General features: G+C 34.6%; 2 protein-coding genes across 2 annotated transcripts; both read right to left on the reverse strand.

Annotated features, from left to right (window-relative positions):
* Nucleotides 1-22,579: 22,579 nt before the first annotated feature.
* LOC136034443 (heme-binding protein 2-like) lies at nucleotides 22,580-31,078 on the reverse strand. The gene is made up of 2 exons (XM_065715623.1): nucleotides 28,503-31,078; nucleotides 22,580-23,264 (listed from the first exon to the last, which is right to left on the reverse strand). Exons 1-2 carry the CDS (start codon nucleotides 28,530-28,532, stop codon nucleotides 22,692-22,694), a joined length of 603 nt encoding a protein of 200 aa, XP_065571695.1. The 5' UTR covers nucleotides 28,533-31,078; the 3' UTR covers nucleotides 22,580-22,691.
* A 133-nt stretch (nucleotides 31,079-31,211) lies between these two features.
* On the reverse strand, nucleotides 31,212-115,887 carry LOC136034442 (probable cytochrome P450 301a1, mitochondrial). Its single transcript, XM_065715622.1, has 8 exons — nucleotides 115,658-115,887; nucleotides 106,623-106,860; nucleotides 94,620-94,813; nucleotides 81,693-81,897; nucleotides 72,029-72,185; nucleotides 45,663-45,911; nucleotides 43,051-43,257; nucleotides 31,212-31,374 (listed from the first exon to the last, which is right to left on the reverse strand). The coding sequence occupies exons 1-8, from the start codon at nucleotides 115,851-115,853 to the stop codon at nucleotides 31,267-31,269; spliced, it is 1,554 nt and encodes a 517-aa protein (XP_065571694.1). The 5' UTR covers nucleotides 115,854-115,887; the 3' UTR covers nucleotides 31,212-31,266.
* Between the last annotated feature and the right edge of the window lie 27,344 nt (nucleotides 115,888-143,231).

Below are 143,231 nucleotides of genomic sequence, written 5' to 3' on the forward strand. Positions count from 1 at the left end.
CAATTTTCGGAATAGACCCTAAAACTTACTTAAAGATGCAAATCAGTGTTGTCAGCTAAGTCATACCACATCTGAAAACTTATACAATTATTGAAAAAAATTAACTCGAGTATAGAATATGAAAAATGGATTCTTAAGAATGTCGAAATTTTAGTTATTTTAGAAACTCTGCTTAGAGGTCAGAATCAAAATCCTACGGGCAAAACAATAAAATTCTACGGTTGAATCATAGGGTTTCAATGTCACGTGACCCATACGACATCATTTATTGCTTGATAGCCAATGATTAACGCAGGGGTGGGGAATAAGTGCATGCATGGTAAGTGTAAACAAACACTACTTAGGAACAGTTGGGAAATTTTTCCAAGACAGTGGAATTCAATTCAGTGGATATTGATTCAATCCAGTGCATATTATAAGCGCCTGAAAAAAAAATGCAGAATAAGCTACAATCGCAATGATCATTTAGAGGATTAGCTCTTAATGTGAGACAAGTCTATATTTAATCATCTTACATGCGCTGTTAGTGAATGCTCTATGTTTACTTAGTAATTCAATAATAAAACTTAAAACCAGTGAAAGTCGTGCAACCAATGCCAAATTTCCACCGTGCAGGCGTAGTATTTCAGCCCCCCCCCCCCAATAAAAAATATTAATAATCTATACCAACTTGCTTCGTTTTAGCTTATACTAGAATCTAATTAACAGAAAAATCACAGAAATTATATTACGGATAAACCAAAACATGTTGACCATGGTGAAAAAAACACATGCTTACCAGGTGTGGAAAAAAAGTCACCATGCTCTTTGGGAAACAAGTTCTTTCTGCTGTTGTAATTGAAAATACCCTTCATAACAATTTTTTGCCGATTCGAGATATAAGGCTCAACCCCCTTTTCATAGATAGTTGGCAACTGTAGTATTTTTTTAGTAATGACCTTAGTGCAATCAGGCTGTCTAAACATAGGAATTGACTATCCCTTGTGAGGTGTTTCTTTACCTACCGTAACGGTGATACTAGTATATAGCTAGTAAGATTGGTGGATACTCAGAAGAATATCCATTGATATCCTGTTATATCTCTAGAAGCCGTATTATTAATCCTTTGGATGAGTATAAACAGCTTTCTATGAGCTCTGCAGAACACGGGCATTCATTTTTGGGAACAAGCTTTATATAAAATTTGAAGAGAAATCCCAGCTGGTGTAGAACAAAACAGTAATTGTAATAACAATATCACCCAGATCAGTCGGTAAAGATGACCAGCCAATAAGCAGAAATCCATTGCCCCCAGACATTCTGGCTAAGGCCACCTTTGGTTGGTGCCAGACCAAATCAACGAGGGAGTAATTACTCGTATTCTTTTGTCCCACCTTGTTATTTCTGTGCACTTCTAACATAGGGCAACTCTTCTACAGTTTCCAGTAATTTCGCAGGTTCAAATTATTTTTTCGAACCTAGCTATGATACCATTACTTGAACCCTCCTATGATAACTCCACCCCAAAAACAAGAAAAAAAAATCAAGATAAATAAGAATGTAAAACAAATACTATAGGATATTCTGCCTATATTTTGAAAAGTAGGCAAAATATTTCAAGATTCTTTCTTTTGTTCATATTTTCTTTTTGGCTGTTTAGTTTTGCAAGTGGTGAAATTTTCGGCTAGGGGGGGGGGCTCATGGAGGGAAATATTGGAGGAGTTTTCAGAGGGCCACTTTGTTTGATTGGGAATTTTTTTACAGGAGGATATTTCCGAGGGAATATAACATCCATTAATCTAAAGGAAAAGCTTATATTTTAACGAGGCTTATTTTGACACGTCGAATTGACGAGTATTTTCACAAGGCCCTATTACCATAAGGTATCCATGCAAATATTTATGTGTTGTGTAATATTTAACACATAAACGCTAAAATAAGCTGAATAAGCTAACTATAAATAAACCACTTTTTATTTCCTTAATCATGTCCAAAGACTATTTGTATAAAACCCAAAAGCACATATATACACTTATTCAAAAAAAAAGAAAAAAAAAGCAAATTTGACATCATGTTACACGTTTAAGGCTAAAAGCCATTTCAATCAAAATGCTTGAGCATTGTGCAAGTTAGGTTTACTTTTGCAGCCATTAGTCATTAGGGCAAGGGCCCCCAAGGGTATGAGTAACTACTTATTTTATTCAGAAGGACTAATAAATAAATCCTTGAGGATAAATAAATTTGTTAGACATTGTTGAATTCAAGATCATAAGGCTATTTTTATCCTGAGATGAATATATGTTGTTTTCCAAAAGACATCTCAGGAAAATGACCAAAAGTTATAGAAATAATATTTCTTATGAAAATATTAATTTGTCAATTATATTAGAAAGATGAGAACGTTATACCTTGATAGACTACGAATCGAACAGAAATCTCACTGATTTTTTTTAAAGATTCCCTTTTTTATACAAAAGAAAAAAAATGAGGTACATAGCATATTTTAGGGCAAAGGCTCATTGATAAATTTTAAAAGAAACAAAGACAAAGTAACATTTCGAATAAAACATTGAGCAAAAGTAAATCCAATTGCTTGACGGATTATATTCCCTACTATTCTCTATATCCTCTATCAAACTAAGATCAAATAGAGCCTAAATTTTGGAATATTTGGAAAGGACTCTTCTGAAATGGAATAAAAAGTTTTAATGTTTTTTGTTTTTTTTTAATAAGTCAGAAGTGATTGAAAGGTAACAAGGCTCATTAATTAACTCTTTGGCATATAGTCCATTCGCTACAAAACACTAAGTGAAACTGGAGGTCAAAATAGTTTTTTGAATGAGAAAGAATGAAATGATGTCAAAATTTGCTGCTCATGGGCCCACTCCCCTCTATTTGTGCTGTTATTTAGCTCAAATGGCCCACTTATTACGTGTAAGCTGAGACTTCAAGCCGAATCTTCCGATATACCATATTAATACAATTCTACTTACTCTTATCTTACGTCTGCGAACACGATGAAGCCGCGTTGCCAACTGGAAAGTGTTCAGCGCCTGGTGATATTCTGTCTGCCCACCAGAAACCCGAGCGTGAGCAATGACTGTTGTCTGGCACGTGACAACAATCCTAGAAAAATTCCATAATAAATCAATTTAGCGATTTAATTCCAAGGTTTTGTTGGAATGGAATCGCAAGAACTGGTAAGAATAATACGGTAAATGTTTAGATTCGTTCCAAGTGCTCTAAAGTGGGTATTACTGCATATAGCAAGATTCTGACGATCGCATATTATTTCTTTTGACGATTATTTCTTTGTCATTATTAGAGAAGCGTATTCATTTTTTAGGTTTCTAAAATCCCCCTTCAACGAGACTAAAAATGCGTAAAGTGGGTTTCCTTAGATGTAACATTACCAATAGAGTGAAGGGTATTAGCCCATGAGCCCCGCGGGCAGCGGGCCGAGGTCTGTGTTCTGTATTTATTTAAAAGATTGATAAAACTAAAAAAACTCAAACGAGGCTTATTGAATAAATATAGAATACAGACCTCGCCCCGCTACCCACGGGTCTCATAGACTAGTATTCTTCGCTCTATAGGAAATGTTTACTGTAAGAAGGGCCAATTTATACATTTTTAGTTTGCCCCATGGAGGAGGAGGGTCAACCAGAAATGGATGCGCTTCCAGAATTGGCATTTCTAAGTGCTCTAAACTGGAACGAAACTAAACATTTACCAAGAATACTCTTCCATTCAATTTAAATTCCACCCCCAGGAGTCTTCTTTGCCTAATTGGGAAAGAGGTTGGTATAGGTTACTTCTGCCGACTGGGTTAGGGAGCGGTTTAAATTTGAAAAAAAAACTGTACTTTCGTTGAAAAGATTAAGAAAAGGAACATATTCTTCATCTCCCAACATTTTCATTAATTTACGCCTTGGCAGGGGAAGGGGCTCAAGTCTAATGGATCAGAATCTTAGAGGTCACAGTTAGATGTGGCTTCGCCTACTAGTCATAAACTATCTGTAAATTTTCCCCTGCATCCTCTCACTCCCCACCCCTAATTGTTTTACAGAAGTAACTTTTTCATTTACCGAATTCACCTTTATTTTTTATCCTCGCCTTTCAGAAATATTGGCTAAGGGCTCCGAGAAGCAAAGAAATCTGATATGGATTCAAAGAATATGCCGACACTCGTCTATTTTCTAGCTAAAACGCTCCCTCGGCACCCTGAATGCCTTGTATTCTATGAGGCACTAGCCTACATGATCATAGCTATCAACCCCCATTGGACAGTCCCCCGCCTTAAAAGAGTAGGCTATTCTTACTAAAGGGACGTACAATGTTTTTTTTGGATCGAATAATCATAACAAATCGAGGGGGAAGTCAATAATAAAAAATAAATGGTAAAATTCTAGTGAATTGACTTCTTGCTATCTCAGAAAGAGTTTAGGTTAGGAAAATTAAACTTTCAGGGATGAATCTACAGACTAAAGTATGTCCCGGGAAGGTATTTTAAAGTATCCACCTCCACTCCTTCTCCCTCTAGAGGGCCCTAAAATTTGCCTACATGACAGGTCTAAACCTATTGAAATTTTGACAAAACAACATTTTATCTTAATTTTCAGTTACTAGTTGCTTTTTCTCTGCCTTTAGTTCTGAAAATGCAATTCCTGTTATTTGAGTAGAATTTTGAGTGGCTGGTCATCTTTACCGACTGATCTGGGTGATATAGTTATTACAATTACTGTTTTGTTCTACACCAGCTGGGATTTCTCTTCTTTCATTGATCAGTCCATCAGTCCAATTACTGTTTTGTTCTACACCAGCTGGGATTTCTCTTCTTTCATTGATCAGTCCATTTGCCCTAATACAAAAATTTGATCGAGGGTACTTTTTACCCTCTAGTACCAAAAGTGGTACTTTGCGTTGATATTTTACCGACTCAAATTTTTCACCCGACTGGCTTGAAACACATAGGTAGGGCTGTCTTCCCTCCACCCGTACGTGACACCTATGTCAACAACTATAGTGTATGATACCAGTTCACCCCTTGCAATCGAGTACATGACCACTAGTTGGGCATCAGAAGGTTTTTCTATTCGAAAAGCCATTAAAGGGTAATTTTTTTTACTTAATTAAATAACAGGCAATCAGACTTTCAAGTCAGAACCAAGCAAATTTTGAATTGACAGATCTTTATTAGAACTAAGCAATCAATAGTTTAAACAAAGAAAGTTTTCAAAAAGTCATCAAGCCCTATTCAAAAAAAGTATTGGGTATCGTCCAATAGACGTAAATCAGAAGATTTTCCGGTCTTGAGAGACTTTACTTGAAGGATAACGTGACTTTTTACGAAAGAATGCGCAAAACGCGTGGCATTACTTCCTCTGCAACCGGGAAGCTCAATCTCTAGTTTTTATATACTTCTAAATTTAATAGACTATCTCGGAATTTTAAATTAATAGCAATTTAGTCCTCAATGGAGCGAAATCGTAGTTTAGTGCCACAAATTGGCAGAAAGCGCTACTTTCTCGTTGCAGAATCTTTTTGATCACTTTGAAAGGGCTTTAGATCATTTTATTTCCGTTCAAAGAAGCCCTCTTCCGATATCCGAGGCCGTCGGTTTGATACAATTGCCCCAGGGAAAAAAATAAATAAATAAGCACGCATCCTAGATCTTTCATCTGGAAAAAAATTCTACGTTTTTGTAGATTAGAGCTTGAAACCACCATAGTAGGGCTTTCTAATATTCTGGGATTTAATTCTGGGATTTTCATTAATATTTTGTGCCTTTTATGGAGGTCTCTCCGAAGTTCTCGACAATCAGGCAAATTTTCTCTGGCTCGTAGTGATTAATACGTAACATTAGCTTAATGAGCTTTATATATTTGAAATCAGTATAAAAAGTGAATTCTTTTGATGTATCATTTGTCATCAAAAGTTCTTTTTTTTAGAGTCCAAATCGCTCCTTACTTAATGTTCGCTGCCACGAACTGTTTGATTTTACAGAATTTATTCTAGGCGTGTTTTGGAATATAGTTAGAATTGTCCCGAGTTCCTTCTTCTCTTCTTTCTTTTTTATTTATCTTAATTTCCCTTTGGTTTCTCTATTTTACAATTAGATAAAAATTTTCAAGGGGAATGAGGAGGAAGGGTTATTTTGTAGGAAAAATATCAAATTAAGCCAAAAAAGTATGGGACAACTTCTGCTTTTAATTATTTTTCCACATAATTTTTTCCTTTTTTGATATTTTATGATGCGTCAAGATTATATAGCAGGAACACTTGAATGAAAGGATGGTGGTTTAGTTATATTTTTATATCTGGTTTAAAGTAAATCTACAAAAGCCTCCCAAAAACCAATACAGCAGAGTAACTTATACACAAGTCATTGACTAGAAACAGTTGTAACTTTTAAATTATCTTCAAATTCTTTTGAACTTTGTGTGTTCCATAGATTTTCAACGCTTCCCAAAGGGACTTCCAGGTAAGCTAGGACGATGAAATTTGGCAGACGTATCAGGAACTAGACCAGATTAAATTAGAAATTGTTGCTTTTCGATTCGATCATCTGGGGGGGGGGGAGTGAGGGGATGGTTAAATTGGAAAAAAAGGTGATTGGGGATCCAATCATCTGGGTGATTGGATCTAAATGAAATTTGATATTTAGAAGGATATCATGTCTCAAAGCTGTTATTTTAAATCTCGACCGGATCTGGTGATATTTGGGGGAGATGGAGGGGGGGCTAAAAATCTTGGAAAACGTTTAGAGTGGAGGGATCGGGATGAAACTTGGTGGAAAAATAAGCGGAAGTCCTAGATACGTGATTAACATAACCAGAATGGATCTTCTCTATTTGGGGGAGTTGGGGGGGGGTGGTTAGTTCTGAAAAATTGGAAAAATGAGGTATTTTTAACTTACGAAGGAGTGATTGTATCTTAATGAAATTTTAAATTAATAAGCACCTCGAAACTCAGATCTTATTCTTATTTTGAATACCGACCGGATCCAGTGTCATTATGGGGGGGGGGGGAAATCTTGGAAAACACTTAAAGCTGTGAAATCAGGATGAAACTTGGTGGAAAGAATAATCACAAGTCCAAGATAGTTGACTGACATAACTGGACCGCACCCACTCTCTTTGGTGGAGTTGGGGGGGGGGGGGAATTTCGGAAAAATTAGAAAAAAACGAGGTATTTGTTACTATAAACGGGTGATCAGATCTTAATGAAATTTGATATCTAGAAGGATCTTGGGTTTTAGAACTCTCATTTTAAATCCCGACCAGATCCGGTGACATTGAAGGGAGTTGGAGGGGGAAACCAGAACTCTTGGAAAACGTGAAAATCGAGGTATCTCATGAATGGGTGATCGGATCTTAATGAAGCTTAATATATAGAAGAATCTTATGTCTCCGATGCTCGATTTTCAATTCGAATCGGATCCAGGGATATAGAGGGTTGGAGGGGGATAATAGAATTCTTGGAAAATCCTTAGCGGAGAGATCAGGATGAAAATTGATGGGAAGAATAAGCACAGGTCATAGATACGAGATTGACATTATTGGTACAGATCCGTTCTCTTTGGTGGAGCTGGAGGTTGTTAATTTGGAAAGATTAGAAAAATGGTGATATTTTAACTTAAGAACGGGTGTTCGGATTTTAATGAAATTTGATATTTAGAAGGAACTCATGTCTCAGAGCTGTTACTTCAAATCCCAACCAGATCTGTTGACATTGGGGGGAGTTGGAGGGGGAAACCGAAATCTTGGAAAACGTTTATAAATGTCGCAAATACGTGATTTAACGTAAATGGAATCCGCTCTCTTTGGGGGGGTTAGGAGGTGGGGTTGAGTGCTTTGGCGAGTTTGGTGCTTCTGGACGTGCTAGAACGATGAAAATTTGTAGGCGTGTCAGGGAGCTGCATAAACTGACTTGATAAAGTCGTTTTCCCCGATTCGACTATCTGGGGGGCTGAAGGGAGAGGAAAGATTAGAAAAATTGAGGTATTTTTAACTTGGAGTTGGTGATCAGATCTTTACGAATTTTAATATTTAGAAGGACCTCGTGACTCAGAGTTTATATTTTAAATCCTGACCGGCATTAAGCCTCTAATTTTCCTTTTAAAGCAATCTATTGATTCTTAGAATTTTGCTAGAGTTCGTACCATATAAGCTCTTGGCTCTTCCGACCTCGTCACAAGTGCCATGAGCTCTTAGCTCTTGCTTAGCTATGTTTTTGTTTGTTTTTTTCACTGTCCAAATAAATGGATTTATCCCCTCTTGAAAAGTTATTTGTTCGTCATAGAATGACAGTGTGGTGTTAGACGAGAATACCTAATTTAAAGTGTTGCGTCAAAAATAGTCCAAGACCTTTTGAATGTAAGACTTAAAAAAAACATTTCATATAATTTCAGTTAAAATTACCATAATTTAAATAGAAAACAAAAGAAATTTGAATAATTAGCCGTTATTTTTGTTTGTGACCCGTTTGTGACCATGCTTCTGTTTGTGACCCATATACAAATACATACAAGAAAATATTTCCATTTATTTTACCTTTATCATCATATTCATGGAAGTTTTCCAAATACATTTAGATTCAAAAAGCTGATTTTATCTCCATTTCTATCCTTTGTCTCCAATCGATTAACGTCCTTGCTCTTTTCTAGGTTGAAAATTGAGAGCTGAGCAGTAAATTTCGAAACTAAATCAGTAAGGCCTGTATACCTGTTGCCGTCTTTTTGTGTGATAGCATTTATTTTCACAGAAAAAGGCGTTGCAGCAGACATGGCCCCTTATAATTATAAAGTTTAAATAAAAACCAAGGGTTCTCAACCTTAAGTAAAGTTAATTTTCAGTAAAACTGTTGTTTATTCTTTCTTATCTCCCATTTTCATATTTTAAAAGAAATGGAACTCTTAACATTTTCAAATCTATTACTTTTTTGCTCATCCCTTGCTAAACGAATTTACTGCTCATCTAAGCTCTTCTACTCCTTGTGTGGCCTCTCCTCCTCAGCCAAGACGATTTTGAGAAATAAGGGGTGGAGAAGGAGACCTAGTCGCCCTCCAATTTTTTGGTTACTTAAAAAGGCTACTAGAACTTTTAATTTTTAACGAACGTTTTTATTAGTAAAAAATATACGTAACTTAAGAATTAACTTACGTAACAAACTTTCATAACCTAATATTTTTATTATGTATACGAGGGGGTTTGTACCCTCGTTAATACCTCGCTCTTTACACTAAATCTTAACTTTTCTCCCAATTCTTTAAGAATGACCCCTGAATCAGAAAGGCCGTAGAATAAATAGTTGAAATGACTAAAAATACTTTAGCATAAAGAGCAAGGTATTTATCTCCTCCTAAATACCTCGCTCTTTATGCTAAAGAATTTTTAGAACCCCTCATATGCGTAATAATCTCTGTTCGTTTTAAGTTTCAATGCTTCTTCTTCCTTTCATTTGAAAAAAAGTTTTCATGTTTATTTTTCATTGTTTTCTTATAGTAATGCTAGAGAATCCTGCACCCTTTTCATTGAATTTTTCATCCCCCATGACAGATTTCTCCAAGGAAAGATCCTCCAACTTAGCCCCCTCTCCTCAGCCCCACCCCCAAACAAAATAAAATCCCCCTGAAAACGTCTGTACACTTCCCAATAACCATTACTATATGTAAACACTGGTCAAAGTTTGTAACTTGCAGCCCCTCCCCCAGGGAATTGTGGGGGAGTAAGACATCCCCAAAAACATAGTTATTTTGGTTTTCGACTATGCTGAACAAAATAGCTATCTCAAAATTTTGATCCGTTGACTTTGAGAAAAAAAGAGCGTGGGAGGGGGCCTAGATACCCTCCAAGTTTTTGGTCACTTAAAAAGGGCACTAGAACTTTTCATTTCCATTAGAGTGACCCCTCTTGCAACATTCTAGGACCACTTGGTCGATACGATGACCCCTGGGAAAAAAAAAAAAAAATAAAATAAATACGCACCCGTGATTGGTCTTCTGGCTAAAAATACAAAATTCCACATTTTTGTAGATAGGAGCTTGAAACCTCTATAGTAGGGTTCTCTGATACGCTGAATCTGATGGTGTCATTTTCGTTAAGATCCTACGACTTTTAGGGGGTGTTTCCCCCTATTTTCCTAAATAAGGCAAATTTTCTCAGGCTCGTAACTTTTTATGGGTATGACTAAACATGATAAAACTTATGTATTTGAAATCAGCATTAAAATGCAATTTTTTTGATGTAGCTATTGATATCAAAATTCAATTTTTTAGAGTTTTGATTACTATTGAGCCGGGTCGCTCCTTACTACAGTTCGTTACCACGAACTGTTTGAAAAAAACATTCCAGGACTAGGATTTTGGGCAAGATCAACTTTCCAATTGACTCAATCATTTTATCAGGGGTAATTAAATAATTCCTTTCTTTAGGATCGGCAAGTAGCGATTACACGATAATCTAGTAGTATACAAAATAAGAAAGTTTCACTTAAACAAGCAAATTTTTATTAAGATGCAGAAAATAAAATGTGATTCTTTTTTTTGATGGTTTCTTGACTCAGGATGCGGCTCCTTGGCTGAGGAGGAGAGGCCACACAAGGAGTAGAAGAGCTTAGATGAGCAGTAAATTCGTTTAGCAAGGGATGAGCAAAAAAATAATAGATTTGAAAATGTTAAGAGTTCCGTTTCTTTTAAAATATGAAAATGGGAGATAAGAAAGAATAAACAACAGTTTTACTGAAAATTAACTTTACTTAAGGTTGAGAACCCTTGGTTTTTATTTAAACTTTATAATTATAAGGGGCCATGTCTGCTGCAACGCCTTTTTCTGTGAAAATAAATGCTATCACACAAAAAGACGGCAACAGGTATACAGGCCTTACTGATTTAGTTTCGAAATTTACTGCTCAGCTCTCAATTTTCAACCTAGAAAAGAGCAAGGACGTTAATCGATTGGAGACAAAGGATAGAAATGGAGATAAAATCAGCTTTTTGAATCTAAATGTATTTGGAAAACTTCCATGAATATGATGATAAAGGTAAAATAAATGGAAATATTTTCTTGTATGTATTTGTATATGGGTCACAAACAGAAGCATGGTCACAAACGGGTCACAAACAAAAATAACGGCTAATTATTCAAATTTCTTTTGTTTTCTATTTAAATTATGGTAATTTTAACTGAAATTATATGAAATGTTTTTTTTAAGTCTTACATTCAAAAGGTCTTGGACTATTTTTGACGCAACACTTTAAATTAGGTATTCTCGTCTAACACCACACTGTCATTCTATGACGAACAAATAACTTTTCAAGAGGGGATAAATCCATTTATTTAGACAGTGAAAAAAACAAACAAAAACATAGCTAAGCAAGAGCTAAGAGCTCATGGCACTTGTGACGAGGTCGGAAGAGCCAAGAGCTTATATGGTACGAACTCTAGCAAAATTCTAAAAATCAATAGATTGCCTTAAAAGGAAAATTAGAGGCTTAATGCCGGTCAGGATTTAAAATAAAAACTCTGAGTCACGAGGTCCTTCTAAATATTAAAATTCATAAAGATCTGATCACCAACTCCAAGTTAAAAATACCTCAATTTTTCTAATCTTTCCTCTCCCTTCAGCCCCCCAGATAGTCGAATCGGGGGAAAACGACTTTATCAAGTCTGCTTATGCAGCTTCCTGACACGCCTACAAATTTTCATCGTCCTTGGACGTCCAGAAGCACCAAACTCGCCAAAGCACTCAACCCCACCTTCTAACTCCCCCAAAGAGAGCGGATCCAGTCCAGTTACGTTAAATCACGTATTTGCGACATTTATAAACGTTTTCCAAAATATCCGGTTCCCCCCTCCAACTCCCCCCAATGTCAACAGATCTAGTTGGGAATTGAAATAACAGCTCTGAGACACGAGTTCTTTCTAAATATCAAATTTCATTAAAATCCGAACACCCGTTCTTAAGTTAAAATATCACAATTTTTCTGATTTTTCCAAATTAACAACCTCCAGCTCCACCAAAGAGAACGGATCTGTACCAATAATGTCAATCTCGTATCTATGACCTGTGCTTATTCTTCCCATCAAGTTTCATCCTGATCTCTCCACTAAGGATTTTCCAATATTTCTATTATCCCCCTCCAACCCTCTATATCCCTGGATCCGATTCGAATTGAAAATCGAGCATCGGAGACATAAGATTCTTCTATATATCAAGCTTCATTAAGATCCGATCACCCATTCATGAGATACCTCGATTTTCACGTTTTCCAAGAGTTCTGGTTTCCCTCTCCAATTCCCTTCAATGTCACCAGATCTGGTCGGGATTTAAAATGAGAGTTCTAAAACCCAAGATCCTTTACTCCGTATATGAAAGGGGCTGTTCCCTCCTCAACGCCCCACTCTTTACACTGTTTGAATCTTTCTCTCAACTCTTCTTTTTAAATCAGTAAAACACTTTAGCGTAAAGAGCGGGGCGTTGAGGAGGGATCAGCCCCTTTCATATACGGAGTAATTTCTGTCCGTTTCAAGTTTTAATGTCGCTCTTTACTTTCAGTTAAAAAGACTGGTTTTTGTATTTAATACAAACATAGAGCTAAAATTAAAATTTAGCATAATGCTTCTATAAGCCTCTCCAGCCGATGAGACCACATTATGTAATTAGTCTCTTGGACAAGAACACCTGCATATACAAATTTTAATTGGACGATGAGTAGGTAATACCCTGTTGGAATCAGAATCATAATTATATTTTGGTCTGCTGATAAGGTTAACTCGATGTATTGTAGCAATAAAGCATCTCATTTTCAGATATCTTTTCAAAGCATCTTGTTGGCTTCATCCCAGAGAGGAATTCTTTCATATAATGTAATCAAAAAGTTTCCAAGAGGTATAGAGTTACGTCGCTACTCTCCATCTAATTGGGTTTCTAGCTACGGAAGATCAGAACAAGGTGATTTTGGACGGATTGCAATGGCTATGCGCCTACGAGATTACATAAGTGGCAATAATGCTGAACAAGAGGAGTTCGATATGTCTTTTCCTATGACTCATTCACTTGTTTCAAACGGGTCAACTGGAAAGGTTACCAAGTTATCATTCCCATTTGCTGAAGATGAACCACCACGACCAAATAGTTCTCAAGTCTTTATTGAGCGTCGTCCAGGAATGGATGTTTTCGTGAAAAGTTTAACAGTTACTGGGATGGTCCGGAGGGAAGATATGTTGGATCATATGGCCCGTTTCCGCAGAAATTTAGATCGAGTGGGGCTTACTGCGAAAGCTACAGATAAATTTTATTTTGCTGGCTATGGTCTTCCTATTCAGTTGGGACCGAGAAAAGCTGAAATATGGATTGTAAGTAAGGCATGGCAAACTGGCTGAATAAATTATTATTTCTTTAGTTTATTTTGAAGTTTCATTCAATAGAAAATATAGTATTGTAACTTGAAGTTTTGTAGCTTTCTGAGCGTATGAATAAAAAAAAAATGTGCTTTGACAAATGGCCTTATATTGAAAGATAGAAAGTAATATTAACTTACACGATTACCATGAGACTTTTATTATGGATGGCAAGCACCATCTTCTACAAATTTAAGTCAACACAAGGTAACCATACATTTTAGCCTAAGAATGATCCATTTTTTTAACATCTACTGGTCCACCCTTTGCGGTCCTCTGATCCTCGACATATAGTACTTGCCGTACATCAGAAATCTGACCTGTATTGGTTTCCTAATGTCATTTTACTGGAATTGGTAATTTTGTAATATATTTCCCTTAAGTATAACTGAAAATCAGCTGACTTTTTAAGAATAGTGATACTTCATTCCAAAATTGCGTCGAATGATGAAAAAGAAACGAGACCCAACGATAGTTTTGTTTTCAAGCCGTGCTTTCAACTTTGCTTTAAATTTGTGGTAGGAGTTAGAGGTCATCTTTACAAAGAACCAGAAAATATGTAAAGGTGTTAAATTTTGATGTAAAAGGTTAAAAACTAATGCTAAATTTAGAGTTTGTGTTTTATAGGATCTCAAAAAGAAATTGATTTCACAGTCCACTTTTTTTTCTTTTGCAAAACCGCAGTATATAGTCTATTTCCCTCTACCTAATGTATTTACTAACTAAAACTTCCAAGCAAAAATGTTTTCGACCATTTATTCATCCTTTTACACAGGACTTAAAAAAAAAACCTTACAGATAGAGCTGTAAGGTATTATCCTCCCATGAGTCCCATGACTTATCCTCCTGTAATACTTTTGCAAGAGTTTCACTTGTATTGTTTTCAACACACCATTTTAAACTTCATCAAAGGATTCTCTAGTACCCAAAAACAGATCTTATAGTCTATTTTCTCTATAGCTTGTGTATTTACTAACTAAAACTTCTAAGGTAAAAATTGATCTATTTTGCTATAATTTTTTCAAAGCCCAGCCTTGTATTTAAATAATCTACCTTAGTGTTGGATCAATTTATTCTCATTTTACATAGGACCTTAAAAAATTACTTACCGATAGAACTTACAGGACTTATCCATCTGTAATTCTAGTGAATATTTCTTACTCCTATCTTAAATAATAGGATGATAATCGATATCTGCCGATTTTGTGGCCAATGAAATGCACTTAAACTTGCAGAGAATATTGTTGCAAGCAGTAGTATTATTCATAACCAGTTCAACAACTTAGTCGGCGCTTTGTCGATACCCAGTTAGACCTCCCTCTCATGCTTTTTAAGGTCATCACAAAGGTTATCAAACAGTTCAAGGTAACAAACTGTAGTAAGGAGCAACCCGGCTCAATAGTAATCAAAACTCTAAAAAATGGAATTTTGATATCAATAGCTACATCAAAAGAATCGCATTTCAATGTTGATGTTAAACATATAAGTTTAATCAAGTTTAGTCTTACCCATCAAAATTTACGAGCCTGGGAAAACTTGCCTTATTTTAGAAAATAGGGGGAAACAACCCCTAAAAGTCATAGAATCTTAACAAAAATCACACCATCAGATTCAGCGTATCAGAGAACCATAATGTAGAATTTTCAAGCTCCTATCTACAAAAATGTGGAATTTTGTATTTTTTGCCAGAAGGCAGATCACAGATGTGTGTTTATTTATTTGTTTTTTTCCCAGGGGTGATTCTATCGACCCAGTGGTCCTAGAATCTTGCAAGAGGGCTCATTCTAATGGAAATGAAAAGTTCTAGTTCCCTTTTTAAGTGACCAGAAAATTGGAGGGCACGTAGGCCACCTCCCACGCTCAAGTCACCAGATCAAAATTCTGAGACAGCCATTTTATTCAGCGTAGTCAATAAACCTTACAACTATGTCTTTTGGGACAACTTACTCCCCAACAGTCCCCGTGGGAGGGGCCACAAGTTACAAACTTTGACCAGTGCTTACATATAGTAATGGTTATTTGGAAGTGTACAGACGTTTTCAGGGGATTTTTAGGTTGTGTGTGTGGGGGGGGGGGAGGTTGAAAAGAGGGGGATATGTTGGGGGAACTTTCCTTGGAAGAATTTGTCATGGGGGAAGAAAATTTTCATGAAGGGAGCGCAGGATTTTCCAGCATTATTAAGAAAAAAACAATGAAAAAATAAATATGAAAAAAAAAATTTCAACTGAAAGTAAGGAGAAGCATTAAAACTTAAAACGAACAGAAATTATTATGTATATGATGGGCTCACCTCCTCCTAATACCTTGTTCTTTATGCTAAAGTATTTTTTAGTAATTTCAACTATTTATTCTCTGGCTTTTGAGATTCAGGGGTCATTCTTAAGAAATTGGGACAAAATTTAAGCTTTAGTGTAAAGAGCAAGGTACTGACGAGGGGCCGAACCCCTTCATATACGTAATAAAAACATGAGAATACAGAAGTTCGTTACGTAAGCTAATTTGTAAGTTACGTATATCTTTTACTAATAAAGACATTCGTAAAAAAATTAAAAATTAAAAGTTCTAGTTACCTTTTTAAGTGACCAAAAAAACGGAGGGCAACTAGGCCTCCTCCCCTGCTCCTTTTTTCTCAAAATCATTCGATCAAAACTATGAGAAAGTCATTTAGCAAAAAAAAAATATGCAAATTTCGTTTTAATTATTCATCTGCGGAGAGCCAAAATCAAAACATGCATTGGTTCAAAAACATTCAGAAATTAAATAAAAAAAAACAAGTTTTTTTAACGGAAAGTAAGGAGCAACATTAAAACTTAAAACAAACAGAAATTACTTCGTATATGAAAGGGGATGCTTCCTCATCATCGCCCCGCTATTTACGCTAAAGTTTTTTACTGTTTTAAAAAGTAGAGTTAAGAGAAAGAGTCAAACTTTAGTGTAAAGAGCGGGGCGCTGATGAGGAAGCATCCCCTTTCATATACAAAGTAATTTCTGTTTGTTTTAAGTTTTAATGTCGCTCCTTACTTTCTGTTAAAAAATTTTTTTTTTTTTATTTAATCACACGAATGGAAGTAGTTGCAGTTAAAGCTTTGAAAGGAAATTAAGATTTGAAATGGGAATTTCTTGTACCTTTTTTAACAGTCAAAAGTTATTGGAAAGAAAGTTTGAGCTTGGGTCTCCAAAATAAATTTTGAGGAGGGTGTATAACTAAATGTCTGCAAACATACTATCTGCATGCAGGTTATCAAAACAGTGTATCAAAACTTTCAGTGCATTTTGCGGAAATTTCAAACTAACCAAACTACTACACGCATAATATTTATATCGCTATGACTATTACCACTGCTACTAATACCACTACTAATGTTAAAACTGCTACTTCTACTACTTCAAATACTTCTACTACTACAACTAAGCTACTACTACTAATATTAAAACTCTACTACTACTACTGCTACTACTACTATTTCTACTATTACTATTGCTACTACTAACACTACTATTACAACAGGTATTACTACTACTACTGTTGTTGCTAAAATAACTACTATTTCTTCTATAAGACTGTAAAGGTGGAACTTTCAAAGAAATTTGAGACTGATGTTGAACTAAATGAAAAATATGATGGAAATCGTAAAATCACCGAGGCTTGGAAGTTATTATGCTTTCAGGAAAATTAACCTTTAGATCACAACTGAGCTTTGATGCATCTTGACATGGTACCGATACCATAACACTATCCTTAGTTGCTTTAACATAACGAATATTTGCATAATATTTGATAAGATTGGGCGTGCAGAAACCTTTTTGGAGCCTCAATCCTTTTTTGGTAAATTCTAATAAGGCGGCTAAACAAGCGTATTGGGAATGGCGGGCCCTCGGTAAGCCAAGAGACTCGCATCCAGTTTTTTTGCTAATGAAAAAGAGAAAGGCTGAATTCCAAGCAGTGCTCCGTCGTCATAATAACCTGATCATAGAAGAAGCTTCTTCAAACATTGATAACGACAAGGACAAAAATCTCCTTTGGAATGTTCTCCGAGGCAATAGGCGGATTAACATGCCTGATACTAATTCCACACCGTCGCTAAAAGAGTGGGAAAATTATTTTTCTAAGTTGTCGACTTCGTACGATTCTAACAGTGTTGTGTTGCAATTAGATGAAAGTTTGAAGAATTTTTCAACTGATTACAGGATTTCTGAGGATATGTTACGTGGAGCAATCAAAACGTTAAAGGCGCAGTCGGCTAAGGATAATGATGGCTTATTTGCTAATCACCTCAAACTTGCTCCTTCTTCTTTTCTTATTACTCTACTGGCATTTTTCAACCTTTTACTTACTACTGGTTTAGTACCATCGTCATTCTATATTGGCATAGTTACGCCTATTCCTAAGAGCGGGAAAAAAGACTTGTCATCTTGTAGCTCGTGGAGGCCAATTACTTGGGGTTCTATGATTGGGAAAGTGTTTGAGTTGTGTTTGAAGGATCTTCTTGAAATTCTTGACACTGGTTCTAATCAAGTTGGTTTCAAGAGAGGTTTGGGATGTGACCATGCCCATGCATCTTTCAGCAAAGTTATTGAAGAAGCGAGAATCTCTGGTCAACCGCTATACGCCCTCTTGATTGATATCAAAGGGGCCTTTGATAACATTTCTCATGCATCCGCTCTGCTCACTTTAATCCATGCTGGATTGCCCCTAGCTGTCATACGAGTCCTTCGCTCTTGGTATTCTGGTTTGAAGATCCGTATCTGTCCGAGTTCGTCTTCATCTCAGTCCAAATTAATTCAAGTGGGTAGAGGAATTAGACAAGGAGGAACTATTTCTCCTTATATATTCAATTCTTGTTTAGCTACTGCCCTTAATTCTCTTTCCTGCTCGTTTGTTTCATTATCTCTAAATCAGTCTTACATTGCATATGCTGATGACATTATCCTTCTAAGCCGGTCCAAGTCTAGTTTTGTTTCTAATTTTAATATTTTAATTAATTGTTTAAAAGGTTTGGGCCTTTCTATCAGTTTTGAAAAATGTCAATTTTTTGTTGTAAATTGTTTAGAGGATAATGTCAGGGCGACACTCGATTGCGGCAATGGTGTTATTTTTCAGTCGTCGCCAATAGTCACTTATTTGGGATTACCTTATGCTGCTTCGAAATGAGATTTCAAACCAGTCCTGGTTCAGCATGTTCAGATGAAACTACGCAAGGCATTGGGTCTTTTAATTCGTTTTCAGGGTCTTTACCGTCGGGACGTCCTTGGTCGTATGTATAGCGCTGTTGCTCTGCCTCACGTATTGTTCCCGTCCCTCCTCTTCCGAAATTTCAGACCTTCTGATCTTTCACCCATTAAAGTTGCTTATTTTAAATTTTGTAAATTTTTACTTGGTTTCCCCCTTTCTTTTAGTAACACTGAGATTTTTTTAAAGCTTAATGTGAAGGATCCTGTAGTCTGTATAAAGAAAAAATATAAAACATTTGAAGATAGGGCGAAAATTCGCCTTTTAGGCCACAATTTATTTCCGTTTTTTAGTAACAGTTCTGGCTCTTCATGATTTATAGGCTAATCTATTTAGCAAGTGTTTTTTTTTTTTTTTTTTTTTTTTTTTTTTTTTTTTTTTTTTTTTAAGTGTTCGATCAATATTTGATACGTTTTGATTGTAAGTGTTATCAGTTGTTTTTTCTTTATATTATATTGTAGTGTACTCCTCATTTTTTGAGGGAAATAAAGAAAATAAATAAATAAATCAATATATGTAAACAATGAACAAATTGCTTAACCTACAGCCCTTGCCCTGAGGACTGTGGGGAGTTTGACATTCCCAAAGACATAATTACTGGACTGTTCAACAATGCTGAACAAAATAGCTCTCTTAGAATTTTTTATTAGATCTGTTTTGGGAAATTATAGGCTGGGGGGAACTGATTGCCCTCAATTCACTTTTGACAAGTGTGCAAGACATAAGTTACCACTTGGTAACTTACCTGGTAATGTTCAGTTTTAGGTCAAACTTACTGGTCAGTTTCATAAGTGAAAAGTTTAAATTTTTTACGAGCAAAAATCTTCTCAATTTCCATCATATTTTTCATTTAGTTCAACATCAGTCTCAAATTTCTTTGAAAGTTCCACCTTTACAGTCTTATAGAAGAAATAGTAGTTATAGTAATAGTAGACTGTTAAAAAAGGTACGAGAAATTCCCATTTCAAATCTTAATTTCCTTTCAAAGCTTTAACTGCAACTACTTCCATTCGTGTGATTAAATAAAAAAAAAAGTTTTTTTTAACAGAAAGTAAGGAGCGACATTAAAACTTAAAACAAACAGAAATTACTTTGTATATGAAAGGGGATGCTTCCTCATCAGCGCCCCGCTCTTTACACTAAAGTTTGACTCTTTCTCTTAACTCTACTTTTTAAAACAGTAAAAAACTTTAGCGTAAATAGCGGGGCGATGATGAGGAAGCATCCCCTTTCATATACGAAGTAATTTCTGTTTGTTTTAAGTTTTAATGTTGCTCCTTACTTTCCGTTAAAAAAACTTATTTTTTTTTATTTAATTTCTGAATGTTTTTGAACCAATGCATGTTTTGATTTTGGCTCTCCGCAGATGAATAATTAAAACGAAATTTGCATATTTTTTTTTTGCTAAATGACTTTCTCATAGTTTTGATCGAATGGTTTTGAGAAAAAAGGAGCAGGGGAGGAGGCCTAGTTGCCCTCCGTTTTTTTGGTCACTTAAAAAGGTAACTAGAACTTTTAATTTTTTTACGAATGTCTTTATTAGTAAAAGATATACGTAACTTACAAATTAGCTTACGTAACGAACTTCTGTATTCTCATGTTTTTATTACGTATATGAAGGGGTTCGGCCCCTCGTCAGTACCTCGCTCTTTACACTAAAGCTTAAATTTTGTCCCAATTTCTTAAGAATGACCCCTGAATCTCAAAAGACAGAGAATAAATAGTTGAAATTACTAAAAAATACTTTAGCATAAAGAACAAGGTATTAGGAGGAGGTGAGCCCATCATATACATAATAATTTCTGTTCGTTTTAAGTTTTAATGCTTCTCCTTACTTTCAGTTGAAATTTTTTTTTCATATTTATTTTTTCATTGTTTTTTTCTTAATAATGCTGGAAAATCCTGCGCTCCCTTCATGAAAATTTTCTTCCCCCATGACAAATTCTTCCAAGGAAAGTTCCCCCAACATATCCCCCTCTTTTCAACCTCCCCCCCCACACACACAACCTAAAAATCCCCTGAAAACGTCTGTACACTTCCAAATATCCATTACTATATGTAAGCACTGGTCAAAGTTTGTAACTTGTGGCCCCTCCCACGGGGACTGTTGGGGAGTAAGTTGTCCCAAAAGACATAGTTGTAAGGTTTATTGACTACGCTGAATGAAATGGCTGTCTCAGAATTTTGATCTGGTGACTTGAGCGTGGGAGGTGGCCTACGTGCCCTCCAATTTTCTGGTCACTTAAAAAGGGAACTAGAACTTTTCATTTCCATTAGAATGAGCCCTCTTGCAAGATTCTAGGACCACTGGGTCGATAGAATCACCCCTGGGAAAAAAAAACAAATAAATAAACACACATCTGTGATCTTCCTTCTGGCAAAAAATACAAAATTCCACATTTTTGTAGATAGGAGCTTGAAAATTCTATATTATGGTTCTCTGATACGCTGAATCTGATGGTGTGATTTTTGTTAAGATTCTATGACTTTTAGGGGTTGTTTCCCCCTATTTTCTAAAATAAGGCAAGTTTTCCCAGGCTCGTAAATTTTGATGGGTAAGACTAAACTTGATTAAACTTATATGTTTAACATCAGCATTGAAATGCGATTCTTTTGATGTAGCTATTGATATCAAAATTCCATTTTTTAGAGTTTTGATTACTATTGAGCCGTGTTGCTCCTTACTACAGTTTGTTACCTTGAACTGTTTGATAACCTTTATGATGACCTTAAAAAGCATGAGAGGGAGGTCTAACTGGGTATCAACAAAGCGCCGACTAAGTTGTTGAACTGGTTATGAATAATACTACTGCTTGCAACAATATTCTCTGCAAGTTTAAGTGCATTTCATTGGCCACAAAATCGGCAGATATCGATTATCATCCTATTATTTAAGATAGGAGTAAGAAATATTCACTAGAATTACAGATGGATAAGTCCTGTAAGTTCTATCGGTAAGTAATTTTTTAAGGTCCAATGTAAAATGAGAATAAATTGATCCAACACTAAGGTAGATTATTTAAATACAAGGCTGGGCTTTGAAAAAATTATAGCAAAATAGATCAATTTTTACCTTAGAAGTTTTAGTTAGTAAATACACAAGCTATAGAGAAAATAGACTATAAGATCTGTTTTTGGGTACTAGAGAATCCTTTGATGAAGTTTAAAATGGTGTGTTGAAAACAATACAAGTGAAACTCTTGCAAAAGTATTACAGGAGGATAAGTCATGGGACTCATGGGAGGATAATACCTTACAGCTCTATCTGTAAGGTTTTTTTTTAAGTCCTGTGTAAAAGGATGAATAAATGGTCGAAAACATTTTTGCTTGGAAGTTTTAGTTAGTAAATACATTAGGTAGAGGGAAATAGACTATATACTGCGGTTTTGCAAAAGAAAAAAAAGTGGACTGTGAAATCAATTTCTTTTTGAGATCCTATAAAACACAATCTCTAAATTTAGCATTAGTTTTTAACCTTTTACATCAAAATTTAACACCTTTACATATTTTCTGGTTCTTTGTAAAGATGACCTCTAACTCCTACCACAAATTTAAAGCAAAGTTGAAAGCACGGCTTGAAAACAAAACTATCGTTGGGTCTCGTTTCTTTTTCATCATTCGACGCAATTTTGGAATGAAGTATCACTATTCTTAAAAAGTCAGCTGATTTTCAGTTACACTTAAGGGAAATATATTACAAAATTACCAATTCCAGCAAAATAACATTAGGAAACCAATACAGGTCAGATTTCTGATGTACGGCAAGTACTATATGTCGAGGATCAGAGGACCGCAAAGGGTGGACCAGTAGATGTTAAAAAAATGGATCATTCTTAGGCTAAAATGTATGGTTACCTTGTGTTGACTTAAATTTGTAGAAGATGGTGCTTGCCATCCATAATAAAAGTCTTATGATAATCGTGTAAGTTAATATTACTTTCTATCTTTCAATATAAGGCCATTTGTCAAAGCACATTTTTTTTTATTCATATGCTCAGAAAGCTACAAAACTTCAAGTTACAATAGTATATTATCTATTGAATGAAACTTCAAAATAAACTAAAGAAATAATAATCTATTCAGCCAGTTTGCCATGGCTTACTTACAATCCATATTTCAGCTTTTCTCGGTCCAAACTGAATAGGAAGACCATAGCCAGCAAAATAAAATTTATCTGTTGCTTTCGCAGTAAGTCCCACTCGATCTAAATTTCTGCGGAAACGGGCCATATGATCCAACATATCTTCCCTCCGGACCATCCCAGTAACTGTTAAACTTTTCACGAAAACATCCATTCCTGGACGACGCTCAATAAAGACTTGAGAAATGTTTGGTCGTGGTGGTTCATCTTCAGCAAATGGGAATGATAACTTGGTAACCTTTCCAGTTGACCCGTTTGAAACAAGTGAATGAGTCATAGGAAAAGACATATCGAACTTCTCTCGTTCAGCATTATTGCCACTTATGTAATCTCGTAGGCGCATAGCCATTGCAATCCGTCCAAAATCACCTTGTTCCGATCTTCCGTAGGTAGAAACCCAATTAGATGGAGAGTAGCGACGTAACTCTATACCTCTTGGAAACTTTTTGATGACATTATATGAAAGAATTCCTCTCTGGGATGAAGCAAACAAGATGCTTTGAAAAGATATCTGAAAATGAGATGCTTTATTGCTACAATACATCGAGTTAAGCTTATCAGCAGACCAAAATATAATTATGATTCTGATTTCAATAGGGTATTACCTACTCATCGTCAAATTAAAATTTGTATATGCAGGTCTTCTTGTCCAAGAGACTAATTACATAATGTGGTGTCATCGGCTGGAGAGGCTTATAGAAGCATTATGCTAAATTTTAATTTTAGCTCCATGTTTGTATTAAATACAAAAACCAGTCTTTTTAACTGAAAGTAAAGAGCGACATTAAAACTTGAAACGGATAGAAATTACTCCGTATATGAAAGGGGCTGATCCCTCCTCAACGCCCCGCTCTTTACGCTAAAGTGTTTTACTGTTTTAAAAAGAAGAGTTGAGAGAAAGATTCAAACAGTGTAAAGAGCGGGACGTTGAGGAGGGAACAGCCCCTTCCATATACGGAGTAATTTCTGTTCGTTGTAAGTTTTAATGTCGCTCCTTACTTTCAGCTAAAAAAAAATAGTTTTTTTTATTTAATTTCTGAACGTTTTTGAATTAATGCATGTTTGATTTTGGCTCTCCGCACATAAGTTATTAAAATGAAATTTGCATATTAATTCTTTTTTTGGCTAAATGGCTTTTTATTAGTTTTGATCAGACGATTTAGAGAAAAAAGGGGTGTGGAGGGAGGCATAGTTGCCCTCCAACTTTTTGGTTACTTGAAAAGGCAACTAGAACTTTTAATTTTTAACCAACGTTTTTATTAGTAAAAAATATACCAACTTAACAATTAACTTACGTAACGAACTTTTATATTCTTATATTTTTATTATGCATATAAGGGGGTTTGTCCCCTCGTTAATACCTCACTCTTTACACTAAAGCTTAAATTGTGTTCCCACTCTTTAAGAATGGCCCCTGAATCAGAAAGGCCGTGAAATAAATAGTATAAACTACTAAAAATTCTTTAGCGTAAAGAGCGAGGTATTTTGGAAGAGATGAACCCCTCATATGCGTAATAATCTCTGTTTGTTTTCAGTTTTCATGCTGCTCCAAACTTTCAGTTGACAAAACTTTTTCATATTTATTTTTCCGTTGTTTATTTTATAATAATGCTAGAAAATCCTGCGCCCCCTTCATTGAATTTCTCTTCGCCCATGACATATTCCTCCAAGTAAAGATCTTCCCACATAGCCCCCTCCCCTCAACCCCCCCCCCCAAAAAAAAATATTCCCCCTGAAAAACGTCTGAACACTTCCCAATAACCATTACTGTATATAAGTACTGGTCGAAGTTTGTAACTTGCAGACCCTCCCTCGGGGACTGTGGGAGAGTAAGTCATCCCAAAGACATAATTATTATGGTTTTCGACTAAGCCGAACAAAATGGCTATCTCAAAATTGTGATCCGTTGACTTGGGAAAAAAATGAGCGTGAGAGGGGGCCTAGGTGCCCTCCAATTTTTTGGTCACTTAAAAAGGGCCCTAGAACTTTTCATTTCCATTAGAATGAGCCCTCTTGCGACATTCTAGGACCACTCGGCCAGTACGATGACCCCTGGGAAAAAACAAATAAACACGCACCCATGATCGGTCTTCTGGGAAAAAATACGAAGTTCCACATTTTTGTAGATAGGAGCTTAAAACTTTTACAGCAGGGTTCTCTGATACGCTGAATGCGATGTTGTGATTTTCGTTAAGATTTTATGACTTTTAGGGGGTGTTTCCCCCTATTTTCCAAAATAAGGCAAATTTTCTCAGGCTCGTGACTTTTGTTGTCAAAGACTTAATTTGATGAAACTTATATATTTAAAGTCAGCATAAAAATCCGATTCTTTTGAGTATCAAAATTCCGTTTTTTAAAGTTTCTTTTACTATTGAGCCGGGTCGCTTCTTACTGCAGTTCATTACCACGAACTGTTTGATTTTACAAAATCAAATCTATTTGATTTGTAAACTTTGATTGAGTTTTAACATCTTTTGTTAAATACACACGTACAATTACTGCATTTTGATTTAGGACAGTCATAAGGTCATTTAAATCCTTAATAAGAATTTTTTAAGCAGAGGATCTAAGGGGGGAGACTCCAAGACCCTTTTTTATACTTTAAAGTTATTTTGGTCAAAATCTTTGACCAGTCCTGGTTTAAATAAGTTATAAGATGTCCTGAAGCACCAAATTTCATTAAGACAAACACATTGTTTGAAACATGTACTTGTCTTCTTTTAATTTGGAATAATCGTCTAATCATTTATAAAAATCTCGAAGTGATGCCTGAACAGCTAAGAGTTGATAAAAGCGCAAAATGTCTATATATATATGAAATAGGAGAGGGGGTGTGATACGGATACTTAGGACCTGATATTATAGATTGTATTCAATTCCTGAACGATGATGCGTAGAACTATGTACAATATCCCTATGTTCATGAAGTTAGGTGGAAGAGGATGGGGGGTTCGTATCAAGGAGCAAGCTTTGGGTCTTGCACAATCTGCTTCAGACCCCAAAATAAGAAAACTACTTAAACAATCCCTCTATGATGAGGTGTCAAGACTAAATAAAGGTACCGTAAGTTTTTAAAGTAAGAAGAGGAAGGAGAATCCTAAAGGCATTTCTAAATGTATTCCAATGGAACAGGCCAAAAAACCTCTCAATTGTCCCGGGCAATTTGCTGAATGCTGCTCTTGACATATACACTTATACCTATACCTCCCTCACAGCTTTCCTCTGTGGGGTATGGTGAAATAGCTTAGGCGTACGATTTTGCTCTGGGCCCTCCTATTATACTGCTTAAAAGGTAACCGAGGAAAAATGATTAAAAAGAGGTGCGTCATGTCTAAACTTACAAAAATAGACGGTGAGGAGTATTAGATCCCATTGGATTTAAGCCCTCCAAATACATAAAACAAAAAATCACTAGGATCTTTTTTCCAGGCAACTGATCAAACACCATTTGTGAAGCATATATATTTATCCCAATTTGACTAGAAAAACCGAAAGGTCATTACAGATCGTTCCTAAAATGATCCCTGAACAGTTCTGACAGTGGAGTGGTACAAATCTGAATGCTTAAGAATTTAAGGGGAGAGAAACTGGCCCCCAAGGCTGTACAAATACGCAGACAAAACCTTGGCACAGTTATGATTTTAATAAGGTATAACATGCTCACTGTTTTACTTTAACTCAACTATGAAGCTTGAGTCTTAAAATGAATTACTTGCATACATTTGGAACCCCTATTCAGAGAGCTGGAAGTATCGAAACAGATTCTGTATGGCTATGTTTATAGATTTAAGAGTACGAAGGGGAGGGAGTGAACTTGAACCGCACTGACTGTGGAATATAACTATTTCTCATTCCTGCTCTTAATTTTGTTCCTCTGATTTTGAGCTTTCCAGGACACAATTTTTAAGACACAACAAGCATGCCTCATGAATTCATTTTAGAATTTTTGGGGCACATTCTTGTAACTCTCCCCCATTTTTGGCCCAGGCCTTGTCAACAAATAGTTTCAAGGACATTATTAATTTGTTGCTGCTATATTTTCTGACACAACAAGTAATACAAAGGGGTTGGATTTACTCTAAAGTAAGTATTTTCAGTGAAGTGAATAGGGATAGAAATAAAATTTATTGAAAAATGACCCACTTCTTCGAAAAACGGATTCACTCTATACAGTAAAAAAAAAAACTTAATATGCAGCAAAAACTCAAAAAGGAATAAAACAATCTACCACTTGGAAAATATAAAAGATAACACTAAAAGATCATATCAAAACAAGACAGCAAATTTTGAATTCGGATAGAAGAATAAAAATAAAATGTAAACAACAAAGAGTGGTTTATATTTTTAGGTAATCTGACCAATATTTTCACGTAACAATAGAAAAATCTAATGGTGTTATGAGGGCAAGTACGTGATACGTTTGACTATTATATTATTATCTAAGAGGAAAAAAAAAATTAGGGACCGAATTTTCCGTAAGGGGAAATACACAGTTGTGAATACAGGTCCTTTCTTCTATTCATAAGATTTTGAGCTTATAGCCCGTTTAAAAACATAAGGAAATCAATCGGTTCGAAAAGAGAAATTTTCAAACGATAGGTGCAAGATTTTTCCAAAAAACTCGGATAACATTTTGCGCGTGTGCGTTACTTGTGTGTGTTTGCAGTGCAACAATTTTTTTATTAGATTCTATATTCTCCTTTATCTTGTTTGCTTTATATAGAGAATGATTCATAGCATACAGAAATTAGTAGTTCTGATCAAGATCCACCAAAACTCGAACTTTCGCGAGCTCAATAATTCAAATGCTTTCCACTTTCAAAAATGTTTGCTCGTTTTTGCTTTGCAACACAAAAAGAACGTTCGGTACCATTGGGAGACTAAAAAATTACTAGCCGCAAAACCGATCGGCACCATAGCGAAACTATAAAAATTACTAGTTCCAAAACCAATCAGTACTATGGGAAAAACTGGTAGGTTTTTTAGCCTTTCCCATGCGGCCAAACAGGCTATTAGCCATAATGAGGGTGAATGAATATGGGACTTTACCTTCTTTAACAATTATTTTGAAGAATTCCACTTTTTAGCTCTTAACAGTTATATGCATGTATGTATTGTGGTTATAAATATAAACGTGAACTGGCATTCTACACCAATAGACTGTATATTACCAATTTTTGAACATATACTGAAGTTAAAGCAGCAAGAAACACGAGCTTATAAGCTTTTTTTTACCTGAAATACTAGGCGAGCGGAGCGCGGGCCATCATAAAGCCCAAGAAGTGGGCCTTTTGCCTGGCAAAGAGTCCATATACACAAATTCAATATGCACATATCGAACATTTTCGAACTTTCGGAGATATCGGCCAAAAGTGTTTTGATAAGTCGTTGTCAGAGGGAGTTTCAGCCGGTAAGTGTGTTTTAAATCACGCTTTAATCCTCCTCATATATATTGCCAAATCTCAGATATGATCTTCAGATGTGGAAGAGACGTCATATACGTGTAGTAGGCCTACTCTTGTGGAAGTGGCTCTAGTACCTCCAGGTGATTTTAAAGCGAAAGTAAAAAAAAAATTAATACAGCTAATCGTTTTATGTAAGTTTTTACGATTGAAATTCATAATCTTTCTGAGTAACACGACATAACGTTGATTGTTTCATTTTAAAAGACGATTTTGTTTCTTCTCTAAGCAATTTTCCATGCTTCTTGATCGGCATTGAAAAATAAAAATAAAAGAAACAATCTTACCAATAACAAAGCAATATATTTCATTCTCATTTCTTAATGAAGACTGGTGTACAAAAATTAAATAAGACACATATATAATAATACGAAGGAGAGATAAGCAGGATGTAAAATCAAAATGCATGCAATATGGAGAGGACTCAAAAAATCTTATTCGATCACTAATTCATATTTATAGTAATCAAACACGCGAATATTCCAGGCGATTGACACATTCATCATAATAGGGAAGTCTACTTTATTTCATTATGCTTAAGAGGGTAATGAACAAAAAAAAAAAATTCAGTTCTCGTTTCACTTGTTTTGGGAGAAAAGCGCATCTAAAATTACATTTTAGAAGGTTTCAAATTATTTCAGGAGAGAAGGCAAAAGTATGACTAAGAGTACATATTAATAAATAAATATATTAATTATATTAAAAGTTTATTAATAAAAATAAACCGTATGTGACAACTCTAGAGATCACAGGCACCGCAACAGCGCTGCCTCAGTAAAGAGTGGCGTGGCCATAACGTATTTTTTTATTTGTTTTTTTTTTTACCAACGCTTTTGGTATAAAAAGGAGTTGTCATAGACATTTTGAAAGGAAATCATTCGATTGGAAATTAGAAGTTGTAGTGCCCTTTTCAAAAGTCAAGTGATTGGAGGGCAGCCAGTCCCCCTTCGCCTATTATTTTCTAAAACACATCCAAAGAAATCTTTGAGATAGCTATTTTGTTCACCATTGTTGGAGAGTCCAGCACTTGAGTATGACAACCCCTTCCCCCTACAGCCCTCAGGACAAGGGTTATACGTTATGCTTGTTGCCTATTATTAACATAGATAAGGTTTTTATGGAAGATGTGGTCTTACAAACTTCTGAGGGGGCTCATTCAATTGGAAATCCGAAGTTCTAGTGTCCTTTTTAAGAGTCTAGAGTAGAAGAAACGCACATCAAAAATTTCCTTACAAAAAGTTTGAACTTATTTCAGGGAAGATTGCAAAAGTAAGACAAAGAGTACATATTACATACCCCACTAGAATACGCCGTATGCAACAACTCAAGAAATTGTCAATAAAGGGGCTCCCAAATGTAGGTATGTTGAAAAAAAGATTTTCTTAAAGGCGATATCAGCTGAGGCTCGTTTTTTTAGAATCTGAGAAGTTCCTTTATGTATTGTATCATTCTAATCGTAAAATGACCTACTTTTTATACCGAGTTTTATAAGGATGTACGTGTATTTTTACTCATTTTTTGGCAGATAACCCCAAAAAAATAAATAAAAAAATAATTTTAGCATTGATCTTTTTTTTCAAATCAGGCAAATTTTCTCAGGCTCGTAGCCTTTAAAGTGTACCCTTAAAATTAATGAAACTTATGTCTTTGGAACGAGCATAATAAGTCGGTTTCTTTGCTTCTTATTTTTGCCTGCCTTTTCGTAAGTTGAAATGTAAGCTGTAGTATGCTAATTCAAATAAAAATATAATAAAACAGTCATAAGCTGGAACATTAAAATTATTACTTATATAGTGGCAAAACAACGTTTAGGTTCAAATACTGTCTTTTAACTAAATTTATTGATAAAATGTTGAAAGAAACCAATAGGATTAGCGTCATATTAACGTCATATTAACTGTGTGATTTTTTTTTTTATCAATAGCAATTTTTAGGAACCTTAAAACTTTTAATTTCTATTCGAATGAGGCCTCTCTCAATATTCAAGGAACTCTGGGTATACAAGATGAACCCTGGAAAAAAAAAGACAAAACCAAATACATCAATACACATCCGTGATCTTTCTTCTGGCAAAAAAAAATACAAAAATCGACATCTCTTTAAATAGGAGCTTGAAACCTCTACAGTATAGTTCTCTGGTACGCTGAATCTACTGATGTGAAGGTCATTAAGATTCTATAGATCTTAGGGAGTGTTTTCCTCTTGTTATCGAAAATATGGCAAATTTGTTCAGACTCATAACCTTTGATTAGTACGGCTAAACTTAATGGAACTTAGATATTTTATATAAGCATAAAAACCTAATTTCTTTGATATATCTATTGATACCAAAATTCATTTTTTATAGTTTTAGTTACTACTTAGCCGGGCCGTTCCTTACCTACAGTTCGTTGCCATGAACTGCTTGAAAAAGCTATAGAATAAGGAAAAAAGACTTGCAAATTATATGATATATAACTCATCATATACAGTTACATAACATCTTAGAATGAAAGATCATTTGGATCAATAGATAGATACATTTTTCAGATTGGACTCATAACCCATCTACAACAGGAAGGTTAAGAACTTAACGATTTTGAAAAAAAAAACTAAGCGAAACACCTAGTGAGCTCAAGATACAATAGTTAGTTAGAGAGATAGATGGATACTTATTGCAACAAAAGCCAATTAGTGCCCATGGCAAAAAAAAAACAATATAAAATGATACCACATGATACAAACGCACATAAAAAGATATATAATAATAGCTATGACAAAGCATAATAATTGCAAAAATAAACCAAAAACAAGCACATAATACCGTAAATCTCACATATTTACACAAAATGTCACGCACATGATAAATATATTTTAAATGTTTTAAAGCTGCATGGATCATGGTTACAAATGAAGTTCTGCACAAATTTCCATTATCAAGTGTAATAAAATGATCAACAGTGATTTCAGAATCTCGCAAGTTCTAATTCATAAGTCGTATACATTAATCCAAAACATTGACAAATTCTATTTTTATTTTCTATTTTGACTTGTTTCATTTACAAAATCAAACTACAAATCAATAAACCTGAAGTTTAAGGGTTTATCAGGTATGTTGACACCTCGGGTGACACAGTCTAGTTCACCAGAGTGCCATTCTATCTTCATCTGCTGAAGAACCTGGAAAGAAAAAGATCTGATAAGAAAAGCAACGGAAAACGTAAACTATTTTATATGTGAAAGAAAAGGAAATACTACTACTACTAATACTATTGCTAGCTCATTGTAGCACCAAGCCACCTGAAAAACACTGCTGCACAAACTCCTCCTCCATCCAAATCTATTCAATGCCTCCCTCTTTACACCCTCCCAGGAAGTTCCCATTTGCTCAGCCTGAGAGACATTTTATTATGCCATTAGGGATATTTTAAGCAAAATGGCTTAGAAAATGTTTATAGGATGCAATTAGGGAAGAGAGGGCATTAGTGACGGGACTAGTTACCCTTCGAGTACTTTGAACTCTTAAAAAGTGAGCTAGAGTATTCAAATTCTAAACAATGAACCCCTAAGAAGTTTATTAGACTGCCTCTTCCATAAAAACTTAAATGCTCTTGGGGCATAATTTGCGGATCTTGCTCAAGGGTTTCGTTGTCCACCCCTGAATTTTGTATCTGACCTTTCGTCTATTTCGAACAAATTTGTTATCTAAAAATTTTGATTGAATGCAGTTGGGGAAAAGAGGTTGAGGGTAGTTATGATCAATCTCTTGACTCTTAAAAAAACTAGAACTTCCGATCTACAGGTGAATGAGCCCCTCCAAAGTTGAAGGTCACACCTTTTTAATATGATGTGTCTCTTCAATTTGTGACACACAATTTGTGACATTGATATTGACATTTGTGACATTGACATTTGTTTTCCCTTGGTAGTAAATTTGTTTTTCCTTTCTCCATGCAATGCAACTGAGATTTCTAGTACTATTCCTTAACTTCCAAGCAGCTGTTCAGTTGATGGTTATTTTCTGAGTGATAATATCCTTAAAAAAAATAATCAGTTCGTTTCTAACCCCATCTCACACGTAACTAACCTCTCTCTCTCTTTTGCGTAAAAAAGGTGATTAATATCTATTTCCAAGCTATAGACCTGTTTCTCTTCTTCCTGTCATCTCCAAGGCTGTTGAAAAAGTAGTGTATCGTAGACTCTCTTCATTTGTATTTATTACTAAATCAACTGCAGGAAATTCTCTCATAACTAACTCTCAGTATGGTTTTCGTCCCTCTTTCTCTATCTTGTATGCACTTTCAAATGCAACAGATATTGTGTGCGTTAGTCCAGCTAAGGGTTTGTGTGTTTTGGGTCTATTTCTTGACTTTTCAAAAATCATTGATTTGGTTGACCACTCTGTTCTTTTGTCTAAGCTATCCTTATTTGGAGTGAATGGAGTCCCACTAAAATGGTTAACGTCTTATTTGTGAGAGAGATCTCAGTATGTTTCAATTAATGACACTCCTCTATTTTACCTATATTGAAAAGTGTCCCAGAGAGCTCTTTGCTTGGATCACTTGTGCTTGGACATAGAAACTACTACCAAACCTATAGGGGGTGTACTAGAGCTTGAGATATGTGAACAAGATTTTTATAAAGTCAGAAACGATTGAATAGATTTTACAAAAGAAAGAGACATGTCAACCGAAATTTTTAACGGTTTTGCCAAAGTTTGACACAAAGAATAGGAATTTTCACAGGCTTAGGTACAATTACCAGACTCACAGAAGGTGGGAATTATATTTATTAGTTAAATATGTTTAAGTTTACTTAAATATTCGTTAATTATATTTATCAAACTATATAATATGATACTATTATATCCGAAGATTCAACCATTTTTACAAAGAAAGTTTATATTTTCAATTGTAGCGTATACTTTTCCATTTTTTTTTAGTTTTAAAGGTTTTTTAGTTAGAAGAAAAACAATAAGAATTTTATTTAAGTTTATAAAACCAATTTTTGTTTCTACAGTTTTCTAGCTCATACATTTTTTGTCAGAAGAAATGCTATTAGGATTTTGTTTAAGGCTAGGCAGTCAATTTTAATTTATAAGTTTTTCTTAATTTATACGGTTTTTTTTTCAGAAAAAATGCCAAGAAAATTTTATTTAAGCTTATACGGTCAATTTCAGTTTAACCTCTAAGCTTAAATCTCTAAATCTTAAATCAAACCTCTTTAATCAGTTGTTTCTTGGCCAAGTGGAAGAGTATTTTAAAAGATCATAGGATTTGAATGTTGAACATTAAGTTCTCCTATAAAAGTTCTAGTGTAAGCAAAAATCTCTTTCAATGCTAGCTATAAGGCGTGATTGTATTTTCCTAGTTTATTTACAAATTATTCATACTATATTTTAAAATTTGTCAGTGAATTTCTTGATGAAAGTAGTAGTTTTGGCATTGGGTGGACCCTTAGAGCCCGGGGTAACTGTAGTGAAATATATCAAAGGATCATATAAGATTTACATGTTAGGAAAACTCATTTAAGCTTTATAGGAGGTCGTTAGAAAAGAAATTAAATTTTCTGGTCCCTTTTTACGAGTCAAAAGTGACCGAGGGACCTAAAGAGAACCTAGCCCTCAGGGCAAAGGTTCTGAACTGGTCAATTCGTTCGTTGTTTACATATAGTAATAGTTATTATGAAAGAAATATATGTTTGACCTTTATCTACCCAAAATTCTTAGGGTATTCCAACTCTCCTTTCAAGGACTGTTAAGGGAGTTTTGAGCTAACTTAAAACATATTATGTTAATTTGACTTTTCAAAAGGATTTAACTCAGGAACGACTGATGGATTAATTTGGAACTTTCAGGATATAATAAGGGTGATTATCAATTGACCAAAAAAGTAATATTTGCAAGCTAATAAAATTACTTCTATTACAGCTAGCACAGCTTCTACTGCCACCGTAACTGTTACTACTACTATTGCTGAAACTACTGTTTCTGTAGCGATTACTAACAAGGCTGAGCATTTTGAAATAACCATAAGTGGAAACGTTAAGGGGAAATTAGAACTAAATCAAAAGCAACTATAAGCTTACAGATTGCTAATACTGGCCTATCAGCATTTTTTTTTTTTAGAACGAATTATAGTATCAATAGGAAATTTCTGGAGCATCATGAATTGGAATTTCAACTGACCAAAAGGTAGCCTGCACCTGGTACTACTGCTGTTATAATTTTTAATAGCAATGACAATGCACAATTAAGGTTATGCTCATAAAGCCAAAATTTTGAAAGAATATTTGGAAAAGGGGAATTTGAACTAAATCAAGTATCATTGTGTACATGCAGATTGTCACTCGTGTTTCAAAATAGGTTTGGGCGCTAAGTTCAAAATTACAGAGAATACTTAAAGGGGAAAATCAATTAACAAAAAGGTAATATTTATCCGCCACTAAGGGCGTTACTGAAAGTTCTAATTTTACTAATACTGCTTCTACTACTACTGTTCATAAACTACCCCAAGTACTACGATAATCGGAGTAAGACTGGGAGTATTGACATAAACGGCCTATTGTGTCAAGGTGAAATTTTTTGGGACATCATAAGGGAGATATTCGACTTATAAAAACGTGGTGCTAGGGTTATTGCTATTGCTATTCCAAAACTAATACTGCAGGTGCTTCTTCTACTACCACCACGACTAATGTGATACTAGTACCATTAAGACTATATCTAGGTAGGTACTAAAATAAAAGAAAAAGTTTGTTTAAATGAAAGTAAGGAGCAATATTGAAACTTAAAACGAACAGAAATTATTACGTGTATGAGGGGACTCAACCCCTTGTCAATATCTCTCTCTTTACACTAAAGACGAAATTTAGTTCCAGTTCTTTAAGAATGATCCCTAAATCACAAAGACTGTTTAATTAGAATGAATAGCTCTATTGAGAGTACTAAAAATATTCTAGCGTAAAGAGTAGGTTTTGACGAAGGAACAAACCCCTTATGTATGCTTGATAATTTCTGTTCGTTTTAAGTTTTAGTGTTGCTCCTTACTTTCAGTTGAAAAAAAAGTTTTTTTGTTGAATTTCTTATTGTTTTTTGAATTATATTGGGGAAACCAGTGCCTCATTTGTGGAAAATTCTCTTCTTCCAAGAAAAATTCCCCCATGGAAAGATCATCCCCTGTAAACCCCTCCCCCCGAACTACTCCCCATCACCAGAGAAAATCTCCCTGAAAACGTCTATTAACTTCCTAATAGCCAACACTATATGCAAACACTGGGCAAAGTTCGTAACTTGTACCCCTTTCTTAGAGGTCTGCTCGGGATTCAGTCGCCCTCAGACATAGTTATTGGAATTTCCTACTATGCCGAACAAAGTGGCTATCTCAAAATTTCTAGACGCTGGATCCGATTGAGATTTAAAATAAGAGATCTGAGTTACGAGGAAAACGTCTATTAACTTCCTAATAGCCAACACTATATGCAAACACTGGGCAAAGTTCGTAACTTGTACCCCTTTCTTAGAGGTCTGCTCGGGATTCAGTCGCCCTCAGACATAGTTATTGGAATTTCCTACTATGCCGAACAAAGTGGCTATCTCAAAATTTCTATCTGGTAGTTCTGGGAAAAAATAGCGTCAGAGGAGGCTAGTTGCCCTCCAATTTTTTTGGTCACTTAAAAAGGGCATTAGAAGTTTTGATTTCCGTTCGAATGAGTCCTTTTGTGATATTTTAGGACCACTGTGTCGATCTGATCACTCTGGGGAAAAAATAAACAAAAAAATGAACACTCATCCGCGATCTTTTTCCTTGCAAAAAATACAAAATTTCACACTTTTGCTGATAGGAGGTTGAAACCTCTATAGTAGGGTTTTCTGATATGCTGAATCTGATGGTGTGATTTTCGTTAAGATTCTATGACCTTTAGGGGTGTTTTCTCCTTTTTTTGAATAGAAGCCAAATTTTTTCAGGCTCGTAGCATTTGACGGATAAAACTAAACTTGATGAAACTTATAGACCTAGTATCAACATTAAAATCCGATTATTTTGATAAATCTATTCGTATCTATATTCCGCTTTTTAGATTTTCAGTTACTATTAAGCCAGGTCACTCCTTATTTAAATTTCGTTACCTCGAACTAATTGAAAGTTTGACTTAATATTAAGGAAAAGTTTTAACTAAATCCAAAGACACTACCTTTCTGCAGATTGTAAAAAGACTTAATCTTAAATATTGATTTTGTGTTCAGTTAGAGCTCTCAGAAAATGTAAAGATTAAAATCAATTTATAAAATGTCTATGTATGCACGCTACTACTGAAAGTTCTACCACTACGATATTTACTAGCTCTACTGATACTCTTACTTTTACTTTAAATATCACTTCTATAGCAAATAATAATAAGGTTACGAGCAGGGATGAGGGGAACATTCAACTGACCGAAGGCTAAATTATTTATACTACTGCTGCAACCGTACTGTTACTATTACTGTTAATACTACTGCTCGTACTAATAGTTCTAATAATAATAATCGAACTGTTATTACAACTGTGCTTAAGGGTGTGAAGGTTAAATTGTCATGGAGGTTTTACGAGGGAAGGTTAACGGAATCACAAAACGGCGTCCATATGCAAGTTTTCAAAAGGGCATATCACCAGTATCTTAGGAACAGTTTTGAGACTGACATCAACGTCAGTCACAAATTACAGAGATTATTTTGGTGGGTATTGAAAAAACTCAAATACAACAAATTTATTATAATACAATTTCCACTTCTACTACTGCTGCGTCTATTACTATCAATACTGCTATTATAGATTAGGCTACTACTACTGCTGCTACTATTATTACTACTTGCACTGCTACTTTTGCTAAAAGCAAGAGCTAAGACCTCATATGGCACTTGTGACGAAGCCAGAAGAGCCAAGAGCTCATAGGTATGAGCTCTAACAAGTTTCTAAGAATCAAGAGATTGATTTAAAAGGAAAATCAGAGGCTTAATGCCGGTCGGGATTTAAAATAAGAGCTCTGAGTCACGATGTCCTTCTAAATATCAAAATCCATTAAGATCCGATCACCCACTCGTAAGTTATAAATACCTCAATTTTTCTAATTTTTGCTCTCCCTTTGCCCCCCAGATGGTCAAATCTGGGAAAACGACTTTATCAAGTCAATTTGTGCAGCTCCATGACACGCCTACCAATTTTCATCGTCCTAGCACGTCCAGAAGCACCAAACTCGCCAAAGCACTGAACCCCTCCCGCAACTTCCCCAAAGAGAGCGAATCTAGTACGGTTATGTCAATCACGTATCTACGACATTTGCTTATTCTATCCACCAAGCTTCATCCCGATTCCTCCACTCTAAGCGTTTTCCAAGATTTCCGATTTCCCCTTCCACCCCCCCCCCAATGTTAACAGATCTGGCCGGGATTTGAAATAAGAGCTCTGAGACATGAATTCCTTCTAAATATCAAATTTCATTAAGATCCGGTCACCCGTTCTTAAGTTAAAAATACCTCAATTTTTCAAAATTTTTCAAATTACCACCTCAAGCTCCTCCACAGAGAACAGATTCGTTCAAATTGTGTCAATCACGTATCTAGAACTTGTGCTTATTCTTCCCATCAGGTTTCCCGACCTATCCACTCTAAGCATTTTTCAAGATTTCTGTTTCCCTCCTCCAACCACCTATGTCCCCGGATCCAAAACGAGTCGAAATTGGAGCATCTGAGACATAAGATCCTTCTATATATCAAGTTTCATTAAGATCCGATCACCTATTCTTAAGATAAAAATACCCCAGTTTTAACGTTTTCCAAGAATTCCTGTTTCCCCTCCAACTCCCCCTAATGTCACAGGATCTGGTCGGAATTTAAAATAAAGCTTTAAAGCCCAAGATCCTTCTAAATATCAAATTTCATTAAGATCTGATCACCCGTTCGTAAGTTACAAATACCTGATTTTTCCGAATTACCCCCGCCCCAACTCCACCAAAGAGAGCGGATCCAGTCCGGTTATGTCAGTCACGTATCTTAGACTTGTTTTTATTCTTCCCATCCAGTTTCATCCTGATCTCTCCGCTTTAAGTATTTTCTAAAATTTCCGGTCTCCCCTCCAATGACGCTGGATCCGATTGAGATTTAAAATAAGAGATCTGAGTTACGAGGTCCTTCTAAATATGAAGTTTCATGAAGATCCGATCACTCCTTCGTAAATTAAAACTACGTCATTTTTTCTAATTTTTTTATTTAACCCCCGTCCAATTCCCCCAAATAGAGCGGATCCGTTCCAATTGTGTCAATCACGTATCTAAGACTTTTGCTTATTTTCCCCCCAAGTTTCATCCCAATCCCTCCACTCTAAGTGTTTTTCATGACTTTAGGTTTCTCCCCAAAACTCCCCACAATATCACCAGCTCAGGTCGGGATTTGAAATAAGAGCTTTGAGACACGATATACTTCTAAATATCAAATTTTATTGAGATCCGATCTCCCGTTCATAAGTTAAAAATACCTCATTTTTTTCTAATTTTTCAGAATTATCCACCCTCCCAAATACTCCAAAGAGAGCGAATCCGTTCCGGTTATGTCAATCATGTATCTAGGACTTGGTCCTTATTTTCCCCACCAAGTTTCATCCCGATCCCTCCACTCTAAGTGTTTTCCAAGATTTTAATATTCCCCCTCCTAACCCCCCCCCCTAATGTCACCAGATCTGGTCTGGATTAAAAATAAAAGCTCTGAGACACGATATCCTTCCAAAAATAAAATTTCATTTAGGTCTGATCAACCATTTAGATCCGTAAGTTAAAAATACTTAATTTTTTTTTCCGAATTAACCGGCCCCCCACTCCCCCCAGATAGCCAAATCGGAAAGACTATTTGTAATTTAATCTGGTTTGGTTCCTGATATGCCTGCCAAATTTCATCGTCCTAGCTTACCTGGAAGTGCCTAAAGTAGCAAAACCGGGACCGACAGACAGACCGACGGAATTTGCGATTGTTATATGTCACTTGGTTAATACCAAGTGCCATAAAAAACTAAGACTATTAAGATGAATATGTATGGAAATATTGAAATTGTATTGAAATAAATCGAAGCACTATGCCCAGAGAGATTGTCAAGAGGCTTTGTTAGCCCTGCCTCGGGGTTATGTTCATACGGCTATTAATGTAACTAGTGCTACTACTGTTATTGTTGCTTCTCAAGCTAAGAGTATTAAAGTGAAGATACCAAGGAATGTTAAGCTGGATATTAAACCAAATCGAAACGAACTGTGATAACGTATCCTTAAGAGCTACCAAACAATATCTGTACAACGGCTTACATTATTAAGTTTAACCTTTCAATGTAAAATGTGTCAGATTTTGAACTAGCCAGAAGACATTATTTATACAATTGAGCTTCTATGTTACTTTTGGTAATGGCACCGAGGGCCTTAAAAAGAGACTTTTGGGAACACTTAAGAGGAGTTTCAATAAATAAAGACTGTATGGATGTAAGTTTTCAAAAGGCCATATGAGCAATTTAACCAGTGGCTTTGCTCTATCCTAGCTAATAATATCATTGAAACTTTTAATGGTGCTAATTTGATAGGAAATGAAAAGTAGTAGTACCTGTTATAAAAGCTATAAGTGACTAGGTGGTAAGGAGCCCTCCTCGGTAGGATATAATTTTCCAAACAATTCCAGTCAAAATTTTGAGAAAACCATTTTGCTCAGCATAGTTCAAAATTCCAGTAGCTATGTCTCTAGGGATATTAGGTGGGTCTATCCACTAGCTTATACAATTTACCCATTATGTTTTAAAACTACATATTCCTTAAAAAATAAATCAAAAGGCACTATCTGCATACTGGTTGCCAAAAAGAGATCTAAGGAGGGTTCTAAAAGTGACTGAGGGGTGCCTGAGAGTGTCTTAGGGCCAGTAATATTCCTACATTGTTGTATAAGTTGAAAAGTTGTATCACGAAGGTTTGGCTTGCATAAACATGAACGGATGGATTTAATGCATAATTTTCAACAAAAATTATCTTGAAATTGTCTTAGGAATGATGAAATGGTTTGCTAGAGTGTGCCAGAGGGCCAGCCATAGCGTTGCAACGTTACGTGAATTGACTTGGAGCATCAAGGAGCATTGAGTTGCGTAAACATCAACCAATGGTTTTATTGCACGGTTTATAACAGAAAATTTGTGGAAAATGTCTTATATGAAGGCCTGCTAGATGGTGGTAGAGGTTCAGTAATAGTTTGGCATGGTAGTGTGAATTGACAAGGTGTATCATAGAGGATTGATTTGCAAAAACATGAACAAATGGATTTAATGCATGATTTTTAACCTAAAATATATGAAAAATGTGCACAGGGGTGCCATGGTCCAGCCAGATGTTTTCACGGTGGCATGAATTGCTTTGAGTAACTTGGTCTACAGCTTAAATTTATCGTGGGAGATGTTAAAAGAATTTTTGGGTGGAGGAGGACTGAAATCTAACACCTGGTAAAAAAAGGGATATTTTCGCTTAGAGCTCTCAGAAATAACTCTTAGTATGGTTTAAACTTATCTCTAACAACAAATACCCCTGCAATTTATTGCTAGGGATCCCCTGACGGAATAAGAATCTAGGGGCCTCGTTGGAATTGATTACCAGGGCTCCGTTGGAATTATATTTGGCAGCTGTGGGTTGCGGTGAAATTGGATGCAAGGGCCCCCATTGGAATTGGTTGTTAGGGCCCCGATGGAATGGGATGCGTGGGGGCTCCCGCTGGAATTGCTCGCTAGGGTCCGGTTGGAACTGGATCCTAGGGTTTCTCTGAAAATTGATGCTAGGGTTTCCTAGTTGTTAAGTTAGGGGCCAGTCGGAATTGCTCGCGAATCGGTCCCCTGGTGAGACTAAATTTAGGGCCCCCCGTTGGAATTGTTTTGTAGGTTTCCAACCTTTTTTTAATTCAAGGTTTCTTTTTGCTTATGTTTTACCCTTTTTAACATTTTTTTATGTTTTTTCTGTTGTTGAGTTTTAATTACTTCTTCAATGATTCCATGAGTATAACGTTTTTATTTATAGAATTGTATAGAATTTGTGTATCCAATACAAAGCCTTTGCTTTTTAGATTTCTTGTTTTAGGATGAATTTTGGAAATAATATAAGCGTGAAGTTCTTTTTAGTGAAGAAGAAAGGAAAGAGTTTTGTACCTATATAAAGGTGTACCACAATCAAGCCATAAATATATTTTCCCTTTTATTTTATAGCAAATTCAAGCTCCAATACAGTAAAAGATACTATTATTAAAAACTATGTTCTGAAGAAGCCCCAATATTGCATGGTAACACTCGCTATAAGTTTACTTAAAGCTTAGATGACTACAAAATGTAAGTAATTTTTTGTAATCGATTTGATCCTCTGTATGTCAATTATTGCAGCCATATGGGAACACACAATCCATTTAATGATTTTATTAAGCGAGACAGTGAATTCACTGATCGGGAAACATCTTATCGTGTAGATTGAAAAAAAGTCTTGCCTGAGAAAAAAGTCTTGCAAAGAAATGGAATCTCCAAAAGAAAAAGCTTTGATAGAAAAAATGCCGTTGCAGTACGTTACATCCCACGTGTTTATCCTCATGATTTACAAGCGGGGATCCCCCACGGGCCCCTGAAGATACAGGTCACTCTAGAATGCTTCTTCCTTAACATAAGCAAACATTCCCTATTAAGTAAAAACTATAGAAATCCTGAAAACACATTGAAGAAATGTCTTAAAAACATCTTGAATAATATTGAAACGTCTTGAAAAACGCTTTGAAGAAATATGTCTTAAAAAATGTCCAGAAAGGTATTAAAAATGTTTTCAAGAAAATGTTTTAATAATATTTACTTGCTTAACTAGTTGACTCTAAATGTCCTAATACTTAACAATGAAAAAATTATGATGTAACAACCAAACCCTATTGCATAACAATCAAGGTAAAACCTCCCTATTACGTAGCATGCACCTGTATCCTATAAAACATACCCTGTTACGTAGGTGTACAACAAACGTGCGCTCTAACAGTGCATCAGCCCCTGGTGTGCTTAATAGCGTCTGGAGGCACTAGTAGCTCCAATAGCTTACCCCCTCTGGCTCTCTTAAAAAGCATCCTGCCCCCCACTACTGTCATCCAGTTTCATGAAAAATAAAACTTCTATTTTTTTTTATTTTCTGAACCCAATCAACCTCAGCACTGTGTGTTGAAAGGACCCTCCACCTAAAAATCCATTCCTTTCAATATATACATTAAGAATACCCCATCTCTAGGGCTGTTCAACTTGTGAAATACTGAAACACCACTTAAAAAAACTTTCAACATAGCAACAAAAATACAAAAAGAAATTATAAAAAGAATCAATACGAGATGAAGACTATATCAACCTAATATTGATCTTTCATAATAATCGATGATTAACAGAAAATCTTGCTACGCAAGAGGATTAAAACATTTTCCATCACCATTCTTTTACTTTGTGTTAGTAGTCCGTTTACTATAAAGTATCATCATTATTAAGCGGCTACTACCAGGTAATCTGAAGGTGTCAATATTTATTTGAGAGTGGAAGAGAGTCTTGTAAATTAGAGAGGATTATCTAATAAAACAAATCAAATAAATGAAAAATAATCACAAATTATCAAAAAAACTGGAAAAATAATTTTAAAATTTTCTCAGGGGGAGCATCAAAACTTTATTTGGGTTGTCTACCGAATATAACCCTGCGTATGCATATAGTTGCTGATAGTTTATGTGGAAGTTCCACGGTAAACGTTGATTTAAGCTAGTTAATAATAACTGGGAACTAATCCTAAGAAATGTGGAAAATTATCAATTACCTTGACAGTAAGAAGCCACATTTCTTGTTCAGCAATTCGGCGGCCAATACACATTCTTGGCCCGAAGCCAAAAGGTAAAGTGACATATGGATTTGTTTTAACCTCTAAATCATCTCCTTTCAGCCACCGTTCTGGCAAAAATTTGTCTGCTTCCTTGTAATAGCATTCAAGAGTAGACATGTATTGGTTCGGCATAGTGATCATGCACTAAAAAAAGGAATTTTCATCAGAATCACATTGAAACGATGCACTTTGACACTTCTTAATATTCATAAATTCAGATAGGGAGCGAATTACACATAAACAAATTAAATTTGTGATTGAAACTAAATGAGCAAAAAGTTTTCGCCTACTGTAAATAATTATGAAAATCACCACAATATATTTCTGAAATATCTACAAAGATCCAGAAAACTCAGTTAGCTTGAGTATTGTAAGAGAACTAAAACTGCATTTAAAAATTTATTGACATTGGGGCCGATTAAAGACTATCCAGAGCCTTTTGAGTTTGTTTTTATGTTCTCGAGTGTGCTAAAAGCTTTTTGCTCCTCCTCCTTTTTTGTTACTTCAATTTGTTTGTTCAGTTAAGCAATGGTTTTGTTGAATTCTAAAATTCCAGGGAAAAACTTCTAGTCATTTTATTTGAACAATGTGGAGTCTTTGAAGAAATAATATTTATTTGTGTAACGTTTCTACTCCGATTTTTACCTCCATCAAAAAACTTAAAAAAAACTACAATTTCAGTTTAAGAATTATGATGAAGCTGGAAACATGCTGGGTTAACAGTGTCTCACAGTGTAACAGTGTCTGGGTTGCAGTTAGTTCAAATCATTTGACCAGAATGGATTATGTTGGACATAATGGGTAGTTATGGCCGGAAAAGGGCCCTTTCTGGTGGAAGCTTGGGCCCACCTGGAAAATCTGGGGTGGGCATTTGCCCACCCCTGACCCCCCTCCGAACGGCGACTCTGATAGTGGGTCCTTTACTAACCGCTTGTTAAGATCCTGCTTATAAGTAACACAAGTTCAGTAGACAAATAGATAAATAAGGGAAATTGCAGCTCTAAACGGAAAATAGATCTTGTGATAATATTCCTTAATTTTATTTTGGAATTCATTCCTTATTGTGTGTTTAAAATTCGCATAAAGTAGTATCTAGGAAATTTGACTTAACAGCACCCAGACTTAAGTCTTGCTTAAGTTATGTAAACGTTCCTTGAAGATGGAGTGATCTGGTATACACAATCAAATTCAAATTATATGAGAACTCTATAATACAGATTTCAATCCCAAATACAAAATGAAGATTTTCAAATTTTTCTTGGCGAATTTTCTCATTGATTTCTTAGTGATTTTTCTTAGTTTTTTGTAATACGGTTTATAATAACACAACTTATGATCATTTTAGAAATTATTTACATTTATAGTTTTTTTTTCCAAATTTCTAGACTTAAACTCAAACCAACTTAAATAGCAAAAAAAAACTGCAAAAATAGATAAATTTAGTAGACAAATAGATAAATGAAGGAAATCACAGGACTAGACAGAAAATAGATCTTATGCTAATGTTCCTTAATATTATCTTAGAATAAATTCCTTATTGTGTGTTCGAAAAAAAAACGCATAAAGTATATATAGGAAATTAGATTTAACAGCACCCAGGACTTTCAACTTAAGCCACGTTTAAGTTATGTAAACGCCCTTGGAATATGGAATGATCTTAAATACAGCATCAAATTCAGATACATGGGAATTCTATACTACAGATTTCAATCCCAAATACAGAGATAAGGATTTGAGTTTTTCTTTGAAATATTTTCTGTGGTTTCTTGGTGATTTTCTTAGTCTTCTGTAACACGGCTCAATAATAACACAGCTTATGATCATTAGGAGTTATAAATATTTTAGATTTTATTCCTTCAGCCTTTTTCTCATTATAGGTATTTTCTTCGAATTTTTCAAGATTTCTAGAATTTAGCTCAGACCAACTCAACTACCAAAAAAAAAAAAAAAAACGATGCGCCCTGAATTCTCATTTATGATTACCAACAGAAAAAACAGTAGTATTGTATTACTGAAAACAACTTTTATTTTTGCTCCTAAATCTTTGATTTTTTTTTGGTACGGGTTCTTTGGGGATTCTTTGCGGTCGGACTCTTTGCGTAGTTATGTTTGTTTCTTTAGTATTGTGCAATAGAAAATTATTTAGTTATCCGCTTGCCCCCTCGGACTGGGGTACTTTATTGAAAGTGAAAGTTTTTGTAGTAGAATACCTCTGTATTTTGAAAGTATCTTTCCATTTATTAGCTACTAGTCAATCCCAGCTATTAGGTTATTAGCTATAAAAGGCAAAACGTAACTATGATTACGTGGCAAAAGGTAACTTGTCTTAAATAAAGGTAACTAAAGGCAAAAATAAAGGCAAAAGGTAACTTGTCTTTTTACCACGTTTCACCTCTCGACTTCAACAACTAAGCAATTTTGATGGCACTGCAGTTCGAGCTAGTATAGGTGATTGTACGTCAGTAATATAAGGATTTTATTATTTCCGATATAAATAGGTTGAAGTGATTGGATTAAAACAGTAATATAGGAAAAAAGTTAGTACTTACGCCTTTTGGAACCCGGTAACCACAGATTACCATGTCTGTATTGTTGTATCTGGAATTACCAAAAACAGCAGGTGATAGTCGAAGACTTTCTTTGACGCAAGCTTTAAGATATTTCATGTCAGTTAAATTTTCTGGTTTCAGCTTGGCATCAGGTGTTGGGAGAAATCTGCGGATTTCTTCTCGAAGTTTTTCCTGTTTTTCTTCATTTCGAGCAAGATGATAAAATAAGAATGATTGAGTACTAGACGTCTGAAAGGAAAGTTTTGAAAAAAAAAACCGCACCAAATTGCTAACATGTGTCATATTTATGTGTAGGCCTACATAACATGTGTTATCATGTATAATATATGCTACTTCTGTGTTTAGATTTAACATATATCTATATATATATATATATATATATATATATATATATATATATATATATATATAAATATATATATATATATATATATATATATATAGTACTAGAGGCTCGATGGCTTGGCCACTGGGTCCCAACATTTGGCACGCGGCACGCTTCTAAAGATGGATTATCATTGTCCCTTGTCTTCTAACCACAGATTTGAGCCTCTACTTTATGTCAGAAAGGCACCACAAGTTTGTTATAACCACCAAGGGAAAATGTGAATCCTAGTTTCGAATACGATTATGAAACTCTAAAGAGAGCAAGAGACGTCCTTTATAAATGCAAACCAATTCATTTACAAATTAAGGTGGTGACATTGCAATTCGACCATTCAAGAAGCAATCTCCAGATGAAATACCCTTTTTTGCTAATATTTCCTCCGGAAAATCGAGGGTTCCACAGTGAATACAAGTAATGATGAAGGGTCCGAGATTCTAATATGTAACATTTACTTTTAATAATGGTAACATGGTAAGATTGTAATGTTTTAGTAATGGTAAGATTTAGCAATATGTAACATTTAATTTTAGAGTTAATGGTATCTTTGTACGTATGCGCTTGGTTTTGTACCACATATTGTTGGTGATAAAGATTATGATGCCACTGTTCTTCTAACCGCATGTGTCTTAGATCTTCATTTTTATTTTTGACATACTCTAATTCTCGTTTTGACTTATCTTATAACCATGTGTGTCTTTGCTTTTCATTTTTATTTTTGAAACGCTTTTAATTGCCGTTTTTGCATATCCTCTAACCGCCAGTGTCTTCGGTGTTCATTTTATTTTTTTCATGTTTTTGGATTTCGATTACTTCAGGCACTTGAGCATTGGCATTTGCTTTAGCTGCCCGATTTGGCGTTGTCGCAACTGATGGACCAGATTCTCCATTTTTGAGTCTTGTCACGTTTGATAGTTTAGGTACTGGTTCTACGGAATCATCACATATTAAAAAATATTAATGATATAATATTAAGGGAGCGGGTATCAGCAAATGTCGTGTTACCCCTTTGCTCTAATCTAATAATCTCTAATAGAATGAAGAGGGAGGGGGCCTTATGCAATATTAAAATATCATCATTACATTCACGAAGACACTTGTTTAGATATCTGTATTTACCTTAATTGAAACTCCCCACCCTACATATTTAAAGCATATATATAGCACGCTTTTACATCAAATATTTTACTTTAACGTTTAGCTTCTTAAAATCTTCAAAACCAAATTGTATGTGGCTAATAGCCTTTATGAGTCAATAGGAAGTGTGGAGAATATCCCTTATCCAATTAGCTAATGGTAGAAAAGATTTGAAAGGTTTTGACATGCTTTTTTGACGGCAATTAGAGTTTAACCCTAATTAGCTGTTGGTTCATTAGTCAGGTACATTTTTGCGTTATTTATTTTTCTATTAAAAAATTTTTTGTGGGAATTATTTATAACTAGCTGTTGGGGTGGCGCTTCGCGCCACCCCAACACCTAGTTGGTGGGGGCGCTTCGCGCCCCCCCCCCCCCAAGCCCCCCCCGCGCGCGTAAGTCGTTACGCGCCATAATAGTTACGCGCCATTGTAGTTGTGTCCCTATGTCCCACCTGTGAATATAGATAGATATATATATATATATATATATATATATATATATATATATATATATATATATATATATATATATATATATATATATATATATATATATATATATATGGTTTTAACTACGTAAAACTTGCGAATATACAACATTCTTTGCTGTCCCATTGTCTTTGCATATAAATAGATTGTCAGGTTTACCAACTCTTGAACATGCAACATATAATGGTCCATGGGAAAACAATCTGTATTCAGATCTATACCTCATGATTCTAATGATTGCCCTTGAGCTTTGTTGATGGTGATTGCTAATCGACCATTCCCTGTCCTGGTGTCCCGGTCGTCATTTACATCCCCCTGTTTCCCCCGGTGTCCCCGTTGTAGTTGTGTCCCTGTGTCCCGGTCGTCATTTATATTCCCTGTGTCCCGGTCGTCATTTGTATCCCGGTCTGTATATACATTCGTTTTTTAGTTTTGTTTTTCTCCTTTATTTTTTTCCTTTTTTTTTCTTTTTTAGCTTATTTAGATTTTTAGATTTTTTAGTTTTTTTATTAGTTTTTAGTTTTTTTTTTCTTTTTAGTTTTTTTGTCCCGGTCGTCATTTATATCCCCCTGTTTCCCCCGGTGTCCCCGTTGTAGTTGTGTCCCTGTGTCCCGGTCGTCATTTATATTCCCTGTGTCCCGGTCGTCATTTGTATCCCGGTGTACCAGTCTGTATATACATTCGTTTTTTAGTTTTGTTTTTCTCCTTTATTTTTTTCCTTTTTTTTCTTTTTTAGTTTATTTAGATTTTTAGATTTTTTAGTTTTTTTATTAGTTTTTAGTTTTTTTTTCTTTTTAGTTTTTTTGTAGTTTTTACCTTCTTTTTAGTTTTGTTAATTTTTTTTTTTACTTATGTCCTGGTCGTCATTTATACTCCCTGTGTCCCGGTGCTTTGTTGATTGCTAATCGAACATTCCTTTTGTCCTGGTCGCTTTCTCTTTGAGTGTCGTCATTTATTTTTTTCTTTTTTAGTTCTTTTAGTTTTACCTTTTTTAGTTTTTTTTAGTTTTTTAGATGAAATTTTTTTTTAGTTTTTTCCTTTTTTTCTTTTTAGTTTTTTATTGGTTTTTACCTTTATGTTAGCTTATTTTTCAGTTTTTTCCTTTTTTTTTAGTTTTTTTTTATTTTTTATTTTTTTTAGTTTTTTACCTTTTTTTAGTTTTTTTAGTTTTTTTAGTTTTTTAGCTTTTTTACTTTTTTTTTAGTTTTTAGTTTTTTTTGTAGTTTTTGCCTTTTTTTTAGTTTTTTCAGTTTTTTTTTTTAGTTTTTTATTGGTTTTTACCTTTATTTTAGCTTATTTTTCAGTTTTTTCCTTTTTTTTAGTTTTTTTTAGTTTTTAGTTTTTTTAGTTTTTTACCTTTTTTTAGTTTTTTTAGTTTTTTAGCTTTTTTATTTTTTTTATTAGTTTTTAGTTTTTTTTGTAGTTTTTGCCTTTTTTTAGTTTTTTTAGTTTTTTAGCTTTTTTATTAGTTTTTAGTTTTTTTGTAGTTTTTGCCTTTTTTTTAGTTTTTTTAGTTTTTTAGCTTTTTTATTTTTTTATTAGTTTTTAGTTTTTTTTGTAGTTTTTGCCTTTTTTTATTTTTTTCAGTTTTGACGTCACCTGATCCAGTTTTTTTTCAGGTGACGTCACCTGATCCACAGATCCACAGACAACTTATTTTTATATATATAGATAGTTTTTTTTTTTTACTTATGTCCTGCTCGTCATTTATACTCCCTGTGTCCCGGTGCTTTGTTGATTGCTAATCGAACATTCCTTTTGTCCTGGTCGCTTTCTCTTTGAGTTTCGTCATTTATTTTTTTCTTTTTTAGTTCTTTTAGTTTTTACCTTTTTTAGTTTTTTTTAGTTTTTTAGATAAAAATTTTTTTAGTTTTTTTCCTTTTTTCTTTTTAGTTTTTTATTGGTTTTTACCTTTATTTTAGCTTATTTTTCAGTTTTTTTCCTTTTTTTTAGTTTTTTTTATTTTTTAGTTTTTTTAGTTTTTTACCTTTTTTTAGTTTTTTTAGTTTTTTTAGTTTTTTAGCTTTTTTACTTTTTTTATTAGTTTTTAGTTTTTTTTTGTAGTTTTTGCCTTTTTTTAGTTTTTTCAGTTTTTTTTTTTAATTTTTTATTGGTTTTTACCTTTATTTTAGCTTATTTTTTCAGTTTTTTCCTTTTTTTAGTTTTTTTTAGTTTTTAGTTTTTTTAGTTTTTACCTTTTTTTAGTTTTTTTAGTTTTTTAGCTTTTTTATTTTTTTTATTAGTTTTTAGTTTTTTTGTAGTTTTTGCCTTTTTTTTAGTTTTTTTAGTTTTTTAGCTTTTTTATTAGGTTTTAGTTTTTTTTTGTAGTTTTTTGCCTTTTTTTAGTTTTTTTAGTTTTTTAGCTTTTTTATTTTTTTATTAGTTTTTAGTTTTTTTTGTAGTTTTTGCCTTTTTTTATTTTTTTTCAGTTTTGACGTCACCTGATCCAGTTTTTTCAGGTGACGTCACCTGATCCACAGATCCACAGACAACTTATTTTTATATATATAGATAGTTTTTTTTTTTACTTATGTCCTGGTCGTCATTTATACTCCTGTGTCCCGGTGCTTTGTTGATTGCTAATCGAACATTCCTTTTGTCCTGGTCGCTTTCTCTTTGAGTTTCGTCATTTATTTTTTTCTTTTTTAGTTCTTTTAGTTTTTACCTTTTTTAGTTTTTTTTAGTTTTTTAGATGAAAATTTTTTTTAGTTTTTTCCTTTTTTTCTTTTTTAGTTTTTTATTGGTTTTTACCTTTATTTTAGCTTATTTTTCAGTTTTTTTCCTTTTTTTTAGTTTTTTTTATTTTTTATTTTTTTTAGTTTTTTACCTTTTTTTAGTTTTTTTAGTTTTTTTAGTTTTTTAGCTTTTTTACTTTTTTTATTAGTTTTTTAGTTTTTTTTTTTGTAGTTTTTTGCCTTTTTTTAGTTTTTTTCAGTTTTTTTTTTTAATTTTTTATTGGTTTTTTACCTTTATTTTAGCTTATTTTTCAGTTTTTTTCCTTTTTTTTAGTTTTTTTTAGTTTTTAGTTTTTTTAGTTTTTTTACCTTTTTTTAGTTTTTTTTAGTTTTTTAGCTTTTTTATTTTTTTTTATTAGTTTTTAGTTTTTTTTGTAGTTTTTGCCTTTTTTTAGTTTTTTTAGTTTTTTAGCTTTTTTATTAGTTTTTAGTTTTTTTTGTAGTTTTTGCCTTTTTTTAGTTTTTTTAGTTTTTTAGCTTTTTTATTTTTTTTATTAGTTTTTAGTTTTTTTTGTAGTTTTTGCCTTTTTTTAGTTTTTTCAGTTTTGACGTCACCTGATCCAGTTTTTTCAGGTGACGTCACCTGATCCACACATCCACAGACAGACAGACAACTTATTTTTATATAGATAGATTAAATGTTGTTGCTTTTTTATAATAACGTAGTCTTTTACATAAATTAATAAAAACAAAAACTTAAGTTAGAAAAAAGAGATTGAAAAAAGTTTGGGCAAAACAAGTTGGGAGAGCTGGAAACAAAGTCAGTGGGAGCATTGTGGCCCTGGAGAGGAATATGGGGGCCCAAAATCATGCGCAAGCTCAGTAATGGAAAACCAGTATGCTTTGCACCATTTCATTACAAAAAAGATGCCTAACCGGATGTAGTCATTATTATTTTCGAAATCAAAACAAGTGTCGCTGGTCTTTAAAGAAGGAGCGTGCTAACTACCATTAGAGTAAAAAAAAGATTTCTTCCAATTGTAAATTAGATTCCATAAAAAACTTCTTGTTGTTGGAGGTTTTGTCCCTTCAGTTTCATTTCAACTATTCACAACAAGCATATGTGATTACGCAATGCTCTTCAGATAAGATATCCCTAGGAACCATTACATTTTTTTAGTGACGAATTACTTGGCATTCAAATGCATTTTCATCAAAAACTAAAACATTGTGATACAGTATTTACGACATGAGGATGTTGCAATACTACAACATTATGTTTGGAAATCGAATGTATTGTTTCTGGAAAACATTTTCCCAAGGGAAAGACCAGAAGCTCGACAGACCAGACGTGAAAAAAATTGGTAACTTCTTTTGGTCACGGGTACTCTCTATTGATGCGCTCTATTAATACTAATTGAGAGGATACAAAGGTCCGGCAACTTTGATAGTACACCGGAGTAGTGCCCTTACAGTACGTAAAGACCCCATACTGCTCTAATTGGGAAAAAACAATTCAAATGCATTTATTGCATCATTTAACTAAACTGAATTGCTTTATAATTCATTTGATCAGCTATTTTGAATGAGGATGTTGTTTAATTGTGTAGTTAGGAGGATGAAGAATTCCAAAAAGATATCTTTTTATTGTGAAATTATTTAATTCTTCATGACCCTCCAGATAAATATAAAAAGGTGTATGGAAGAATACATTTTTATCCGTTTCACTTACACTAAGCTTGAATGGTGGTCGGCATTTACCCTCAAGCCACCCCCACCCCCTTGCCCAATGAGTAACCCGAATAAACCATAGAATATACCCCCTCTTAAAATAATAACTTCCCCCAAATCCCCCCTCCATGGAAAAGATACCAATGGAAAAAAATCCCTTTGTGGAATGTATAACTCAGCAAATAAAAAAAACAACAGAGAAAATACACCACCACAGGAATCACACCACCGCAGAAAATAGCCCCCTTGCAGAAAAAAGCTACTAAGTAAATTGCCCTCCCCCCCCCCCCCTGGGACTATGATTTTCATGATCTCGGAACATCATTTTAGTTGTATTTTCCTTTACCTTCTGCTTAGAAGCGCTTAGTAACCTGAAAAAGAGGAATTTACATATCACAAGTATCTTACAATGGAGAAAAAAAAACAATTAAATTTTTGTTGAAATGACTTCAATCTGATGCTATGCACATTTTAGCCATAGTAGGGCATCAAATTAAGATAAAGAAGGAGAAACAAATATAGATATAGGTGAAAACCATTAAGATTAAATTAAAAACATATGACACCAAAAAAATTAAGAAGACTTGGTTTTCCTTTGAAGATATAGTTGGCTTTTGGAAAATACCACTCCAACACTGTTTTTCAGTCTCCAAACACTTTGGAAATTCAAAAAAGGGACAAGAACTCTTAATTTCTGATCTAATCAGCACACTAGTTTTTCTGACCATAAGATGGTGGAGTTGATAAGGAAGGGTTAGTTTCCCTCTTAAATGGAATAAATTCTTTTCATTTTGGGACTTGCTGTTACTCCTGATTTCCATAATAATAGCAGACACCAGAAATAATATCGGAAAACTTAAGAAGGTAGATGCCAATTTTACATATTTTATGCGTTTTCGAAGGTTTCTCTTGCCCCAAGCCCGAAAGTATACCCCCATACAAAAATCCTGGTTACGGTTCTGACAATTAAAATAATTTCAAGCTCAAGCTCCCTTTGTCTCTCCCTAAAAATTAATTTTAATGTTTATCTGAGGGTTCAATGAGAACTACGATGTTTTAGGGCTTAAATGCACCCTTTTAGGTATCTCCCTCCCTCCCTAGCTGCAAAACAATGAAAGAACACCATTGTAGAAGTTTATGTGCCATTTTAGGTATTGTAGTTTTACAATTACTTACAGATACTGTTTGTTATTGGAACATATACGGATGTATATTTTGTATGAGATTTTTTTTTTTAGAATAGGGGAATGATTTGAGAAATATACAGCGGAGAGATAATGTTAGAGATTATTTTCCTTCCAGTGGGGATCAATTTCTCTGGCAAGAAATTTGTAAATGTTTTCACTAGTTTCATTTGTTTTCGCTTTAATAAATAAAGAATTGTTAATACTTTAAAAAACCAACATCAGTACATGCATATTAAGCTGAAACTTCAATTTCATTGATTTAAATATTTTAGGAAAGAAAGAATTATTTTCTGGTCTTCAGAAAGAATGGAGGCTGTCAGTCCTTCTCCAATTGAGTTTTGCTCATTTGTTGTTTGACTAGGCTATCTATTGTATTCTTTTATTCAAGATTGTTTCTTGCAACTATCATCAAACATTTTCTTGAAATAACTCAATAGCGGAAAAATTATTGAAGTCTAAGGATTTTACCAATTTAACAACCTACTGTCCCATGGCCCAAATATATTCGCTTGACAGAACCATTTGCTATAGATAATTTGAATTGCGAATTTCAAAATTAATACCAATATACAATATTCAACTTTAATATGAGCCTCTTAATAACCCATTCAAATTTCCAAGTCAGCAAGGTCTCTCAGGGTACAATCCTTGATCCCATCTTCTATCTTGTATACAGCATCAAAGATTTCTTTTGAAAAACGTATTTGTATGACAACTCCTTGATTTAAGTCTGCAATTTTTCTCAATTTAAAAACCCAGTGTCCTATGTAACCGTCAACTCCATTACCAGTAAACCATGCCAAAATACAATATGAACCTGTTAATGAGCCCTTCAAAATCTCAAAATTAATGAAGGTTTTTCAAGATAAATTCCTTGATTCAAGCTTCTTTCTAGCATTTTTCACCAAACAATTCTTTGACAGGGGACTTCTAGGACGAATCCTTGATTTAAGACTAAAATGTTTACCAATTAATCAGCCTATAGCCCAATGACCCACTTCTAAAAATACTGACATTACACAACCTCAAATATTTCCTTAAAACAAGCCATTTGCACACCACATCCTTAATTTCACAAGCAATTGTCCTATGTCCCCTTCCAAAAGTATCGCTTGACCTAGCCATTTGCCCAAAACCTGTAATACCCTATCGTGATGAGTAAGGTGTTGAAGAGGGGGCACCCCCCCCCCCCCTATATACGTAATAATTTCCGATTTTTTTTTTCAGTTTTAATGCTGTTTCTTACTTTCAGTTGAAAAAGGCCTGTTTTTTTATAATTAAACTCCAAACAGACAACCTAACTTAAACAAATCTTTAGAGTTAGAAAGAGTAGAAGTTTTCCTACTTGACAAAGCTTTTACTTCTACTTTAGCTTACTCTAAAGATTTGTTTAAATCAGGTTGTCTACATATATATATATATATATATATATATATATATATATATATATATATATATATATATATATATATATATATATATATATTATTTTATATATATTTTATATAAAAAAGGGGGGTAAATGCCATCGACCATTCAAGCTTAGTATAAACAAAACGAATAAATTATATTCTTCCATACACCTTTTTATATTAATCTGGAGGGTCATGTAAAATTAAATAATTTCACAATTAAAAAGATATCTTTTTGGAATTATTCATTCTCCAACCTTCACAATGAAACAAAATCCTCATTCAAAATAGCTGATCTAATGAATTTTAAAGCAATCCTGTCTATTTAAATGATGCATTAAATACTTAAAAAAAAATTTTTTCCCAATAAGAGTAGTATGGGGTTTCTACGTACTGTAAGGGCTCTACTCCGGTGTACTATCAAAATCGCCGGACCTTTGTATCCCCTCAATTGGTATTAGCGCATCAATAGAGAGTACCCGGGACCAAAAGAAGTTACCAATTTTTTCACGTCTGGTCTCTCAAGCTTCTGGTCTTTCCCTTGGGAAAACAGTTTTCAGGAAATAGTACATTCGATTTCTAAGAACAAGGTTGTAGTATTGTGACATCCTAATGTCGTAAATACCGTAAAACAATGTTTTAGTTTCTGATGAAAATGCATTTGAATACCAAGTATTTTGTCGTTGAAACAAAGGCAATGACTCCTACGGATATCATATCTGAAGAGCATTGCGTAATCATTTAGGCTTGTTGTCAGTAGTTAAAATAAAACTGAAGCGACAAGATCTCAAATAGCAAGAAGCTTTGATATGGATTCTAATTTACAATTAGATTTTTTTTTTTTTTTTTTACTCTAATGGCAGCTAGTACACTTTTTCTTTTGATGATCAGCAACAACTGTTTTGATTCTAAAAATTACGATAACTATATCCGGTTAGGCATCATTTTTGTAATATGATGGTCCCAAGCATACTGATTTTCCATTACTGAGCTTGTGCATGATTTTGGCCCCCCTTATTCTCCTCCAGGGCCACAATGCTTCTGTTCCACCGATTTTGTTAAAAGCTCCCCCAACTCGTTTTGCCCCAATCTTTTTTCTAACTTAAGTTTTTGGTTTTTATTAACTTATGTAAAATACTACGTTATTCTAAAAAAGTAACAGAATTTAATTAAAACAATTCCCACAAAAAGTTTCTAAAAGAAAAGTAAAGAACACTTAAATGTACCTGACAAATGAATCAACAACTAATTAGGATTAAACCCTAATTACTGTCAAAAAAGCATGTCAAAACCTTCTAAATCCTGTCAACCATTAGCTAATCGGATAAGGGATATCTTTCCATATTTCTTATTGACTGATGAAGGTTTTTGGCCACATGCAATTTGGTTTTGAAGGCCTTAAGAATTTGAACGGTAAAGTAAAATATTTGATGTAAAAACGTGCTATATATAGGCTTTAAATGTGTAAGATGAAGAGTTTTAATTAAGGTAAATACCGATATTTAAACAAGCGTCTTTGTAATTGTAATGATGATGTTTTAATATTGCGCAAGGGCCCTCTCCCCTTAATGTTCAAATTTCCATTAAAGCAAAGGGGTAACACGTCATTTGCTGATATCCACTCCCTTAATATCATGTTATTAATATATTCTCTTTGTATTTGTATGGGCTTGTTAATAAAGGATGAGGAGCAATTATGGTAGTTATTACATTCAAACGGGGAACTATTAGAGTCAAATTTCAGGGGAACACAAACATGTTGAAAGTATGATTGTTAAGGGTCAATTATATGAAAAACTCGAAGAATTACTGGAGTCAACACTAAAAGGAACAAAATTTATGTTGAAATTGATTTTTAAGGGTTATTTTTTGGAGAATTAAAGCATTTTTATCGTGTTTCACGAAAGCCAGAAGGGGTTCATCTCACTACGAAAGCGATAACTTGCGATGCAATCAATCAAGGTGCAAATGTGACACCTTTGGCAGGGTTTCAACACGCAGTCCTTGTAGAATAGTCATTCACTGCCAGCACTACAAATGGACGAGATTAATAGCACCCTTTCGTAAGTAAAATCGTACTTATTGAGATTCAAAATAAAGATTTTCTCTCGATGTTTTTCAGAGAGAACGGGGAGCACCAACGGTTAATTGGCTTTTACAACTTAACAAAAGTTTACCACTTCAAAGGAAGAAATAACAGAGTTGTTGGGAGTGTTATCCTTTTTAATATGAAAAGAAGTTTTCCATATGAGTTATAACTTTTCCAACATTACAAATAATGAATTCTTTTCAGATTAACATCATATATGTTTCAAACTGACAATAACATTTGCTCAAGCTTCTTGCCGAAATGTCAACGGTTGAGGAGGAAGCTGACTTTTACAAGGAAATTGAATCCATAATATAAAACTATAAACCAGCCCTATATTATGACTACCATGATTGGGTTAATAAGTTATTTGATGATTGACTGGGATCGGTGATTGCTGATGCCATAACTCTTTCCCATGTGGATTTAGACACGGTTGTGAGTATTCTCAGGCTTGACCAGGACTATGAACGGGTTGATTGTAGCATGTTTCCCAGCCAGCTCGAGAGGTTGGTAGTAGACCCTCTGAACACTCACAGTTACCATGAAGTGAACAAGGAGAAGGTGGGAGTTGAAAAATGTAATGCAGGATATTAAAATTCCTTAATGCCATCTTTATTTCTCGAATTTTCTTTTTCAGATTCTGCCTTGCGCATTGTATATGTTTTAAAGAATAGTTTGGAGACTCATTCAAATCACTTATAACGAGTAGTATTTGTGGATCCTATGGAAATAGTGCAATCCTAAGTGACCAGCACTTGAGCCCCTAATTCAGGAAAGGGGTAGTGGGGCTAATATTAAAGCTTATATCGTACAATTCTTTTTTATTTCAATGAATAGTAAGTCGAGGTGTACTAAAGAGAGAAGTGGCTCAGTTGTAGTATTTATGAAAGATTTTGACGTTGATGGAAATAAACTTAAAAAGATTTTTTTTTTTTTTAAGAGGTGGGAGACAAGGCTAATTATTTAAAATATAAAATATTTTATCATTTAGTGAAAATATAATTAAGATTTGTTTAGTGAGGAAGAATTAGCGACAGTACTAGAAGGATTAAAAAATAATAAGGCCCCAGGTGCTGATAGTATGATTAATGAGTTCCTTAAATATGGTGGCTCTGAGGTTAGGAATAAGCTACTGAAGATTATGAACATGATTTTTGAAAAAGGGGAAGTACCCAATGATTTTAGGAAAACCTTAATTAAACCACTGTATAAGAAAGGTGACAAGAGTGAATGTCGGAATTATCGAGGCATTAGTCTGGTCTCTGTAGGTAGCAAATTACTGAGTAATATGATACTTTTTAGACTGAGACATGCTGTAGACAAAGTTTTAAGGGAAGAACAATGCGGTTTTAGAAAAGGTAGAGGATGTGTCGACCATGTTTTCACTCTTAGGTTAATAATTGAGAAGTCCCTTCGTTGTCAAACACCTTTGGTCCTTAGTTTTATCGATTATGAGCAAGCTTTCGATTCTGTTGATAGAACAGCGTTAACAAAGGTCTTATCGTTATATGGTATACCAGAAAAATACATTAAAGTGATTTGCGCTATGTACGAGAATAATACTGCTGCGGTTAAGGTAGGAAATGAGGTTAGCAACTGGTTTTGTATTAAATCCGGAGTTAAGCAGGGTTGTGTTCTATCCCCCTTTATATGGATCATTTTGATGGACTTCGTCTTAAGGAGCACAGGAAAGGCAATTGGAGACCATGGAATCAAATGGGGAGGAAGAACGCTCCTGGACTTAGATTATGCTGATGATTTAAGCATATTAGATGAAAGTGTGAGCAAAATGAATGAATTTTTAGAGGTTTTACGAGTTCAGGGTGCTAAAATAGGCTTGAAAATTAATGTTAAGAAGACTAAGTCACTAAGGTTAGGAATAAGTGAAGATGAACAGGTGACCTTAGGTAACGAAAAGATTGATCAGGTTGGGAGGTTCAGTTACCTTGGTAGTATTATTAGTAAAGATGGTGGGAGCAGTGAAGATGTTAAAAGTAGAATAGCTAAAGCTCAGGGTGTTTTTTCACAGTTAAAAAAAGTTTGGAAGAATAGAAAGATAAGCCTACAAACCAAGATTAGAATATTGGAAGCTACAGTGATGACAGTGGTCAAATATGGCTCTGAAGCATGGACACTCCGAAAAGCAGATGAAAATTTACTAGATGTTTTCCAGAGAAATTGCCTACGGATTGTTCTGGGTACCCGGCTGACTGACCGTATTTCAAACAGTAGGTTGTACGAAAAGTGTGGTTCAATCCCGCTTTCTGGGGCTATAATGAAAGAAAGGTTGAGATGGCTAGGCCACGTTCTACGGATGAAGGATGACAGATTACCGAAGATTGTCCTTTTTGGCCAACCGTCTGGGGCTACACGGAAAGCAGGTCGTCCTTGTCTGGGTTGGGAGGATGTCATAAATAAGGATTTAAAGGAAATGGGAACTTCCTGGGAGGGTGTAAAGAGGGAGGCTTTAAATAGATTAGGTTGGAGGAGGAGCGTGCGTAGCTGTGTTGGCCTCAGGCGGCTTGGTGCTGCAGTGAGTTATTAGTAGTAGTAGTAATTAAGATTTAAAGGCTTAGATAGGTTTACAACAAATTTATTTCATCACCAGGTTCCAGTGCATCAAACACGCATTCCTTATTGCAGCCAATAAGCCCCTTAGAGATGATCCGAGTAATGCATATTTAGATGACTTGGCGTCTTTTGGACCTATGAAATGCGTAGAGTTTTCTAGAATAGATTTTAACTCTTTTAATGGGCAATAACCAATAGCTATTAGAAATATATATATATTTAAGTGGGCTAATGAGCATCTAAAGATTGGTGCTACTGTCTTATTGTATGATATGAAATTTGACGAGGACAACGTAAAAATAAAAAGGGGGTAATATATCCACTGAGAGCCCCATCTATTAGAGCTCTGGATATAGCTGCTGCAAGAGCATGCTACTGAGTCATATTCAATTCGGCATTTTTTTTTATATTGCAGTACTTAGTTAGGTTTTATGTGAGGGTAAAAACATTGTGAGGGGAACATGCCACTATTTGCCAATGTATGTTTCTACATTTAACAAGGAATTGAAATTAAAGCACCATTTGAGACACTGTGAGCATCATGGGTATCAGCCCGTGGAAACGATAAGCGATGACATTGCCATCTTCCAATTCAAAAGTTTTCAGTAATCCACTCCTAGGGAGTGGCAAGTTGGCATTCAAAACCGAAGCTAAACTACAAACATATACGATTAATCGAATATAAATATTTTTAAAGAACCTGAAGCCATTGCAGTCTCTTTTGCACATGCGAAGAGAGACAAAAGAAATGCCATGCAAGTAATAGAGGCTTTCGAGATATCGGGGGAGATTGTGTGGGTGCAGCCATTAGTGCACTTGTTAAAGCTGCTAATAAGTCAGCTTCAGGGCAGCATATTACAACCTATCCCATGACCCCATCACGAGAGGATCAGTTTGTAATTATGAATGGGAGTGTTGTTTGTGTAAGGGGAATTTTGTTAAGGGTAGGTCGGAAGTACATGTCTGCAATGGTAATGATTTTAGTGATTCAATTTTATCGGGGGAGTAATCATAGTGGATTAGCCCATAAATCTTGTAATTTGAAACATAGCAACAGTACTTACTTATGGTTTACATGCGGAATTCCAACTACTACTAACTCTGTAGGATTTGCTTATGCCAGATTTGCCTGTCACTCAATCGGATTATCTGTCCTGGCTAATTGTAAAAAAAGCCATGATCGATCGTATGATTGAGTCAGAGGCAAATCGGGCATAAGCTCTTATTAGGATTGTACGAAAATGATGTCAGTTCATTTGTTAATAGATAATTTTATTTATCATCCATCCATGCGTCATTCTTAGGGCAGTAAGAACAAAGTACGTAGTCACAGATAATTTTGAATTAAAATCAAGCAGTTGTGAGCATCAAGCCATAGCTATTTATAGAGAAAGCCTAGACAGATAGTCAGATTAACTGAGAGGCAAATTTGGCACAAGCCTTTATTAGGACTGTATAAAAATGATGTCAGTTCATTTGCTAATAAATATGTTTATTTATTATCTATGTGTCATTCTTAGGGCAGAAAAACTAAGGTAGATAGTCGTAGAACTGAGATAGTCGTAGGACTTATGGTTTTCCCAGTGATTGGTTAAATAAAACAGGATTTGAAATTCATATGACCAGTGTTGGCACGTTTGCAGAGGTGAAATTGTAGATGGCACACTGGCATATTTTTTCTCGCATTATCATACCTAAATCATATGAGAAGCAGCTTGTCTTTACGTGCTAGAATAAGATCTATTTCTAGATTCTTATAGGTTTTCCCCAGGTCTTTTTACTAATGTATGGAAAAATAATGGTTTTAATAGTTCCCTCCGTCTTAAACAAAACTTTCTAGATAAAGAGTGTTTGATTTATTAACATGTAAGTGAAAATAATCGTATGAGTACTACAGATCTACCTCAAGGCTTCGTGAGGGATAATTGTCGGCAATTGAAGCGTTTTGTAATTCACTCCAAGATCGTCAATGCACCACTACTGACTAGGAATTTCTAAGAAGAATTTTGGCTAAGAATTGGTGTAAAAATTCGGAAGATTACTGTAAAATATACTATGCAAGTACTGTATTGACGCTGCTGGATATTGTAAGTAAAAACACTGATAAATCTATGAAGAATTTGGGTTGCATTGGCGGCATTATTTTTCAATTCCCCGTCTGCTGATGGATTTAATTCTTAAAATCAGCAAAGAGAAAATAAGTTTAATTAAAGATTTCGACAAGCAGTTATCAAACAGTTCGTGGTAACGAACTGTAGTAAGGAGCGACCCGGCTCAATAGTAAACGAAACTCTAAAAAACAGAATTTTGATTCTAAAACATACATCAAAAGTATCAGATTTTCATGCTGATTTTAAATATATAAGTTTCATCAAATTTAGTCTTTGTCATCAAAAGTTACGAGCATGAAAAAATTTGCCTTATTTTAGAAAATAGGGGAAAACACCCCTTAAAAGTCATAGAATCTTGACGAAAATCACACCATCGCATTTGGCGTATCAGAGAACCCTATAGCAAAATTTTCAAGCTCCTATCTACAAAAATGTGGAATTTCGTATATTTTGCCAGAAGACAAATCACGTGTGCGTGTTTATTTGTTGTTTTTTTTCCCAGGGGTCATCGTATAGACCAAGTGGTCCTAGAATGTCGCAAGAGGGCTCATTCTAACAGAAAGGAAAAGTTCTAATGCCCTTTTTAAGTGACCAAAAAAATTGGAGGGCAGCTAGGCCCCCTGCCACGCTCATTTTTTATTCAAAGTCAACAGATCAAAATTGTGAGATAGCCATTTTGTTCCGTATTGTCAAAAACCATCACAACTATTTCTTTGGGAATGACCACAGTCCCTGGGGGAGGGGCTACAAGTTAAAAACTTCGACCTAGTGTTTACTTATAATAATGGTTATTGGGAAGTGTACAGTAGTTTTCAGAAGATTTTTTTTTGGTTTTGGGGGTGGGGTTGAGGGGAGGGGGCTATGTGGGAGGATCTTTCCTTGGAGAAATATGTCATGGGGGAAGAGAAATTCAATGAAAAGGGCGCAGGATTTTCTAAAATTACTATAAAATAAAAACTATGAAAAAATAAACATGGAAAAGTTTTTCAATTGAAAGAAAAGAGTAGCATTGAAACTTAAAACGAACAGTGATTATTGGGAAGCGTGCAGACGTTTTCAGGGGGATTTTTTGGTTTGGGGGTGGGGTTAAGGGGAGGAGGCTATGTGGGAGGATCTTTCCTTGGAGGAATGTGTCATGGGGGAAGAGAAACTCAATTAAAAGGGCGCAGGACGTTCTAATATTACTATAAAAACATGAAAAACGAAAAGGTTTTTTCAATTGAAAGTAAGGAGTAGCATTGAAACTTAAAACGAACAGGGATTATTACGCATATGAGGGGTTCTAAAAAACTTTAGCATAAAGAGCGAGGTATTTAGGAGGAGATAAATAGCTCGCTCTTTATGCTATAGCATTTTTAGTAATTTCAACTATTTATTCTACGGCCTTTCTGATTCAGGGGTCATTCTTAAAGAATTGGGACAAAACTTACGATTTAGTGTGAAGAACGAGGTATAACGAGGGCACAAAACCCCCTCATATACATAATAAAAATTAAAGAATATAAAAGTTTGTTACGTAAGTTAATTCTTAAGTTACGTATATTTTTTACTAATAAAAAAATTCGTTAAAAATTAAAATTTATAGTTGCCTTTTTATGTAACCGAAAAATTGCATGGCAACTAGGCCTCCTTCCCCATCTCTTATTTCTCAAAATCGTCTGATCAAAACTAAGAGAAAGCCATTTAGCCAAAAAAGAAATTAATATGCAAATTACATTTTAATAATTTATGTGTGGAGAGCCAAAATCAAACATGTATTAATTCAAAAACGTTCAGAAATTACATAAAAAAACTAGTTGTTTAACTGAAAGTAAGGAGCGACATTAAAACATAAAACGAACAGAAATTACTCCGTATATGAAATGGGTTGTCCCCTCCGCAATCCCTCGCTCTTTACGCTAAAGTTTGACTCTTTGCCACAATTCTACTTTTTAAAGCAATTAAAAGCTTTAGCGTAAAGAGCGAGGGATTGCGGAGGGGACAACCCAATTCATATACGGAGTAATTTCTGTTCGTTTTATGTTTTAATGTCGCTCCTTACTTTCAGTTAAAAAAACCAGTTTTTTTTGTGTAATTCGTAGATAGGTCCATAAGAGGAAGGTTTTTTTTTCTACGGAGATCTTCTTTTTGAAACTGACCCGACTGGACAACGTTCCAGTGAAATGTCGGACACAATTTTTCTGGATACAAAATTCCCTTCATCAGTTGGCAATGTCTCACTACTCTTTGCCGAATGGAGATAGTAAGTGGCATAACTACTCATGTGATCCAAATTTCCTTGATATGGCAAGTGACGAATAGAATTGGCCATAAGGATGGCTTTTTGAATTTGATGGCCAAATAACTTTGAACTTCATGACTCGGTAAAGAATTTGGTTTTTTATTGCATAAGCAGATGAGTGTGTAAGTACTCACGTAATCCATATGACTTTTTTTTCTAGGGGGATGGATGTATGCATTGGATACCTTCAAAACAAACATTAATTGCTGACATTCATCCGAAATAGAATATTGTTACTGACAACGTTCTTTTGAAATGGATGCTAGCCAAGAGTTTCAAGATCAAGAGTTTAATAAGGCTTTCCAATTTGACAAAAAATATTAAGCCGTTTATTGACACTGACACTTCTGTTGCTGTAAGGTTTTCACTGACCCAAAAGAATGTGCTTGAATCATTGCTATTTAAACTTTACATTGTTCACAATCCAAAAATCGAATACCGTACTTTTCAATAATTACGAAATGTACCGTAGGTTTAAACAAAATCATTGCCGATTATAGTGCCAATATAGAAAAAAAAACACATGTTGATATTTCGTTAAAAAGTGTTTAAGTTTCAAAGGCTCAAGAGAGGGACAAGTTCAAGCGTATTATGAAAACACTGATTCACACCTGTTAAAAGTTAAGACAGAGAATCTGTTAGATTATTTGGATAATGGTTAACACATTAGCTCTCGAATGTACTTTTACCAATTGGGACGAGTCCATTTACCCGCAGTTAGTGAAGCAACAGGCCCCAAAGGAACACATGAAATGAATGAAACGAGAGATGGGGAACAAGTTGACTTTCCACGGTATGCTTGAAGGTCTGAAGATATACTAAGGGCAAACTCACAACTAGGAAATCAAAACAGTCTGCAAGGGATACCTACTTACTTTGTTAAGAAGATTTTCGACATAAGAGTTTGCAGAAACTGGGAAGAAAACGGTCAGAGGCCATGGTCAGACGCCATAGTGATTCGTTCTTTAAAAATTTGAACTAAACAGTTGGAATAAATTAAAATGCCATGTCAGCCATATCGGACGAAGTCTATGTGCGTGCAGGGAATATGAAGGTGCTGCCCCATGGACATTACCTTACTTCAAACTGCGAAGATTGTGTATAACCCAGACATCCTCTCAGTCTGGAGATAATTCAGTAGTAGACAATAGGGAGCGTCCTTCGTTTCCCAACTCATCAGGAATTTATTTGTCAATATTTGTTCAGTATACGCAAGTCCGAGTTCTAATTGTTAGTTTTTATATTCCAGTGTATTTTTAGTATTTTGTTTGTTCTATTTCGAATTTTGCCATAGAAACTAATAAGTTGTACTCCTGCCCTGAATTTTTACCCAGAACTGAAAAAATTGTATTTCTATTCTAAATTTTACCTAAGAAGAGAAAAAATTTGACTTCTACTCTGAATCAGGATTTCGGGTGCTCTTTTTGATATCAAACAGGTTTGATTGGTATTGATATAAGCTTGGCAAGCCGGCTGATTTCAAATTAAATTAGCTTGAAAGCAGCTACTCTAATATGACCTCTGAGTTAAAAATCTCTTTTTATGCTATCTGCAACTTTAATGGAGTAGATAAAAGCACTTAATATAGTAAGAACAGAATATTACCATCGATAGGGTGACCCAAAAAGATTCGTACCCATATTTTATTCGATAAAAAATCCATTTTTTAACAAATACCCTTTTTGTTGCAGGACATGAAAGGTGAACCTTTGGATGATCGTTTGCAGCTATAGTTACCCAAAAAATATCTTGGACCAATCAGCAGGAGATGTTCTCCCTGGAGATTTATTTTGCGACAAAATCATACCAGAGTGTACAAATTCAGTTTCGAAAACTTCCATTATCGCAACTTTCCACCAAATTCACGATTGTTACTTGTGTTACGAAATTCAGTGAGCATGGGACGGTAGTTGACTTATTTCTAAAGCCACAGGGGGAACTTATTCAGGCAGGAAAGAGAGTGCAAGGAAAGAAGAAAACATTGCTGTAGTGAGGGACTACACTGTCCAATTAAACGTGAGAACACGCCACAGTGACTCCCTTGTCATTCCGAGTTCTTGGTTGTGTCTACATACTGATTTTCTAGGGCTGCTTCCTACTGAGTCCCTTACTGCAGCAATTTTTTTTCTGTCCTTGCATTCCTTGCATATCCTTGCACTCCTTTGTCATTCCGAGTTCTTGGCTGCGTCTATGCACTGATTTCCTAGGGTTGCATCCTACTGAGTCCCTCACTGCAGCAATATTCTCCTCTTTTTCCAGCCTGAATAAGTTCCCCCTGTGGCTTTAGAACATAAGTCCACAACTATTTTGGAAAATTTCGTCCAAAATAGGTCGCAAAATAAGTTGCGACAATTGAAACTTGATTTTTCGATTGACAATTGAAACTTGATTGAAACAATTGAGTTTTCGAAACTGAATTTGTACACTCTGGCATAATTTTTGTCACAAAATAGGTCTCCAGGGAGAATATCTTCTGCTGATTGGTCCAAGACATGTTTGGGGCAACTATAGCTGCAAACGATCATCCAAAGGTTCACCTTTTATGTCCTGCAACAGAAAGGATATTTGTTAAAAAATGGATTTTTTATCAAATAAAATATGGGTACGAATCTTTTTGGGTCACCCTGTATGTAAATGAATTGATGGCAGCAGTAGAAACGCGTCTAAACAATTTTTTTCAGTGATGTCACCTTATAAAGTATCAGAATTCTGGTAGATTAATTAACGAGAAAAACATGACTGGGTATTAATTTCATGGGTAATGGGTACCCGGTCAGTGCATATCAAATGTTTTTGATATTGGAACTAGTATCTGGAACCAGAATTCAGCATAGAAGTTGAACTTTTTCTCTTCTTCGGTAAAATTTTGAACAGATATATAATTCTTTCTTATTTGAGGGAAAATTTAGAAGAGAACTTGAAATTTTTTCTCATCTTTGGTAAAATTCAGACTATAAATGTAATTTTTTTTTCTGTTTTGGGAAATTTCAGACTGAAGTTGATCTTTTTTCTCTTCTATCGAAAAATTTATAACAAAATTGTAAGTTTCTTCTCTTCTTTGGCATAATTCTAAACTTGAAGTGTTACTTTTATTTTTCTCTTCTATGCATACATTTTGGAAGAGAATAGAACTTTTTTTCCTCCACCTATCTTTGACTTCAAAAAGAAAATGTGTTCTGAAAAAAACTATTGCAATCTGTTGAAAGGCAAAACACGTCCGTAGCGGGAAAAGGGGGCTCCCTTCCTGTCTATTATTGAATTTTCTCCAGACCGAGATAGTGTTTGTATTGTACACATTTATCCAAGTCCTAGGTAAGGTAATAAAAATGGGGTAATATCCTTACACTCTCTGCACACTCATAGACTTTGTCTGATATGGCTGAAATGACGTTTTCTCTATTCTAGCCGTATAGTCTTTTAATTTTAATAACCGAAATGTCACGACAAGGGACTAGACCATTTTTCTATACAGTTTCTTTAGACAATCATATCAAAATTTTCCTTCACATAGTATGTAGGCACTTCCTAGCAATTTTTTTTTGATTTCTTCATTATGAAGGAATGTTTCTTCCGTCTCGGATTTTTAAAATAAAAGTTAATTTGGGGCCTGACGCTTCACTAGCTCCGGGTATATGGAATCAACCTGATTGGTAGAGTCTACTCGAGAGCTAATGTGGTTATAATTTTCCTAATCATTTAAAAGATTCTTACTAAAAGTCTTAACTTTTAGTAAGAGTGAATTAGTCTCTCCATAATGCGCTCGGACTTGTCCCTATTTCAGCCATTGAAGCCTACACACACTTTAAAAAAATCCAAAAATTCCACATTTTAAAAAATCCACTGCCAGCAGCAATGTTTTTATGTAAAACTACAATTCTTTTTTCTATGCAAAAGGACCAAGTGCGAGTCTATGATTTAAACGATTTAAAGTTCTCATCAGTAATGATTGGAGCTCACTCTTCTGGCTCGGTTACGACATCACAACGACTTGTGTTGCGCAATCTCTCCCACATGTTATTTTGAATTTGAAACGAATTTAAAGATTTATTTATAAACCTTCGTTTTGGCTTAGGAATTTTTTCTGGAAAAGGTGTCAATAGGCATCTTCATATAGGACTTTTGGTCGAATTGTTGGGCCTTATGAATCTTTGTAACCTTGAAACCGCTGGCAAACATCCAACCCAAAAGTAGATGGTTTATAGCAATATTGTATTTTAGATGAAGGTCGGCATTTTTTTTTTGAAGGTTTTCACTGCTTACCCTCTCCTCTACCAAAAACAATATATATGGACTAAGGGAGTCCTTAGACGCTGGTAAGGTTGTGCACGGGAAAACAAAATATTCTACGGATTCATTAAGTTTCAGAACAATTTCACAGTCAACTTTGAAAAACCATGTTTTTAGCCCATTCTCCTCAACTGCGACAATGTTGGGGAAATTTGGATCACAAAGATTGTTAAGTCACTGGTAATTCTCACAGGGAAAAGAGCGATGAGAAATTGCCAAGGAATAAAAGAAGTTCATATCAAGAAAAGCTGCGTCTGACTTTTCACCGGTGCGTTGTTCAGTTGGGTCAGTTTCCAGGATTCGATCCACGTAGAAAACATACCCTCCCCTCTTGGTCCTCTCTATATCTTACTGTCGATCCTTGATGATAATCAACCCTACTTTCTCTTTACGCATCTAAAGAATTAAATCCATCACCAGATGGGAGTTGGAAAATAGTATCCAAGCTCCAACCAAAATTCGTCATACATTTGATCCCTGTTTTTACACACTATAGTCAACAGCGTCAATACATCACTTCTCAGGTAAATTTTAAAATACTATCCCTGTTTTAAGCCCTACCTTTTCCCAAATGTCTTTAGAAAATTCATGGTAATCCTGAAGTGAATCATAAAACGCTTCAATGGCAATCAATTTTTCTCACTAAGTCTTGATGTATAATTTTAGTACTCACGTGGGTATAAGTCCTGACAAGTTAATAGAAAATATATTTCATCCTAAGGAGAGGGAAAAGTGCTACTTAAGGAGAGGGAACTATTAAAATCATCACTTATCTTTACATTAATTAGTTGTCTTACAGAATTGGGAAAAAACTATTGGAATGAAAAAACTGAATTTTATTCAAGTATATATTGCGATTACCTGTTGTTTTCCATTTGGATTCTAGGACTAGCAGCTTTTCAGATGATTTGGGTTTGATCCACTTCTAGCTCTCCCTTAAGCTAAAATTAAGCAGAAATAATGTCAAGTAATCTTCCGCGGATAGAACTACCACAAATTACTATCAATATATAAATCAAACTGGAAACGAGCAGAAATTACAATTGGCCGAGTCAAAAATCTAAACCAGCAAAAATTTGCATGATCAAGGGCTGATAAACCTTAATCTTCCCTGCCTTCTAAAGACTAAAAAATTATTTGAAGTTTACTGAAAACAAAATTTATTTTAAATGTTTTCACTTTTTTACTTAAAATAAATAAAAATTATTATAGCTTTTAGGAATAAATATAAGTATATATTAAGTAAACTAGCAACCCCCAGTCATTTTTCGTTTTTTCTGTAAATTGCATATCATTGTCAAAAATTATTTTTAACTTTCAAGCAGACAAGCTAAAAAGCGAAGATCTATAAAGCAATTTACAATAATTAATTTTCACAATTTTACACCAAGAGATTGTGGATTAAGGGCACTAATAAACCACATCCTATTTCCGTCAGCCCTGAGCATGAATTTAAGAGTGATTGAAAATGCAATAAAGAGTGATTGAACTGCCTCTCCTAATTCCTGTACGTTTTAAGGTTCGACTTTGGGAACGCAGCCTCTTTAACTTTTTAAGAAAACGAAGTATTTTTCATATTATTGAAAGTAAGAAGTTCAGCTAAAATCTGAAACGTCCCGAAATCATTTTATAGACGAGAAAATGCCGTCTTAATGCCTCACTCTTTATGCAAAATATTACCTTTTTATCCCATATCCTTGACAACGGAGACTCAAAAACAAAAGGCTTAGAATTGGAATGAAAAGTTTTAAGAAGGGCTGTTGAATCTTAACGTAAAGAGTGAGACACTAAGGAGGGGACTGCCCTCTATATATAAAATATTTCGTTATGTTTAACTTCATTTTCAATCAAAGATTAGGGGCATCTTTTTTTTTTGATAATTTAGTTAATAATTATACTTACTCCTAACTTCATTTGGCTTAAATTAAGGCACTATGTCATAAGTAAATATTAAGGCATTATAATGATCACAATGATCACAAGACTAGAAAATAATAATAAGTCACAAGACTTAGAAAATAATAATAAGTCACAAGATCATAAGTCACAAGACTTAATGATCACAAGACTAGAAAATAATAATAAGTCACAAGACTTAGAAAATAATAATAAGTCACAAGATCATAAGTCACAAGACTTAATGATCACAAGACTAGAAAATAATAATAAGTCACAAGACTTAGAAAATAATAATAAGTCACAAGATCATAAGTCACAAGACTTAATGATCACAAGACTAGAAAATAATAATAAGTCACAAGACTTAGAAAATAATAATAAGTCACAAGATCATAAGTCACAAGACTTAATGATCACAAGACTAGAAAATAATAATAAGTCACAAGACTTAGAAAATAATAATACGTCACAAGATCATAAGTCACAAGACTTAATGATCACAAGACTAGAACAACAGTTTCTCTGTATTAATAATAGATCTAGAAAAACAAAACAAACTCCAATCCTTAGTCAAATTTGCTAGACAATAAGCACATTTGCTTATTGGATTAAAGATATCCAATTATCCTTAATAGAATCCCAGGATTAAGGATATCCAGCTATCCGAGGATTAAGGATATCCAATTATCCTTAATTAGATAATCTGTAGAGCGTAAAATTTTTCTATGCTTAAGATTAGTCTTAGCAGCTAAGTTCAATCATATAATAATAATATAGTAAATATAGTAAAATATAGTATAAATAGTAAATCTATGATTTCGTGAGTAACCATATATCTTAGTAAACAAGCAGGGTTGCGGTACAGTCCAAAATGAATCTAATAGTTCTGGAAAACTTAAGAAGTTGGAGCACAAATAATTTTTAGCTATGGCTTTGTCAAAACTCTGTTTTTGCCTGTATAATATTTGACCTGTTAGAGAGATTGGTTTAAGAATTAGAGATTCAGGATTGGTTTCAGAGATTATTATAAAAATCCCATGGCTAACATAACTAACTGTTTTTAAAAGTTATTAGAGAATAGTTTCCCATTATTAAAGTTTCATAGTTAATAAAACACACAGCGTAATTACAAATCAAAACAAAAATATAAACCCCTCGTTCCAACTAATAATTAAGAAAACACCATTCTTATTTTTAAATAGAGGCTTGTTATATTCACGGTACTCGCGTTCATCCAGCCCCTCTAATTATGGTAGCCAAGATATATGCATTAGTTTCACTTTTTACTGTGAACGAATTTCGGCCAGATTTTTCTATGTAATGAATTCCTCTAAAAGATGGCTAGGACGATAACTAAACTAAGGCTATCTTTTAGTATTCGATAAGGTAAATTCTTCAGCAGCAGAGTCTATTGATGTTGTCTAGGGAGTAAATTTGATCTCGATTTACAAATACAAAAATCTGACACATATAAAATACTATAATACTATAAAAATACTATAAAATACTATTTTTCCCACCGAGTTCCGTCTCGATCCCTCCACTCTAAGCGGAGATTTAAGCGCAAGATTTTAGGTTTTCTCCTCCAACTCCCCCCAATGTCACCAGATGTGGTCGGGATCTAAAATAAAAGCTGTGAGACACGATATCCTTCTAAATATCAAATTTCACTAAGATCCGATAACCCATTCGTAAGCTAAGAATACTTCACTTTTTCTAATTTTTTCGAATTAACCGTCCCCTCTACTCCCCTTCAGATGGTTCAATCGATAAAATGACTAATTCTAATTTAATCTGCTCTGGTCCCTGATACGCCTGACAAATTTCATCGTCATAGCTTATCTGGATGAGCACAAACTAGCAAAACCGGAACAGACAGGCCGACAGAATTTGCGATCGTTTTTTTTTACTTGGTAAATACCAAGCGCCCTAAAAACTTACTAAATCCATACCAGCCGTTGGAATATCTGTTATGATTATAATGATATACTGTTCTTACCGTTTCATAGTTAATTAAACGTAGAGTATTTATGACGTCCATTGGATCACCCATTACCATTATGATAGCTCTATAGTCACTCAAACTTACTGTTTCTATACCAGCCATGAGAAGATCCATTGCCATTATAGTTGCTTCCTTAATGCTTACACCACGATCCAGCATTGATTCGAGAATTGTCTGACCCGCTTCCTCTGATTTATGCTTCAGTTTTTCAAAAGCCTTGTTTATATGTTTCAATGAAATCCTGAAACGGATATGAAATATCTACACATCTGTGATGGATCTTTCCAACGTAAATAAACTGAAAATTAACATTTGTACCTAAAAAGAATATACAAGAAAAAAAAATTCGCCTCACACCTCTACCCTTGGTCAGAAATATAGTCTCCAAAAGAAATATTAGAAATTCCTCCAATACACCACACATTTGGTAATATATAGAACTTTACACAAGGCATATTGGCTGTCATATTTTAGGATCCTGTCTGGAATAAAAAGATAAAACATTTTTTTTCCGAATTATTATACTATTATTAAATAGGTGCTATACGTATTTAAAAAATAGCATTATTTTCTTTTAAATATGTAAAAAAGTTTCAAGGTTATAAAGATGTAGTTCTTAAGTGATTTCTTCTATGTTACCCTTTGTACTTTAATTTCACTCTCAGTATTTCTCTTGCTTATATTTTATGTGATTTTTAGTCCAGCCTCTTGGATCAATGTTATGTTTTACATTGTTTTGTAATTATATGAATTAAATGGAATTGCTACTACTACTACTGTTGTTACTACTGAAGCTAAGGGTATTAATATGAATGTTTCAGGAAATGTTAAGGGGAACAAAGTAAAAACACACGCGCTAATATTGGTTGTCAAAAGAACATATGATCAATTTTCTGAAAACTACTTAAACTAACGACGGAGAAATTAAATTGAAACATTTAGGGCCTGTTAAGAAGATATTGATAAAATCAAATGGGGGTATATGCCTACTGCTACTAATACTGCTGCTAATACTACTAAAGGGTAGTGCTAGCACACAATAAGCATTGGGATGACGCCCCTTTCAAATTCAAAGATCGGAACTTAACTTACAATTACCGAAAATAAAATGTAAAAAAAATTCTTCAACTGAAAGTAAGGAGCAACATTAAAACTTAGACGAACATAAATTATTACTTATATTAGGGGGGAGTCACTCCTTCTCAACGACTCGCTCTTCATGCTAAAGCATTTTTAAAACTTAAAAAAGCTTCTTGTTGTTCTAATTAAGCAAATACAGTGTTCCAGAAGTAGTTCTTAAAGAATTGGAACAAAATTCCAATTTGAGCGTAAAGAGCGAGAAACTGGGGAGCAGCAATCCCCCTTTTATACGTCACAATTTTTGTTCGTCTTAAACTTAATGTTGCTCCTTAATTTTAGTTTAATAAACTTGTTCTTTTAATTTAACTTCTAATCGTTTTTAAATAATGCAAGGAAACCTGACTTCACCTTCATGGAAAAATCCCTCCTTCCCACGGGTTTTTTCTCAAGACAATTTAATCTTGGTAAAACTCCCCCGGGAAAGTATCCTTAACATCTTTTCGGGTAAAATTGAGTCGGCAAAGAGAAAGCAATACATCAGAAGAATTTCCTGCAGCAATTTGGGTAAATTTCTCCGGTGTAAAATTTCTCCTGAAAAATTCCCCCATGGCACGCTTCCCATGGCAAATTATCCCCGCAAACAATCCAACCAGCAAAAATTCACCCCCACCTCATCCAAAAATATATCCACGCTTCACAATAACAAATAATATGCGTAAAAAGTGGGAAAATGTTGTAACTTAAAGACCTTTCCACGGGGTTGTGGGGGGAGGGTTATATTATCTTCAAAGTCATAGTTATTCTGTCTTTTACTTTCCTGAAAAAAATGGCTGTCTAAAGAATTTGATTGAACGATTTTGAGAAAAAAAAAACGTGGAAGGGAGTCTAGTTTTTCCTTCAATTTCTCGCACACTTAAAGGGGAACGGGAACTTTTAATATCCATTTGAATATTACCACTCCCAATATTATGGGACTGCTGGGTCAGTACAATTACCCTTGGGACAACTAAACCAAAAAAACAAAGAACCGATAAACACACATCTGTGATCTTTCTTCAGGTAAAATACACAAAATTCATAGTTTTGTAGATAACAGCTTGAAACCTCTACATAAGGGTTTTCTGATACCCCAAATCTGATGCTGTGATTTCCACTAAGGTTCTATGACCTCTAATAGTGTTCTCCTCTTTTTTAAATATGGTAGTTTTTTTCAGGCTTGTAACCTTTTATAGGTAAGACTAAACTTATATAATTTAATAATCTTAAATATTTGAAATCTGCAAAAAAAAATCCAATTCTTAGAGTTTCAGTTACTATTGAGCCGGGTCGGTCCTCATTTAAGAGTTCGTTACCACGAACAGTTGGATAAAATAGATACGAAAAAATTCATGTTTAATAGCTTTAATGAATTCAAAATAATTCAGACTCTAATAAAGGAATTTTATCTTAAGCTGCCCTGTTAGTCCACATTCATTTGTTCTTTTTAGTAATCTTGGTTATTCCACTGATTAAGATGGTTGGTTAAAAAGATAATCAGCATTTTATGACATTGAAAGTACAAAACCTTAGCGGTATATTTCCCATTTATCTTTTTCATCAGAATCATTGCGTGCTTAATAATTTTAATAGATAAATAAAAATACAGTACCTAGGAAACAAGGTTGAAAGCTGTGCCAGAGAACTCTTTTAATTAATTTTTAGGTTTATGGATCTCTAAATACTGAAAAAAAATAGTAGTAACAGTAATAGCGGCAACAACAGTAGTAACAGTAGCAGAAGAAGTAGTATTATTAGTTGTAATAATAGTAAAAGTGAGAGTACTACTAGTATTAGCATTAGTAGCAGTAGTACTATTCATAACATTAGTAACAGTTTAATTGATAGTAAAAGCACGTACATAATGCCTTTTCAGTTCAACATTCCCCAGAGCACACCAGTAAGTATTAATTTGACACTAAGTCATTCTTAAGCTATTGCTGGTTTACCCTCTTGGTATCTTTCACGCACATAATGTGTTTCTCTCTTAACTCAATCCTGCCTGACAATCTCACTTTAACATACTAATTCTTACTAGTAGTTGGAGTAATAGTAACGGTTTCGATTTCGTATGGACATATAGTAATTAATAATTTATTTGTTACCCGCTTGTTTTGACAATTTAAGCGGAGTTAAAACATAACATTAAGGAAAGAAAAACAAAATAACACAAACAATACAATTAATACAGTCTAATCAAAGGGTGGTAAGGACCCAAGCGTTGACAGACCTCAGCACCTAATCTAGAATAGAATTTTGCCTGTATATTGCCTTTTAGTCAGTTGAAATCCCTTTCATTCTAGTCTGGATGTTTCGAACTGATTTTCTCAAGCGTCCCTAAGATACTGCAGATGTCCCCCTTTCACAACCTGTATGCACATAGCTTGTTTTGATTTAGTTTAATTTTCTTGGCATTCCCTGAAATCTCCGCCTTGATACACATAGCCTTAGTAGTAGCCACAGAAAAAGTCGCAGTTATTTCAATAGTTGTGGTAGCAGCATTAGTAACAGTAGCAGTAGTTATTCAATTAATCTTTATTTGATTAATAATCCCCCTCCTAGTTAACTGTAAGGTCCAACTTAATACCCTAAACTGTTCCATACACTACTTTAAAAACCTGTATTTCCCAATAACAAATATTATATGTAAACAATGGGCAAATTACATAATGTGAAGGGTATTTTTGTTACATTTGTAGCTATTGAATCTCCCAAGTATGTCAAGCCAAATGACTTACTTTAAAATTACGCTACCTCTAACTTCAAACAGAAATAGCTCTGTTGTTTGCAACAAAATATGCAAAAAGAACAAATAATACTCTTCCTTGACCGAATGGTAAACATTTGAATCTGAGAAAAGTTTGTTTTGGTGTTTTCTAGTATTTGGTTAAAGACTAAACCTATTTTTGTAAAGAATATAACCTTTTTTTTTAACAAATGCTGTAACGAAAATGAAAACTAAATTTCTTTGATTGACTGGAATACATGGTATTTTCGCATAACCTACAATTTCTTTGCAAAAAGTTTAGTTAAAAGTGAGAAGCTCTGTTAAAAGCTATTTTTTTTACAATTCCATTTAGATCCATTTTTTTTAATCAAATCCGTAATGAGGATTTTGTTTTCCTGAGTGAAGAAAAAAAGAAACAAAAAAAAAAGAAAAAAACAAACTGAAAAAAACAAACATTTTGTTTTCCTGAGTGAGTGGCACATCTTTGAATAAAAGTGAGGAACTTTTCATATTTTCAATATTTTTCATATTTTTTTACTTTGTTTCAAAACTTGGATTTATATTGAACAGTTCTAAGTAAGATTTACTTTTGTGAACTTTGTATGCACATATTTAAATTTTTTGGTGGTAAAGTCTATAAAGACAACGAAAATAACGATTTTCTTATTCAATAATATACATGTAAGCCAGTAATTTTTTTTCAGTGTTCTTTTATTACTTTTCAAAACTTTGGAGCTTAAAGGAAAAGGTTCTATTTAGAGCGATTTTTGTCTCCTTTATATTTACGGAAGCCTTTACGGAAATCTCTTACGAAAATCTTACGGAATTTCTTGTGAAAAACAAACTAAACTGTGCTTTTCAAGTAGAATAGTTTCATAACTTGGTTTCAACAATCTTAGTTTACATCGAAACTTCTACTGAACCTATTTCAATTAAATTTTCATAGTGTTATGCGATTATTTTGCAACACAACCTACAAGAAAAATAAAAACATCGCTTCCATAATTAGAGTAAATTTTTACCACAGTAACTTTATTTTAATATTTTTCGTTATTTGTGCTTTGAATTTTCGTCTATAGTTTCATTGCCTAAATTCTTTTTTTTGTAATCTTTTTTTTTAATCGTTTGAATGAGAGTATTTCTTTTGCACAATTTTATTGTATAAATTGGAATCAATTAAGAGGGATTTTTGCACAACTTTTCATAAAAATAATTCATTTGTTGGCGAAAAAACTTTATAGATACTAAAAAATGCTTCCCGAATTTAATGGTTCATATTTCAGCGCAGTTTTGGCGAACTTGTCGTGGAAATGACCCATTTCTTGTCGAAAATAAAGTAAAAACTATAATTTTCAAGTCAAATAGTTTCATAATTTGATTTCAACAATCTTATTTTACAGTATAACTTCTATTGAACCTACTTTAATTAAATTTCCATGGTGTCACACAATTATTCTGCAATACAATCTTTAAGAAAAATAGAAACATCGCTCCCTTAATTTAAGAGTAAATTCTTATCAGAGTAACAGTACTTTTTATGTCTTTCGTTATTTTTGCGTATAATTTTTGTCTATGATTTCATTCCCTAAATTAATTTTTTCTGCAACCTTTTTTCAATCACTTGAATAAGAGTATTTCTTTCATACAATTTTAGTATCAAAAGTTGGAATCAGTCAAGAGCGATTTTGCAAACTTTTCATAAGAATCGTTCATTTGTTGGCGAAAAAAACTATATTGCCACAAAAAAAAATACTCGCAAATTCAATGGCTAACATTTCAGTGTAATTTTGGTGAGCTTGTAATGGAAATGACCCATTTCCCGTGGAAAAGAAAGTAAAAACACTACTTTTTAAGTCAAGTAGCTTCATAATTTCGTTTCAACAATCTTAGTTTACAGTAAAACTTCTATTGAATATGTTTCAACGAAATTTCCATGGTGTCATGCTATTATTTTGTAAAACAATCTAAAATAAAAATAAAATCACCGCTCCCATAATCTAAGAGCAAATTTTTATCAGAGCAACGGTATTTTTATTTTTTATAATACTTTGCCTATAAATTCATTGCCTATATAGGCCAGTGTATTCTCCTGGTGAGCCCTTATGTTGGGTGTTGCCTCTGAATTATTTGTCTATATTATTTTTTCTATTGTTCGGTAAATGACGACTTATACTTATTGACGACATGACTGCCTGTCCATGGATTATTCTTTATGGTTGATTGTGTGTGGCTATGCTGTTTGACCTATGTGATTGTATGGATGAGTAGGGTTAAGGCCTCATTCAAGTGCTGGTCTATATTAATCACTAATTTAGGAAAACAGTCTTCCTTTTCTCCTTCTGTTTTTTTTTTTTTTTTTTTTTTTTTTTTTTTTTTTTTTTTTTTTTTTGTGTTTGTGCTGTAGCATTGGTGATTTCTCTTTTCATGATATATATATATATATATATATATATATATATATATATATATATATATATATATATATATATATATATATATATATATATATATATATATCAATGTGTGGCAGAGAGTGCTCTAAAATTGTCGAAGTTCAGCCCAGAAAAGATAATTGGCGAGTTGTTACAGCTAGCAAGGCTGATGCAGAAACTCTTGTCGGGGTCTTTCAGAACGGTGATAAATCTCTTTCTGCAACAATCAGGAGCCCCTCTCACCTCGGTATTGCTCGATCTGTTCCCAGCAATATAAATGACGATGAACTTTGCGCACTGACTCCTAAATGTGTCAGTTCAAGACAGATTGGCAACACCTGCTCGTTTCGATTGAAATTTGAAACCAAAGTTGATCTTATGAATGCTGTAAAAAATCCCCCAGTCATAGATTAGGAGAGGATCAAAGTGGCTGAGTATTTCTCCCTCCCGGTAAGATGTTTCAAGTGTCAAGCTTACGGACATATATCCAGTAGCTGCAAAAATGAAGCTATTTGCGCAGTCTGCGGTGACCATGGTCATTCAAGCTCCAAAATATCTCCTTGTCAAAGGACCAAGAAGTGTGCATTGTGCAAATCACAGGATCATCCCTGTTACAGCTTCAAATGTCCAGTCGCCCAAGGACTTTTACGTAAAGTTAAGTCAGTATAATGGCTCGAGCCTTAAGTCTCTTATCATGGAATATCAATGGCAAAGTGGTTGACAAAGGCCTAGTCCTCTCTGAACTTTTAAGTACAAATGAAATAATTTTTCTGCAAGAACATTTTTTGTCTCATGAAAGTAAAAATTTACTCAGCATTTCACAGAATTCTTATCTCTTATTTCACCCAGCGAAAATGAATAAGAGCCATGGCCGACCTTCAGGCGGATTAGCTATTATTTCCCAATTTCCCGTCAATCTCCTTGAGTCGAATGACCACTTCATTGCTGCCGAATTTTCGGACCTAATCTGTATAAACGTTTACCTGCCAACTAATTACTGCTCTTCGCAATCAGAGAATAAATTCATAAATGCTTGCAAAAAGCTAGCGAGTTTTGTGAAGGGAGTTTCAAAGCGTCCAAATGCTCGAGTTTTGATTGCAGGAGACTTTAATTGTGACTTAACAGACAGTTCATCGCCAAGAACCCAACTCCTTCTGAATTCCCTCCCCCATTCCTACTCAGTTGCTGACAAAACAGAAACTTTCACGTTTATTGGTGTCCTGTCAGCGACTTCTAACCTTGATCATTTTATTGCATCTTTCCCCTGTGAAACTGTCGAGGTAATTTGTGATGGCTTTTATTCAGATCACCTTCCAATAAAGTTGAAAATAAATGCTTCATTTCATGCCCCTAAACAGCCGGATAAAAAGTGGTTTTATATAAAAGACTGGAAAGAAGTTAACCGCGAGATGTTCGTTTTGAATGTGACAGAATATTAAATAAAATAAAGGTGCCCTTTCATTTGTTGTGCACGCGCTCTGGCCTTAGTGAAAAAGAAATAGCCATCGGACTTACCACCTATCTAGCTGAAATTAACCATGCATTAAAGTGTGCTGAAGCTTCAGCTGTCCCGTGCAAGCGTATTAGGAAAGGCTCTCAAGCTCAGGGCTGGTCAAAAAACCCTACCCTTATTTCTGCGTGCGAGTCTTCTAAAATTTGGCTGAATATTTGGAGGGATTGCGGCAGGCCTAAGTCTGGGACTATAAATGGTCTGCGGCTACGTTCTAAGCGTTTTTTTGCTAAAGTGTTAAGAAAACATAAGGTTGATCTTATTCAGAAAAACGCTCATAAAATTGCAGAGAACCCTTCGAAGCTCTGGAAAAAATTTGAACGCCCTTGTGAACACATTAATGCAAATAATATTCCTGAGCCTGAGTGGATAAATTATTATTAGCATGAGTTTTCTTCTCCCGATCCTGCTCTTAAGTCAAAATTTGAAAAAAAATTAAGTGCTTGTCTGAAGACTCGTTTTATTGTCAAAAACTAAAGAAAAGAAATTCCGCGGGAGTTGATGGAATTACTGCCAGACATTTTTATTATGCAAGTGCTCTTCTTTTTAATCATTTATCTCTACTTTTTCAAATGTCTATTGAAAACGGAGTTGTTCCTTATCAATTTACAGTTGGTCAAATAGCCCCTATCCCGAAAAAAGGCAAAAAGGATTTTACTTCGTGTGATTCGTTCCGACCTATAACAGTTTCTTGTACTATTTTAAATTGTTTGAGTCAGTTATTTTGGAGAAAATTGTTTCTAAATGTTATGTCCCACCCCATCAGTTTGGTTACCTAAAAGGTATTAGCCAGGAGCATGCCCTTTTTGCTTCAATGAATGTTCTTGCTGATGCAGAAAGAAGTAGATCCCATATTATCCTTTGTGCTTTAGATGTTGCTCGTGCTTTTGACTCTTGCATTTTTTCCCAAGTTTTATTTGAAGCGTATAAAAAAGGGGTAAATTTTTGTATAGTGAAGTGCCTTCTGTATATGTACCATCACCTTAAGGCGAAGTTAAAGGGGGAATCTTCCCTTTTTGATATTTTGAAAGGAGTCCGTCAAGGTGGCCTTACCTCACCTTCTTTATTTAATAACTCTGTTTTAAATGCCCAAAAGTCTGTTAATTTTAGTTGTATTTACTGTGGATTTAACTTGTCTTTAATAACTTTTGCAGATGACGTTTTGAATCTAAGGCGTACTTTTAGTGGATGTGAAAACGCGTTTAATCAGCTTTATAATGAATATAAAAATATTGGGCTTTCTTTCAATGTTGATAAAACTGCTGTTGTAGCTTTCAATTTTAAAGAGACAAATGACCCTACTTTTTTATCTTTAGCTAATGCTCAAGTCCCCCTTTCTCAAAAATTAGTTTACCTTGGAATGCCTATTGGGAAAAATATGAAAGAAACTGTGAATTTATCCCTCGAAAATATGAAGAAAAGACTGACAACTGCTTATGCTTAAATTGCATCTAATATTAAACATATTGATAAATTAAATCTTACGAAAATTTATAATAGCCTAGTTGTACCTCATCTCCTTTCTCTTTGTCCGGTTTGGCAGTTTTTTAGTGAACCTCAGAAACTATCTGTTCGTAGAGTATATTTTCGTTATGCTAAATTCCTTCTCAGTTACCCTCCTTGGACTAGAAATAGTTACTTAGCGAACAAATTCCGCCTAGTTTCTCCTACATCTATTATAGATAAAAGGCTTCTTACTGTTTTAAAATAGTAGTTTCTTACTGTTTTAAAAATTGAGTTAAGAGAAAGAGTCGAACTTTAGCGTAAAGAGCGGGGCGTTGAGGAGGATAAGCCCCTTTCACATACGGAGTAATTTCTGTTCGTTTTAAGTTTTAGTGTTGCTCCTTACTTTCATTTTAAAAAACTAGTTTTTTATTTAATTTCATTTAGAAACGATATTTCTTTTTGGCAATCCAGAAATCATTTAACAATATAAGTAGAAAATAAGAATATATTGCTCACTCAAAAAAAATATCCTGAGATGCAAAGAGCTGCTTCAATTTTTTGGAAGGAAATATTTTCCAAAATTGTGGACCATTAAATTCCAATTGTGATGTGAGAATGAAAATAGAATTTGTTGCGTCAATCATCTTTTGAGGATCACTGTCGAGAGGTAGATTTCCCTGTAAACAACCAAGCTGGACATCCAGGGCAACAAGTGCCACAGCTAAATACAAATTAGAGTAATATTAATAAAGGCATTTCTTTTTTCTTGTGTGTTAGCATCACGAAATGGTGTAGTGGGTAGGATGAAATAAATGATCTTTAAAAACCCAAGGTCAAAGGCTACTGAAATCCATAATAATAAGTTTTTCCGTTCTACGGTCAAGCTCTGCATTGGGTCTTTACAATGCTCTTTTCTTACTTTTTTATTTTGAATTTTGAGTTAAGTTTGGGGTTTTCATTAAAAAGAAGATATATTATGCCTTTTGCTACAATATATAATTACCATCTTTATAATGACTACAGATATTTTTCGTCCACTACACATGTTCCCAACAATTTGTGTTAATATTTCTAATAATGTTCTAAGAGAGAACTATTGACCGGCATAATTCCAATTTAACTTTAACAGAATTGTATTCTGCCAAATATATTTACTCTCATTAATTTATTAATTAATGAGCAATTTAATGAGTCAATTATTAATAGTAATTTAATAATTTATTAATATATTATTAATTAATATATTAATTTATTCTCATTTAACTTTAACAAAGTTATCCCTTTTTATTCATGGTCGTTTTAAAGTTTTATTTTCATTTAATCATCTTGATTGAACCTATATCTATCTCTACAATGTAGATCATACCAATAGCACTGAGTCAGAAACGTATATTTGAGCGTTAGTTTCAGCTAATATGTGTTTTTATTTTTTTTTTGCTGTTGTTCACTTTAGTCCAATTCAATTGTGGTTTTTATTTACTACATTTTTTCATTTTACTTCTCTTTAACATTAACACCGTTGTCTCTTTTGATTTTTGGACGTTTTTAATTCATTTATTCTTTTCAATCAATCTTTGTATACCATTGCAATGAAGCTCATACTGATAGCATTGAACCATAAACCTATGTTTGAAGGTTATTTCCAGTTAATATGTGTTTTTTGTTGTTCTTTTAGTCCGATTCCATTTCGGTTTTTGTTTACTAGTTTTTTTTTAATTTATTCTTATTTAACTTTAATAGAGTTATCCCTTTTGATTTATTGTTGTTTCAATTTCATTTATTCATTTTGTTCAATTTGTGAATATCCTTGAAATATAGCTAATGCTGATAGCATTGAGCCATAAATGTTTGTCTGAAGGTTATTTTCAATTAATATGTGTTTTTCTTGCTGTTCTCTTTAGTCCTATTCATTTGATTTTTATTTACTAATTTTTTTTTCAATTAATTCATATCTAATTTTAACACAGTTATCCCTTTTGAATTCTGGTCGTTTTAATTTTGTTTATTCATCTTTTTCAATCCGTGTATACCCCTGTAATGTAGCTCATGCTGATAGTATTGAGCCATAAATGTGTGTCTGGAGGTTATTTCAGTTAATATATGTTTTTGTTGTTCTATTATTCCTATTCAATTTTGGTTTTATTTATTGATTTTTTTTTTCACATCTATTCTTAATTAATTTTATCGTAATTATCCCTTTTGAATTCTGGTCGTTTTAATTTCATTTATACACCTTGTTTAATCAGTCTTTGTAATGCATCCTTGTAATATAGCTCATGCTGATAGCATTGAGCCATAAACTTGTGTCTGAAGGTTATTCTCAGTTACCATGTTTTGTTTTGTTTTTTGTTGTTTCCATTAGTCTGATTCCATTTTGGTTTTTTATTTACTAGTTTCTTTTCAATTTATTCTTATTTAACTTTAACACTGTTATGCATTTTGATTTATTGTCGTTCCAATTTCATTTATTCATCTTGTTCAATCTGTGCATATTCTTGCAAAGTAGCTCATGCTGATATCATTTAGCCATTAACGTGTGTTAGAAGGTTATTTTAAGTTACTATGTGTTTTTGTTACTCTCTTTAGTCCAATTTCATTTTGGTTTTTATTTGCTATTTATTCAATTTATTCTTATTTAACTTTTACACAGCTATAGCTTTTGATTTATGGCCGTTTTAACTTTATTTATTCATCTTGTTAAAATATGTTTATATCTTTGCAATCTAGCTCATGCCGATAGTATTGAGTCATAAATACGTGTCTAAAGGTTATTTTCAGTTAATATGTGTTTTTTAGTTGTTGTTCACTTTAGTCCAGTACTACTTTGGTTTATATTTACTATGTTTTTTTAATTTATTTTCATCTAACTTTAACACGGGTATCCCTTTTGATTTATGGCCGTTCTAGTTTCATTTATTCATCTTGTTTGAATCTCTGTATTTCCTTGCAGTTTAGCTCAATTTCCTTGCAATGCTATCATCGTGTTAGCTCACGATGATAGCATTGAGTCATAAGCGTTTGTCCTAGGGTTATTTACAGTTAATATGTTTTTTTGTTGCTGTTCACTTTAGTCCAATTCCGTTTTTGTTTTTAATTTAATAGTTTTTTAATTAATTCATATGTTTTCATTCATTCATCTTATTTTAATCGGTGTATATTCTTGCAATGTAGCTCACGCTGATAGAATTGAGTCATTAACATGTGGTTAAAGCTTAAATTCAGATAATACGTGTTTTTAGTTGTTGTTCGTTTTAGTCCAACTCTATTTTGGTTTTGGTTTGCCAGTTTTTTTTTAATTTATTTTCATTTAACTTTAACACGGTTATCCCTTTTGATTTAGGTTCTTTTAATTTCATTTATTCATCTGTTTGAATTTGTATATCCGTGCAATGTAGCTCACGCTGATAGCATTGAGTCATAGTTGTGTGTGTAAGGATTATTTCAAGTTAATATGTGTTTTTTTGTTGTTGCTATTAGTAGTTTTTCAATTAACTTTAGCACGGTTATCCCTTTTGATTTATGGTCGTTGTTTGAATCTTTGTATTTCCTTGCAGTGTAGCTCACGATGATAGCATTGAGTCATAAACGTCTGTCTCAGGGTTATTTACAGTTAATATGCATTTTTGTTGTTGTTCACTTTAGTCCAATTCTGTATTTGTTTTAAATTTAATAGTTTTCAATTAATTCATATTTTTTATTTATTTATCTTGTTTTAATCTGTGTATATTCTTGGAATCTAGCACATGCTGATAGAACTGAGTCATTAACATGCTTCTGAGGCTTAAGCTCAATTAATATGTGTTTTTAGCTGTTGTTCGTTTTAGTTCAATTCTATTTTGGTTTTGTTTGCTAGTTTTTTTTTTAATTGTTTTTTATTTAACTTTAACACGGTTATCCCTGTTGATGTATGGTCGTTTTAATTCAATTTAATTATCCAGTTCAATCTTTGTGTATCCCTGCAATATGGCTCATGCTGATAGCATTGAATCATGAACGTGTGTCGCAGTGTTATTTTCGGCTAGTATGTGTCTAAGTCCATTTGGATTTTTTTATTAACGATTTTTTCAGTTTATTTTTATTTAACTTTACCACAATTATCCCTTTTGATATAGGGTTGTTTTAATTTTATTTATTCATCTTGTTTGAATTTGTGTATATCCTTGCAATGTAGCTCATGCTGATTCATAATATGCTGATATGCTGATAGCGTTAATTCATAAACTTGTGGTGAGGAATATGTTAAGTTAATGTGTGTTTCTTTTTCTTATTGGTTTTCATTTTAGTCTAATTCTATTTTAGTGTTTGTTTACTATTTTTTTCAATTTAATCAAATTTAACTTTAACAAGGTTATCCCTTTTGATTTATGGTCGTTTTAAATTCATTGATTTATCTTGTTCAATCTGTGTATATCCTTGCAATGTAGTTCAAGCTGATAGCACTGAGTCATAAACGTGTGTCCCAGTATTATTTTCGGTTAGTATGTGTTTTTTTTAATTAGTTGTTGTTTGCTTTAGTCCAATTCTATTTTTTTACTAGTTTTTTTTTATCTATCATCATTGAAGTTTAACACGGTTATCCTTTTTGATTTATGGTCGTTTTAATTTGATTTATTCATCTTCTTTGAATCTGTATCAAGTTTTCTTTAGTCCAAGTCCATTTTGGTTTTTAATTACTAGTTGTTTTTTTTTAGTTTGTTCTCATTTAACTTAATCACCGTTATCACTTTAGATTTATGGTAGTTTTAATTTCATTTATCCACCTTGCATTGAGTCATAAACGTGGGTCTGAAGGTTATTTTCAGTTAATATGTGTTTTTTTTTTTGTTCCTCGCTTTAATCCAATTCCATTTTGGTTTTTATTTACTAGTTTTTTTCCAATTTATTCTTATTTAACTTTAACACGGCTATCTTTTGATTTTTCGGCGTTAAAGTTTCATTTATTCATCCTTTTTAATCTGTATACATCCTTTCAATGTAGCTCATGCTGATAGCATTGACTCATTAACGTATGTCTGAGTGTTATTTTCAGTTAATATGTGTTGTTTTTTTTTTTTGGTTTGCTTTGGTCCAATTCCATTTCGGTTTTTATTTACTAGTTATTTTCAATTTATTTTTTTTAACTTTGACACTGAATTCTTTTTATATTTATGGGAGTTTTATTTCATTTATTCATCTCGTTCAATTTGTATAAATCCTTGCAATATAGCTCATGTTGATAGCATTGAGTCATAAACGTTTGTCTAAGGGTTATGTTCAGATGTGTTTTTTTGATGTTGTTTGCTTTAGTCCAATTCCATTTTGGTTTATATTTACTAGTTTTCTTCAATATATTTCTTCCTAACTTCAACATGGTTATATATTTAGATTTATGGTAGTTTTAACTTCATTCATTCATCTTGTTCAATATGTGTATATCCTTGCAATAAAGCTCAAGCTGATAGCATTAAGTCATAAATGTATGTCTGAAGTTTTTTCGGTTAATATGCGTTTTTGTTATTGTTCTGTTTTGTCCAATTCCGTTTTGGTTTTTATTTACGATTTTTTTCAATTTTTTCTTATTTAACTTTAACACGATTGTCCCTGTTGGTTTAGCGTCTTTTCAATTTCATTTATTCATCTTGTTTGAATCCGTATATATGCTTGCAATGTAGCTCGTGCTGATAGCATTGAGTCACAAAAGTTTTCTGAGGGTTATTTTCTGCTAATATGTGTTTTTTTGTTTGCTTTAGTCCAATTCAGTTTTGGTTTATGTTTACAATTTTTTCCAATTTATTCTGATTTTACATTAATACGGCCATCCCTTTTGATTTAGATCATTTTAATTTCGTTAATTCATCTTGTTTGAATCTGTATATTTCCTTGCAATTAAGCTCATCTACTTAAAAGCTACAGTGGTAGGTTTTAACGAAATTGTGCTTTATATTTGAAAATTAACATAGAATTTATGATGAGATATTTTTTAGTAAATTTTTGTTAAGATCTCACGTGTTCGTAATGATGGTGAACTTGAGGGGGTACATTGAAAAATTTTTAGTTTTCGTTTCCTATGGGGCTAAGGCAAGCCATACCATCAAACTGTTTTATTCCTTGTATTTCCTTTTGTTAAAACAGTCTGCTCTTTTGTTGTTTTGTTGTAAATACTAATATTTTTAGATTAATGGATCCCTCAGTCTTCCATAACTATGCTTTTTTATTGTGTTTATTAAAATATATAAAGAGGAAAACACAACAAAGATATTTTAAAGCCAAATTCATGTTAGATAGATTCATTGTTAGGCTGTGTTTCCTTCCTTTTTCCAGATTACACAAATTTTTTCAAACCTTCAAATTTTTGATCGAGAAGCTTAAACTTTAATCAATTAAACTAACCAATTGATCAACAATCTATTAAAACCTCACTCAGTTTTATATATTTGGGATCAGCGTATAACCCAAGCTTTCGATGCATCGGTTATTACGAAAATTATTTTTTTACATTTGGTTCCAATTTAAACGGTTCGCTCCTACTTTGCTATGTACAGTTTGCTATATGCTGTTTGATATTCCTTAATAATATATACAAAAATTTAATAAACATAGCTTACAAAAACAATAGCCAGTCACAACGAGCCTATACCTTAAAAACCACCAAGGCTGACCGCCAAAAATGCAAGGAACACTTTACCAACTTGTTTATAAGATACTTGTCTTCTCTGCAGAGACATTTTTTTTTATGAAAAAAGTAAATTATTAGAGATAGATAGATCAAGAAGGTACATAATATTTTTTTTTTTGGGGGGGGGGGGTAGTGAAATGTTGAAAGACCCTCTTTATCTCTTTATTCTGTCAGAATAAGACCTAAATAAAACGCTTTTAAAGATACCAGTAATTCGGTTTTGACTACCAACCGAATATTGATAGTATTTCTGGCGATGTGTAAGAGAGTTGCTGAAAATTCGTAAGTGCTAATACTCCTTTAAATTTTGCAAGCCTACTTTAACAACAAGGAGACTTTTTTCTACAAATCTTAAACCAACCACTATTAGAATGTAGTCACTATAACAGTTCAAAATAGGGATGAAACCTTTTAATCGACAGTAAACAGATATAACATTTTATAACTGGATATTTCGAACATATACAGTGTTCATCATCAGCAGTAAAACTAAAGACATCAATAAAAACAAACAAAACTTGTACCCAATAAACTAATTACATATAGTTTGTTGCTCTTATTTGTATCAATTCGACAGCGGAAGCAAATCTCCTTGACCTTTTCGGTTTTTATTCATTAGATTATCTGACAAATAAGGTAGACAGAGCTCATAGCTCTCAAGTGAGGTGAGATTTACATTATTTGAACTCAGTTGATTATCATAAATTGAATTCAATTTAAATTCACCTGTATCTCTGCTGTTAGGATTACTCTTGAATAAAATTTTTTTAATTTCGATGGTTTCCCTGAAAATTGGCTTTAAACCTTGGTCCCTTGAAATCAAAGAAACATTTAAAACTAAATAAAATGATTTGGATGAATATAAATATGTTCCAATAGAGCCGACTTGAAATCTCCAGGTTTGGAATTTTGCTTCAAGGACAATGAAATAGAATTATGAAGCTGTAGTAATCTCATTTTTAAATTCTGGTTAGTGCGTCCCATATAAGAGCTTCCAAAAATACATTGGATTTTATAATCCCCACTTTATTGCTCTACGGAAGTTCAATCCTTTCCAGAATTTAAAAAGCTAGCCAAAGTGTTACTACCTCTTAAAGCTACCTTTAAACCATTATTTTTTTTAAATTCTTTTACGTTTTTCACTCAGCCCTGGACCATATGGTAAAAAAACATCTTTCTTTCTGTTGTTTCCAGAATATCGTTATAAAATTCTAGAAATTTTGTCCTTCTTTTCAAAAAGGTCTGGTCAATTAACCAGCCTAGATAATGGTTAATTATAAAAATTTGTTCTAACAGCAATAATTCCTCCTCGATGAATCTTCGAGAACATATTCTAAGAATCCGGTCAGTTAAGGATATGATGAAACCAATTTTTACTTGGCGAGCATGACCGGAGAAGAAAGACAAAAATCAATTATTGTTGGTAGGTTTTCTGTAAATTTTTAATCCAATATATTTTCATTTTTTAAAAGAAGAACATCCAGAAATGAAATTTTCTTTCCCTTTTCTAGTTCTATTATAAATTTTTAAATCACTTCCCCAAAAATGTTCTAAATAACCTTTTAATTCCTCCTTCCCATAATTCCATACTGACATTATGTCATGCATATATCTCCCCCAAAAAATGTGAATCTAGTACTATTGTTTCAATAATTTCTACAAAACAATTTGCTAATGAAGGACTTAAAGGGACTCCATGGGTAAATCATTTACTGGTTCGAAAAAACCCCCTCTGAATTGAAAAAAATAAGAAAATGTGTTGCACAACCTAACTAAATTAATAATTACACCGGCTTCCAAAACTGTTTCACAACTAATTAAGTACAAATTTCTTAATATCTTTCTTTCAAGAAGAATTTCTGCGGCTTGTACATCAATACTCGTATACATTGATACTATGTCAAAACTTGAGAATATAGAATTTGAAGAAATTTCCACTTTTTTTAGTGTTTTTACAAGTTCTGACGAATTTTTAATGTAAGAAACTTGTGTTGACATGAGGGGTTTACATAATGACACTAACCACTTACTCAGAGCTATGTTCTTATGATTCATTTACTTTCAGTATATTCTTATTATTTTCTTTTGTACGAAAACAAAACAAGTTTTTTTGTGAACAAAGTACATAAAATGTTTTTGAATTATATTTTGTGTTTTTAACTGGCTGTATGTATCCAAACATTTTCTTCTCCTTTTTTACAATTTTTAGTCGACAAAGCTTGTTCACGTCGACAATGCTCTTTGTCAGTTTCACCTTTTGTCACCTTTTCTCGTCGATAATGCTCACGTAATATTTCTTGTAATGACAAATCACGTAAGATGTAACAGTGATTATTTTTATGGCACTTGGTATTAACCAAGTGACATATAGCAGTCGCCAATTCTGTCGGTCTGTCTGTCTGTCGGTCTGTCGGTCCCGGTTTTGCTACTTTAGGCACTTCCAGGTAAGCTAGGACGATGAAATTTGGCAAGCGTATCAGGGACCAGACTAGATTAAATTAGAAATAGTCGTTTTTCCGATTTGACCATCTGGGGGGGAGTGGGGGCCCGGTTAATTCGCAAAAAATAGAAAAAATGAAGTATTTTTAACTTATCAGCGGGTGATTGGATCTTAATGAAATTTGATGTTTGGAATGATATTGTGTCTCAGAGCTCTTATTTTAAATCCCGACCGGATCTGATGACATTGGGGGGAGTTGGGGGAAAACAAAAAGTCCCGGTTTTGCTACTTTAGGCACTTCCAGGTAAGCTAGGACGATGAAATTTGGCAAGCGTATCAGGGACCGGACCAGATTAAATTAGAAATAGTCGTTTTCCCGACTTGACCATCTGGGGGGGGGGGGGAGTAGGGGCCGGTTAATTCGGACAAAATAGAAAAAATGAAGTATTTTTAACTTATGAGCGGGTGATTGAATCTTAATGAAATTTGATGTTTGGAATGATATTGTGTCTCAGAGCTCTTATTTTAAATCCCGACTGGGTCTGATGACATTGGGGGGAGTTGGAGGGGGGAAACCTAAAATCTTGGAAAACACTTAGAGTAGAGGGATCGGGATGAAACTTGATGGGAAAAATAAGCGCAAGTCCCAGATACATGATTGACATAATCGGAACTGATTTGCTCTCTTTGGGGTAGTTGGGGGGGGGGGAGTAATTCTTAAAAATTAGAAAAATGAGGTATTTTCAACTTACGAACGGGTGATCGGATCTCAATGAAATTTGATGTTTAGAAGGATATCGTGTCTTAGAGCTCTTATTTTAAATCCCGACCAGATATGGTGATGGGGGCGGGGAGTTGGGAGGGGGAAACCTAAAACTTGGAAAACACTTAGAGTGGAGGGATCGGGATGAAACATGGTGGGAAAAATAAACACAAGTCCTAGATAGATGATTGACATAAACGGAACGGATCTGCTCTCTTTTGGGTAGTTGGGGGGGGGGGTATTTCTGAAAAAAAAATGAGGTATTTTTAACTTACGAACGGGTGATCGGATCTCAATGAAATTTGATATTTAGAAGGATATCGTGGCTCAGAGCTCTTATTTTAAACCCGACCGGATCTGGTGACATTGGGGGGGGGAGTTGGGAAGGAGAAACCTAAAAATTGGAAAACACTTAGAGTGGAGGGATCGGGATGAAACTTGGTGGAAAAAAGACACGAGTCCTAGATACATGATTGACATAACCACAACGGATCCGCTCTCTTTGGGGTAGTTGGGGGGGGGGGGGGGTAATTCTGAAAAATTAGAAAAAAATGAGGTATTTTTAACTTACGAACGGGTGATTCGATATCCATGAAATTTGATTTTTAGAAGGATATCGTGTCTCAAAGCTCTTATTTTAAATCCTGACCGGATCTGGTGACATTGGGGGAAGTTTGGGGTGGGGAGACCTAAAATGATGGGAAACGCTTAGATTGGAGGGATTGGGATGAAACTTGGTTGGAAAAATAAGCAGAAGCCTTGCATACGTGATTTACATAATTAGAACGGATCCGCTCAATTGCGGGGGGGGGGGGGGGTAATTCTGAAAAATAAGAAAAATTACGTATTTTTAACTTACGAAGGAGTGATCGGATCTTCATGAAACTTCATATTTAGAAGGACCTCGTAACTCCGATATCTTATTTTAAATCTCAACCGGATCAAGCGTGATTGGGGGGGGGGCAGTTGGGGGGGACCGGAAATCTTTAGAAAATACTTAAAGCGGTGAGATCAAGATGAAACTGGATGGGAAGAATAGAAACCTGTCTAAGATACGTGACTGACATAACTGGACCGGATCTGCTCTCTTTGGTGGAATTGGGGGGGGGTAATTTTGAAAATTGAGGTATTTGTAACTTACGAAAGGGTGACCAGATCTTAATGAAATTTGATATTTAGAAGGATCTTGTGCTTTAAAGTTCTAATTTCAAATTCCGACCAGATCCTGTGACATTCGGGGGAGTTGGAGGGGGGAACCGGAATTCTTGGAAAACATGAAAATTGGAGTATTTATATCTTACGAATAGATGATCGGATCGTAATGAAATTTGATTTTTAGAAGGAATTCATGTCTCAGAGCTCTTATTTCAAATCCCGACCAGATCTTTTGACATTGTGGGGATTTGGAGGGGGAAATCTTGGAAAAACACTTGGAGTGTAGGAATCGGGATGAAGCTTGGTGGATAGAATAAACATATGTCCTTGATACGTGATTGACAGAATCGTACTGGATTCGCTCTCTTTGGGGGAGTTGGGGGGAGGGGTTCAGTGATTTGGCGAGTTCGGTGCTTCTGGACGTGCTAGGGCGATGAAAATTGGTAGGCGTGTCAGGGAGCTGCACAATTTGACTTGATAAAGTCGTTTTCCCAGATTCGACCATCTGGGGGGCAAAAGTGAGAGGAAAAATTAGAAAAAATTAGGTATTTATAACTTATGAGTGGGTGATAGGATCTTAATGAATTTTGATATTTAGAAGGACTTTGTGACTCAGAGCTCTTATTTTAAATCTTGACCGGTATTAAGCCTCATATTTTCCTTTTTAAATCAATCTATTGATTCATAGAATTTTGTTATAGCTCATACCATATGATCTCTTGGCTCTTAGCTCTTCTCGCCTCGTCACAAGTGCCATATGAGCTCTTAGCTCTTGTTCTGTTCTAATGCAATAGAAAAGGATTTTTGACATTACCAATAAAATGGTTTTTGTAACGACAGTTATGTAAGAGAAAATATGGGTCACTTTTATGCAAAGGAAAAGGTTTATTTTCTTTGATAATACTCATATATTTTGGGTAGTGACGATTCACGTAGATGGAATATCAGTCAGTTTTCCATTATTATTGCAAAGGAAAAGGTTAGTTTACTTTGAAAACATAAATTTAATGTTGTATTTGTAATGACAATTATCATAAAATGGAACATTCATATTTTTGTATTAATTGCAATGGAGAAGATTTTCTAAAACCACCAACTTTTTTTCTTTTTTAATGACAATTCACGCAAGATAAAAAACATTTTTACCAGTACAATGCAAAATATTTTTCTTCAACCTGTCTCAAATTTTTTCGACATAGAAATTCCCATAAGATGAAACATTGACAGTTCTTCTTTTTCCATATAATAGGAAATGGTTTTTTTTTCCCCTTAAGAACACTCGGGATTTTTTTTTTTTTGTAATGACTTATCACTTAAGATGAACGTTAGTTTTTTTACTTTTTTCTCTTCAATAGAAAAGGTTTTTGTTTCTTTTCAACTCTCAAATAATGTCTTTTCTAGTGATGAAAAATCACGTAAGATGAAAAAAATAGGCCGTTTTTGCACAATGAGAAAGAGTTTTATCTTTGACAGCATTAACATTTTTTAATGAAAGACATGTAAGATGAATTATTTGTCATTTATTAGGTTTCTATTCAATGGCAGTTTTTTTTTTAATTTAACAACCCTCACAAATTTAGTACCATTACTACACGACACTCATGTCTAAACTGTTATTCATATTTTGCATAGGCAGCACCTTACAACAATATCTTATTTACTCACTATGTATCTGTATAAAATACATCTTCAGATCTGCAAGTACATCATTGTAAATCATGCCACTTCCCATTTATGAGCCAAGTAGAGAATTTGTTCTCTGTTCGCATTTCGAATCAAGCAGAGAATTTGTTCTAATGCTACTACTAGTTATACTACCATCACCGCTACGACTAATACTATCACAACTACAACTACTGCTACTACTAATGTCTTTACTATACTAAGTTTGAAGGATAGAAGTAGCTTATTTGTTAAATTACTGTTACAAGAGTCGTAAAGAATAGGAGTTTGTACAAAATTTGTGGAAAACAGATTTTACCTTGACCACACTCAAATATACAATGTCTTAAAAATACTCCACCTCTGTCACTCCTTTTTGGTCAAAAACTATAATACATCATCAATAATATTTCCCGTCATAGCTGGAATTAAAAAGAATGTCCAAAGGATATCCCACGTCAACATTATTATCGCTATTATTCTTATTTACAAAATTACTATCAGCCAAAACTGAAGAATACTTATTAATTGTGTATATTTGTGACCAAGGAAAGCCACAATTAGACCAATAAAGAGGAAATAGTATGTACTATTATGAATTCAAACAAGGGTATTTTATATTATAGAGAATTCATTTAATACACAGCGTTTTTCGAAGGACCAAAGAACTCTAAAAATTAGCCCCTAAAACAGTAAACTATAAAAATGCCCTTTTACTGACAAATCGGAAACTTGGGAACATAGCACTTAAATTATGTGAAGTCTTACATTCAAGAGCCCATTTGAACATTTCATTTAAAAAAGTATCCGGTGTCTCATTGTTATGATTTCGAACTTCTCGAATTCTCTCAACCATTTTGACTGATACTGTTTCCATGATTGATAAATATTTGAGCATGTTTTGGGGTCTCATCATCGGCTGCTGAACTTTAGTTCTTATTGTCCACCAATCCTCTCCATTTCTAAAAATTCAAACAAAAATATTAAAACAGTTCCTTAAAAATTCAGTTGAAAAATGGTGTTTCGAAAGAAGTCCTAATTTTGGTTTACCCACCTGCAATCTCCTCCATACAAAAATGTTGTTTTGACATTGCAATATTAACAGTTTAAAGCTTTATTTCGAATGCTGTGTTTTAAATTATGACTTTGAGATATCTGAATTATAATTTCAATTATGTGTCGTTGAATATGATTTAGAAATATTTTGATTCAGCTTCTTATATTATGATCGGAAATAAGATTTGCAATTGATATTTACTAGCACAAATATTTATTAAAAATTATTTCCGTTTTCACCTTGTGACGTGCAGTTTGATAATTAATTTGTGACAATGGTGTCAATTAACGAAAATTTAGGGGGCAAGTTTTTTTGGATTTTTTTAATGAAAATGCCAAAAAACGAATGACCAAATATACCTAAGACAAGGGGTAGGGGTGACTTCGCTGCTTGGCAAAATCATTGAAAATTCTATCCAAAATCAATTTTTTTACTCCTCTTTTTCAACCACCATTAACACCAGATCACTGAGTCTTTCGTTTCCAATCGTCAGTTGTAGATATTACTTCACACGGCCTAATGCTGAGGTGAATCTTTCATTGCTAGCCTTGGTCACAGGCAAATTAGCATCAAGTTTTATCGGTTTTAGCACTGCAGAATAGGGAACTAGCTATGTCGGACAAGACTTGGATATCATAAAGAAGATCCATTTTTGAAAGATCACCTTTTGACATATGCAGCTTTGAAAGAGAAAACTGGGATTCTCTGCCAAGATGATCGACATCAAGAATTCCTTGATAAAGATGCAATCGGTACTTGAGGGGCCAAAGGCAGATAGAGTTTCAAGCAGAGGCATATTTAGCGTGATATGTTGGTCCTTCTCGCTCGTGAGACCGTCTATTATCTCAACTGCAGAAATTTACCGGAGTTGGATTAACTAGTTGACTATTATTGCGTTTACCCGCTGTTGAGTTTAAAAGAAAGTATATTTGACGAATGGAATTGGCTTGACTTCTCTTGCTTTGAGTTCTAGTTTTAGATTCATGGAATTTTGACACCAGGATTTCGTGTAAAGCCAAAAATTTGGATATGTTTTTGCTGAGTAGTTGTTCCATTCGTTATCATTTTCAACTTTCAGATCATCTCATATGTGCCAGAAATCAGTGCAAGTGCCTTATAAATCAACAAATACCAGATTGAAGTTGCTCCAATAAAAAATTTGACTAATACTTTTTCCACTTTGTTTTGTGCCAAGTTGAGACAAAAGAGCAGAGTTAATTTTAGTTCAGTAGTTCTTTAGCCTCACACGGTGCCTCACCGCTGTAAGTATCAGAGACTGCGGTAAGGACATAAACAATACAATCGATTTTGGCCTTCATTTTCGAAATTGAGGGTACTGCGTAAAACCAGCGAGTTTGGAAGGTCCTCTCAAGCTCCAAGACTTTTTGCCCCCTAATACGCTGGGGTTCTACAGATCGCTCGTATCGAGATTGCTGCATGATATTAATGCGTAAGGTCTTTACATCAAAGAGACAAAATCAGAAAGTTTGCTGATACTGTGTAGAGAATCAGTCAAAATCAACTTTAATCGGTGGGCGTGACAGTGCACGTAATTTACACTGGGGCACATTTTCCCTAAACTTTCCTTAAACTCTGTTAAATTCCCTATTCTTAATGGATGCACCGTCGTAACATCGGGGAATGCACATCCTCAAATCCACATCAAGCTTTTTTTATAGTTTCAAAAATCAAGGTGGATAAGATCTCAGCACCTAATTTGTGCGTATAATACTAACCGACTGATCGCTCCACTACTTCTGTGTTTCATATATACCTGAGTAGTATCGCTAATTGAAAAGTCTTTTGTCTCATCGACAAGAAAAGTAAAATAATAAGCTGATTTTATTCTTAAATAGTTACCATATTGATGCTTTATCTTTGCCTTCAGCTTTTCGTCACCTTTAGACATTTGCTCCATCAATTCAACCAAATTACCCCGTTTTGTAGATGCTTCTGATTCGCCCTGAAGACTCAGAGTAAGATCCCGGCGGCCAAAAAAGTAAACAGCACAAAAAATGTACTTAACATGATCTCTATTTTCCCAAACCTCTTGCGATATGGATTGAATCAAGGTATTCAGTATAGATCTTGAAGTACCAATACTAATTATCTTAAATTCCGTCCAAGCTGACTTACATTGCCTATGTCTTTCAGAACTGCAGTTTTGCTTTAAAAGAGCAGAACAGTCTTTCCACTTGCAAAATCCTGACTCAAAGAAATCCTTTTTTCCAACAGTTTTTCTACCCTTTATAGTCGCCATAGAAAAAAGGCGGCAAGCAAAAACAAACAAGGGATTCATGCTTTGGAGTGTTCAATACGTCCCTAAGTCTCAAAGTAATTTCCACTTAATTTATTTCCGTTAGAAGTGGAAGCCAGATATTCTAAATCTGTTCTATTTAATCCAGTTCTATCTATCTCAATCAATCTTGTGGGGTGCGCTTTTTAATTGGTCAAAAATTTGGAGCCCTCTCTCACGCCATATTTTCCCCAAAATCGTCCAATCGAAATTCTGAAATTGCTGCTTTTTCAGCATAATTGGTAGACATAATAACTGCATAATTGGAGACAACTTATATCCGAAAAAATAGGATTTTTTCGGACATGGGATTGCGGTAGAGAAATGGTATCAGATGTGCCTATATTTCTTGCATTCCCAAGAGTAGATTGAGCTGTCTAGTCGCTATGCGTTGTAGAGATATCTGAGAGAGGATCTTTAAAGCAACAGCTACTGGAACCCGCAAGGGATTCAGGGATGCAGACCGAACTTTCATGTTGCCATATGTAATACACTCTTAAGATTAGTGGAGGAAGAATTCAGAAAAACCACGAACTATCTTAAACTGGATACCATACCAGTTTAAGATAGATTAAGACCAGTTTAAGACCATACCAGTTTAATATGAGTAGTATCACTAGTAGCAGCGTACCACGCACACTGGCATCATAAGAGAGGATACTTTGGTCGTGTCTACACTGGTCAGCGTAACTACTGGTAAATCGATAGTAGAATCAAACATCCATCTCCCAGGATTTGGGATAAGTTCTATCTTATAAATTAAATTTAAAAAAAAAATCAAGTTTATTTTACTGAAAGTTAGGAGTGACATTAAAACTTAAAACGGACAGAAATTGCTCCGTATATGAAAGGGGCTGTTCCCTTCTCAAAGCCCCGCTCTCTGCGCTAAAATATGACATTTTATCTCAATTCTACTTTTTAACCAGTGAAAAACTTTAGCGTAAAGAGTGGGGCGTTGAGGAGGGAAGAGCCCCTTTCATGTAACAAACAAATACAACGTAGAGACAATAGGGAAAATTTCAAGACAGTGGAAATTATTTCTGTAGATATTTCGGCCCTATGTCCAAGGCCCGTCTTCAGCACAATACAAGAATAAGAGAGAAACTATATATATATATATATATATATATAAAAGAACTTACATCAAATTGTGAGGATTAAAAACTGAATAATTAAAAACACTTTTTAAAACTTTTTTTTAAAAATAGCCTTAGCATCCTTACTTCAACGAAGTTCAACCAGGACTGGCGAAAAGAATGAAATGAGAATATAAGCTCATTCAAACTGAAGAGAATAAAATGATTAGATGCAATTTCTTAAAGCTAATCTCGCTTGTTTAGCAGCCTGTCTCAAAGGCCTTTTCGTAGTTGGTTCAGTACTATTATAAATCGGTTTAGTAAAATATTTTGTTAGATCATTTTTAATTAAATTTGAGTATAAAGAATTTAGTGAGTATTCCCCCAAGTCCCTGTTCAAAGAAATATTATTATTTATTTTGAGATTAATTTCGATCGATTCTCGAACCACCTGTTTTATTCCCAAATCATTACTAATGAGTGAAGAGTTTTCAAAATGTATCATGTGGGACGGATTATTAAATATATGCCAACCTAAAGCAGAATCAAAGGAGTTGTTGGAACTATTTGAAATTAAGGCCTTGTCTATGTCATTTTTATGCTGTTGTAACCGTTTGTCTAGATTCTGATGGGTCCTGCCGACATAGTATTTTCCGCAATCACATGGTATTTGATAGACCCCTCTTTGGCGAGTAACTGGGGTCTTATCTTTACCCGAATTTAAGAAATTGATGATTTTAAAATTATTAGTAAAAACTACGTACAGATTATTTTTTGTGCAAATATTTTTTAATTTTGTTGTGATCTTTGGGATATACGGAAGATAGACAATATTTGAGGGCTTATCAGTAGCCTCACATTGTGAAGTATCTTCTTCAATTTTACAAGAATGTCTTTTTATTATACGGTTAATTATATTATTGACAAAAGGAATGGGGTATCCACTACCAAAAAGAATATCTCAGATAAAATTCTTTTCTGCATTTATATATGAATTGGAGCAAATATTCAGGGCACGATCAATGAGGGAAGTTACAACTGCTCTTTTAACTTGTGGGGGGTGATTTGAATTAAAGTGAAGATATCTATTGTTTTGTGTTGGCTTTCGATATATAGTAAAATCCAGTTGATCAGCATTGCGAATAATTAATACATCTAAAAACGGAAGTTTATTTTCAATTTCAACTTCTAGGGTGAACTGCAAATTTCGGTCATAAGTGTTAAGATGATCTAAGAAGCCCCGAAGCTCAGCTTCCCCATAATTCCAAAGTGAAATTACGTCATCCATGTAACGACCCCAATAGACGTGTTTTAAAAAATAAGAATTCAATGCCCAATTCTCAAGATTCTCGACGTAAATAGTTGCTAGTAGCCCGGATAAAGGTGCTCCCATGGGTAACCCATTTTTTTGCTGATAAAAAGAATCGCGAAATTGAAAATACATAGAAAACTTATTACAAATTTTAACAAGAGTCATTAAAACTTCACAATCAATTCCTGTCGCTGAAGTCTCGATCAAGTGGTAATTTTCTTCTATTTTGTTTTTTAATAATTCCTCTGAAATAGTTACATCTATATTTGTATACATTGAAACAATGTCGAAACTACTAACTATTGTGTTTTCTGAAATACTTGTGTTGCTAAGTTTTTTAACCAAATCTGCAGAGTTACGAATATAGGAATTTTGAGAATACAATAAAGGTTTGAAAGCTGTACAAAGCCATTTTCCAATATTGGCAGCGGGGGCTTTAGTACAAGCTACGATAGGTCTTAAGGGAATACCCTGTTTATGTATTTTTGGTAAACCGTAGAGTTTAGGACAGAAACTACCACGGGGAAAAAATTTATTGTATAGTTGTGGGGTGATTTTACCATTTTGTTTTAGCTGCTTTAATTCATTTATAATATTATTAGTGAACTGATCAGTAGGATCATGAGTTATTGTTTGATATGTAACAATAATCATTCTTTTCGCCAGTCCTGGTTGAACTTCGTTGAAGTAAGGATGCTAGGGCTATTTTTAAAAAAAAAGTTTTAAAAAGTGTTTTTAATTATTCAGTTTTTAATCCTCACAATTTGATGTAAGTTCTTTTATATATATATATAGTTTCTCTCTTATTCTTGTATTGTGCTGAAGACGGCCCTTGGACATAGGGCCGAAATATCTACAGAAATAATTTCCACTGTCTTGAAATTTTCCCTATTGTCTCTACGTTGTATTTGTTTGTTATGGAAAGGCAGTGTGGTCTTCGTCGCTATTTCCCTTTCATGTACGGAGCAATTTCTGTTCGTTTTAAGTTTTAATGTCGCTTCTTACTTTCAGTTAAAAAAAAAACTTTTTTTTTATTTAATTTCGGAATGTTTTTGAATTAATGCGTGTTTTGATTTTGGCTCTCCGCACATGAATACTTCGAACGAAATTCACATTTTTTTTTTTTTTTTGGCTTTTTCTTAGTTTTGATCGGAGTTTTTTGAGAAAAAGGAGTGGGGAGGAGGCTTAAATGCCCTTCAATCTCTTAGTTACTTAAAAAGGCAACTAAAACTTTTAAGTTCTTACGAATGTTTATATTAATAAAAAACATTAGTAACTTCCGAATTAACTGTTAAAGCAAACTTCTATATTCGTATATTTTTACTACGTATTTGAGGGGGTTCGCCTCCTCTTTAATAACTTGCTCTTTACACTAAAGCTTAAATTTTGTCCCAAGTCTTTAAGAATGAGCTCTGAATCACAAAGGCCGTAGAAGAAATAGTTGGAATTATTAAAAATATTTTAGTGTAAAGAGCAGGTATTTAGGAGGAGATGAGCCCCTCATATACGAAATAATTTCCGTTCTTTTTTTAATGCTGCTAATGACTTTCAGTTGAAAAAACTTTTTCATCTTTATCTTTTCATTGTTTTTTGTTTTAAACAATATTAGAAAATCCTGCGCTCCTTTCATGGAAATTCTTTCCTGTCATTGAAAATTCCTCCATGGAAAGATCCTCCAATCAGCCCCCCCTCTTTATCCAAGAAAAGAATTCCCCTGAAAACGTCTGTACACTTCCCAATAGCCATTGCTATATGTTAACACTGGTCAAAGTTTGTAACTTGTAAATTTTTGCTTCGATACCCGCTTTAAGGGATAAACACTTTCTTTCTATAGTCTCAAAATATGGTAGACCTAATTGCCGTTGTGTCGTCTACTGAAACAAGTGCAGAAAAAAAGACTTTTGACACATTGTTCAAGTCTTTGCTTCTACATCTGATTTTGTTTCTACATCTTTATTTTGTTCCTTGGTGCTGAGTGCTCTTGTTTTTCCTTGTCTCCTGTCGTATTACTCTGTATTTTTATGTGTGAGTGGACCAAAATAAAATTATTATTATTAATATTATTGCTATTCAATATGGTTGCTATTAGATTAGACCTAAATTATTAAAGATTAAAAATATGATTTTGAAGAGGAAGATGTAACGAGTGATTTTAGAAGAACCTCAGAAAATTCTTGTATAAGAAAAGAGATATTAATGAGTTTGGTTAATATAGATGAACTAGCCTAGTGTCTGTAGGTTCCAAATCACTTAATTTGATTATACCTTTTAAGCTTAAGTATGCTGCAAACAATGTTCAAAGATGGGAACAGTAGGGCCTTAGGAAGGGTAGTGCACGGCATGGAAACAAAACATGATGGATTGACAAAAATGATGGATTTTATCTTAAAAAGCACATAGGAGGCAAGGAGAGAACAGGGAATCAAATAAGGAAAAAAATTTGGGACTTTGCTGCAGATTTAAGCATCCTAGATAAAAATCTAAGCGAAAAGAATGAGGTGTTATGGGTTTTGTGAGTTCAGGATGTTGGAAAACTTTTGAAATTTAATATACGATGACAAAGGTGCTAAGGTCATGAACAAATAAAAATAAAAAGAGACGTTGGGTCTCTATATAAAGATAGATAAAGTGGACAGAATCACTTAACTTGGCAGCATTATTAGTAAAGATGGTTTTTGTAGTGTAGATGCTATATGTAGAATAGTCAAGGCTCAAAGTGTTGTCTCACAGCTAAAATGGTTTGGAAAAATAGAAAGAGAAGTCTGCAAACTAAAATTGGAATATTGAAGTTTGCAGTAATACTGCCAGGGACAGTAAAAAGCTACTGACTGAGGCCAAATACGACTCTACAGCATGGGCACTCCGAAAACAGAATAATTTTCTAGATATTTTTTGGAAAAAATGCCTAAGAACTGTTTTGTGTCTCCCCAATGACTCCCAAAATTTTAAACAGTAGACTTTAATAAAATTTCTGTTCAATCCTTCATTCTAGGGCTATAACTAAATAAAAAAAATGAGTTTTTTTAACTGAAAGTAAGGAGCGACATTAAAACTTAAAACGCACAGAAATTACTTCGTATATGAAAGAGGCTGCTTCCTCATCAGCGCCCCGCTCTTTACGCTAAAGTTTGACTCTTTCTCTCAATTCTTCTTTTTAAAACAGTAAAAAACTTTAGCGTAAAGAGCGGGGCGTTGATGAGGAAGCAGCCTCTTTCATATACGAAGTAATTTCTGTGCGTTTTAAGTTTTAATGTCGCTCCTTACTTTCAGTTAAAAAAACTCGTTTTTTTTATTTAATTTCTGAACGTTTTTGAATCAATGCATGTTTTGATTTTGGCTCTCCGCAGAGGAATAATCAAAAATGGGGGATGGAAAGTTCCCCCAGCATATCCCCCTCTTCTCAACCCCTCCCCCCAACCAAAACAATCCTCCTGAAAACGCCTGTATACTTCCCAATAACCATTACTATATGCAAGCACAGGTCAAAGTTTGTAACTTTTTGCCCCTCCCACGGGGACTGTGGGGGAGTAAGTCGTCCCCAGAGACATAGTTATAAGGTTTTTCGACTACGCTGAATCAAATGGCTATCTCAGAATTTTAATTCGTTGACTTTGGGAAAATAAGTAGCGTGGGAGGGGGCCTAGGTGCCCTCCAATTTTTTTGGTCACTTAAAAAGGGCACTAGAACTTTTCATTTCCGTTAGAATGAGCCCTCTTGCAACATTCTAGGACAACTGGGTCGATACGATCACCCCTGGGGAAAAAATACCCCTGAAAACGTCTGTACACTTCCCAATAATAACTAGACCTACGTTGCCTGGGCAACGTGAAGTGTTGCGGCAACCTTTGTCCGGTTTCGCCGATAAAAGTGTTGCGAGAGCAACACTTTGGTTTTGTTTCTTCGCTATCGGTTAAATTCTGAAGTTGTCAAAACTATCAAAGCATTCAAAACGGCATATTCAAAGCAGAACACAATCAGTAATCACATGATCAAGCTCTTCAGCGTTGAAAAAACAACAGCAAAAGAATATCGGAAGAAGGGACTAAATTGAGTTTGCAGCCAGTTGAACTTTATCCTTTTCAATCGTAGACATCGTGACCGATGGAAACTTGGAACATTATCTTATATAATCTAGTTGGTATTATAAAGCTATTCGTGACTTTTCAGGATCAAATACCATAGATGTGCACCAATTTGCACAAATTTTTAGCCTCTGATGAACCTCCTCTAGCAACCGATTCTTACTTACAAGTCCCTCTCCCGTGATATACATCCAAGTTCACCGGAAACAAATAATGGGTACACCAACTAGCAAAAGTTCCAAACCCCTTGTCGCTGAAGTCATTGTAGCCTAACAGCCGATTATTACTTACAACTCCCCTACATGTCTTACAATCGGGAACCAAGTTGTTCTTACCATCAATTACACCAGAAACAGATAATAGGTACACCAATCAGCAAAAGTTGCAAACCCCTCATTGCCAAAGATGATTATAAGCTAATAATCGACTGTTGCTTGGAAGTCCCCTACATATCTCACAATTGGTATCGGCCTATTTTTGGTTCAAGTGTGTACCTTACCACTGAAGTTGTCAACCCCTTGAAACTTTCAAACTGGTGTATAACATGAAGGAATTTTTGTAACAAAAAATGGATGATATATACTTTGATCAGCTCATCAAGGTCTATCGATTGTCATTGAAAAAAAAAAAATTCTATCTGTCTTAGTTCAAAAGTTGACTTTTTTGCCGGAGGCCAACTTTCTAACACCACCACTTAGAAAGGAGCAAAGGATAAGCTCTAATTTCTTTAGCAATGAGAGAACTTTTAAAGTTTAAGAGGTATATCTGATACCATTTCTCTATTGCAATCCCAAGTAGAAAAAAAAGAATGGTAAAGTCAGCTGAAATCACGAACAGAAATGGCTAGAAACAATGGATGGCAGCACTTTCGGACCCGTGGGAAAATCGCACTTTTTTGTTTCTGTAAATTTTTCTATTTATCACTCAAAGAAGATATATTGGCTGTGGGGCCGGGGAACTACTGCATATATTTAACACTTATAGATTTTAGTCCATCTTCAATTTGAAACTGGTGCCTGCCTGCTTGCCTGCTAGAACGGAGCTTTCCACTCGAAAGCAGAAACATGGTTTGATGAAACGAAAGCTTGGCTGCACAACTTCAGATACTCCTCTCTGACATAGGTTATATAACTCCACTTCACTTCGCACACCATAGGCTCTGGCTCGAGGACAAGCAAAAACCATCCTTTTTTGCCCCAGGCAAGAGTTTTGCGGAGCTTTCCAAAATGTAATGTCATATTCATCAATCCGGCCTGAGGTCCAGACTTTCCGTAAAAACCGCACAGGTTAGACCCTTACCAGTTTCCAGGAATAAACTGAGATCGGCGGCATAGGAAAAAAAAAAAAAAAAAAAACCGGGACAAAACCAAAGTGTTGCTCTCGCAACACAATTACTGTATGTAAACACTGGTCAAAGTTCGTAACTTGCAGCCCCTCCCCCAGGGACCTTGGGGGAGTAAGTTCTCCCCAAAGACATAGTTATTATGGTATTATCGTTAAAGCGAGCCCTCTTACGACATTCTAGGAACACTTGGTTGATACGATGACCCTTGTGGAAAAGAAAAAAAACAAATAAAAACGCACCCGTGATCTGCCTTCTGGCAAAAAATGCAAAATTCCACATTTTTGTAGATAGGAGCTCGAAACTTCTACAATAAGGTTCTCTGATACGCTGAATCTGATGGTGTGATTTTCGTTAAGATTCTATGACTTTTAGGGGGTGTTTTCACCTATTTTCTAAATTAACGCAAATTTTCTCAGGCTCGTAACTTTTGATGGGCAAGACTAAACTTGATGAAACTTATATATTTAAAACTAGCATTAAAATGCGATTCTTTTGACATAGCTATTGGTATCAAAATTCCATTTTTTAGAGTTTTGGTTACTATTGAGCCGGGTCGCTCCTTATAATAAGAGGAAGGTTCATTTACCTAGGGCAAACTCTACGGATGAAGAATGACACATTGCCAAATATTATCCTATTTGGTCAACCATCTAGGACAAAGCAGGGCGTCGACGATTAGAACGGCGTAACGTTGAAAAGAAATACTTAAAAGAAATGGGAACTTCCTGAGAGGGTGTAAATAGGAATGGTACAAATTAATAGCTCAGTATAGAGGAGAAGCGAGCGTAGATGTGCTCGCCGTAGGCTACTTAATGTGGCAGTGAGTTTTTAGTAGTAGTAATAGTAGTTATTCCGCCCTTTTATTTAGTTCCAATTTTGTGTTTCTTTAAGACATTTCAATTTCATTCCGATGAAAGCAGCTTCAATTTTAGCTTTATTTTGCTCCTCCCCCAGTCGATCTCTTTGTCCTTAAATTTTATTTAAAGTATATACATGACCAGGTGATTAAAGTAAACCAATTTGTATTTTTGTCCGAAGAATTGATTCAACTATATTTTGTGACCCAACAGCGTCACCTTGCTTACCAGTATGTGTTCATTCAGATTAAATTCTATAATCTCTTCTATTTAAATATAGTTTATCTTAACTCGATAGCACATATTAAAGGCATCCACAGCTCTACACTTTGCAACCAAGACAAAAATTTTAGAGATTCTGTGAGGAAATTTAAATTTTGGAAAGTGATAAAGGTTTAGAAGTAATAAAATTTTAAACAACAATAGTCAAAATCTTGGGTCCCTGACTTTGCCTTTAAAGTTTAGTTTGCTTTTTGGCAGATATGTCAACCGAAAGGGTTTTGATATTTAACAATTGGATAAAATACGGGTTATTTGTAATTGTTTTTTACAGACTCGATGAAAATTAGCTTGATCTTTTCTTTTAGAATATTCTAAGCTAATGAATTACCAAAATGTACCTAAAATATTTTGATAACCACATCTGGGGTTTTTTAACTTTCTGAAGAAATTTGATTTTGTTTTTGTGCGTCAGTTTTCGGAATTTCGATCACCAGCGAGGAAATTCTTGTTAAAAGAAAACTTACGTTATTAGGAGTCCTAAGTCTTCAATTGCATCCAATTTTTCCTCTCTGTATTTTTTCAAGGTCTCTGCTATCGGCCTGAGTGGGAATTTTCCATCAGCGCGATATATTTTTTCATTTTCAAACGGGTCTGATACCTGAATCATCGGTGGCAATCCAGGAAAAACAAAGCGACAAATAGGGCCAAATCTTTCAGCATATCTTTTACTAGTCAAGTGCATTCTCTCAAAATCAAATTGCTCTAAAAAAACAATTCTTGTTATTCTGTTGCAGATGTAATATATTTTTTCCTATTTTGTTTTTATTTCTGTCTTTTTCCCTATGTGTTGCCTATTTAAAATTGTTGCAAGTATGACAAAGGCGCAACAGTTGCAGTTTATACACATTTGTGTATTATATTATGTTTATATTTTGTTTATATTGTGTTTATATTGTGTTTATATTTTGTTGGTGTTTGGAAGGCTTTTGAATAAGCCTTGGAACATTTAAAACGCTATTGAAGTTAGCCAAGTATGTCATTTAATGATCAAGGTGTTACTTTTTCATTAACTAACAGCATTGATATAATAAATTATTTTTATTGTAGATTTTCTCCAATGGGAGCTTGAAAGTTATGAAAATTTCGCTAATGATTTTGAACCTATAAACTACAGCTCATTAGGAATAAATCCTTTTAATAGACAACGAAATAACAATCCTTCCTCAGGCTTCAGTGGTGCATAGTCTTCAAGAAGAAGTACCTCATTGTCAGTCAGGTCAAGTCTGTCACATGATGTACCACCAGCCGTCATATGGTAACAAGTTTCGTTCTAAAAGTGTCTACGATATGAGGGAATTTTTGCCACCTCTCTGAAAGACAGGTATCCAAAGGTACTTTCAATGTCAGCCAAAGAAGCGAATAATTGTTTCGTGGCTCTCAAAAATTAATATATATTCATGTGATCACGCATATGTGTTACTGTTTCTTGGTCAAAAATTATATTAAATATTCCTATGCAGTCCTGCTACTCATTTGTTGGTTCATCTCTTCACTAAGTTTCTAACGGGATAAAATCGATTTTTTACCAGCTTTTGTGTCTTTCTTTCATTGGTTTCGAAGTGAGAACGCTTGAAGCTTATTTTGAAAGAATTTTTTCATCTGTATTAGCTTGTCAATAAGTTGGGTAAATGCATTTTGACCGAGACCCACAAGAGCCATACAACAGTAGAAAGCTGGAGATCCATCTTTCATGCTATCGTAAAACATTCTCGGAGAGAATATTTTCTTTTGCACTGATAACTTTCGAAATCGATCATTTAGATTCAACAAATTTTTAGCAACTCCCATAGCTGATTACAGAATGATAACAAATCCAAAAGATTTCTTCTACTCGAGCATCCCTAGAGAGAGAGGGGGGGGGGGTAACTTATTAGAAAAAATATCTAACAAGGAAAAGAAAAACATTTTCGATTTAGTAAGATTTTTTTTCATAAGTTCAATAGCATATATATCACTCTTTTCTCACATACAAGTTCAAGTTATTATCCTCAATACGTTTACTATTGCCTTTAAAGCAGCCTGAAGTCAATTTCTATACTTTATATTAAGTTTTATTGCAAAATAACTGTTCCTCAAATTTGAATTTGTTCTTGAACAAATTGAATTTCGAGATATTAAATATCTCGAAAACATTTCATCCTATTCAAGGCTTAGTCGACATCCTTCTAATTTTTACTGCTACTTTTGGTATTCTTGTCTTGGTATCATTGATGCTGCCAAATCCACTATCAAATTCTACTAGTTCTTCTAGACCTCACTCTACTAACTGAAACCAAATAATCAGTGTTTTTAATGTGAATCCATACATGTCCAAATAAAAATCTTATTGTATACCCTTGGATTTGCTAGAACAAATTCAAAGTATTAAAGTACCCTTATTATTTTTAGTAGTAGTCCTTTGAACGTAAAGAAGGGTCATTGACTGTGCATCATTCAAGCAGCGAATAAAGTAGAATTTGTTATCCTCTTGGTCTACCATTCGATTTCTAAACTCTGCACATCAACAACTTTATTTAAAGTATTGAAAAATTATTATTCAAAACCAGAAGAGAGTGCAGTAGTTAATGACTAAGATTTGGGGGTTTTTATGCACTATAATGTTTTTTGTTCCGACTTCGTGGATATGCTTGCAAAAAAGTTCTAAACATTTCCACAGGCATCCCTCGCTGAATGACTTCCTTGTGGAAAACACACTTTCGTATCAGTATAGTATTGATCTCAGTACCGTACAAATAAAATGCTCTAAGAATATTTTTAAATTAGTTTATTGATAAAAATATATACAGATAAAAAAGAGAATTTTCTTCTCGTTATATTTATTTTTCTACTTATAAGTATCTGTCGAGAACAACTAATGGCGAAAGATTATCTGTATTGCCAGATTATTTACTATGTATTAATCTTGATGCACCAAGTCATGGTCACATTTTCTACCGTAAAATTTATTTTACTCTTATTTTATCTCCTTATGAATTCATTGATTCTTCTCTCATTCGTAATATAAAATTCACGTTTTCAAATGGAGAATCAATTTCCTTAGCAGCCAAATAAAAACCATTTGGTTTTAATTTGCAGTGATGACGTAGAACGCAGATTCTCTTGTTATTCCAGCAGTTGAAGTGTAGACGTAATCTTTTTCCCAAATAATATGGAACCCTGACGAAACCAGTCTCTTAGAAATAACCTAAAATCTCGCTTAGATTTTTTTTTCAATCATACCAGAATAAGTATAATTCCACTGATCTCATTTATCATCGTTACAATTGGAGCATTAGAATCATCTACCGTGAGAGTCACCAATCTCTTCATTACAGGAATTACAAGTTATAATTTGTGCTGCATATCCTCAATGCAGTGTATACGGATTGCACAATCTAGACATTCCCTCATACTTATCAACAATTGTACAATTCCCATAGAATGACAAGCTACCGAATGTGTACATGCATAGTGGAAATACATAGAACATTTTTCACTGTTGACTCTCTCACTGCTAAAAAGTAATTTACTTACAATCTATAAAGGGAGTATTTTTTTCTAATTATGGAGAGAGGAGTAGGAGCTATCGAGTGACATAAGGCTTCAAATCAATAAATCCTGTTTGGACATAATTCTTCAAATTGTCGACTCATTTGTTGTGATCATTAAAAAAAAAAAATAGATTGAGAAACTATGGATAGTCTTAAATCCTAATTGAATTTCTAGCTAGTGTTCGAAAGCAAATCAGCAATTTTTTTTTTCGATTAGTATGTCAATAAATTTGATAAATGCATGTGGGCCACGCCCATGACCATCATACAATAACAGAAAACGGAAGATTCTTATTTCGTATTATCGTCAAGCACTCGTTGAGAGAATATTTTCTTTTGGACTGATTACTTTTGAAATTGATCATTTAGATTCACAAACTGTTCCAAAATCAAAAGATCCCGCAAGATTATATTAAACCCATCCATTCTTTTATTCTAACACTCTCATAGGTGACTACAGAAAAATAGCAAATTCAAAAAGATTTTCTTATTAAAGTAGGCCTAGACAACACCTGTCCCCAGGACTTGGGGGTTTTTGTTGGACACCAGATTTTTTGTTGTCTGACCCTTTAGCTATTTTTAATAAGAAGCTATCTCACAATTTTTATTTGAAGCATTAGGGAAATGAAGGGCATTGGGTTTTATTCGCCCTTCAATGTCTTTAAATTCTTAAAAAAGAACGAGAAATTTTACTTTCCAAAAAATGGAAACTTTCCTAGAGTTTATACTAGCATTTCTTCCATGAAAACGATATAATCCCTTAAAAGATAATTTTCAATGCCTGCCCACTTACCCTGGAGGGTTCTAGTGACACCAGAGTTTTCATTATCTTACCTTCGAACCATTTTTAACAAAATGGCTAGATAAAAATTTCTATAAATTGTATTTGGGGAAGAAAAACATGAGATGGGGGGTAGCTGTCCCTAGATCATATTTGGCTGCAAGAAAGTGAACTCGAACATTCAATTTCCCATGAAATGAGCATACCCTCAATAAGTACAAAACATGCCCCCAGGACATAAGTTAGAACTTCTTCTTCTGGGCCCGGAGGGGGTTTTGTTGACACCATAGCCCTATTATCTGATGTTTGAATTATTTTTAAGTAATGGCTATCTCAAAATTTTTATCAGACGTGTTTATGAAAAAAACTTGGGGGGGGGGCTAAGTGCACTCGGATCCCTTCTGAAAATTGAAAATGGATATAGAACTTTCAATTTCCGACCAAATAATTCCTCTCTGATGTTTTTGCGAGCATCTCTTCAATCAGAGCCGTACTTATCCCCAGGGCATAACTTGCGACGCCTTCCCCCGGATCCTGGGGTGTTGTATTGATACCACAGTTATCTGATCATTTAACTATTTTTAAAAATAGCTATCTCGAAATTTATTTAATGTATTTTCGAGAAAAAGGTCTTGGAGGGAGGGCTAGCTACTATCAAAAAACTTTTGACTCTTTAAAAGAACTTTCAATTTCCAATCAAATGGACAATCTCTGAAGTTTATAGACGCATTATTACCATAAGAAATAGAAGCATTATTTACATAAGAACAATACATGCCACCAGGATATAACTTACTGCAGCTGCCCTTTGGGACGTAGGAAGCTGTGTTTACTCCGGAGTTTTGTCATCTGACCTTTGAACTATTTTTAACAAAATGTTTATTTTAAAATTTGTATCTAATATGTTTGGGAAAAAAAGAGCGTGGGGCACGCTAACTGCTCTCTAATCACTTTTGAATCTTAAAAAGCAAACTATAACTTCGAAGTTTCAATTGAATAAGCTCTCTCTGAAGTTTATACGAGCATCCCTTCCATATGAATCTTATATGCCCCCAGGGTGTAACTTCAAACACCTTTCCCCCCACGCCCTGGGTTTTTTTTATCACCCAAGTTTTTGTTGTCTGACCTTTGAACTGTTTGTAACAAAATGACTATCTCAAAATTTTTATCTGATGCAATTGGGGAGAAAAGGGCGTGTGCGGACTAGTTGTTTTCCCATCTTTTTTTACTCTAAAAACATGAGCTAAAACTTTTAATTTCCAGTCAAATGAGCTATAAGGATTGTTGATGGGTGTTCATAAACGACCTAAGGGTGTGTGAAACGACCACCTTGTGAAGAAACGTCGCCATTTTGCTAACGACACGAAAACAAAAATATTAATCGCAAAGGACAAATGTCCCATCGAACCCCACAAGGAGATTGTGGCTCATCTGGAAAAAAACTGAGGCGTTGGCAGATGCATGGCCTGTCAGTTTTAACGCATCGAAAATAAAAGTTTTTTTAGATTCTGAGGCACCTAGTATAAGAGCTCATTGTGATTTCGTCTTCTAAGGAGAGGCAATAACACGAGCTGATACATTAAGTCGAACTTGAAGTTACCTCCTCCTTGGATCTCTCAAAGTCTGAGTATCCTGGTAAATTTAGATCCTAATACTCCAAGAAGCTAAGAGCAATCCTAGGATGCAAAAGTCTTCCCCCTGATGAGTCTACTCTGCCAACTATTTATTTTGTACATCAGACCTGTCATCGAGCATGCATGTCCTCTCTTTGCTGGTGCACCAAAATGTCGGCTTTCTCTATTCCAATGGATTCGAAGTTAAGCCACTCGTGCAGCAACCCTCTGACAACAGGAAAGCTAAAACCTTGCAGTTGATCCGGGAATTGTTCGATGTGGTGTCCATGTCGGTTTTCTAAAATTACATGTATGACCCTTCATCAAAAAAGCTGTTAAAGCTCGTTCCTGACAGAGCGAAACCCTTGTGATCAACTCCCCAAATTAAGCTCGTCAGGCCTACCTTGAGAAGGTTACTCCTCACCAAGAGTATGTGAAAAAGATTTTCACCCGACGATAGGTCACCACACGGAGTGACTTGCCGGCAGAGGTAATCCCGGGTGATCCTTCTCTTGACGAGTTCAATATAAGGTATAACAAATATTTAATTGTTGGAAAATGAGGTAAATACCATGACTAGTGGCATATCATCACCTGTGACAGAGCCAAGTGAAGAAAATAGGTGTCTCAAATTTTTGGTCGGATACATTTGAAGAAAAGAGGATAGGAGGAAGATCTGCTTGCCCGATCTCTTTTGACTGTTGAAAAAGGAAGTATAACTGTCAATTTGAAATAAAAGGAGACCCCGCCAAAGTTTTTATTGACAACCGTTTCAATAAAAGCCGTATATATCCTTGGAGCATAAATTTCAACACTTACCCCTGGGTTCTGGGGGATAGTATTTACCCCAAACGTGTACTATTGTCAGCAAAATAGTTTTCTCAAAAACTTTTATGGGTGTATTTTGGGAGAGGAGGGTCTATAGGGTCTTGTTGCCCTCCAATAACTTTTTACTTTTGACACTGTTTACTTTTAAGCTCATTTGACTATCTCTTCTACAAAAACCTCATATATCTCCTGGTTAAAATTTTCAACACGTAAACCCGGCTTATGGGAAATCGAGTTGACTCCGACTGTTTTTGATTTTCGCAAATTTTGAGCAAAATTGCTATTTAAAATTTTGATCGTCTATACTTGGGGAAAAAGTGTTTAGTGGGCCAATTGCATTTTGATCCCTTTTTCTCCATAAAAATGGCACTGCAATTTTTAATTTCTAATCAAATGGGCCTTTTTTAAAGATTATATGACAAATAATTTCATGAAAACCTGATTAGCCCCTCGGTAAAACTAAAAGCCCATGCCTGCAGGCTCTGAAAGGTTGTATCAACCATGGAGGTATTGTTATATGATGTTTACACAATTTTGAAAAAAGGCTATGTCAAAATTTCGATCGGATACAATTTGGTAAAAAGAGGGCGTTCAGGGCCTGGTGCTCTAAGACTATTTTTAACTCTTTGAAAGAAAACTGGAAATTTCAATTTCGAGTCAAAGAAGTATCCTCCAAAGCTTTTACGACCAACCCTTACATACAAACCCTTGAGATCTGAAACTGGTTTCTGTGTTAGCCCCAGAGGCATTGTTATACGGCACATGGACTATATAAAATGACTATATCTTAAAATTTCGTTTGGATGTAGCAGGGAAAAAGAGCGTAGAAGGCTAGTTCCACTTATACCACTTTTGACTCTTAAAAATAAACTAGAATTTTTTATAGCGTTAACCATTACAGAAAAACTTCCTATGCCCCTGGGTATAACTTAGGAACGCTTGCCTTCAGGATCTGTGGGGTTGCATAAGCATACAGGTTTTGGCCATTTGGTTTTTAGACAGTTTTGAAGAAAATTTTGATTAAATAAACTTGCGAAAAATGGGCGTGATGGTTGGTGTGTCTATTTGCCCTCTGATTACTTGTGAAATTTGTAAAAATAAAGTTGGATTGAAATCAGCCCATTCCCATGTTTACACAACTATCTTTTCAATAAAAACCTTATATGGGCCAGGGGCATAACTGATCTGAACTATTTGGAAAAGAAAATAGTTTTATTAAAACTTCGATGGGACTCATCTGCGGAGAATAGGGTCGGAGGGGGGTCGAGTTACCCTCTGATCGCTTTTAACTCTGAAAAAGGGAACTAGATCAAATGATTAACTTTCGATCAAATGAACCCCCTTTGAAATTAAAAAGACCTCATTTTCTATAAGAAAAACCGTATTTACCCTAGGATATCTAGACATACCCTTCATCTTGTGCTCCAGGGCTCTAGGGGCATGTGTCGATCACATATCTATCTGATCTTTGGACTATTTTGAACAAAATCGCTTATTTGAAATTTTGATCTTATTGAGGAAAATTTGTTGTTTTGGCTGTCCTCTGGTCATCTTTACTCTTTATAAACGTCACTTTAACGTTTAATTTCAAAACATTTGAGCGCCCTTCGAAGTGTAATAGCCCTTCCATACAAATTCTAAATCCCTTTGGAGCATAACTTTCGACAAGTGCCCCTGGGGAATTAGTCTCAACACGAGTGCCTCAGTACTTGGACCTTGTGTCAAGCTGCGACGAAGACCATACTGCCTTTCCATCACAACCAGAGTCCTGGTTGAACTTCGCTGAGGTAAGGATGCTGGGACTGCTTTGAAAAATTTTTCATTTTGGTTTTATTAAACCAAATGGCTCTATCTAATACTGATTGAACATATATGGAAAAATTGGATTTCCGGGGTCTAGATGCACTATGACAACTTTTAGCTCTGAAAAATGAGGCTAAAACTTCCAATTTCCAATCAAATTAGCTCCTTCTAAAGGTTATGTGACCACCCCTTCCGTAAAAACCTTATGTCTCCCGGGACAATTACTTTCAACACGAGACTCTGGGCTCTTGGGGTTGTGTCGACCCCAGAGTTTTTGTTATCTGATCTCTGAATTATTTTGAAAAAAAGGAAAATAAATATTTTGATTGTAGGTATTTGGGAAAAAGAGGCTAGTTGCCCTCCGATCACTTTTCATTCTTAAAAAAAAGGCACTAGAAGTTCTGATTTCCAAACAAACAAGCCCCTCGGGAGATTGAACTACCAATTCTTCCAATATGATGTCCCTCAGGGACACAAAGCAAATTAATAACAAAACTTTGAAGCCTAATGGCCTTTACCATTGGTGACAGGATCCCAAAGGCAATTTAGAATCCCCCTATTTTTATTATATTAAGAATAGGTGTATTTTATACGGTATCCACAACTTAAATACTGCGCATGAAAATTCTTCTCACCTAATTCCTTATTGGTGAAACACCCAGTCACTAGGAGGAAATAAAATATTATCTCCTCCAATGAGTAAAAAAAAATATCTTTCTTTTTTATTCTTCATTAGAGTCCTCTTGACATAAGGAACCGAGTATAGAATTTTAATGCTAACAAGACACGAATCCGGGCCGTCAAATTTGTGATAATTTGCGTAGAAAGGTATTTTGTTCTCTAAGCATTGCCAGGCATTGCCAAAGGGCTGCAAGTCCCATGCACATCGGGAATGATTTTCGGTACTATCAGGTCTACTAAACACAATCTAGTATCATACTTACTTGTGAAGACTTCATAGGATGATCCTATTAGAGGGTATGAAGGATTGCCAGGTATTTGCTCAAACGGCTTAGCATTTCTCCAATCTATTTCTAATGGTAAATCTTGCTGCACAGCTTGAGTGGTGATTAGAGCAGAGCTCTGACATTTCGAAATGAAACTTTTAGTTAAATGGTTTCCGATGTATTTACCAAACATGGTCGGTAGAGACAATGTGGCTAACTTAGATTTAGTATTGTCTTCAATCCTTATCATTTATTTGTTACTATGATAAAGTTTTAAATAATGCCAAGTCACTTATCTTTTATAATTTCGCAATTAACAACAAAGAAGAATCAAACTAGTCCTTAATACGAAAGTCCAAATTGATAAAACTAGCTCTATTAGAGGTAAAACTTTCTGGAAATAGTGAAGAACCCCAAATGCCTCCGTGTCAGGGCTTGAAAATATGGAATTGGCAACTGTTTATGTGAAGGATTTATAACTGAGAAAGTTAAAAGATTTAATCCTTAGTGGTTTTTATAATGGACGTCTCAGAGTTCGTAAAGTTTGTAAAGTCGTTCGCAAAGTGTGTTTCCGTAAAGTTTTCACTGCTCATATGAGCCTTGTACTTTACGCGCGTTTTTAGCAGTAAACTATTTAAATTTCTGAAACATTTCATATTTTGAAGAAAAAGTCTTGAAGAAATAAGGAGCTGGGGTGTGAGTGTAGTCTAAGGAGACAGGATCAGGTATATCAAGATTCCCTGTTGTGAAGTTGCGAAGTTTTTCCTGTTGTGAAGTTGACAGTGGTGCCAAAATTCCTTTGTTTTTCCTGTTGTGAAGTTGACAGTGGTGCCAAAATTCCTGGCAAGAGTTCAGTCCCATAGCATCCTAGAACAGTTCGTGGTAACGAACTGTAGTAAGGAACAACCCGGCTCAATAGTAAACGAAACTCTAAAAAAGGAATTTTGATGCTAAAAAATACATCAAAAGAATCGGATTTTTATGCTAATTTTCAATATATAAGTTTCATCAAATTCAGTCTTTACGATCATAAGTTAGGAGCCTGAGAAAATTTGCCTTATTTTGGAAAATAGGGGGAAACACGCCTAAAAGTCACAGAATCTTAACAAAAATCACGCCATCGCATTAAGTGTATCAGAGAACCCTACAGAAAAGTTTCAAGCTCCTATCTACAAAAATGTGGAATTTCGTATTTTTTGCCTGAAGACAGATCACGGGTGCGTTTTTATTTGTTTTTTTTCTTTTCCACAGGGGTCATCGTATCGACCTAGTGGTCCTAGAATGTCGTAAGAGGGCTTGCTTTAACGGAAATGAACTGTGCTAGTGCCCTTTTTAAGTGACCAAAAAAATTGGAGGGCACCTAGGCCCCCTCCCTCGCTCATTTTTTCCCAAAGTCCATGAATCAAAATTTTGAAATAGCCATTTTTTCCGTATAGTCGAAAACCATAATAACTATGTCTTTGGGGAGAACTTACTCCCCCAAGGTCCCTGGGGGAGGGGCTGCAAGTTACGAACTTTGACCAGTGTTTACATACAGTAATTATTATTGAAAAGTGTACAGACGTTTTCAGGGGTATTTTTTGGTTTTGAGGTGGAGTTGCGGGGAGGGGAGGGGGCTATGTTGGAGGATCTCTCCTTGGAGGAATATGTCATGGGGGAAGAGAAATTCAATGAAAAGGGCGCAGGATTTTCTAGAATTACTATAAAAAAAAACAATGAAAAAATAAACATGAAAAAGTTTTTTTTCAGTTGAAAGAAAGGAGAACCATTAAAACTGAAGACGAAGAGACATTATTACTCATATGAGGGGTTCTAAAATACTTTAGCATAAAGAGGGAGGTATTTAGGAGGAGATAATTACCTCGCTCTTTATGCTAAAGTATTTTAGTAATTTCAACTATTTATTCTACGGACTTTCTGATTCAGAGGTCGTTATTAAAGAATTGGGACAAAACTTAAGATTTAGTGTAAAGAGCGAGGTATTAACGATGGGACAAACCCCCTCATATACATAATAAAAATATAAGAATATTTACATTTGTTACGTAAGTTAATTCTTAAGTTACGTATATTTTTTACAAATAAAAACATTCGTTAAAAATTAAAAGTTTTAGTTGCCTTTTTAAGTAACCGAAAAATTGGAGGGCAACTAGGCCTCCTTCCCCGCCCCTTATTTCTCAAAATCGTCTGATCAAAAATAGAAAGCCATTTAGCCAAAAAAAGAATTAATATGCAAGTTTCATTTTAATAATTTATGTGCGGAGAGCCAAAATCAAACATGCATTAATTCAAAAACGTTCAGAAATTAAAAAAGAAAAACTTTTTTAATTAAAGTAAGGAGCGACATTAAAACGAAGAGAAATTACTCCGTATATGAAATGGGTGGTCCCCTTCGTAATCCCTCGCTCTTTACGCTAAAGTTTGACTCTTCACCACAATTCTACCTTTTAAAAAAATTAAAAACTCTAGCGTAAAGAGCGAGGGATTGCGAAGGGGACAACCCATTTCATGCTCGGAGTAATTTCTGTTCGTTTCAAGTTTTAATGTCGCTCCTTACTTTCAGTTAAAAAAAAACTAGTTTTTTTATTTAATTTAGTGTAAAATATTGAAACTAAATTCCAAACCACTAATGTCTACTACACTTGAAATGAGCATATCTTCAGTTTCCTGATTCAACATTTCCAAATCAGTTTAAAAGTTTTGCTACGGAACTGTTTCCCTATTGATCAACTTTATGAACTTTACGAAAAAAGTTAACTAAAATTTTACTTTAATGGATGGCTCAGACGGCGTTCATAAGGTTCGTAAAGTCGTTCGCAAATTGTGTTTCCGTAAAATTTTCACCGCTCATATGAGCCTTGTACTTTACGTGCGTTTCGAGCAGCAAACTATTCAAATTTCTGTTGCCTTTCATATTTCGGAGAAAAGGTCTTAAAGAAATAAGGATCTTGGGGTGTGAGTATAGTTTGATGATGCATAAGTGCTTGTTATATATTCTGTTTTCAGGATCAAGCATTAACTTTAATGCTTTCTCACGTAAACCCTTATGGAAGGTGAACGATGCAACTTTACGAATTTTGCGAACGACTTTACGAACTTCACGAACGCCGTCTGAGCCGTCTGTAAGGGTTAGGATGTTACATTGGTACTTCAAGGAGTGCTGAACCTAATCGAAAGAGACAATGTGCACCCGAGTTACCTAAGGGGCGTATTTGGAATATTTTAGGAGCTACCTCTGGTCTATTGAAAGGATTCTGACATATAACAAAATTATCCACATTGGGCTGAGCCTGTCGCTGCTTGCAACTTCGAACTCTTGCAACTTTAACTGCCTGTACATCTTAATTTGGCTGCGACCTACTTGCGACTGCTGCTGTGACTCTTTGTGATTGTGATTGTTCACAAGTCACAAATTTCGACTATTTACGACCGTGGTTATAACTATTTGGGACTGCTAGTACAGAAAAATTAAAAATAAAGAAAGCAAAAAAGGATATACTTTATTCAAAATATCAAATATTTCCATTAAAATGTTTTAATGCTTGAAATAGGATGAGGAAATATGTAATTATGTTGTTCAAAATGTATTATTTCTTAAAATAAGATAGAGATAAGCGAATGTATTATCCAAAATAGCAAACATCTCTCTTCAAAATATTTTGTTGCTTGAAATAAGACCAAAAAAATATGTGATAGTGTTAATTAAAATGTACTGTTTCTTGAAATACGATCGAAAATAAGCAATTGCATTATAAATGCTTATGTGTTGCTTAAAATCCCTGCATATGTAAAACCCCTGTACTCCCTGTATATGTACCCAATCCCTCCTGCCTGAGTAAACATATTCTATATCACCTAATTTCATTCTTCTTACCCCTGGGATATGAGTTCGTGATACTCCTAAAAAGTGCAGTTTGAATCGCCTGGATTCATCAGTCAAAATGTCGTAACGACAGTCAGTTCTTAACGTCGCAATATTCCAAGTTCCAATTGGCATGCTCATTAAATCGTTGAAATTATTTTGGCATCAAGGAAAGCGATGACCCCAGATACTAGTGAAAGACAGGAATCAAGATATCTTCGTGAGTTCACACTGAAGCCAGCTTAAGCCAGCTCAGAGCCGGACAGCCAAAAGTCCCAAGGACGTCTAGTATGAATGGAGGCTTTGTGCAATCATTGGCCCATCTTGGTCACAACATGATTCTCAGCAATTGGCGATGCTCTTCTCTCAACAACAGTCAAAGTATTTAACCATTCTAGTATTGAACTTAACTTGACCACTTATATCAAGATAAGCATGGTATGACCTATTCTATCAACGTAGAGATGGTGATTACAGAGAAACAAATGAATTAAATAAAAAAGAAAAACAAGAAAAAAATTAAACTTAAAAAAGATAACAAAAATTAAAAACCAAAAATTTAAAAAACAATTAGAAATTGAAAATAAATCAAAAAACAAAAAAAAAGAATCATCAAAAAGGAAAAGTCATCAAAATGTTTTACTACTTGAAATAAGATGATGAAATATGTAATGATGCTGCTCAGAATGTTTTATTTCCTGAAATAAGATGAAAATAAACGAATGCATCATTCAAAATATCAAATATTTTTTTTACAATATTTTGTTGCTTGAACTGAGATCGGAACAATATGCGATAGCGTTACTTAGAATATACTGTTTCTTGAAATAAGATGGAAAATAAGCAATTACATGATTAAAAATATCAAGTCTTTTCTTTAAAATATTTGTTGCTGCCTAAAAAAGATGAGGAAATTTTGATGATATTGTTCAAAATGTATAGTTTCATGAAATAAGATAGAAATAAGCAAGTGCGTTATTCAAAATGCAAAATATTTTCTAAAATATGTTTTGCTGCTTGAACTAAGATGAGGAAAAATATGTGATGATGTTTCTTAAAATATATTCTTTAGTGAAATAAGATTAGAAAAAGCAAATGTATTTGGTGTTTTTATTCAAGGCTTGAAGTTAGTATGCGGATTCTAGTTTACTCAAAAGATATTGCATAAGATCAAAATTGAACATTGCTAAAAACATCGTTTTGAGGATCAGCTTATTGTTCACTGTCTATGTAAAAATGAAAAACCGAAGCAATTGATAGAAACTGAGCGTTTCTCTTACAATTTCGGCCAGGCACAAATAATTGTCATGTTTGAAAGAAAAGAAATTTGATGCTTAAGATCAGGGCTTGAAACTGACATGAAGAATCTAGTCGACCCAAAAGAACTAGTATGCAGAATTTAGTTGACTCGAGATATCAAAGAGTTCGTGGTAACGAACTGTAGTAAGGAGCGACCTGGCTCAATAGTAACCAAAACTCTAAAAGACGGAATTTCGATACCATTAGAAGAATCAAACTAATTGCATTTTAATACTGATTTTAAATATACAAGTTTCATCAAGTTCAGTCTTACCCATCAAAAGTTACGAGCGTGAGGAAATTTGTATTATTTTAGAAAACGGGAGAAAGAAAGCCCCTAAAAGTCATAGAATCTTAACTAAAATCACACCATCAGATTCAGCGTATCAGAAAACCCTCCTGAAGAAGATTCAAGCTCCTATCTACAAAAATTTAGAATTTTGTATTTTTTTGCCAGAAGGCAGATCACGGATGCGTGTTTATTTGTTTTTTGTTTTTTTTCCAGGGGTGATCGTATCGAACCGGTGGCCCTAGAATGTTGCAAGGGGGCTCATTCTAACAGAAATGAAAAGTACTAGTGCCCTTTTTAATTGACCAAAAAAATTGGAGGGCACCTAGGCCCCCTCCCACACTAATCATTTACCCAAGGTCGCCGGATGAAAATTCTGAGATAGCCATTTTATTCAACATAGTCTAAAAACCTTACAACTATGTCTACCCACAGTCCCCGTGGGAGGGGCTACAAGTTACAAACTTTGACCAGTAATTGCCTACGGTTTGTTTTGGGTATACGGCCGGACTGACAATATTCTAAACAGTAGGATTTGCGAAAAATGTGGTTCAATCCCGCTTTCTAGGGCTATAATGAGCGACAGGTTGAGATGTCTAGGGCACGTTCTGCAGATTAAGGATGACACATCACCAAAGATTGTCCTTTTCGGTCAACAAGGTAGGGCTAAATGGAAATCATTTCGTCCTCGCCTTGGCTGGAAAGATGTCATAAAGAAAGATTTAAACGAAAAGGGAACTTCCTGTGAGGGTGTAAAGAGGGAGGCTTCGAATAGATCGGGATGGAGGAGGAGCGTGCATATATGTGTTTGCCTCAGGTGGCTTGATGCTGCGGGGAGTTGTTAGTTGTAGTAGTAGTAGATAAGGCGGATGCTGAACAAAATCAAAACGAACTATGAACACGTAGATTTTCAATAGGGTGACAAAGCAATATCGCAATAATTGGTTTCATAATTAAGTTATCGTGGTTTCTTCATCTTTCTTATTGTTTTCCAGTGAATCTTTTAAAATAAGCAGCGTCTCCTAGGGTTTGTCCCATATAGTAATTCAAATGGCACTGTAGCTGTATGTTGAGTTTCTCTATGTGCAAAAAGGACATAGGGCAGCATTTTGTTCAATTGATTTATATCATCTCGTTCAAAACGTATCAACCTACTAATTAGAGTTCGGTTAAATCTTTCTCTCACTCCATTTTCCTAAAAATGGAACGGAGTAGTTAATACTTGCTTAATAGAATAATTTGCATTCAATAATTTCGTATAATTTTCGAATGTACATTGACATAAAATTGGTTCCTTCATCTTTTAAATTTCCTTTTGGACTCCGTGGCGTGAGACAGATATCGCCAAATCTTCCGTGATTTTTGGTGATTCTACTCTTCGCATTGGGATAGCTTCACGATATCTTGTAACGAGATCATTATTAACTAGAATGAATTTGTTTCCTGTGCTAGATTTCGGGAGTGAACATACAATGTGAAACATACTTGCTTAACAGACGAATTTGCATTCAAGAATTTCGTATAATTTTCGAATGTGCGTTGACATAAAATTGGTTCCTTCATCTTTTAAAATTTCCTTTTGAACTCCGTGGCGTGAGACAGATATCGCCAATTCTTCCGTGACTTTGGGTGATTCTACTCTTCGCATTGGGATAGCTTCTGGATAGCTTGTAACCAGATCATTATTAACTAGAATGAATTTGTTTCCTGTGCTAGATTTCGGGAGTGAACATACAATGTCCAGTGAAATTCTCTCAAACAGTTTGCCGAAATGGAAAATTTTTTCATTGGAGCTTTTTAATTTGTTTTTTTTTTTCATGCGACTAATTGGCAATCTTTGCATTCTTTACAAAAGTTAAAAATATCCTGTCTCAGCCCTTTCCACCAAAAACATTGCAAGATCCTTTCTCTTAGTAGATAACTTCGAAGACAACACTGCCTTTCCATCACGAAAAAATAACAGTTCAAAATAGGGATGAAACCTTTTAATTGACATTGAAACAAATATAAAAGTTCAACTTAATATTTCGGACATATATACAGTGTCCACCATCAGCAGTAAAACTCGAAACCCTTTTTTTAACTGTTATTTATTCTATCTATTGTTCTTTTGGATCCCCAGTGTTCCCCCGCTGGGTTTGAGTGTGGTAATTTTGTCACTGCTTTCATTAGTTTATGCGGTACCAGAAGTTTTAATTTTCTAAGGCTCTCCGCAGTATCCACTGTTTTGAAAAGTAGCTTTCCATTACTGCAAAATTGTTTAACTTGCGGATTCTTTTTACACGACTATTCTTTTTTTTTGCAGTCTCTATCATTTGTTTGCCCTTTTTTGGCTTTTAGGTTTTCTTAGTTTTGCATTCTGCATAAATATCTCGTCACTAAATTGAAATTGGTTTTGTAAATATTGATCATTTTTTTTTCAAAACTGGTCGGCTTAGCCACCCTTTTCTTTTTTGCTTGGTCTCGTGCCACCGCATTTACTTTTTTAGACACGGATATTGCTTTTAGTGAATGAAGGTTTCTGATTTTTATGAAGTATCCCCGTAGCAAAACATCTACTGTAAGAGTAGGTGCAACTTTTACTTTTAATTCCTTTTTAACCGTGCTCTCTTCTTTATTGGTGATTTCTATTGTGACCTGAGCCACTGGACATTTATGCTCTGCTCCATAGTAGCATGGCTGCCAATTTATTTTCATAGTTTTTCTCTATTAAATCTTTCAAACAGTTCGTGGTAACGAACTGTAGTAAGGAGCGACCCGGCTCAATGGTAACCAAAACTCTAAAAAATGGAATTTTGATACCAATAGCTACATCAAAAGAATCGCATTTTAATGCTGGTTTTAAATATATAAGTTTCATCAAGTTTAGTCTTACCCATCAAAAGTTACGAGCCTGAGAAAATTTGCGTTATTTTAGAAAATAGGGGGAAACGCCCCCTAAAAGTCATAGAATCTTAACGAAAATCACACCATCAGATTCAGCGTATCAGAGAACCCTACTGTAGAAGTTTCGAGCTCCTATCTACAAAAATGTGGAATTTTGCATTTTTTGCCAGAAGGCAGATCACGGATGCGTGTTTATTTGTTTTTTTGTTTTTTTGTTTTTTTGTTTTTTTTTTTCTTTTCCCCAGGGGTGATCGTATCGACCCAGTTGTCCTAGAATGTTGCAAGAGGGCTCATTCTAACGGAAATGAAAAGTTCTAGTGCCCTTTTTAAGTGACCAAAAAAATTGGAGGGCACCTAGGCCCCCTCCCACGCTAATTATTTTCCCAAAGTCAACGGATCAAAATTCTGAGATAGCCATTTTATTCAGCGTAGTCGAAAAACCTTATAACTATGTCTTTGGGGACGACTTACTCCCCCACAGTCCCCGTGGGAGGGGCAACAAGTTACAAACTTTGACCTGTGCTTACATATAGTAATGGTTATTGGGAAGTATACAGGCGTTTTCAGGAGGATTTTTTTGGTTTGGGGGAGGGGTTGAGAAGAGGGGGATATGCTGGGGGAACTTTCCTTCGAGAATTTGTAATGGGAGAAGAAAATTTCCATGAAGGGAGAGCAGGATTTACTAGCATTATTTAAAAAAAAACAATTAAAAAATAAAAGTGAAAAAGCTTTTTCAGCTGGAAGTAAGGAACAGCAATAAAACTTAAAACAAACAGAAATTATTACCCATATGAGGGGCTCACCTCCTTCTAATACCTCGCTCTTTACGCTAAAGTATTTTCGGTAATTTCAACTACTTATTCTACGGCTTTTGTGATTCAGGGGGTCATTCTTAATGAATTGGGATAAAATTTAAGCTTTAGTGTAAAGAGCGAGGTACTGACGATGGGGCGAATCCCCTCATATATGTAATAAAAACATGAGAATACAAAAGTTCTTTACGTAACCTAATTTATAAGTTACGTAAATCTTTTACCAATAAAAAGATTCGTAAAAAATTAAAAGTTCTAGTTGCCTTTTTAATTAACCAAAAAATCGGGGGGCAACTAGGCTTCGTCCCCCGCTCTTTTTTTCTCAAAATCATTCGATCAAAATTATGAGAAAGCCATTGAGCCAAAAAAAAAAAATATGCAAATTTCGTTTTGATCATTCCTCTGCGGAGAGCCAAAATCAAAACATGCATTGATTCAAAAACGTTCAGAAATTAAATAAAAAAAACAAGTTTTTTCAACTGAAAGTAAGGAGTGACATCAAAACTTAAAACGCACAGAAATTACTTCGTATATGAAAGAGGCTGCTTCCTCATCAACGCCCCGCTCTTTACGCTAAAGTTTGACTCTTTCTCTCAATTCTTCTTTCTAAAACAGTAAAAAAACTTTAGCGTAAAGAGCGAAGCGTTGATGAGGAAGCAGCCTCTTTCATATACGAAGTAATTTCTGTGCGTTTTAAGTTTTGATGTCACTCCTTACTTTCAGTTGAAAAAACTTGTTTTTTTTATTTAATCCGGACATAGGTTTGGTCACTGCAGGTATCAATAGCTATTTCCACCGATTTACCATTTAGTTCTCCACATACTTTGTGTGACTCTGCAAATACCAAAGTTTTCTTATTTCTGGGGCTTCTAACCCAAGCGGTCCTCTTATACGTCTAATGCTTTTTCCCATTACCTCGGGATCGACCGTTTCTTGCATTTCCATGTTTTCTCTTGGGCCCATTATCCCTTTTATTGTAGTTATTGTAGTGATGTTTATTCGCGCTAAGACCATCTGAGACATAATGTCCGCGTTTATTACAGTTATAACAAGTAATATCATACTGGTCAAATTAATAGCTAGTTCAGTATTGATTCAGAGTTAAAAGTGAACGCAACTGTCTTAGATTGGATATTTTTTTAACATTAACAAATCAATATACTTTTTCAATACCGATTTGTCATTCAACGTGTGAACTAGAGAACTTGTTTGACTAGTATTACTGACGGAGCCCAGTCTCTCTTATTTGGATACGGTTAGCAACTGAGCTAATGATTTTAATTGAAGTTTAAATTTCACTTGATAGCGGACTTTAAAGCTAAAAAAATATGTCGTCAATCCGCCAAAAAATGTTTGATGATAGAATGAAGGCTCTGGAAAAGAAGCTAGATCTCATAATTAGCAAACAAATTAAGTTTGCTATTACACTGTCGTCAATTTCGGACGAGGTTCAAATTTTGAAAAATGAATCGAAGTCTCGTGATTCGAAGATTGTCATCCTAGAAAACCAGCTTGAAGAGCAAAAGTCGAGATGTGATACAATTGAAGCGAAAATACTCGAAATGGAAGTTAAAGACCGTAAACTCAACTTAATCATCCACGGATTATCAAAAGAAAAACAGCAACAGACAGTTTTCGCGGATGTGTCAACATTATTCTCATCGACAATGGAAATCACGGACAACGTTCAAATATTACAGCGCTACCGAATGTCTCAGAAGTCGAACGTGTCTACCCGTAAGCCGACCGCCCCTCCAGTTTTCCTCTCAGTATCCTCAGAAAAAGATATTCAATGTATTTTCAGATCAATATCGAAATTGAAAGGAACAGGGTTCCGGATCTGCACGGACTTGCCAACCAAATTAAATACTGTGAGAAATGGATTACTGGCTAAGGGTAAGGAATTACGAGATAATGGATCCGTACAATTTACACGCCTGAAGCAAAAAGGTGCCAAATTGTGGTTTGAATACAAATCGGATTCAGAGTCGCAGTGGGAAAAAGCGTAAGATCACTAAAGGCGACTAGTGTGAGAAAATAAGGTCTACTCCGCTCTTGATTGATATATTTTGCATTTTTGTGTTTGTGTGATGTTGATTATTTACTTTCGTGTGTTATTTAGGCTAGCTTGGTTCAAGATTGTCTTCATTATTTTTGCCCCAGTTATTTCTGTTCACTTATACCTACTCAATATAAGTTTGCTCGAAGGATGGCAGGTTTTTCATGATTCATCAATGGCACGGGGTCCTTGTCGCGCGGACTTGCTGGCACGAGGTAGGATCTTTCCGACTCTTTTTTTATATAAATTCTAAGTTTGCAGTTGTGGGGGGACGCGATAGGCTGGCAGCTTTGAAGGGGAAACCTCTAAACCTTTCGTTACTTTCTGAAACTTTTAATGTTTTTGACCAAAGAGAAAATAACACTTTTTCAGAAATAAAACCGTCATCGTATGTTTCTTCTGATGAAATAAATAGACTTGAAGATAATTCGAAGAGAATTGGATTTATAAACACACAGGGACTAATTAGTTCTATTGATGAACTAACCAGATTATTGCCAAGAAATCAAATTGATATTTTGGGAGTTTGTGAAACACTCATCAGTGATGCGACAAAACATAATGTTAAAATTCCGGGATATAATTTCATTGAAAAAAAATAGACAAAACCATGGAAAAGGTGGCCTCGGGTTATTTTTGAAAGAAGGAGTGCATTTTAAACGTCTGCCAGAGCTCGAAAAATATGAAGTTGAAAAATTGTGTGAAATTTTGGCTGTTGAATGTCGGGCCGGAACCAAGAAATTACAAATTTGTGTCGTTTATAATCCTCCGTTGGCACCAATCCCGCTTTTTCTGCAATCTTTGGAATCCTTATTAGCATCTTTAGACGATAAAGATGTTGTGGTCATGGGGGATTTTAATATAAATTTACTGAATTATGATGAAAATACTCAAACAACCGAATTTATTTCTCTAATGACATCAAAATCACTGATTCCCTCATGTACAATACCAACGCGGGTTTCACTCACTATTGCAACTCTCATCGACAACATATTTTTAACAACACCAGCCACGTCTTCACAAGTTGTTTTAACGGATTTTTCTGATCATTTTTTGTTAATTTCCGATGTGAAATATCAGCTTCAAACAAAAAAAGCACCAGAAATATCACACCTGATTATCAATAAAAAAAAAATCTGGACTGTTTAAAGGATAAATTGAATATTATCGATTGGTCTCGTGTATTTGATGCTGAAGACGTAAACTCTGCAATGGCTCATTTCTTCGAAAAATTTAACGCTGCTTTTGACGAGTCATGCCCCAGAGTAAAAACACGAAAAGTAAAATATAATCAACCCATTCAACCGTGGATATCACCCTCCCTTTTGACCTCAATAAAACAAAACAAAAAACTGTCTTTATAAAAAATTGTTATCATTCCCAAGCGAAGAAAACAAAACAACTTTCAAAAAATACAAAAACCTACCTTCAAAAATAATACGTAATGCTAAAACAAAATTTTATTTTGATTCTTTTAGAGAAGTAAGTAAGTCACCAAAGAAAACTTGGGAGCTAATCGATTCATGCTTAAATCGATCACCAAAAACTTCTACACCATCAGAAATAAAGGACGCTCATGGTCTTATAATTGAAAGGGAGGTAGAAATAGCTAATTACATGAATTTGCATTTCGCGTCGATTGGACAATCGGTAGCCAACAAGCTCCAACATAACCTGCCCTATGGTCAATGTGATTATCGTACGTACCTTGTAAAGCCTTCTGTAAAATCTATGTTTTTAACACCGGTAACAGAGAAAGAGCTTGCCAATATTGGTAAGCTTTTGAAAAATGGAAATTCCCCGGGGATTGATGAATCGTCTACGAACATTGTGAAAGCTGTTTTACCGAGTATTAATAAAGTAATGTGTCATTTGATAAATCTGTCATTTAGATCGGGAACTTTTCCGGATTCATTTAAGAAAGCAAAGGTGATACCACTGTATAAAAGCTCTGACCGGAGCGATTGCACGAATTACAGACCGATATCTATTCTTTCAGGCTTTTCTAAATTAATGGAGCGATGTTTTCATAATCGAGTGTATAATTTCCTTACTTCGAATGATTATTTATCAAAAAATCAGTATGGGTTTAGAAAGGGACATAGTACGCAGGACGCTATCCTGACAATGGTCCAATTTATTCACGAATGTCTTGATAAAAAAATGATTCCGGCAAGTATTTTTTTGGATCTTGAGAAGGCATTTGACACGATTTGTCACAAAATATTGTTGTTTGAATTAAGCCATGGCGGGATACGAGGACCAGCGCACGATTTTATCGCATCTTACATAACAGGTCGATCCCAAGTAATAACTATCAATAAAACAGTTTCGGATCCATGCTTATTGCCCAATATTGGTGTTCCTCAGGGTTCAATTCTGGGACCACTGCTCTTCCTAATATACATAAATGACCTTCCATCAGCAACAGAAACCAACAGCCTGAATGTCCTTTTCGCCGATGATACCGGATCAACACTTGCAGGGAAGTCGGAAGATGATGTCAAAGAGAAGCTGCAAATCGTGTTTTCCAAGCTGATTGTATGGCTAAAAGCTAATCTTTTGTCATTGAATGCCGCCAAAACGAAATTCATCATTTATAGTAGACTTGGACACAAAGCAAAAAGAATTTCAACTATAATTGATCAGGCTACAGATATTCGAATTCAAAGGGTAACTTCACTCCGGTATCTTGGTATAACTATTGATGAAAATCTATCTTATAAAGAACATTGTAATATATCACGCGTTAAAATCGCCCAAGGAGTTGATGTAATGAGGAGGCTTCAGCATTTTTTCCCCTATGAAGTTCTACGACTCATTTATTTTGCCTTGGTGCATTCCCGTCTTACGTATTGTCCCCTAATTTATTTAGCAACTTTCAAATATCATATAAAACCGATACAGACTCTTCAAAGCCGGGCTCTTCGAATTTTGCAAAGATATTTACCGTCGCCCTCTTCCTATCCAAATAAATCTAAAATTGAAACTATATATTTATCAACTAATATTTTGCCTGTTTCAGAATTATTCACTCTTCATTCTTTTTTATTCAAGGTGAAATATAACCGCTCAGAACTGCCTTCGTACTTTCGTACGAGAAATTTTTTCCCTGAGCAACCTGACCATGTTTATGAAACCCGTAATAAATGGAGAATGCAGCACCTGAAATTAACCACTGAGAGATCACGGTTCTCGCCATAGTTTTCGATCATGGGTTCATGGCATTTTTATCTACCATATATTGACTACAGTAAATCTCTCCCACTTATTAAAAAGCAACTTCATTCTATCCTTATAAATAAATTCAAGAATCAGTAATAAAAAAAAATTTTTAAAGTGAATAGTTGTTTGTTTGATATTGATAAGGTGGGCTCATTTTTTTTTATTATTATTATTTTTTTTCAAATAAGTTGCCGGTCATCGGTCACCCTCGCTTGCACACTGTTTTTGTTTTGTTTTTCGGATTGATATTTGCCGAGTGTCAGTTGTTTTGTGGGTGGGTTCCCGTCTAGTGGTGAGTCGTGGATTTATTTATATTTATTTTATGCATTTGTTTTTGTTTCTTTTTTCTGTCAAATAGGTGTGCTATATTGTTATACCGGGTCTTTGTCAATCGACCTTGTGTCTCCGGCTTGACCCTTTTTTTTATATATCGTGTGTGTTGAACAGAAGTTTAAATAAAATCTTGAATCTTTGCAAATACCCGAGTTTTCTCATTTTTGGGGCTTCTAGCGCTTGCGGTCCTCTTATACGTCTGATGCTTTTTCCCATTCCCTCGGGATTGACCGTTTCTGGCATTGTCCTGTTTTCTCTTAGGCCCATAATCCCTTGTATTGTAGTATTGTCGAAAGTAAAACAATTCAAAATAGGGATGAATGGGCCATTATCCTCTGTATTGTAGATATTGTCATGATGTTTAGTCGCGCTACAACAACCTGAGGCATATTGTCCGCGTTTATCAAAGTTAAAACTGGTAATATCATACTGTTCCAGTTTTTGACCTTATTTTCTAAGTCTTGTTTTTTTGGTAATTAGCGCTATAGTGGCCGACGTAGTTGCAATGGTAGCACGTTAATTCTGTTTGCATTTGACAAATCTGGCTAACATTGTTTTTATTTTCTATGTGCGGGTATTGGTTCCTACCACTGCCTCCTAGCCTTGTTCTTTGCGGGAATGCCTCCTTCCTAATTATAGTTTACCTATCTTCTAATTCCGTCATTTCTTCAATTATTGGAGAGATTGGGGTTTCTCTTTCAAGTAAATTCTCATATTTGAATAGGTGTTTTCTAAAATCGTTCAGTTACTGTTTTTTCTATCACTTCTGTCATATTGTCTCTTGTCTCCTCTGGGTCTTCTAATATAAAGATAGATAGATAGATTAGATAGATTTATTCACACGAAAAGCCCAATTGGGCCATGGTGACATACACAAAAGAAAGTGAAAAAAATACAGCAACAAACATAGACTGAAAAAGACATTAAACTAGTTATTTAAGAAAACATCAAGATACCTCGTAGTTTGAGTTTTTTGACTCTTTGAGTAGTTTGAGTAGTTGAGTATTTGAGTAGTTTGACTCTATTTCTGAACTCTACTTTTTAAAACAGAAAAAAAATCTTTAGCGTAAAGAGTGAGGCGTTGAGGAGGAAGCAGCCCCTTTCATACACGCAGTAATTTTTGTTCGTTTTAAGTTTTAATATCGCTCCGTACTTTCAGTTCAAAAAACTTGTTTTTTATTTAATTTCTGAATGTTTTTGAATTAATGCATGTTTTGATTTTTGCTCTCCGCAGATGAATAATTAAAACGAAGTTTCCATATTTGTTTTTTGGCTAAATGGGTTTCTCATAGTTTTGATCGAATGATTTTGAGAAAAAAGGATCGGGGAAGGAGGCCTATTTTCACACCAATGTTTTGGTTACTTAAAAAGGCAACTAGAACTTTTAACTTCTTACGATCGTTTTTGTTAGTAAAAGATATACGTAAATTACGAGTTAACTTAAGTAACGAACTTCTGTATTCGCATGTTTTTATTACGTATATAAGGGGGTTCACCACCTCGTCAGTAGCACGCTCTTTATGCTTAAGATTAAATTTTGTCCCAATTCCTTAAGAATGACCCCTGAATCACAAAGGTCGTAAAATAAATAGTTGAAAATACTAAAAACATTTTAGCGTAAACAGCGAGGTATTAGGGGAGGTGAACCCTTTATATGCGTAAAAATTTCTGTTCGTTTGAAGTTTTAATGCTGCTCCTTACTTTAATTGAAAAAACTTACACATATTTATTTTTTCATTGTTTTTTTTTAAACAATGCTAGAAAATCCTGCCCACTGTCCACGGAAATTTTCTTCCGCCATGACAAATTCCTCCAAGGAAAGTTCTTTCAACATACCCCCCTCCTCTCAACCCATCTCCCAACCAAAAAATCCCCCTGAAAACGTCTGTACACTTCCCAATTACTATACGTAAGCACTGGTCAAAGTTTGTAACTTGTAGCCCCTCCCACGGGGACTATGGGGTAGTAAGTCGTCCCCAAAGACATAGTTATAAGGTTTTTAGACTATGTTGAATAAAATGGCTATCTCAAAATTTTCATCTAGTGACTTTGGGAAAATGATTAGTGTGGGAGGGGGCCTAGGTTCCCTCCAATTTTTTGGTCACTTAATAAAGGCACTAGTACTTTTTGTTTTACTGAATCTTAACGAAAATCGCACCATCAGATTCAGCGTATCAGAGAACCCAGCGTATTAGAAGTTTCAAGCTGCTATCTACAAAAATGTGGAATTTTGCATTTTTTGACAAAAGGCAGATCATGGATGCGTGTTTATTTGTTTGTTTGTTTTTTTTTCCAGGGATGATCGTATCGAAAAATTGGTCCTAAAATGTTGTGAAAGGGCTCATTCTAACGGAAATAAAAAGTTCTATTGCCCTTTTTAAGTGACCAAAAAAATTGGAGGGCACCTAGGCCTCCTCCGTCGCTAATTATTTTCCTAAAGTCAACGGATCAAAATTCTGAGATAGCCATTTTATTCAGCGTAGTCGAAAAATCTTATAACTATGTCTTTGGGAACGACTTACTCCCCCACAGTACCCGTGGGAGGGGCTACAAGTTACAAACTTTGACCAGTGTTTATATATAGTAATGGCTATTGGGAAGTGTACAGATGTTTTCAGGGGGATTTTTTGGTTTGGGGAGGGGTTGAGAAGAGGGGGATATGTTGGGGGAACTTTCCATCGAGGAATATGTCATGGGGGAAGAATATTTCTATGAAGGGAGCGCAGGGTTTTCTAGCATTATTTAAAAAAAAAGCAATGAAAAAATAAATATGAAAAAGTTTTTTCAACTGGAAGTAAGGAGCAGCATTAATACTTAAAACAAACAGAAACTATTGCGCGTATGAGGGGCTCACCTCCTCCTGATAGCTCGCTCTTTACGCTAAAGTATTTTTAGTAATTTCAACTATTTATTCTACGGCTTTTGTGATTCAGGGGTCATTTTTAATGAATCGGGACAAAATTTAAGCTTCAGTGTAAAGAGCGAGGTACTGACGAGGGAGTGAACTCCCTCATATATGTAATAAAAACATGAGAATATAAAAGTTCGCTACGTAAGCTAATTTATAAGTTATGTATATCTTTTACTAATAAAATATTCGTAAAAAATTAAAAGTTCTAATTGTCTATTTAAGTAACAAAAAAAATGGAGGGCAATAAGGCTTCCTCCCCCGCTCTTTTTTTCTCAAAACCATTCGATCAAAATTATGAGAAAGCCATTTAGCCAAAAAAAAAAAATAAATATACAAATTTCGTTTTAATTATTCCTCTGCGGAAAGCCAAAATCAAAACATGCATTGATTCAAAAACGTTCAGAAATTAAATAAAAAAACAAGTATTTTAACTGAAGGTAAGGAGCGACACTAAAACTTAAAACGAACAGAAAATACTTCGTATATGAAAGGGGCTGCGTCCTCATCAATTCCCTGCTCTTTACGCTAAAACTTTTTACTGTTTTAAAAAGAAGAGTTGAGAGAAAGAGTCAAACTTTAGCGTAAAGAGCGGAGCGTTGATGAGGAAGCAGCCTCTTTCATGTACGAAGTAATTTCTGTTCGTTTTAAGTTTTAATGTCACTCCTTACTTTCAGTTAAAAAAAAAACTTGTTTTCTTTTATTTAATACTCTAAGGCTCACAAGTTCTTGCAGTCGATGAAGTAATCGGAGTAGTTTAGCGACAGTAGTAGTACCAGTAAAAGTAGCAGTGGTATGGGTGTCGATAGTGACGTGCTTATATTACCTTCATGTCAGTTTATCCGTCCACTTCTTTAAGCATTTTCGAAAGTTTCGGCATAATACCCAAATAAGTTGTTGAGGTTTCGACAATCTGCATGTGCATAGGGTCTTTTCACATAGTTGAAATTCCCCCTCGATATTTTGTCAAATTTTCACCTTTAAATGTGTTGCCTTAATTGGACTTATAAAAGTATTATAAAAGTATGAGAAGAAGCAGGAACTGCAGTACAACTACAGAAGAGAGAATAATGAAAACTTTTTCCCCAAGACAGTGAACCAACAAAACTTATTTGAATATTTTGGCCCTATATCTAAGGGCCGTCTTCAGCAAAGAAAATAATAAACAATAAAACACTTACAATAAAAGTTCTCGGTTAAAAATTTCACTAACTGTATCTACTAAAAATTGGAATAACTTCATATTGCGATATTTGCCTTCTTTGCAGCTAATCTAGTAGTTCTTTTGGGATTGGGCTTGTTTCATCCGTTCCTATTTTTGTTTTATTTTGAATTAGATTATTTTCTATAATTAATTTATAGTTAAATTGGGTGTATCCACCCAAGTCTCTATTTACGGATGTATTATTATTTAAGTTTCGTGTGATTTCGATTGCCTCACGGACAGCTTGTTGGATTCCTAGGTCATTGGATTTCCCAGGATTTCTGAAAAACGATCAGAAATTAACTAAGAAATAACAAGTTTTTTTACTAATAGTAAGACCACACTAATTTATGACGAAGACTACACTGCCTTTCCATAATACAACGACAAAAGAGAGAATAATGAGGACTTTTTTCCCAAGACAGTGGAACCTATTTGAATATTTCGGCCCTATTATCTAAGGGCCGTCTTCAGCAAAGAAAATAATAAACAATAAAACACTTACAATAAAAGTTCTCAGTTAAAAATCCATTTTTTTAAATAGTCTAGGCATCATTAGTTCTTAACGAAAAGTTCGGCCTAGACTGTGTGATAAAAACTAACATTTTACAAGATAAAAAGGTTCATTCATTTCACTAACTGAATTTATTAAAAATTGGAATGATTTCTTATTGCGATATTTGCCTTCTCTGCAGCTAATCTGATAGTTCTTTTGGGATCGGGTTTGTTTTTGTTCGTTCCTATTTTTGTTTTATTTTGAATTAGATTATTTTCTATAATTAATTTTGTGTACATAGGATTGAGTGTGTATTCACCCATGTCTCTATTTAGGGATGTATTATTATTTAAGTTTCGTTTGATTTCTGTTGCCTCCTGGACAGTTTGTTTGAATCCTAGGTCATTGCTAATTAGAATTGTTTCGTCAAATAGAACATAATGGTTTGGATTTTCAAAAATATGATTACTTAAAGCTGAATCGAAAGATATGGAGTTATTTTTAGATTTTAATGCTTTTTCAAGGCTTACTTTGTGTTGCTGTAATCTTGTTCCTAAGTTTTGGTGGGTTCGACCAATGTAATAATTTCCAAAACTACATGGTATTTGATAAACCCCTCTTAGACGAGTAACTGGGGTTTTATCCTTACCAGAAGTGAGAAAATTCATTATACTTAAATTACTTGTGAATACAACACGTAAATTGGTGTTTAAACAAACTTTTTTCAGTTTTGGAGTAATTTTCGGAACATAAGGTAGGTAAATCGTGCTTGTGTGTTTATTAAAATCGTTTACTGGTGCGAGATTTACGGCTTTAGAAGAATGCATCTTTAATCTATGAGCAATAACAGTATTTATGAGAGAAATTGGGTAGCCTTTGCCAAAAAGTATGTCTATAATAAAATTATTTTTGTTTAATATATGGCTCTGAACAGATATTAAGTACTCTAACTCAGGCCTACTCGCAAATATTTTCGTTGAGAATCTTGACAATTGGGCCCTGGATTCGTATTTTCTTAATGATGTGTTTTATAGTCGTTTCATGGACGACGTAGTTTCAGTTTGGAATTATGGCAAAAGTGAACTTGAAGATTCCCTAGAACATTTAAATACTTACGATGGAAACCTACAATTCACTCTAGAGACCGAAGCAGATGGAAAAATACCTTTTTTAAATATAACGATAATACGCAGTGTGAATAAACTTGATTTTACGGACTACAGAAAACCTACGCATAGTAATAGATACCTTCACTTCAAATCTATCGATCCTCAACAGGTTAAAAGAGGTGTGGTAATATCTCTTGTGGATAGAGTACTTAATATCTGTTCAGAGCCGTACATTAAAAAAGAATTAAATTTTTATACATGCATACTTTTTGGCAACGGGTACCCAATTTCTCTCATAAATACTATTATTGCTCAAAGATTTAAGATGGATTCTTCTAAAGCCTTAAATCCCACATCAGTAAACGATTCGAATAAACCCACAAGCATGATTTACCTACCTTATATTCCGAAAATTACTTCAAAACTGAGAAAAGTTTGTTTAAAAACCACACTTAACACGCTTTAACACGTTAAAACCAACCAAGCTTTTTTAGATAAAACAAGCCCAATCCCAAGAGATAAAACAAGCCCAATCCAGATTAGCTGCAGAGAAGGCAAATATCGCAATAAGAAATTATTCCAATTGTTAATAAATACAGTTAGAGAAATGAATGAACCTTTTTAGCCTGTAAAATGTTAGTTTTTATCACACAGTCTTGACTGAACTTTTCGTTAAAAAGTAATGATGCCAAGGCTATTTAAAAAAATGGATTTTTAACCGAGAACTTTTATTGTAAGTGTTTTATTGTTATATTGTTTTCCTTGCTGAAGACGGCCCTTAGATATAGGGCCGAAATATTCAAATAGGTTTTTTGGTTCACAGTCTTGGGAAAAAAGTCCTCATTATTCTCTCTTCTGTAGTTGTATTAAATAAAAAAACTAGTTTTTTTTAACTGAAAGTAAGGAGCGATATTAAAACTTAAAACGAGCAGAAATTACTCCGTATATGAGATGGGTTGTCCCCTCCGCAGTCCCTCGCTCTTTACGCTAAAGATTTTAATTGTTTTAAAAACTAGAATTGTGGCAAAGAGTCAAGCTTTAGCGTAAAGAGCGAGGGATTGCGGAGGGGACAACCCATTTTATATTCGCGGTAATTTCTGTTCATATTAAGTTTTAATATCGCTCCTTAGTTTCAGTTAAGAAAACTCCTTTTCTTATTCAATTTCTGAACGTTTTTGAATTAATGCATGCTTGATTTGGATCTCCGCACATAAATTATTAAAATGAAATTTGCATATTAATTCTTTTTTTGGGTAAATGGCTTTCTCCTAATTTTGATCAGACGATTTTGAGAAATAAGGGGTGGGGAAGGAGGCCTAGTCGCCCTCGAATTTTTCGGTTACTTAAAAAGGCAACTAGAACTTTTAATTTTTAACGAACGTTTTCATTAGTAAAAAAATATACGTAACTTAAGAATTAACTTAGGTAACAAACTTTTAGATTCTTATATTTTTATTATGTATAAGAGGGGGTTTTTACCCTCGTTCATACCTCACTCTTTACACTAAATCGTAAGTTTTGTCCCAATTCTTTAAGAACGACCCCTGAATCAGAAAGGCCGTAGAATAAATAGTTGAAATTACTAAAAATACTTTAGCATAAAGAGCGAGGTAATTATTTCCTCCTAAATACCTCGCTCTTTATGCTAAAGTATTTTTAGAACCCCTCATATGCGTAATAATCCCTGTTCGTTTTAAGTTTCAATGCTACTCCTTACTTTCAATTGAAAAAACTTTTTCGTTTTTCATGTTTTTATAGTAATATTAGAACGTCCTGCGCCCTTTTAATTGAGTTTCTCTTCCCCCATGACACATTACTCCAAGGAAAGATCCTCCCACATAGCCTCCTCCCCTTAACCCCACCCCCAAACCAAAAAATCCCCCTGAAAACGTCTGCACGCTTCCCAATAACCATTACTGTATGCAAACACTGGTAAAAGTTAGTAACTTTCAGCCCCTCCCCTGGGGACTGTGGGGGAGTAAGTCATTCCCAAAGACATAGTTATTATGTTTTTTGACTATGTGGAACAAAATGGATATCTCAAAATTTTGATCCGTTGACTTAGGGAAAAATGAGCGTGGGAGGGGGCCTACGTGCCCTCTTGCGGCATTCTAGGACCACTTGGTCGATACGATGACCCCTGGGGAAAACAAAAAAAAAAACAAATAAACACGCACCCCTGATTTGTCTTCTGGCAAAAAATACGAAACTTCCATACTTTTGAGGATAGGAGCTTGAAATTTCTGCTATAGGGTTCTCTGATAAGCCAAATGCCATGGTGTGATTTTCGTTAAGATTCTATGGCTTTTAGGTGGTGTTTTCCCCTATTTTCCAAAATAAGGTAAATTTTCTCAGGCTCGTAACTTTTGATGACAAAGACTAAATTTGATGAAACGTATATTTAAAATCAGCATGAAAATCCGATTCTTTTGATGTATCTTTTAGCATCAAAATTATGTATTTTAGAGTTTCGTTTACTATTGAGCCGGGTCGCTCCTTACTACAGTTCGTTACCACGAACTGTTTGATTATGGAAAGGCAGTGTGGTCTTCTTCATTATTTAGGAACAGTAGTAGCAGTAATAGCGTATTATTAGTAGTAGCAGCAGTATTAATAGCAGTAGTAGCAGGTACATTTGCCTTTTGGTCAACTGAACATCCCACGCATGATGTCCCTGAAGTTTCCTATTGATATAATAAGCCTATCCAAAAATACTGCTGATACGCCTGTATAAGTAATCTATATACACATAGTATGTTTTGATTTAGTTCAACTTTCTCATTAACGTCTCGTTAGATATTTCTTTAATATCGTCAGCCTTACTAGCACTCGCTAAAGAAGTTTTTGTTTTAGTGATATTAGTGCTAGTAGTAATACTACTTGCCGCAGCAATAGATGTAGCAGTAGTTGTAGTAATAGCGTGGAAATATTGCCTTTTTGGTCAGTTGATCATCTCCTTTACGATTTTCCACAAATTCCAAATTAGTATACTCAGCCATTCCTGAGTTACACCCTCTTGACAACCCATCTACACATACAGTGTCTTGATTTAGTTCAACACTCCCTGAAAGACTCGCCTTAATACCCTTCGTTTTTTGGGGAAGCAGAAGTCAAACCCGTATACCTTTTGTCAATAAAATGTAATATATGTAAACAATGAAAAATGTTGCATAACTTACGGCCCTAGCCCCGAGGCTATGGAGGTGGGAAGGGTCGACATCCCAAAACATATAATTAATTAGCCTTTGAATATGGCTGGAAGAATCGGAAAATTGGCTGGAAAAGTTTGTTTGGATGGCTGTTTGGAAAATGATGGGAGTGGTGGGTGAATTCTCTCACATCACCTTGATTCTTAAAAAGGGCACTATAACTTCCAATTTAAAATCAAATGAGATCTATATGAATTTAATACGACCACGTAATCCATAATAACCTTATATGTCCCCGAGGGTTAAATTAAGGCCCTTGTCCCAGGACCCTAGAAGGTCGCTTCAACCACGGAGGCATTGTCATATATTGTTTGGACTCTTTAAACAAAGTTACAACCACACGATTTCAATAAAATTTATTTGGTGAAAAGGAGGGTAGTTGGTGAGGGGGGGGGGGGGGGGAATTTGACGTCCCTCAATTTTGACTCTTAAAATTTAACTAGAACTTCCAATTTCAACCAAATGCACCAACTCTAAAGTTTATGCAACCATCCAAAACTTCAAATGTCCCTGGAACTTAACTTGAAACCCTCCCTCTGATGGTTTGTATCAAACCCAAAAGCCTTGCTATACGATATTTGTTTTGAATAAAAAGACTGTCTCAAAATTTCTATTGAATGCATCTTGAGAAGGCATTTTGTCTGTGTGTGTTAAGACATAAAACACATAATATAGAATAGTATTGCAATTGTATATACTCATAATATTGAGAAGACATAATATATTCTGTCTTGCAATGGCCTACAGGCTTTCTGCAATGAATAATATATTATCTCATTCAGGAGAGGTGAAAAACTGTTTTAGGAAATATACCTCGAAATCTCTTTATAGTTTCGATCGTGTCTTTTTGGCTAACTCAAGGTGGACCTTATGTGACAATCTTCTTGGCTGTGGGAAAGTCGTACACTCAGCGTTTTTGTCTCCTAAACTGGCCAAAATTTGGCTATAATGAATTTTTAGAGGACTGTAAAATTTAAAATGTCTCAAGGACCAAAAAAGGCACGCTCATTTCGATTGAGGCAATTTTTCAGGCGTGGCTGAATTTGGTAGAGTGAATCAATATCTAATTTTGACAGACATGTCACATGACACCTTTTATATTCCCATAGAAACCTTGTTTTTTTCTTAAATCCCCCAAATATACTTTGTGATCAAGGCGAAGGAGAAAATAAAGATTTACTCTTACAGCTTTCGCAAAACTCCTGCAAGTTTGGTTTTGAAACGTTTTTATCTTGCCATTGAATCTCTTTTGAAACTAAGATTTCCCCCTCCGAAAGTATGTCTATTTTAGACTAGACTTACATTTACTGAAATTTGTCTTGGTATAATTCCATCTGACTTTCATGCTATAGATAACCATTGGAGAACACCATGTAAGACCTTATAGAACAAAATTGTGATGTTTTGCTTTAATGAGACTGTACTAAGTTCTGGATTCATAAGCTTTAGTTTCATAATCATCGTTGAATTCCATCATTGAAATAAGCAAAGTGGGTATGCTGTTTTTATTTTTGTTCTAGCAAAGCAGGTTCCAAAAAAAATTGTATTTTTTTAGCTGTGCCATGTCAACGCTTCAGAACACAATGCTTTTACTACTGCTAAAAGCGATTTTGACTTTTTGCTTTGGATGTGAAGTACATGTTAACACTACTTGTCAATTTTGACAATTATTTCATTCAGCAGCAACATATATTTGAATATTGCACCTGAAAGTATTTCTTACAGTGATACATTTGACCTTGATGACAAAAACTAAAAAATTAGGTGAGACCCTATATTTAATCGATCAAGGAGGCACACTAGTGCCTCTTTAAAGAGGCGAACCACGACAATGTTAAGCGATATTCCGTTCCAGTGGTCGCAGAGGGATGGGGAGGGATGCATTTTGTAGCCCGAGCTCCAACTAAGAAACCAGCCAAATTTCATCCCCCTCGGACTTTTCCTTCATGGGGAAAATCTGGCCGAAAGTTTCGACCCCCAACCCCAGCCCCCCTTTAACGTTGTCTGATCGGGCTGAAATTCACAAGTTAAGGTCCCCTAGGGTCCAGGAGCTTATCCGCGAAATTTCAGGTCGATCCGATATTTCCTTCCCTGTTTTCCAGAAACCACGCATAGCCACTTAAAGTTCATGTTCTCCTTTTGTTTTTTTTCTGCCACGCCTACAGGTCACAGCCGACATCGGATCTGGGTGTCCGAAGACTCATTCGACGCAGAATTCTCCGAGTAATTTTGATTGAAAGTTTCGTCGGAAAATCTTAACCCCCCGATTTTCTAGCTTAGAAAAACCCCATTTCCCATAAGAGCCCATGTTAAGTTTTTTGTTGTTAAAAGTTACGAATTTCAACATCAAGTACATCAAAATGATCAGCTCGACATGGTGAGACTGACTGAAAGCTTCAAAAAATTCTATCTTAATCCGTAAAATTTTTATTTGAGAAAAATGACAGAAACCCTTTTTTTTCTGCCACGCCTACAGGTCACAGCCGACATCGGATCTGGGTGTACGAAGACTCATTCGACGCGGAATTCTTCGAGTAATTTTCCTGGAAAGTTTCGTCGGAAAATCTTAGCTCCCCGATTTTCTAGCTTAGAAAAACCCATTTCCCCATTGAAGGTAAAATTTTCTCTTGTAGTAACATCACTTGTTTGAAAAACTCTTACACTAACAGCAGCTTGGTGCAGCAGAAGCGTGCTGGGCCCATAATCCAGAGGTTGGTGGATCGAAACCGCTAGCTGCTAACTTTTTAAAGTTTGTAAAATTAGGTAATTTTGTCAGTTTGAATTTATTGATACAGAAAGGGAGAAAATAAACATGGACACATGTGATCAGAATTACATACTGGAATGTTCACAAGAATTTATACTGAAGCGGGGGTAAGGCTTGATGGAAGCAAGTTAAAAGAACCATTTAAATTGATTTCCTAATTGAAGCCGTTGGTGAAATTTTCTATTGTAATAACTTGTTTGATAACAAGCATAACAGCAGCTTGGCGCAGCGGAAGCGCGCTGGGCCCATAAACCGGAGGCGGGTGGGTAAAAACCACTAGCTGCTAAATTTTTAATTAAGCTGCTAAACTATTAAAATTATCAAAATTAGATAATTTTGTCAGTTTGAATTTATTGATACAGAAAGCGAGAAAATAAACATGGAAAATTATTATTAAATTACATCCACCATGGATTGTAGAAAAACGTACAGAATTAATATGAAAAAAACTTCGTTTTCTCAAAGAGTTAAAGAGGCTGCGTCCCAAAGTCGAACCTTAAAACGTACAGGAATTAGGAGAAGCAGTTGGGGGGGCTGCCGCCCCCCAAATCCCCCGCTTTTAAAGACTCTTTTGTACAGGTTTTTTGTTGTGGGGGGCTGCCGCCCCCCTGACCCCCCGCTCTTGGCTTCGGAAAGGCCCTCTTTTAATTAACAAAACAAAAACCTGTACAAAAGAGTCTTTAAAAGCGGGGGGTTTGGGGGGCGGCAGCTTCCCAACTGCCCCTCCTAATTCCTGTACGTTTTAAGGTTCGACTTTGGGACGCAGCCTCTTTAACTCTTTAAGAAAACGAAGTTTTTTTCATATTATTCATACTAGTAACGATCATAAGCAAAAAACAGGATGGGACCTTCGGTCTCTTCTTATACAAAGTAATAATTATTGAGTGTGAGATGTCTTGCGCATATCATCAACGGTTTTTCATCAACACGATGTTTTATTAATCGTATACTAGAAAATTGTCATCCCTCCTTTCTACCACAAGGTTTTCAGGCCAAATTTTCACAAAATGTTCATTTACTAACAAAATTATTTACAGTTTATTAAAAAACTAGGAATTTACTTTCAGTTATTTTTTCATTGCTTAAATTATTTAATTATTTGATTATTAT

Source organism: Artemia franciscana, chromosome 13 (genome assembly GCF_032884065.1).
Source record: "Artemia franciscana chromosome 13, ASM3288406v1, whole genome shotgun sequence".
Taxonomy (NCBI): domain Eukaryota; kingdom Metazoa; phylum Arthropoda; class Branchiopoda; order Anostraca; family Artemiidae; genus Artemia; species Artemia franciscana.

What these genes read in the sequence shown, in the direction of transcription:
- LOC136034443 (XM_065715623.1), bottom strand. Translation starts at nt 28,532, where the DNA reads ATGAGAATGAAATATATTGCTTTGTTATTG. An exon ending in AATATATTGCTTTGTTATTG is followed by an intron (nt 23,265 to 28,502) that starts GTAAGATTGTTT and finishes TCTCATTTTCAG; the next exon opens with ATATCTTTTCAAAGCATCTT.
- LOC136034442 (XM_065715622.1), bottom strand. Translation starts at nt 115,853, where the DNA reads ATGTTTGGTAAATACATCGGAAACCATTTAACTAAAAGTTTCATTTCG. An exon ending in TCTCAGGATATTTTTTTTGA is followed by an intron (nt 72,186 to 81,692) that starts GTGAGCAATATA and finishes TATCCGTTTCAG; the next exon opens with GATTTCATTGAAACATATAA. An exon ending in GTTACCGGGTTCCAAAAGGC is followed by an intron (nt 43,258 to 45,662) that starts GTAAGTACTAAC and finishes TCCTTTTTTTAG; the next exon opens with TGCATGATCACTATGCCGAA.